Raw genomic sequence first — 125529 nt, 5'->3', positions numbered from 1 at the left:
TCCCCATATATGCAGCCCTCATCAATCGTGTGAAGCCATCAGTGAGGACCATCAAAGTGTGGCCTGTGGGGGTAGATTTCACACTCAAGGAAAGGTTTCTACAGACAGACTGGAGTACATTTGCTTCTCAGGCCACCAGTGGCTCTCACATTGACATCGACCGATACACCTCCTCTGTATTGGATAACATCCACTCCACCATAGACAATGTCACAACTCGGAAGCAGATCACCACATACCCAAATCAGAAGCCATGGATGAACAAGGAGTGGCGCCTCCTGTTGAAGGCACGCAACACTGCCTTCAGATCAGGGGATGAACAGGCCTACAGCTCATCCAGAGTTAACCTGGAGAGGGGCATCAAAAAGGCCAAGCACTGCTACAAGCTCGACGCATGTGGCAGGGCATCCAGGCCATCAGTGACTACAAAACCACCCACTTAACCCCCGCAGCCACTGATGTCCTCTTCTTAAACAAGCTCAATGACTTTCATGCACGCTTTGAGAGAGACAACACAGTAACTGCTATCAAGCTCAAACCCTCATCTGACCACCCCCCCAATCACACTCCCCACCACAGACCTCTGCAGCACACTGAGCCGGATTGGTGCGCACAAAGCCGCTGGAACAGACAACAGTCCTGGACTATAAACACCTCCAGTCTAGTTAAGAAGGCCCACCAGCGCCTCTTCTTCTTGAGGACACTAAAGAAGAATCGGCTGTCCTCGGATATTCTTTTGAACTTCTTTCGCTGTGCAATAGAAAGTATCCTGACCAACTCACATTCTGGTGTGGGAGCTGCACTGTTGCAGAGCGCAAGGCACTGCAGCGGGTGGTGAAAACCGCCCAGCGCATCACAGGGACTACCCTTCCAGCCATGGAGGACGTCCAGAGGAAACGCTGCCTGCGTCGAGCTCACAACATCTATAAGGACTCCTCTCATCCCGCCCATAGACTGATCACTCTCTTGCCCTCCGGCAGGGGCTTCAGGTACCTCAAAACCAGGACTAGCAGACTGAAGAACAGCTTTTTCCCTAGAGCTTTCTCTTTACTGAACTCTGCACCCCGCTGATCCCTCTGACCCATCTCTGTACTGGCCCCCCCATTATAACCCCCCCCTTCCCAATGTCATTTGCACTACTGGACTATTTACACATAACGTTTATGTTATGTTACCACAAACTGCTCATTTGCACTGCAAACTGTTCATTTACAGTCACTGTAAAAAAAAAAACAAAAAAAACACTTACACTGCACTACTATCACTTTATAGCGTCTGTTCATAATTTACTTGCACTACATCCGTTGCACTACTGCCCACCATAGCCTTATTTATTATTATTGTTATATTCTTAATTCTGTTTATAGCTCACAGTATATATCTATTTTCCTTAAATTTCTACTTATGTACATTTCCGCTTACAATACTAACTTATTTATTTATACAATAACTGGATATCCTGCTTTTGCTGCTATTGCACTATTGCTGCTATTGGTTAGACCTTAACTGAATTTCGTTGCTTTGTACTTGTACATGTGTAATGACAATAAAGTTGAATCTAATCTAATCTAGTTTTATATCTTTCTGTTGCTGGGCAGAATATACTCCACCCTCAGGCTAATGGTCTCAGCCCTTTTCTCCTTTGATGGAAACCTTTTCCCTTTGTGAGCATGGAGTGACTCTGGGTCACTACAGTGTGGGATGGTCTGCTGTTAGACAATAACTGACCTTGGAGCAGTTCTGCAAACACTTCAAGACAAAACATGTCTATGAAACAAAGTTTGAACAACATTTAAACATCCTTAAAAATGTACACTGAGTACCTATAAATAGGTAAAATCCTAAGAGTAAAATGCAATCATTTAATTGTACTTGATTTTCCATCACAATGCTTCACAAATCTCTCTTTCAACTCGCTGCATCAGTGCTGCATCAGTCTAGCAGATGCTCCAGGACTACCTGACAGTAAGACTCACCTGTCCCTAACTCCAGTGAGACAGACAGACAGTCTGAATTCACACATTATGTTGTTGTAATCCAGTAGATCTCTGATAGCATATTGTCTGTCTTTCAGGAGTCAGATGTGACTGCGGGGCAACACATCAAGACATCCTACACGTGACATGACATGACATCCAACACGTGGTCACTGCCATCCACTAACCTTAAAGGCCTAAAACACTAAACTATCAATTCCTCATCCATTAATCATGTTTGATCTTTTTTGGCTAAAACATGTCTAGTTTTAGATGCTTCTTTTGTTTCTCAGTAAAAACAGCATCTCCAGTATCTTGTCCTCTGTCCTCTGAGTTCAGATGCTGCATGTGAAGCGTTTTTGTCTCACTTCATGGTGTCACCAGGAGAAACTCAGCCCCGGGAATAACTTGTTGAGAGAGCTGATGGTGACCTCCAGCCAGGTAAGAACTAATGCACCTGAACTCAACATGAACTTTTGGTCTGTAAGTGGTGTTTAATGTGTCGCTTACCTTTGCTAACTGGTCCTTTTCAGACTAATGGCTGGTACCATCTGGTTAGTGTTATCAGCCATCTGGGCTACGGAGGGAACCACCTGCTGAATATCAGACCGTCACCTAGTCATTTAGCATGTTCTTAGATACTGTACATTATAGATACATGAAACATCTATTTATAGTTACTGTTCTTATTATGACTTAGGTGATTTTAATTGTTTGTTACATACTGTATATTGGCTTAGCTTTAACCGGAATTGGTTGGCACGCTATGAAGTTTTTTCATGCTATGCTGCTGCATTGCTACATTCTGTAAAAGCATAGTTTTTCACCTTCTTTCTATTCTCTAAAGCACTCCAGTCCATCAGTTCTGCGTGATTGAAGCATCCACACCTGTTATCTGTTATTTCTCTCCCGTCCGGACCCCACGAGTGACGGAAGGCATTCAGAGGTCAACCGCTGGTTAAGTTATGACGACTCACTAGTGACAGAAACGACCAGGGCCGCTGTGCGTGATCACCGGCAGCCAAGCCACTACATCCTTCAAAGCCGGGTAAGAGAAAATCTCTCTCATCCTCTAGTCAAACTCACTAATGTGTATTTTTTATTTTTTATTTTTATTTTACATGTTTCACCCAGCCCACAGTCATTTTCCTGTACAGATGAATTGTTAAATCAACCAGCTGTGTACTCGCACGTACATTTGTGTTTTTATGTTCTCAGGTGTGGAACAGTATGAAGAAGGGAGGAATTTCAGTGGCAGGCTTCATAATTTCTGGCGGTGTGCCAAAGGAACTAAACTAAATAAATAAACTAAGAGTAAAGTATTTATTACCCCAGCTTTTTACACTGTGTTGAAAATGGTGAGTGTTTAGACCAGAATCGTCTGGATTTGGACCAGAATAATGATATGAATAATAAAGAATAATCAGCAGCAGTGTTTAAAACGTAAATGTTCAATCATATATACAACTGAGAAAACCAGCACATTCATAATAGAAATGATTATCTAAGTACAAAGTTCATTGGCAGCCGTCTCAAGTGTGAGCATGTGAAGCTTATCTCAGTTGTAAGTTGAACAAACTGTTCAGTGAGTCTTTCATGAAATAATGAACTGTCAATAAATTGGGAGAGTACTGATAGATACTGCGTTGTCACATGCAATATGTGAGAGTACTGATAGATACTGCGTTGTCACATGCAGTATGTGAGAGTACTGATAGATACTGCTTCGTCACATGCAGTATTCACTATACAGCGAGTTGTGAATTATTTCAAACGATCGATTTGAACATAGTCTGAATTGTTATCACTATGACTAACAAAAATAAATAAAGAAACGTGGACAAAATGACGCGCTGTGGCGACCGCGAACTGAGAGGAAAGAAAGAAAAAACAAACAAACAAACAAACAAACAAGAAAAACTAACTACAAATACAATTTCCGCCTTTGCAGTGAGTTTTGCTCTGGCTCCACCTACAAGCCGGAAAACGAAACGTGCCTTAGCTGCTGTGTCGTAACCTCGGGATTCACTAAAACGCTGCGGAGCTGGGACAGCTCGGATATTCGTGAGCGGCAACTCCGTTTCATCCCCGCTGACACCGGAGAGACGCGCTGCAATGGAGGGGTGAGCCCTGCCCTGCTTGGAGGAAGCTTTTTTCTGGAAGTCGCTTCGTGTTAGAGACCGGAGCATAGGTTCGAACCCAGCTTAAATATTGGCGCGAGAGGCCAAAACTACACGTATTAACGAAACACGCGTAGCCTCTGTTTCTCGTAGAGGCTGAACTTGCCCACGTTTTATAATTTTTCAGTCCATCTTTTAAAGCGGTGTTACAAATTGGTTTCAATGTACCATTTTCATAGTTTCATACGAGAAATTACTGTTGTTAAAGAATTATTTTAATCTTTTAAATCTTTATTTTGCTCTTTTAAAGAGCATATTTTTTTCATATTTGGGCGACTGTGGCGTAGGAACGTAGAGCAGTCGTCCATCAGTCCCACAATTGTTTGTTCGATCCCCGGCTCGTCCGAAGCGTCGAAGTGTCTTTGAGCAAGACACTGAACCTCATAGTGGCATAGCAGCTCCCTTATCGGTGTGTGTGTGTGTGTGTGTGTGTGTGTGTGTGTGAATGGGTTAACGAGAAGCAGTATAAAGTGCTTTGAGGATCAGGTAGAAAAAGCGCTATATGAGTGCAGATCATTTACCATTTAATGTGAAAGTTATTACATAATTATTTATTCATGGAATATGTAAAATGGTTTATAGTTTATAATAAAAAAAGATGTCCTCTTGTGTAATAACGTTTTTAAGGTGGAGTAAAAAATTCAAACAAGTCAAGTCAAGTCAAGTTTTATTGTCAGTTCTTCCACATGTACAGTACAAACATACAGGGAACTGAAATTGTTTTTCATCGGATCCATGGTGCTTACAGATAATACTACCAGCGGAGCCTAAAAATCTAGATCAAATATAAATAAAAAACCCAACTATACAATAAGGGCATGTAAAGAATAATAATAATTAAAGTAAAGCAGCACATGGCTGATGGAGTGCAAACCAGTGAAGTGTACAACAGTGCAGATAACAAGATTTAGTGCAAAAAAAAAAGTACTCTGGTTTTTTGTGTGAGACCTTTACTTTAGACTCTCAGGACAGATTAGGTTAAAATGTTTTAACACTGGAAAACCACCACCCCCATTTTACCCTCAAAACACAGCTATACAGCTGTCATACATAGTACTATAGTACATAATACTTTTAATTGTGGACATGTCATTGTAAAATGTAATTAACTTCGGATTTAACAGTAGAAACTTGCTCTCTGGGGTCAGTTTGTTTGCTTATGATCCACCAATAGTGTTTCTGTGCCTTTTTGTCCCAGCAGATCTGCTACTCTGGAGCACTATAAAGCAGCCATGTTGCTGAGTGGTGCTGGTGATGCTCTTGGATACAAACAGGGAAAATGGGAATTCAATAAGTCTGGACCAGCTATTCACCAGGTGAGTGTAGGACCAGCACGATAAAAGTTTTTGTGTTTATCCGAGCCCTCTGTTTTAGCTGGTTCTAAAGTGAATAATTGCTAGTCGCTGCTAACAGGTGTATGTCACCCAAAATGAATGTTCTACGGTATCCACAGGCACGGAAATGTCTCCGGGACCAACAAGTTGTCCGTCAATTTTTTTTGGCACTTCAAAATAATGCTATGACAGTTTTCTAAAATGGTTCTGAGGGACGCTAAAAAGCGATGGGCATTTCGATTTGCAGATGTGTACCATTTCTCAATATGCGTACTTCTCTGTACTTGCATTCTCTAGGACTTGTGAAATGTCATCAGTCAAAGCCGAAGTACTGTTCCAATTCCTTATAAATGTCCTGCTATTACTTGGGAATTTGATTAATTCACAAATGTAAAAACCAATCCTCTCTTCTCAGTTTTCATAAGAGACCGAGAAAAATACCTTCCTTCCCGCCTTGAAATATATGGATAAGAAAAATGGTGAAAATGTTATATACTACTTGTATTTTATTTACTCTGTTCCTTTTCTATCTTTACATTCTCTGGTATATGTTAATATAGTGTCAATTACATTCTCAATTGAGTATTGTTATTATTCTCTAAACTGTACAATTATTAATGCCAAATTCTTTGTGAATTTTTATTCACACAACTCAGAAAAGAAAATTCATAGAAAAGTTATATAAATGTAAACTTGAATTTAGTATAAAGTGCATTGTTTTTAATATATAGACTTACATACAGCCTACAAGTTTATTCTTTATCATAATCACCAATAGTTTCTTTTCTGAAAAAGTGTAACACTTGAGATTATTTTGTTACTGTACATTGACCACTCTACAGTTGTGTTTAAGTGTAAACATCAGTGCTGAGCTAAGCTACTGCTAACACCAAGAACGCTGGTGCCCCGATTGTAAATAGTTCGGATTCCAAGGTCAAACTGACCGAGTTTGATGAAATTTTTATAAATTGGTTGTGTTTTGTCTATTTGTATGTGTTTTCTCAATTTGGATTGCTGTGAGCTCTCAGGGCGATCGTACTGTTCTCAGTGTTTCTATCTTTACAGGAGGTGAAGCAGCTTGGCGGTCTGAAAAACATCAAGGTGGAGCTTCCTGAATGGCCACTGAGTGACGACACTATTCTGCATTTGGCCACGGCTGAAGGACTGGCCACTGGTGAGCTTGAGTATTACGGACCACAACAAGAAACAAAGTCAACACACGTTCACATATGCTGTGAAGAGTGGACTATAAAAACCATAAGAACATAAATCGTCTCACTAGGAAACTAACTAACTACTGATGAAACTAACTGATGATCAAACTAAAAAGACTACATAGGTTGGTGGGCAGGGAAAGGACAAAAGGGACAGACAAGACGGGATGAATGGGTGATGATGGATAACCAAGAAGGACCAACCATACATGTGTTTGGACTGTGGGAGGAAACCGGAGGGCCCGGAAAAACCCATGCAAGCACAGGGAGAACAAACAGCCTTGTTAACCATTACATTTTTACAAATGTTAATATGAGCACATACACACTTTGAATTAGCTAACTCAGACTTGTGTCCCTGGCAGGGAAGACAGAGGAGGAGCTCCTGCACGATGTGGCAGCTCGATATGTGGAGGGGATGAAAGACATGGATGGAAGGGCACCAGGGAACGCAACCTGTCTGGGTGAGAATAAAAAAACCTTAATTTCCCTATTTTATTTTCTTAGATCTGGGTGGCAGAGATCCTACATATTCTGTTTCGCTTTTAGGAGTGTCCCAGCTAAGACCTGGAAAGGAAGGGGGCTACAGAGTGGCCTATAACCCTCGGGGAACAGGCTGTGGAGCAGCCATGAGGTCCATGTGCATTGGCCTAAGGTGAGACACTTGTGCTGAGAATAAATCTATAATTCCTAATTTTTTCCTTATTCATTTCAGTTTTAGCTTTCTGTCTTATGGCTGAGGCATCGTTATGGATTTTGATTTATTACGTTCCTGATCAGCAACATTTTTATCATACTAAACCTGTTTTTAGGATCATTTGCGTGCAGTGATCAGACTTTCGGCGTTAATGAAGAAAAATAAGCAAGTTAAGCAAGTGATTTCTGTTCATGTATCCAGTATTGGAGCATCATCAGTTCATATCATTGGCAAGTAAAGGCTCTTGTTTTTGTCTCCTAAAAACTCAGTACTTTGGTTTTGTTTGTGACCATAATCTGATCTGAATATATTTATATTATTATTATAATAGAATAATAAATCATTATTTAACTTCTAATCTGGTTTTTAAATAATGAACATTTAACCTTTTAACATTACTTTACCTCTAATGTTAAAGTCAGTGTCCAAAATAACTAAGGGCCATGATTTACTCACAGTGAGACCATGACATGACCTACTACAAGTATCTTCTTCCTGAAAGAAGGAATCTAATAATGATATTCAATATTAATTCATGTTGTAATTATTTACTTGTTTATTTGTGTGTTTTTTACAGAACAGGGAAAATGTCCATCCAGCTTTTCCCAGCCAGCCAGATTTTTAGGCTGGAGTAGCTGCTTTCAGAGAGGCGTTTTGAGAAGAAATATTTAAGTGATTAATCATTGATTGACTAATAGTTTCAGCTCTGAACTGAAAACTTACTCACCAGATAGGTCACTAGATTTGATCATGTTAATCACGTTTCTAATTATAGAAAACACATGTTAAATATGTTTGGTTAATAACCCACAATAAAATAGGAAAAACTGTAAGTGAAGTAGCATTAATAAAATGTACAGTGCAGTTTAAGCACCAGTAACATACAATACATGACAGGGAATGTTCACATTTAAAGTCACGTGGCTGCTGCTCCTGTCTACGGTAAATGCAGCAGTGGGGTTAAGTGTAAAACCCTTCAGTGACTAAGCACAAAGCGAGAAATACAAAGCAGAGTTCAAGGTTGAAAACATTAGGCAGAGCCAGTAAGAACATTATGTGGAGCACGAAAACAAGTTTACTTAAACACATTTCTGTGTGGTAACTGGGATAAAGTGGACCATCATATGCTCCATAGGTAAAGCTGAGAAGGTTTAATCATTTGTCTCCACCAGATATCCAAAGCCGGAGCAGCTGTCGTCCTTAGTGTCAGTTGCTGTGGAGACGGGCAGGATGACCCATCCTCACCCCACTGGTTTCCTGGGAGGCGTCGCCTCAGCCCTTTTCACCGCGTACGCCGTCCAGCGCAGGCCAATCACGAGTTGGGGTCTGGGCTTGATCACAGAGGCCTGTCCATTGGCAAAGAGCTTTGTTAAAGACCGTGGCTATGCCTTGGAGGAGACGGAGAGAGACTGGAACTTCTTCTGTGAGAAGTGGCAGTGGTAAGAGACAGTCATGTTTTATTCGAAGCCAGGTTTCCAAGTTGTGCAGCTTTGATCAACCCACTTCCCTCTCACGGTTAATAGATAGCAACACTAGGTCTAGGTAACATCACAAACCACACTTATCTTTAATACAAATACACAAATTGATTATTTACTTCAATAATTTGAAGGATAAGTCTGGTGACATTCAGTATTTCTCTTTGTGAAGACAAAAAGCATGAAAAGACCAAAGCCAACTATGATCCTTTTGATCCCACTAACATGTACTTTCTGTGTAGCCAAAGCTGTGGATGTAGCTTGTTGTTGGTTATTAATGCACCATTATTGTCCACGAGCGGCTAAAAAAAACACACCAATGACTGTAGTAATTCAGCAAATGTGTTTTACAACTGAAAATAGTTGTAAATATAAATGTAATGTTTGTCTGACTGGTAAAGTTGGTAATAGGCTTTTTTTTCTAAATTAAAATACGGACAGACATGGCAGAGAAGTCAAAATGTTAATTTTTCTATTTGAATTGAATTTATTGGAAGCAACAACATTGAAATAAGGAGCCCCTGCTATTAGAGTTCAAATATTCACTATAAATGCTAGAAAATAACCTGCAGTCATGTTAGCAGCCTTGTGCTCATATGTACAATAAGTACTGTAAGTGTCTTATCTCTGTCAACAGGTATCTGGATTTAAGGGGCATCTCCAACGGGGTGGGTCCTGTGGTTTGGCCAGACCGCTACGGCCCTGCTGAGAGAGATGTAGTCTACAATGGCTTCAACCCATGGGGCTGGGGGGGAAGCAGTGGCCACGATGCTCCGATGATAGCCCTCGATGCTCTTCTAGGGGCAGGTTCAGACTGGGAGGAGCTGATGAACAGAGCGGCCTTCCATGGAGGTCAGATATTCAAATTAGAAAATGTGTTTATTTGCTGACAATTTCACACTTTAACTTCCAGTGTAAGTTATCACTTACAGACAATGGCATAATCTAAAAATCGGAGCTTTTGTAGTGTACCCGAATGTTCGTGTTAGGTAAAAAAAAAGAGCCATGCTTAAAACAAAATTGGTGGAGGCGATTAGGCAAGATGAAGGAGGAAGGTGCTAATAGGTAGGACGTAGGTTTATAGTCAGCAGTTCGCTATGGAGGGTTACGTTAAAGCAGGCAGCAGTCGTCTTATAAGTGGACTTGTCCCAAGCCACTTTTCGTGGAACAACTGTTGTTGCACAACAGAAATGGGAGAAGGTCTTCACAAGGGCAAGTAAACATTTAGCTGTGGAGGAAACAGTCTCGTCTGATGTAAGTGTGAAAGCTGCCACCTACGCTTTGCTGGACCACGAATATGTTTCCCACCTGCCAGCATGTAAGCGATGATGAAAGGCAGTAGCTGTAATGCAATATAAATGGCTTCTAACGCGGAATTTTAAACCATTTTGTTTTTCAATCTCTTTTGCCTCTAATGTAAAGCTGACAAACTTAGCCTGTAAGGTAAAGCTAGTAAGCTTCAAATACTTAAAGCCATTGTCTTACAACAAATTGTTTTAAGGGGCCACATAACATATTGTTAAATATCCTTGTCTGAGATGGAATCTGTGTACAGGAGAGAGATATATAAGTGATGAAAGTGGTGATAATCTACACAGTATGTACACTGCCTTAAAAAAGTATTCATGCCCCTTGAAATTGTCCACATTTTCTCACGATATAAGGACAAATGTAAATGTATTTTATTGGGATTTTCTGTGACAGACCAACACAAACTGGCACATAATTGTGAAGGAAAAGGAAAATGATAAATGGTTTCTAAAGTGTTTCACAAATAAATATCTGAATAGTGTGGCACATTTGTATTCAGTCCCCCTGAATCAATACTTTGTAAAACCACCTCTCATTGCAATTACAGCTGCAAGTCTTTTGGAGTATGTCTCTACCAGCTTTGCACATCTAGAGAGGGACATTTTTGCCCATTGTTCTTTGCAAAATAGCTCAAGCTCAGTCAGATTGGATGGAGAGCGTCTGTGAACAGCATGTCTTGCCACAGATTCTCTATTGGATTTAGGTCTGGACTTTGACTGGGTCCTTCTAACACATGAATATGCTTTGATCTAAACCATTCCATTGTAGCTCTGTGTCTTGAAAACAGAAGTAGCTTTGCAGAGTCTGCATAAATGAGTGGAAAGAAAACTTATTCCATTAAATTATTACTGAATAAAAGGTATTTTTTAAAAATATATTTTTTTAGCTATGTTGATTGGCAGGTCTGTGTCCCATTGTAAGGCCTTGTTATAATAGCTCTTTTAGAGTCTAGGGCTGGAAAATGGGACCAGTGTTTGAGTAACCAGTGCACTCACTGACTTGTGAACTTACCTAAAATAACATGATAAAAGTGCCATGTTTTTTATTTTGTTTTTATTGCTCATGAAGTCAAGTGTTGAGTTGTAGAGTTTGCCCTTTATCAAAAACTCACCCAGCCTTGCTTTGATGGTGATAGGGAATCTGTTAGTTGCCAATATCTTTACATCCAGCAGATACAGAACATTATCATCCATTTGGATCTAAATCCAATATTGTCTCTCTTTCAACTAGAATTGGTCATCAGCAGCTCTGCAGGGAAAAAGTCATTTAACTCTTAAGCAGCTAGTAGAGCCTTCTTTTTTTTTAGTTCTAATAGCAGCCACCTGTAGAAAACAAACAAAAGCCTTAGTTTTGGTGAGAATGAAACCTAAAAGGTGCAGACTATCAAACAAAGAGGGTTTATCACTACTCACATTATGCACAGTAATTTGGCCCAAATTGTATCTGTTATTTTCAACATCTCTACTTGAAACAGAAACACGAATTTCTGCCTCATCAAAGGCTTTTCTTTCTTTCTGACCAGGTGACAATGACAGCACAGCCGTGATTGCCTGTTGCTGCTGGGGTCTCCTCTATGGCACCAAGGGAGTTCCTAAAGGCAACTACTCCAACTTGGAGTACCGGGACCGGCTGAAGAAATGCGCCAAACAGCTCTTTGCCCTGTCACACTGAAAAGCCTGCCATGCTGACAGTAATGAAAACTTAATTTTCTGGGGTGGAATGATGGAAGACTGATGGTGGTTGGAGAAAGACTTTCCGAGACTGGAATCTGTGGAGGCCTGTCCACAATAGCCGTTTTTATTGTTTTAATTATGATGCGATAGCTTTAGCAGCATGCTTGGGATTATTGTTAGTGCCTTGCAAGTATTCATACGCCAAGAGAAATGTTAAGAAATATATAACTATATGAAAGTATAATAATAACAAATTATATACACTGACTTGTAGTAGTTTTGAGTCTTTTAAACATTGTAACAGAAAATAGAGGCAGCAAATTTTCCCTTTTTGTACTATATGCACAAAGGCATAAAAAGAACCTGTGGCTGTCAAGTTTCTCCATTTGCACATCTCACACAAACACGTACAATACACAGCTGTTTGAGCTTTTCATTTAGACATGTTAACGGTATTGTATCGTTTCCTACATAACTGGTAAAAAGAATTTTCCAAGCTGGAAATCTATTTTCGTGCGTGCACGGAGACGAGCACACAACACAGGTAGACTTTGCAACTTTTGTTGCAATGATGACGGGTCCAAGTACTTTGAGTAATATTGCACTACTACTTCCACCCACTGGTCTTCACAAAGAAACAGACTTGACGCACATGCCTTTGAAAAAGGATAGTTTTATTTACAGTGGTTGTCATCAGAATTACAATACAAATGATTAATAGTCTCCTAAGATGGAGAATTCATTCAGAGCTTGAGTAGGATAGCTGGAGGTTGTGTGTCTGTGTGTCAGCAGATTCGGTGGCAGCTTTGGCAGAGGGGAAAGTCCGTGGATGTTTCTGCAGCCTCTCTCCTCTTGTGCTCCTCTTCCTCCCTTTCATTCTCTGTTTCAGTGACTCTCTCCTTTCTTTCCCACAACCTGCATGGCAGCAAGAAAAATCCCCATCATCCATGAGTACAACACACACACCCAAGCATAAACAACCTCATGCTACTGTTTTATACCCTTTTGAAGTCATTCATGTTGGTAGCCTGTACTGGAGTTCCTATGAATGTCAGATAGTTGATCCTTGTCGTCTCCTCGTCTCCTTGGTTCGATTTGACAAACAACTGTGGAGTAAACACAAATAATTTTACCAAACATAACCACGTTAATGTATGTTCTTAACCACTAGATGGCTGTGCTGTTTTCTTTGCACGTGTAGAAACGATGACTGTGTCACTTTAAAACCAGGCCTCACCGGTGAGGTCGGTGATCCTTACCGTAGCGCTCTGTACATTCTGAAATTTGACGTAGCGCAGAGGGATCAAACAGTCATCCTTGCAGTCTTCCTCTGTCAGCTCAAGAGTCTGAGTCGCTTCACTCCGCTCAGCGTCGTCAAATCCCATTGAGCGAGGGAGGTTGATGAACACCTTCACCACCTTAGGGGCTTGGGCTAATGCACAGAGGGACAAATAAAGGGAAAAGGTGATATGAGGATAGGGAAGCATGGAGGGTAAAGTAAAGGACACACAGTGTATCATCTGATGAGATTCATCTTATCAGCAGGAAAATGAAAACTCACCAAAATCTGAGGACTGAAGCTTCATAGAGAAAAGCTTCACAGGCTGGTTGAAGGCAATAGTTATCAGCAACTAGACAAGATAAAAAAGCACAACATTTAACTAAGTAACACCTCACAAACTGATAAAAACACAATTAAAAATAATTGTGGCAGCAGAGGGAAATTTTTTTTATACTTTTCATCTTTGAAATCTGCCAAGCTCTCTTCACTGCTTCAGGTACTTGTTGGTTATACATTTAAATAAATAAGATTGATCCAAAATTACAAATCCAAGAGAAATCAACAAAATTCTCTGACTGGTGTGAAAGAAGAGCCTTACTGAAAATTCTTTACAGAAGAATATCTGCACTGCTGCCAGGATGTTTAGTCAATGTGTGTCACAGGAGGTTTTGACAGCATTCCTGGTTAAGATACATTTTGGACTATCCAACTTTCTAAAGTTACATACTGCAGCTGTAAGCTTTACTCCTTTGTTCCTCTTCGCAATGTCACATATCAGCTTTATTTGACCATTTACTGGTTCCCATTATCTATAAAGTCACTACTGAATATTTCCTGTCATTGTTCTTCACAGTAAATGCTTTCCACTGGTGGGCAGCATTTATAGTGATGAATTCGCAGTTTATGTAATAATAATCAAATTAGTGGAGCTTCATTAGGGCTATTATTCAATAACAGCAAATCAAATCAACAATACACTAAAACTGTGTGCTATTATTTCAGTGAAAGAGTCACAAAAATCACAGGGAGGAATGGCCCAAACAGAAACAGCCACAGCAGGTGACTGGCTCTTACTGTGGCCAGCACAGCTTAGCTGCACACTCACAGAAGAAAAACGGAATATTGTAGGATTCTTATAATCATCCCATATTTTTCACAAACATAAGGACCTCAAATAACACAAACTTCACACATCATACTATACCTGTTCATCACAGTCAGACTCCAGATAAGACGAGTCTTTGATTAAGCAGTTATCAAAACCACAGTCGTCGCTCTCATTGAGGCACTCGCAGCCAGCTTTGTTGACAAAAGGCATGAGGTCCATCTTAAAAAAAAAAGTAAAAAGTAAGAAATTTTATGTTTACATTTATAAACACCTCTTTGTCAGATACCATTATTTTCTCTGACGAGTTTAAGCTTCTAACAAAATTCTGTACTCAAGGGCAATGCATGCGTTCAAGAGTGGGGGCCATTTAAAAAATACTGATGCTGAATGGTGTCGGGACCATCATCAACTCACATATCCCTTAGGAATGTCTGAGTCCTCGCTGTTTCCCGGGTCATTCTCTGTGTGCTGTTTGATCTTCTCCTCTAGCCCTGCAGCATCTGCCCCCTGATATTGATCCACCCTAACCCTGTTCCTGAAGAACAAGAAGGTTGGTGTGGCTGAGATGTTGTTGGAAGCTGCTGTTGCCTGGTAAAAAGAGAACCAGTTTGGTAAACATTGTCCCATCAGTTTTTTTTTAAGAACATCTACTGATTTTTATTTGTCTTTTACTTTACCATAATTTGTTTGGTAACATGTAGCATTCAACAAAGCGTTTTAATTTACAGCAAAGATTAAAAACTTATGGCAAGTAGATAGTTTCTGCACAATTTGAAAGAATGAAGCTGATGATATTTTATATTTTCCTATTTTCTATAAACTCCATGAAATTCCAAAAACTAACTCGGGAAACTGGGAAATTAAAATTTAAAAATAGTTTTTTGAAATATATTTGCTCATTTTGGAATTTTGCCAGCAACAGGTTTCAAAAAGGTTCACTGTCTTAAGATTACCATTTAACATAAAGCTTCAAAGAATATGGGGACATAGCATTATTGAAACAATCACACAATCCCGAAAAATTTGTACCTTTTGATAAAGAGACGATGCCAAAATACAACCGTGAACAGCAGCACTGAATTAAAAACATATGATTTTGCATAGTTACCCAGCATTGGCTCAGGAATACGCTGCCCTCCAAAAGTATTGTGCAATGGCGCAAACTTCTAAGTTGTGTATCGATCCAGGTGTTAATACCCAGAAATAAAAGCTGAAATGCTAATCTTTAGTCTCATATTCATCTTTTAATGTCAAACCTAAATGTTTTCAGTCTACAGCAAAAATAAAGGAATTGGCAACACTATTCCAATACTTTTGGAGGGCAATTTACCTCTGAAAACTGATGTTAGTCAACAGAGATGGTGGCTGCATCCACAAATACATGTAGAAAAGTCTATCTTGCAAAGAAACAATTATAGGTCCCTTAAACACACGCACTGGTATTCTGACAGTCTCCTGACTTTGTCCAGAGGGGGTGTATGTAAGAAACTAAGTGAGATGCCCCCAACATTATCCAGACTTTATCCTGCGGGCCCCCCCCCCCCCTATTATAAAGTCCACTTTCTGTGCATGACGTTGTAGTGCATTACACTGCTGTGTCCCAAATTGTCAAGAGGACTAAAAGTAAGCAAGTGGGCATATTAATGACACGACTCATAAACCCAGTTTCCCACAGCCAAAGTTTTTTTAATCATATGTAAAGCTCCAAAAACATGACCACCTTCTCAGAGCTTATTTAAAACCGGTGGGTGAAGTAGGAAACTGCCCTGTGGTCTGACAACTCAAAATCTCAAATTCCTTTTGGAAATCATGGAAGCCATGTCATCCATAATATTGGGGACATAGATCATCTAAATTGTTATCAGTGGCTGTGTCAGGACTCTGCTGAATGAAAACCATGGGATGGACAAGGTGGTTTTGACTCACCTGACACACATGAACATCTACTTCGAGGAAGACGACCTGTGGGTACTTGTTACTCAACATGTTGAACGCTGGAGCTATTCTGACACAGGGCCGACACCTAAGAAGGTGGGAGACAGAATGTTACTGATCTTCTAGTCTTTTGAAATTTGTTAAATAAACAACTATTTAATTAATCAACAAATTGCTTTTCGTTTATTTATCAGCTTAATATAAAAGCTTAGCAAGCTCCGGCTTCTTAATGTGAGGATTTTCTGCTGGTCACCGTTTAGTCACATCGCAAACAGATTAACTATTGTTGACTTTCATATGACAGTGTATCAAGCAGATATGTAACATAAGTAAATATGTGAGCTTCTATTTACTGTTATTTGAGCTCTTATTACATAACTGTCTCCAGCACTCACACACCATTTATTAGTTATATATATTCAGGGCTGATTATCACCTCACTGACACAGGATTTTTCTATGATGTGAAGTTGACATTGATCAAGACAATGTATATAATGTGAACTATCCAGTGTTAAACTGTGGAATCCCTTTCAGTTTATCTATATCATTCTGACTGACTTCATTTCCATATGTTCATATTATAACCAACTGCTAGTGGGCCATACTTAAAAGTTATTAGGACTGTTTGATCAAATCACCTCACAGCTTAACATGAGTTCAGAGCTGTCTGCAGCCCTAATATAATAGGAAAATGACTTTCAATGACCTCATAGATAACTAACATTAAGGTGGTTGTAACAAGTACAATCCAAATAAGGTAGCGTTAACATTAAGGCTGCTGACCGCGGCTACTGTATTAAATAGTTGTTTTAAGGTAAGACTAACACATTTGTTTAAGATTATACTGGCGTTACAGGAATTCAGGGTGACATTCACAGACTAGAAGTCTTTACTCTTTACTAATCGCTAATTAATCAGCACACCATTAAATCTTACGACATCCATGCAGCCAATTTACTGTAATACTGCTATGTCATTGTAAGGAACAGAGCTGGTCGGCTAGCCCCCGCTAAAGCTAACGTTAGCATGCTAACCTAGCTCAAAACTACTCCTGTCAGATAACATAGCTATCCAACTCATGTCAACTCTCAAAAAACTATTACACGTCGAGCTCTTTTTCTAAGCAAGGACTAGCTAATGGGGTACGCCCGGGAATACGCGGCCTTGAAGCCGGTTGGGAAGCTAAGCTTACCCAGCCATTGTGAACTTCACCACGGTCAGCCTGGAACCGGCGGCCGCTAGCTCCGGCTGGAAGTCCGGGTCGCTTCCGATGACTTTAACTCCTACCATGGTACCGTTTGTGGCTGTGGTGTGAACTGCTTGCCCGGGCGGTGTTAAAAAAGTCCTCTGTTTTTAGCTTTCTGTCAGTGTAGTAGCTGTCCGGTTTCGGTTTACACACCACACTCATGGATGTACGAGCTGTTTCAGTATTTAGACTCATGATTGGCCCATAAACCGGAAAGGCGAGGCGGTTTCCTTCTTCTTCTTTTCTCAATTTTGGCAGTTTAAACGCTTGTATAGTTTTTACTGCCCTCCACAGGATGAAGTACAAACATGTAGATATGCTGAACTCTGCGATGACTGACTCAGAAGGTTATAAAAAGTAATCATAGTATCTATGTCTCCATCACAGTTTTATATCTAAGTGATGAAGATAGTTTAACATACATTGATCCAAATACTGTTATACTGTCAGAATTAACTGGTACCGAAACAGGATGTTAGTGGAACAGCTGCTGGAATATCAGCTAATGCTTTGAACAATTTAGTATTAAATCATTGAGGCCCTGTGTAATATTTATTATTATTAGTAGCCCGGTTTGAAATATATATTATTATATAAAATTAGCAGCTACAGTAGCTCAAAAAACTGTTGCAGTGAGTGAGAATAGTATTGGTGATGTTAAAATTAGAGTTCAGTACTATAGACCTGAATGAGTTAAGTACAAAGATAATTCTCTTCAACTACAAAGTATAAAACTCGAATTTGAATACAGTATTTAGCCCAGAGTCTGTGTAAATAGAAACTGTTTGGTCAAATTGTGTGTAACTACATGGCACAAATGCACAAATGTCAACTGAATTGAGAAACTATTCCAAATGGATCAATAAATTAACTCTCTTAAAAGAAACATTTGTTAAAGTGTGGACTGAGTCTCCACTAGGTTCAGGACTTCTTTAGATATGTGGATCAACAATCCTTTTGTAGCAGCTGCGTGTCTGGAAAAAAGTAACTGCTGTTTGTTGCTTTATAAAAACCTTTTCTGTGAAATGTTTGACATTTTTACATTTTTTTTAATATGTGCAAACCTGCAATATTTATCAAGCCTTTTTCTTTTAAATAATTGTAAAAGTTATTTCTAATAATTTTTAGGCTGGACAGTTAAATGGACAACTTCTCCTTGTCTGTGTACTGTCTTTAGAGTCCTTTGTATTGTATTGTATTTCACAGTACAATGGTAACGATACAGTTAAAGTAGTGAAAACTTTGCCTCATTTCTTGTTTGTTCCTTCTAAGCTAAAAAAATTGTCATTGTTCAAGTCTTAATAAATCTTGCTTAGGATGATGGAAAATAAAAAATGCTAAGAACCTGATAACTTTATTTTCTAATTTTGAGTGTGTTTCTCTAATAATTCCCTATAGCTTGACATTTCCTGAAGGAACTTTGTAATCTGATTGTAATTACAAAAAATATTAATTATCCTTGAAAGTATTGGCTAAATCCTAACATATTGTCTTTATTTGTTGTTTACTTGGATTTTATCTGTACGTTGCTTTGGAAAAAAAAGTCTGTGAAATGCATGTAAATCTGCTGGGCCCCAGCACATCCACATTTAAACAGGATTCAATTCTGAGTGGGCTGAACTGACTCTGAAGGTGTGAACTATGAGTTTCTCCTCTCAGGGTTTATCAACCCAGAGTTCAGGTTTAACCTCAGACTGTGTTACACCTGCCAACTGAAATGCCCCCCTTCATATTTCCTAATCCTAATATATGTGATGGATACAGATCTAAACAGTGGCAGCTGGTGCTGAAGCATTTTGGGCTGGCAAACCAACAGAAGTAATACTGCTTAGCTCAGCAACAATACGGTTAGAGCAAGCAAGGAGGTACTGTAACACAGATTAGGCGACTGTGGCGCAGGAAGGTACAGCGGTTGTCCACCAATCTCACAGTTGGTTGTTGTTGGTTCAATCCCCAGCTCCAGCCTCCAGTCACATGTCAAAGTGTCCTTGAGCAAGACACATAACCCCAACTTAGTTGCTCCCAGTGAGTGTTTGCCAGCTGCATAGCAGCTCCCCCATCGGTGTATGAGTGTGTGTGTGATTGTGAGTGAGAATGGGTGAATAAGAAGCAGTGTAAAGCGCTTTGAGTGCTAATAGGTAGAAAAGTGCTATATAAGTGAAGACCATTTGAAGATTAGAGAATGTGAGTGCAATATTAATACCTAAACACCATTATTGTCCCCAAGTCTTACATCTCTAGGACCTACTAATCAAGCACCAATAATAATTTCTGATTGGTCAGGGGCAGCATGGTGGTGGAGTGGTTAGCGCCGCTGCCTCACAGCTAGAAGGATGCAGGTTTGCACCCCGGCGGGCCGTGGCCTTTATGTGCGGCATTAGCATATCCTCCCTGTGCTTCTGTGGGTTTCCTCCCACATGCATGTTAAGTTAATTGGTGACTCTAAAATTACCTGTTTGTGTGGTGGTTGTCCGTCTGTCTCTCTGTGATGGCCCTGGGAAAGACTGGAGACCTGTCCCGGGTGTCCCCCTTCTCTCGCCCGATGACAGCTAGGATAGGCTCCAGCCCCCCTGTGACCCAAATAAGATAATCGGTTACAGATAATGGATGGACGGATGAATGGTCAGAAGGACAAGTGAGGCTCCGGTGATGGTTTTGCCAAATTTCCTGTAAATCTGTCTTGAGATATTTTAACCTCAACCAAAGTGAGAAAACCAGAGTTCCCATCCTTAGGCCCATGTTTTTATTATGCAGATATTATAGATGTAAACAGAACAAACTACATCTTATAGTGATATCAAGTAGAAGTACTAATAGCATGTCATCATTCATATCTTGGTTTCTTCACTCTGTCATTTTTTGCTGCCTTGCTTTTACCAGTCTGTCCTCACGTACCTGCATCTATGTCTTTCTGACTGTAGTCTTATGTTTATTGTACAAGGAGTATGTGTCCTCCTCTTTCTCCCTTCTTCCTCCTGCACTGTGATCTTCTTCCCTGCAGCAAAGGCCAAAAGAAGCTGAATCCGAACCACTCTAGCCTCCACAAACTCACATTAACCAGTCCTACAAGTTAAGTCAATTATATTGTTCATTACCAACTTTCGGTGCAGGATAAGTCACTGACAACCTGACATTTTTCTTCTTGTCCATGAAGTCACAGTGTTAGAAAGAGAGACAGCAGATGAGGGGAGATCAGTTTCTTTATATTGACTGACTGATTTAAACAGTGAAGTGAAGACAGGTCTCGGTCTCCACAGGATTTTGATCCAATGAACCAGGAAAACCAATGAACCAGGAAAACCAATGAATGAGGAAAAGTGGATTGTTGAAGAAGCCCTGCCAGAGAAGTAGGTTACCGTGGTGATTGAGTCAGAAGTTTTCTAAAACGAAACAAACTGAGTTTTCACTAAAACTGCTTCTTAAAATGCCACAGGATTTTAATCATAGGAGCATTACTTGTACCAATAGAGTGACCTCTCCACAGGACTATCTCTAATGTTTCACAGTGTTCTCCTTAGGTGGCACTGCTGGTAAGTAAGTGAAGAGAAGACTTCAAACGTGTCGCTGGTGTCTAACAGATGACTGAAAGGAAAGAGAGCAAAGCGTCAGTTGGCCGAAAAAAGCAAAGCTTTTAAAAAAAGTAACATTTTTTTAATAAGTAAAATTGAACATACCTCCACACTCTTCTTTGGTTTGGCAGATTTTTAACGTATTGCTGCCATCTACAGGTTAATGATGATCAATCTGGCTTTTCCTCCTGTAAACGATCACCTGGTTTAATTAGAAATTCAATTACACACCTTTACCCGTGCGTCACGTGATCAGAACACCTCCGCGCCCGCTCCCACAGCCTCTGAATGCCACGCGTTGTTTTTTTTTTGTAACAGCCTCTTTTTTTTTTTTATTGTTGTTTTTAGCGCAGGACGAGTCGGACCGGTCCGACAGGGTTTAGTGAGCCACTGCAGGTGAAGTTGCGAGGGAAGGAAGGGCGGGGAGCCGCAGCCGCCGCCGCTGGAGCTCTTCACAAGCCGGAAGAAGAGAGAAACATGGTGCGGAGGTGACAACGCTCCTGGACACCGACTGAAAGCACGTTCACAGATTTTATTACCACGCTGAGAAGGACACAAGGTAAAGCTCGTTTAATATCTACACGGATGTTTTAGTGTCTGCGCGGTTTGCTCGGGGTTTCAGAGATTCCTCAGTGATAAAGAGCAGGCAGTGCTTCTCCGGGGCGGCTGCTGCAGAGCTCACCTTTCCTCCCCGGGAGCCTGCGTTGTTTGTTGTCTTTTATTGGCTAAACCGTTTTTCTTTTTTCTTTCTTTTTTTTTTTTCAATAACTCTGGGGAATTAAACAAGTTCAGACCAGTTACTTTACAATTCCCTAGTGTAGTTGCAGCTAGTTTTTCTGTATTTAGTCTCCGGGCTGTTGCTGCGTTATGGACTTTCACTGATGTAGAGTCACAGCATTTTAAGGGTTTCTAATTAATTAAAGCCTGAAAGATCCATTAAACATCCACCAGTCCGCTGTAGGAGAAGAAAACTTTACAAATGATAAACTTACATATCAAAGCCAGTACAAACTGTGCTGTATCTGCTACTAGTTAGTTAGTTAGTTAGTTAGTTAGTGTACCCAGTTTACCTCAGTAAACAATCTTAATAAATGATCCTAAAATCGAATTATAATTTCTCTGATATTCATTTTGAACAGTGGCCTTGTTGTGTTTGCCATGAGTGTTACAAGAGTGATAGTTATAAACTGGCAAATGTGTGTACATACATGAGCGCAGTAAAAAAAAGTCATATTCAACAAATAAACCAAATTCACATTCACACACACACACACACCGTTTCTCAGCACTCTGTCACATTTTTATTGGATTTGTCTGTAACATAAGCCTTTCAGGACCTTGTTTGAATCAAATTCCTAACAGTATCACTGTGTCTGTCCTTGCTGAAATTTCTTTTGTTTAGGAAGTCAGAACTTTCCAAGTGCCAGAGATTTCTCTGGCACTTGGAAAGTGTCGAATCGGTTAATCTGATTTCTGATTAAAATCTTTACTTTGGTTTTTCATCTTGTTTAGAGAAAATTTTAAGTGCTTAAGAACTTGAGCATTTTTCTACAAGTCTTGTAGATCATTAAGCTGAGGCTCTCCTTTACGTAACAGTCTTACTATCATGAGTAAAGACAATTTAAAAGGATTTTTTTAATTTGAGATATTTTAGGAGGGAGAATGACAGTCTTTGAATTTGATTGTCACTTTCTTCTGGCTTTGGGGAAACCTCTGTACTCCTGAAGGGACAGGGAGGAAAATATTTTGAGTGAGATATAGTAAAAAAAAAATCAAAAAACAAATCTGTTGTGCTTTGGCATTTTGCACAAAATATTTGTGTTTTTCCTGAAAATATTGAAGCACCAGTAATATAATTTTTGTACCTACATCTGAATATCAGCGTCAGGAATTAGATTAGACAGAATGCTTGAATTAGCCATTTAGGGCCAGTGCCCCCATCACAGTGGGTCAAGTTAACAGGATTGGAAATAAAAATGTATCTAAACTAGGTGATGATGATAATAAAGTAACAATAATAATAATAATAATAATAAATGTATTATTATTGTGAGCTAGTATGTAGATGTACCCCTTCTGCACTTTTATTTATTCAAACCTGAATAGAATGAAATACATAAAATACAGAAAACAATTTAATTTCTAAATCAAAAAGCAAAATCTAAAAGTGGGTGTGCCGATCATTTTAGAGAAGCTTTTCTAAACAATGAAAAACTGACCTAAAACAAACACATTCAGACACAGGTCCTTGCTTGAATACACATTACTGGGGCATCTTCTTTCTTCATCTTCTACCCGTTTTCTGCTCATTAATCCACCACAGTGAGCCTTTATGAGCTTTTTGTAAATATAAATTTATTAGTGTTGCAAATTTTTGGGTGCCATGTGTTCTGCCCTGGTAAATGCAGTAAGTGGAGGATAATTGCTGTATTATAAAATTAATAAGAAGGGTAGTGTTTCTTGTGGCCCACAGCTCTACACATTAGCTGTTTTAGCTATGTTATAATATGATGTACTGTATGACAATTTACAACTGGTAATGTGTGTTAACTGTGTTAACTGTTGGACGGAGACGCCATCTTGTGTGTTTTGTCCTCAAGCCTGCTACAGTGGTTCCAGTGGGTGATCTGCATACTTTTGTCTATTGTTTGGCTAAAAAGTTATTTAAGACATCGAAATTGACGGAGATGGGGTAAAAGTAAGACAGCAGTGACCTGCTGTGGTGATGCTTAGAGTATCATGACAGAATGTCAAAACACGGACTCCAACTCAAAAACAGAAGGGCAGGGGGATTCTTACAGCAACATGGTGAGACGCCAACTTCACATTCTCCGTACCTGATGAACCAGTACACTAGTATTTTTATTTTAGTTTTTTCTTTCTTTAATTTTTGTCCGGCATTAATGACTTCAGCAATCCAGTTTTATGACCTAAATGCGGCTTGAATCCCTTTGATAGGAAATGAAACGTGCTAATTTAAATTGTGACATACAAGCACAACATGTGAGGCTTGAGGAGCCTTTTGAAACACACCTCCTCAGAGTCAGTCGCAGCTGCTGTTTTGTCTGAACACAGTGGAAACTGCTGGACACATGTGTTTTTCCATAAACAAGCACAGAAGTTGTTGCTCTGCAGACAAAGCATGTTGGCGTCCTTTGATTAGGAAAATGTTTTCTTCTCATGGAAATGGTTGACCTTGGAAGCAACCGTGGTCAATTTGAATTGTTACTTGAGAGGCAAATGGCCTGGAGGTTTAGCTCAGTCACGAAAGCTGTTGTAAGTCTTATGAATGTTTCATCCATACATATGTCCTGTCAGGTTCAAGTGGTACATCTGTTTGGGACTGGAACCTTTAGGCGTTAAAAGAGCTCAAAAACATCACTGTTCAAAAGTCTAATAGTTTGGTAAAAGTAGTTACATGTTCCAAAATGTGTATAATATTTATGCCACTGTGAAATTAAACCCCTCTGGATTTTTACCTTTTTAAAAAACGTTATCTTCCCTAGATTTCTTATGATTGACTCCCTGATTTAAAATCTAGGTTGGGATTTTAAATTTGGATGGTCCAAATGCCCAAAGTTACAAATAAGGCAGGTAGGACATAGTGAGACTGCAGGGGCTGAAATTAAAGGGGTCCCACGTGAAGCTGCTATGTATTTACACTACAGCACTAGGAAATGGTCCTTTTTAAAAAAAGTGTTTTTCATGTTTCTTTCCCCCGCTTTTCAACTCAAGGGCTCTCAAGCTAGATCCAAGTGTTTTATGTTCTGGGGGAAATTAAGGATGTAGCGAGATCTTTGATTCAGTGTAAACGATTAAGACTAAGTAAAGATTAAGTGATTATAAATAAAACATTGTATAGAGAAATTTTAAAGACGCCAAAACCACTTCTGTCTTATACGCTTTTTTTCAGCTGAGGTTTGAACCCTTCTAAGGTCTCAAACATCACTCATAAGTAAAACTTAGGCAAATTGGGAGTCAAATATAATTTTACTACATAAGGGCTGATGGTGTTTGTGTGTGTTGGAGGACTGCAGGGTTTGACTTTGTGAATCAAGGTTTGATTTATCATGATCTCTATATTCTACAGCAGTGCTTATAACTGCTGACTGGGGATAGAAAATTATCCCGGAAAAGTGACCCCACCCAGCCCCCTCGTGTCACTGCCATCACAACAGTTTAATGTATGCATCCGTTTCTGGACTTTGGGGACTATTACATATGTAATGATGATTAACAGCCGCTGTAAGTGAGGCCAATGGCACATTTCTGTTATTGTGGTGATTCGATATGGCCCTTAGTAATTAATTGCTCTGGATAAGTGCGTCTGCCCCTGTACTGCCCCCTAAACATAAACACAACCTGCTCCTCACGTTGTAATTTTCAAATACTTTGGATGAAACAGGTCAGGCAGAAACTTACTGATTTGAGCTCTTCTGATATACAACACACCAAAACTGTCGTCATTAGTGTGAAGTTGTTTCAGTCAGTGTCCTATCAATAATTGTCAAAAAGACAAATGTCTAAAATGACCCTAAATAAAGTCACATAACCAACTCTCGCTGACTTGCAGGGCACATGTTTAGGTTTTAGGTCGAGCTCAATAGGCTGTGGGTGTGTGCACTCTCACACAGGTAAAGGACAGAAGATGAAACCAAATCCTGAAATAAGACCATTTGATGTCTCAACACCGATCATTGCAGAACAGTGGTATTTGCAAGCCAGGTTCAACTTGTTTGATAATTGAACCTGTTTTATTTATTTATTTATTTTTTTCACACATCACTCTCTAAGCAAATGTGGCCTTTACTCTCACAACTTATTTAAATGTTGAAGGTTAACACTTTGGAGCAACTTGGATGGTCCGATTGTTAAAATGTTAAATACTAAAACAGGAGAGTGGCAGAAGCACTTAGGTGAAGCAAACAAAAGCCACTGGTCATTTTGGTTCTCCCTTGTTTATTACAGGGCGCAGTTTATAAAGATTCCCCTCAGGTGCTGCAGAAACTTGACTCTGTGTTAAACTGACTGATAATATCTGTCCTCACCTGCCCTGGACGCTACAAACACAAATACTCTGCATTCTCCCTGTGCTGCAGCCCAGACCTCCGTCACCATCGGGAAAATGAATAAGTAAAAACAAAAAACGCTCCTAAACTCAGCAGCTCTCTGTTACAAAAGATGTTTAGGTTTTCAGCTCCATTTATCAGCTTGTTAGCAGCAGATGTCAACAGTTGGCTAGTTAAATGTGCTGCTTCAGCTAAAGGCCAAGAAACAAGTGATTAAATTGAGTGGTTGAGGATCCAGTTGGGCCTCAGAGCTCCGTTTCTCATTTTCTCTTGCGTTGACTAGTACAACACAACAGACTTTTCTCATCTCTGTGTAGTTACTGTATGTGCTTCTACGTACACGAGTACCACTGATTTAGTGATGCATTTCTGTGTCATTGTCAGACTTGTGTTGCACCAAAACCACTTATATCTTTATATATGACTGAAATCACCTGAGAGTATTTGCCTGACTTCTCTCTCAGGTGTGACAAAAGTAATATTTCCCATAAATCTGCATTGTGTATTCCAAAAACAGGCAGCTGTTCCTGACCTCAATCAGCTAAATGAGGATTTCATCATAGTCTTCTTGTCTTTCTGTAGAGGCAAATCATTGTATTTGCATCAATTAATGAACCTTCTCTCTCTAGTAGTTTTCATTGTTGCTGATGGAGCCTGTCCTTCCTGCAGAGCATTAACACTGCATAACCAGAGGCAATGATACGCGCACTTACTTGAGCCTGATTCCATGTAATCGTTAAAAAGGATTCACCCCGACCCACCCAACAATACCTGTGTGATCAACTGCTTTCAGTTAAACATTTTCAAATACTTTATATTATTTTGAGGATTGCTTTTTCTTTTTTTGGCTTTTCTTTGGGTAATTCTTTGTCAAAAAAAAAGCCAAAAATAAGTCCATCTTGATGAAATGCTGTACAAAAAGATTGAACAAAATCCAAAGGGGGGGGCAATATTTTTTTTAAAGGTACTGTAAAACCTGATGACTGGTGAGCTTAGTGGTTAAAGACATTTAAATGAAGCCAGTTTTGTTACTGAACCACTGAAGTGCCTAGTAATTAAAATTAAATTTTTTTTATGTTTTAATATTTGCTTTTTAGAAGGACAGAATCGGACACTGGTAATCAGTAGCAGGCAGAACTAAACTTTCACAGGAGTTGCAAAGTGTCTCTGTGTTTTCTTTAGCGTCTCTTCTCTTCTACTCCTTCTTCTTCTTCTTCCCTCCTCTCAGGTTTCGCTGTCGTTGCTCAAGTATGTTCTCCCCGGTCCCACTCCCTCAGTCCCTCCCCCCTCTCTCCCCCTCCCATCCCTCCTCTTTGTTGTTACCTCGGGGACGTCCTGGCCCAGACAGACAAACCTGTTCAGAGATGGGTGATCCTGCTCCTGATTGGTCAGTTGTACTGTCTGTTGAACTCAGAAGGGAAAAGGCTATAAGTTGTTTAAGGTGGTTTGGAGGCTGCCGATGTCTCAGGCAGAGTTTATTTTCTTCAATACCTTCCCCGAACTGTAACCACTCACTGTTTTTTTTTTTAATTTAATTTTTTTTTTTTTTTAAATGAGTGATTTGTTTTACTTGCAGTAGCAACTCAAACTCCATTTAGAAGCTGTTACGTTTCCTCTCGGTCATCATTCCATTTGTTCAGCATTTCACTTTTCTGAATGTGAATGTGTTTTTAATTTAAGTCATGTTTAGCGTTGATGAGCTGTCATCAGCACCTCTGCCGCACCATTAGCGAGGTGTTTGGGAACATTACGCAGCGGGAGTCAACATCATGGGTAATCAGAACTCAAAACTAAAGGAGACAAGCTTAAATTGAAAAGCCTGCTTGATGAAAAAAAACGTTTTTTCTTTGCTTCCTTGTTAAGTTTCTCCATCTACTATACGTGATGTGATCCTCGATTTTGAAAGCTTAGCAGCATTGGAGTAGTCTTGTTCTTATAGCTTGATGGCAGTAAATATTTTTGTTCAAACAACAATCCAAAACCACCATATATTATATTAAGTTACCATAATATAAGATGGAAAAAGTTATTTATTATTTGCAAAAAAGTTGCAGATGACTATTCCAATGAAAGACTGATTAAAGAGAAGGAAGAGTCCCAAAACTACTGAGGCTTCTCAAACATAGTTTTCTGTCTACACAGTTTCACAGCCATAGACATCCTAAGCCAATCAGACTTGTTATATTGATATATCCCACCAATCTGTTGAGCGATAACATGTAAATTTTGCATATTTAGGGAATGATGACAGAGCACATGTCAGAGCTTTCCACTTCAGTTCATTTCAATTAGAGCCAGTTTGTTTCATAGCTGTAAAAACCTTTCTCTTGGATGGCGTCCATTCCTTCTGAAGCAGTGCAGTGTGTGACGCACAGCTTTAGTTGAGTCGCTGTATTCTTTTGCTGTGGCACATTGTTTGCCTGAGTGCATTATGACGACTGTGTGGCAGAAAAACAAACACTTTTCAAGCAGCATTTTTTTCTCCAATTGATGTACTAAATACTAAGAACGCATTTTTGTCAAGACATCTACTGGTTGACCTCAAGTTTGGACAGGTTCTGTTAATGGCAAGGGATGAATATTTCTTATGGCTTTTATTAATTTGAACAGTTTTTGAGAGTCATTGTTTACTCTTCAGTCATTCTTACTCTTCACTGAGACGACACAAAAACTTTCCCCCTCCTCCTTTTCATGTGCAGACTTGTACCAGAGCTCATTTAGTCAAACTTTAAATTTGATCTAAAGGTATGTTGAGTAACAGCTGTGGAAGTTTCCAGCGCTCAGGTTTCATTGAGACATGTTGTTTTGTAAAATAGAATAATGTGTTTCATAAAGAAACTGACTCTTTCTTTCTCAAATGTCATCGAACGTTTTTGGATTGTGTTGCATTGTTATCTGACCTACTTCACTGTCATCTATACTATAACCGTGGTTATAATACTGTGTGTAGACGCTGTCACATGTTCTTTTTGTCCTCCCCCCTGCTTTGGCTGAGAGTCCCTTGATCTGAAATTAGACCTCTGCTCAGAAGGTGATACCGCATGATTAGTTATACAAACTAGTCACACCAAAAAACAAACAAAATAAAATAATTGCATCTGGCAGAAGATAGTTTTTTGCAGAACTTTGGTCCAGAATCAAACCGCTTACATTTTGTGTTCATGTTAGTGTTAGATGAGTTTATCGTGAGGGGGCACTGAGAGATTAAGCTAAATAACAGTCATTGTCTCTTTACAGTAGCATGTGTCAATGGAGGACATAGCATGTCAGTTCTTAAAGTTGATGTTTTAGAAGAAGGCGAAATAGGTTTAGAGAGGTTTAAAGAGCTGAGCGACTGAGACCAGGGCCACAGTGTGGTGGGAGCATCGGAAAAACAGAAAATGTCAAGTGGTGTTCTGACAGTGGCCAGTACCTACTGAAGGTGGTCCAAGGAAGGACAACTGTTAACTGGTGACAGACATCGGTGCCCAAGACTCCATTATTCACAAAACATCTATTACAGCACAAATTGAAAAAATTATCACTAGCCATTATTGACAGGTGTCAGAACACACAGTGCATTGCATCGTAGATCGAGTGCCAGTGCGGATCCCTGTGTGCTGCTGTCCAGTATTAGACAGGTGGCTTTAATATGGTGCTTTTCTGGTCTACATATGTATGTTCATAGTTCAGAACAATCCATCCAGTAGGTGTGACAGTAAAACTTACACAACACATCGTGTGTTAAGGAGTCGTAGCTTGGTTGACAACAATGAGAGGGAGCAGGTTCCAACAAGTAAGTTGAAGAAGAGAAGTTGAAAATTGAAAATAATGAAATACTGATTATGTGTTAACTGTAAGATAACATGGAAATGGGTCCTGGTCTTAAAAGTTTGTTGACGTAGGATTCAAATTGCTACTAGTTGAAATCTTTCTGCTGGTACGTTGAAGTTGGTTTCGCTAACGCATATGCGCGCATACACACACACACACACACACACACACACACACACACACACACACACACACACACACACACACACACACACACACACACACACATATCAGGCTGCAAGGAAGCAGAGTGGGTGTGTCGTTGACACCTCCACACAGACATGCAACATGAGCTCATGTGTTTATCCTTAAAGCTCCTCAGGCTGTTTTCAGCTACAAATACTAAGCACTGTGTGGAAAAAAATGCCGCCCCCCTCCTTCATTGCTACACCGATGGCTGGAAAGGTTTGTCGGAATCTGAGCAATGTCAAGCAACAGGCATGACGTTGCATTTCTGCCAGCTGATGATCTGATAATTGCATGTAATATAGCTGCACTGGTAAAATTTAGAGTAATCACATTTTCTCACATTATTAAAATGTTGGCAGAGATGTTGCTGCATCTTTTCACTTTAATTCCGACACAACAAGGTGTGTGAATAACGTATCATTTGGGTTATATCGTTAACCAAGCTGTCGTTAAAGGCAACAAACCTGTTGATAACAGCTGGCATGGCTGGTGTGATCCGTTGTGTGTCAAATAGAAATGTGGAATCAATTTTTGTGTGTGTGTGTGTATGTATATGGCATCCAAAACACAGTTCACATGACTTGGTGACGAGTGGAAAAACCACTATCTTCCAAACCTTTTCATGTTAATGACATGCAGAAGAGTTCATTGTTTTGGAGCTCAGATGAAAAACTGAAACACAGGCAAGACACGTCGTACGTCATCTCATGGGCCTTTTTACACGAGCCTTTGACTCGACACAGTAGGAAAAGCGCACACAAACTGTCAAAACAGTAACAATGACTCTGCTCTATTTAAGTTTCCCAGTGAGCCGTGCTTACACAAAGAAGCAGATAAATGGAATTGAGCCATCTTTCGTATCCTTGTTTAATCCTGTGCTCTGCCTACAGCATTATGTCAACATGTGTTTTGTGAGGAAGCTCATGCTCAAACAGTAAAAGATCTGAGTATTTTTTTTTTCCCTCACCCCCTTTTTTCTTTGTGTGTTGGTTTGTGGAAACGGGATTAATGAACCTTATCAGCTCAGCAAACCGACTCCTGCAAGTCATTAATCATTAAGTTGATGGGAGGCGTCAACTTAAACTTAACACCTGTTAACCAGGAGCAGTTAGGAGGATGTTGCAGGCCTCCTAATGACCATGCAGATTTATTTTGTCGTTGATGAGGATAGAGAGCAAATCTGTCACCAACTAGTTATGTCTGAATGTTCCCAGTTCAGCTACATATCTGAATAAAACAAGTTTCTCGTTGACAAAAACGTAGCCAGGAGGTGATGGTGCTTTTGTTGGATTATTACGGTTACATTTGCTTATATCTGGCATTATTTGCATTATTAAATAAACCAAATCACAGAATTTCAAAATATTTGAATTCATGTACAGTGGGTTTGTATGATTTGTAATAACCAGCCTTAATAATGGAGCAGTCATGCAGAGTAAAAAAGGTAATATAATTTTTTTATATACTCAAAACCTTTCAGCATTGATTCATTGTTGCCTCTGTTGTTGTTGTGTACGTCTCTGACCAGGCTCATTCTTTAAGCAACGTCTTTCAAAAGTCAGAACCTACGCTTATGGAAGATTGTATTTTGACTGACGTATTCATTACAAAATTCTTGAGGATTAGCTATTAGAGGTTCATCCTGTGTTTCCAGTCGTACCATCTCCGGATCAAATGCTTTTGGAACCCGGCTGGTTTCTTGTTACATTTAAATCCAGACAGAAAATCAGCTAAATATAATTCATGTTTACACACCAAGTCCTGAAGTGACAATACTTACAAGGGTGTGATAACATTCCCCGGGTGCATGTATTCATAATCATCCATTATATGAAACTTAAACAGGCAAGCATACGCACATATTTCATGTGGTGCTCTCACAGAAACAGGCCTGTGAAAGCAAACTTTAGTTTGAACAGCTACTCGTTATTTCTGTACCTAAGTACATTGAGATGTAGATTTGTTTCCTAAGATATAAATGTCACCTGTAATTTTTACAGGGTATAAAAAAATCTTGGCGGGGGGCGGCTGTAGCTCGGTTGGTAAGGCAGTCGTCCATGGACCGCAGGGTCATCCCTAGCTGTGCAGGGGATGGGCCTGGATGCTGGTCCAAGCCCGGTAGAAATTGGGGAGGGTTGCCTCCGGAAGGGGATCCGATGGCAAATGAACATGCGGACAATGATCCACTGTGGCGACCCTGAACTCACGAGATAAGCCGAAAGGACTAATAAAACAAGCCCTCATGATTTGTTACAAATGAACTTCCTTCTTCCTCGATGAATTTGCATTATTATTATGCCTGTGCTCCTGTTTAACAGACAGTCCTTTCAAAGCATGTTTTGCTTTAAGTACAGTCATGGTGTATCATGCTGGACTTTACATGACGATTGTTGCTTCAATCAGCTGACTGACCTTTTCATTCTGTGTCCTGAGGCCTGAAGATTCATTAGTCTCTCTCCACAATTCAGTTCACGGAATTATACAAAAATTAATTTTGGTTTTTTTATTTCCCTATTTGTTAAATCTTTACAATGAATAAGTATTTACTGTACATCGATAAAGTATTCAAATTACTTTTTCCACATTTTATGTTACAGCCTCATTCCAAAATGAACTAAATTCACTATTTCTTCATAATTCTTAAAACAATCCGCCATAATGACAATGTGAAAGAAGTTTGTTTAAAATAAAATGTATAAAACAAAAATGAAATGATCATAAATAAATAATCTTTGCAGTACCTTGCAGGCTCCATCAGGTTGAATAGGGAGCATCAGTGCACAGCCATTGTCAGATCTCTCCAGAGATATTCAGTCGGGTCCAAGTCTGGTCTCTGGCTGGGCCACTCAAGGACATTCAGAGTTGTCCTGTAGCAACTCCTTTGTTATCTTCGCTGTCTGTTTACAGTCGTTGACCTGTTGCAAGATGAACCGTCACCCCAGTCTGAGATCCAGAGCCCTCCGGAACAGGATTTCTATTCTGACTAGTGTCCCAGTTTCTGCTACTGAAAAACATCCCCACAGCATGATGCTCCCACCACCAAGCTTTACTGTAGGGATGGTATTGGCCAGGTGGTGAGTGGTGCCTGGTTTCCTCCAGACTTGACGTTTGGCATTCAGGCCAAAGAGTTTGTTTCATCAGACCAGACTGAGAGTCTTTCAGGCCGGCTGTCATTTGCCTTTTACTGAGGAGTGGTTTCCATCTGGCCACTCTACCATACAGGTTGAGTAGTGGAGTGCTGCAGAGATGGTTGTTCTTCTGGAAGATTCTCCTCTCTCTACAGAGAAACACTGGAGCTATTTCAGAGTGACCATGAGGTTCTTAATCACCACCCAGACTAAGGCATTGATTGCTCAGTTTGGCTGGCTGGCCGGCACTAGGAAGATTCCTGGTGGTTTCAAACTTCCATTTATGGATGATGGAGGCCACTGTGCTCATTGGGACCTTCAATGCTGCAGTTTTTCTCTACCCTTCCCCAGATCTTTGCCTCAATACAATCCTGTTTCAGGGGTCTACAGACAATTCATTGTCACACACACACACACACACACACACACACACACACACACACACACACACACACACACACACACACACACACACACACACACACACACAAATACAGGTGTGTAGCCCTTTCCAAATCATGTCCAATAAACTGAATTTCCCAGGGCTCAAAACAAGTTGTAGAAACTTTTTAAATTTATTTTATTTTTAAATTTCAAACAAACATCTTAGTCCCTCTATTCATTAGTTGATCACCTTGAAAAAAATAGTTTTTACAAAACATACTCTAAGTAACATAAATGTGTACCAACTGTTTGGCAAATTAATCACAGCTGTTGGGATATTTCACTATATATTTTATTTAGTCCAAAATGGTGGAACAAACCTTATTCCTACAGCCATGCTGTTAAAATGTTTTAAGTCCCAGATTATTTGTTTAGTAAAATGAAACAAACAAACAAACTTAAATCTGGAAAAAAAAAACAAACCTTCTAAATCAAGGGAAACTTTTTATCTTACTCAGAGACACCTGAGGTGCAAAGATGAGTCGGCGACGGGCAGACTCTCAGGGGTCCCTGGGGCCCAATGATGACGTCATGCCATACAGTGATGATGAGACGGATGACGAATTGGAAGTGAGCTCTGAAGAGGAAGCAGAACAACCACCAGGAGCAGAACAACCTCCAGTGGAAGCAAGGCCCAGTGGTAAAACAATTTCTATAATTTTCAGTTAACTTTTGTTTGTCATTTTCCAGAGCTAAAGGATGTTTTGCTTCTTTGCTTCGAGGATACATTTAGCCTAGCTTGGATTGTTGACTGGAAGTGGAGGGAAATGTATGGGCTCAAAAGGCAGCAACAAATATTTTGTGGTTGTAGATGGAATTTGTGATTTTTATAAAAACCTTTGTGCATTTCTAGAGAAGATGTGTGCTTGTAAGAAAAAAAAAAAGATTTGTATTTTTATAATTAAGAGATTTGGGCATCTCAATTGAGGCTGTACAGAATTATTCGCACAGTACAGTTTATGTAGCACCATCAAAAGAGACAAAGTACTGTATACATTTTCGAATAACTTTAAAAGATTTAAGTTGCAAAAATATGCTGTATTCTGTAATATACATATTCCATGAATGTTAAAGATGTCAATGAAAGAACATTTGTTTTCAGAGATGGGTTGGAAGGTGAAGGCTAATGACCGACCTTTCCACCAGCTGCCGGAGTTTCAGAAAAAAATCTTCCTGTGCATCAAGAAGAGCAGATACTCTGTAAGTTCAACCGTTTAAGTACTATTAAATGCACAGAAGTCATTATCCTCTCTCCTTCTTGTCCAGGTACAACTCCTTGGCATTTTCAGCTGAGCATGGTGGACACACCCTTGACAAAGAGCAGGACAAGTTTGCGTTTTGCATGGCTTAGTCCATGAGCTGCTCACCTTTCCCATTGTAAAAAAAAAACAAACCAAAAAAAACTTTCAGGCATCCATTGGTTTCACTTTATTTGTACAACCTAATTTTAAAAAAAAAAGGAATCAGGATCACTCTCCACATCCCCACTTACAGAGGAGCAGTTGTAAACTCAGTCAGGTGTCACTAATTTTGTTTCTGATCTCACCTGATCAGTTTTAATGATTTTCCTTAAGATATTCCTAAAGCATTCCAGTCCCTAGTGGCTCAGTGGTAGAGCATAGGTGTGGCCCCACCCAGCCACCAAGGGTGACCCTGGTGCCCAGATAAAATGGAAGGGTTGTGGCAGGAAGGGCACCCGTCATTAAAACACAAATCAACCTGGCCACCCCTGAAGGGACAAGCCAAAAACCATTGATCTGTATTTGTAAAGCATTCCAGTGCTTGGTGATGGAAAAACAGTCTTTTCACTTCAAACGATCATTTTCAAAAGCACTTTCAAAGATCTCGGGGAAGAAATTGTAAAAAGGCAGAATTTAGGAAATACAAAAGGTTTTCAAAGGGATTGTCCAACCCTAGGAGCACAGTTAAGACTATAAGAAGAAGCGGAAGGTGTTTGTTTCTACCACAAAACTGGTCAGAGAGGTTACTGCAGAGGCTAATGCCAACTTTAAGGCTAACAGAATTTCATGGCAAAGAGCTGGCATTGTGCTTATGTCAAAACATTATCATAATTGTCCCACAAGTCCGGGTTATATGTATGGTTTGTAAAAAAAAAACAAGTTTGGACCAAGAGCACCTGGGAGTTTCTATGGCCAAATGAACAAAGGTGCTATGATCAGATAAGACCAAGATTCTTTGGCCGCAATGCCAAACTGTATGTCTGGCCCAAAGAAGAAAAAAAAGTCATCATCCCAAGAGCACTAAACCTAGAGTAAAGCATATAGGTGGTAGGTTTCGAGATGTTTCCCTTTAGTAAGGACTGGGACACTTGTCAGGATAGAAGCAAAAATGGATGCGGCAAAGTACCATCAAATTCCTAAGGGAAACCTGCGACAGTCTGTAAGAAAGCTCAAAGCTGGACCATACAGTGGCTGAAGGAGTAAAAGGTCAATGTTTTTGCATGGTGTAGTCAGAGCCCAGACTGGAATTCTAGTGAAAATCTGGAAAGACCTGAAAACTGCACTTCACACGTCACTTTGCCTGAATCTGAACAGGTGGTTCCACAGTGTGTTAATGCAGTTTTCCCAAAACTAGTTATTCCAGTTTTTCTTTTACCCACTGTATATTTGGTTATAATTGCTATACACATTATATCAAATGGAAAAAAACTGAGAAATCTTCCCATAGTAAATTTCATACCAGCAACATGAAATGTTGGTTTTCTGCTGAGGTTGCATTTTTTTCTGCTGAGTCCTTTCTGCCAGCAACAGGGCTCCCTATGTTTTCTGTAAAATGTTGGTTAATCTCGTTTTTCCCCCCTGTTAGTAGTAGATTTGTACTTTTAAAGTAACGCTGCAGCTGACTGTTCAAATGCTGAAACACTGTTGTTGTTTTTTTGGCGTGTGAAGCTTGGTGTTGGGTTTGTAGAGGCAGAAACCTGATTGTCAAGCTGAGCTGACCGGTATGTGATTAATAGACACAGCAGGGCATCTGAAGCATGTTTGAACAGTTAACATTCATTTTTCGATTACAATTAACAGTAAACTGGTGGAGAGAAGGGAAAAGAGTTTGTCCCGTGGATAAGTTCATGCCGAAGTGGGTAGAGTTCATTTCGGTTTCAACGTGGCACTGCTCAGAAAGGCATAAAATGCTGAGCGAGCATGCCTGGGATTATTCGGAAACTTTTAGAGAGACAGAGACCTGGAGCTGCTAGGGCTTTAGGGTTTTTGTTTGGGGAAACTGTGGTAGGGAAGGAGTTTCTGCTCCGTGGAAACTAGGCTGTAATGGACAGTTTAGATGGTTATCTTCTGTTGAAACACAGCACCACCCCTGTACTGAAATCCTGATATCCACCCATTCCTGCTCAGTACAGGGTACACGCTGCCTTTAAAATGTATCCGTGTCACATTGAACGTGTAGTATGATTTTATAAGATTATCAGTAGATGCAAGGCAGACATACACTGGCTTCACATGTTATTTCAAATAATACCGTGGCTGCTGGGAATCAGGGTCACTAGGAATTAAGAACAAATCTTTTACAGTTAACCTTACAGTAAGTACTAAAAAAAGTTAGACATGTAGAAACACAGCATTTAAGACTTACAGTACTAACCTTTTAGTGGAGATGCAGTACAACACTAAATTAATGTTGGTGAATTTATAAGGGGCTATTTTCTGAGGAGCCAATGAGATTATAAAGCCCCTTTTTTAAAATGCAGTTTAACACCTCAGAATGAAGACTGACATCGTTTTTGATCTCTTGTTTTTCCTCTCCAGGGAAATGCTATCAAGACATACAAGTACAATGTCCTGACTTTCCTCCCCCTGAACCTGTACGAGCAGTTTAAGAGAGCTGCCAACCTCTACTTCCTGGCTTTGCTCATCTTACAAGTATGTACAAAAACGTAACCACATCACCTGAGCTACGTTTCGTAAAAAAGATTTCTGAAGACTTAGGATGGAGAATTGTATAATGTTGTGCTTATTGTTGATTTGCGTAAAGCTGAAAGGGTTAAAGATGTATCGACATATAAAAAGTACTGTCATTAAAGCTAATTTAAACATATTTCAAATTTATGGGCCAAAGTAAAGCCAGTCCAGTTTCAATTCTTGTTTCACTGTTCCCCATATGGGCAAATTAAGCCTCTGAGACCTACACTTTGGATAGACCCTGAACGCCTACCTTTATGACAACCTGATCACGCTAATATCTAAAGACACCATCAAACAGCAGGAAGCAATTGTCTGCTTACACGTGGAAGAGAAGAAATGTACAATTTTCAGGAAAATGTTTGCGGTTTGCATATGTGAGGGGGCTGCTATGAATTTGCATGGAAATCCAGGGAGATGTGGTTTTCACTGTGTAGTGGTGTCAGACATGTGACACTTCATTCAATTTGTAAATGATAAAAGTGTTGTTTTTTTTTGTTTTTTTTTTACTGCTCAGATTATTCCAGACATTTCCACTCTGCCCTGGTACACCACACTGATTCCTCTGGTCGTAGTGTTGGCTATCACTGCCATCAAAGACCTGGTAGATGATCTGGTAAGACTTCTTTTGGCACACACACACACTGGTAACAGTAAAACAGGTTTAATTTGCCATTAGGTTGTGGATAAACTTTTGTAGTCAGTTTTGTTTCTTTTGGATTAAATGCTGCTGTTGTACAGTACCTTACCAACCCGACTAGTACCGGGTTTCTGAGGCCAACAAAGACATTTTACTTTTTACAGCTCGAATTTTTAAATTATTCAGTACTAAAACATAAAAACATTTCTCATAAAATGCTTAAAGTAACTGAGGCCTATTCAAGCTCATTTATTTTGCTGAGTGATTATAAATTATCTGGTTTGCTTAGGCTTCTTTGACTTTTTTTTTCTTTCAGGCACGACACAGAATGGACAAGGAAATCAATAATCGGAAGTGTGAGGTTCTGCTGAACGGCAGGTCAGAACAAAGACTTTTCTGTATGATTTAATGATCAAAGCAACAATATAATCTTCCGAAAATTGACTACTATGTTATATGAGAAATACAAGTTACCAGCATTTGAGGAAAATGTCAAATCTAAAAGTTTCTTTTGGTTCAGATTTCAAGAATCAAAGTGGATGGACATCCAGGTTGGAGATGTGGTCCGGCTGAAGAAAAACGACTTTATTCCGGTATGATGGTTTTTCCTAGGTGCCATAATCTTCTCTGACACAATGGACTGCATGTTAGTGCCTGAAACCGATTCACTCAGATGTTACAATGTGCATTTAGACCAACTGTTTCAAGTCAACACTTTCTTGGACAATAACTTAGTACATATCCAACAGATGTTCTTACTTTTCCAGTTGTGCAGAAACGTATCCAGATGTGTTTTAAGTTAAATAACTTGGCTCATGTAACCACTTAGTCATAGTCAGTAACCTAAATGCTTGTAGCTCTAAAAGCAACATTGTCTATTAATATTCAAAGTAAACCAAGTAGCAAATTTAGTTTAAAAAAAAAAAAAAAAAAGTACTATATTTTGTAGGTTTTCAGAAACCATGACTGACATTTACATTATTAACATCCACATCTAAAAGTCAGAGGGTTGCATATAATTCCCAAGATGGCATGAGCAAAAAGTTATGTGACAAATGTACATGACCAGCAGCATTATTAGATTTGACTTTGGTAAACAAATGTATCATCTGCATACAGTTGATATGAGATAAGATATTTATGTTATGCAAACAAGTTGGTATTGAAAAAGTATGGGTCCAGCAATTAAACCTCACAAGTTGAAAAGGTAAAATAATGTATTTTGAATAACACATGAGAATTAGTTAGGGGGATGAGCTTTGTTGCTACTCTTTTCTTTTGCAACTTGACAGGGGTGATAATTTAGATGTGGTGCAAAGACAGCATTATACAGAAAGCACACTGGCAGAAACATACTGGATGCAAATGATTCAGGTTATGGTTTTAAATCCATCAGAACACTTGATGGATTTCTGTTTATTGACGCGTTTACTGATTTTATTGTTTTCAGGCTGATATCTTGCTGTTATCAAGCTCGAACCCAAACAGCCTCTGTTATGTAGAAACTGCTGAGCTTGACGGGTAAGAGTTTTTACCTTTGTTTTCTTTTTTTCAATTTTACTTTTTCAGAAAAATGTTAGTTTATATTTAAAGTAATTCATGTACTACATTTTGTGTAGTTGTGGCTGCTAGATTAGTGTTATTGGCTCCTTGAACGTTGTTTGATCTGTCCTTTTTTTCCCAAGCATTTCACCAACACATGAGTCACCAGTAAGAGGGGGGTAAATGTGAAAAGAGCTTTCACCTAGAGTCACCTTTTACATTCATGTGACTGTATATTGTGCCATGAGAAACGCCTTTAAATCAAATAGGCCTGTAAAGGTGTACTTAATGGAATTACAGTAAATGGCAAAGTGAAACACGGAGATCCGTATCAACTTTGTTTTATCAAAGCTTTGTGGCATGGAAATTGCATCAGAGAATGAATTATGAATTCTAATTTCTTTTCCAGCCAATTCCATCTTAGGCCACAGTTTATGGGCCTAAATCCCGGTCTGGCTAACTAGAATTCTGCTTTCCTCGGTAGTTGGGTTTTTGTCGTTAGTGCTTTGTCCATATTGTTTTTGTCTTTGGCAGTGAAACTAACCTGAAGTTTAAGATGGGACTTAAAGTGACTGATGAGAGGATGCAGGAGCAACATCAGCTGGCTGAGTTTGATGGTAAACACCATACAGTTCATGGTTAAAAACTGCAAGTCACTTTTATTTTCATAACTTTAAATTGCTTTTGATATGGAAACAAGCTTGAACCTGAAAATGGTTCAGCTCAGTAAAGACAGTAAAAATGAAAGTAAAAAGTTTTTTTGTGTCAATGATATATATATAATCTGTTTCCTTCTGATAAATGCAGGAGTCGGATAAGAATTAAGATAATGTGTATTTCATTGAAGACAAATTATTGTTTGTTCGCAGCCTATATAATGTTTGAATTTTATTCCAGGTAATGTTTAGTAGCTTTTTTTGGAGAAAAAAAATATAATTTTATGGGTTATGGGTTAAACTTTGCAATTGAATAAAAGACAAGAAAATGTGACTCAAGGCAGAAGGTCCTTAAACATCCTGAGCAAAGTATCTCGACAACTGCAGACAGTGCGAATTCAGGCTCCACAGAGGATGAAACTTTTCATTAAAAATATCTTTTACACTTTAACTCATACTAAAGCTCTTTTCACAGTGTTTTGTTTCTGTCTTGTAGCTCTGGTTGAGTGTGAGGAGCCAAACAACCGTCTGGACAAGTTCACAGGGACAATGCATTGGCAGAAAGACCGCCACCCTCTAGATCTGGACAACATGCTGCTCAGAGGCTGCAAGATCCGAAACACGGAGATATGTCACGGGCTGGTCATCTTTGCAGGTACGAACACCGCTGTCCCACTGCTTTGAATATGATTTATAGTGATCTTGTGTCTGTGCATGCCTCTGAAGTTTTGAACACATCGTTTCACTAGAAGATTAAATAGTATAAATTATAAACAAATTAAATCGGAATGATCTCACTTTACTTAGTACAGAACTTGTGTAAATTGTAAGGATTTTCCTTCTGTCCATATTCAAACAGCATGCATTGGTTTCACTATTGTTATGCTTGTTAATTAAGGTGCCGACACCAAAATCATGAGGAATGGTGGGAAGACCAGGTTCAAGAGAACTAAAATTGATGAGCTGATGAACTATATGGTTTACACAGTAAGTTTAAGTTCCAACTGGAGCTGATAATTTTCCGGTTGTTTCTTTTATCAGTAGAACTTCGATGTTTTGGTTATTGCATTTGTTGGCAAGGATGTTTTCATGATCTTTCGTTCGGGGCCTTACCTATCAAACTGCAAACTCATTCAGTATGATTAATAACTTATTGCATAAATAAAGCATTAAAATATTGTGTTATTTGACACATTTAATAGTCACCGGCTGTGTGATTGTCTTTCTGTACCTGTAGATCTTCTTGCTGCTGCTGCTGGTGTCAGCAGGCCTGGCCATCGGCACCACCTACTGGTACCAGGACATTGGCTCCAAGTCCTGGTATCTGTATGACGGCAAAAACCAGGACGCCGCCTACAGAGGCTTTCTCAGCTTCTGGGGATACATCATCGTCCTCAATACCATGGTGCCCATTTCACTATATGTCAGGTGAACAAACCACACACACACACACTCACACTCACACTCATACACACACACTTTTTGGAAGCAAGTAGGGAGTTTGCATTATGATGTAGAATTACAGTTTGTTTGCACTTTCCTGGTTTTTTGCATCAGTTGGTCATAAAATGTGATCTGATCTTCACCAATGTCACAAATGTCAACAGACACAATATTTCTAAGATGACAAACTCTTGATCTTAGGTCTTCTGAGATTTTTCTTAGATTTCTTTTTTTTTTTTTTTTTTTTTTTTTTTTAGACGCATTGCTAAAATCATAGTTGATGCTGCTTGTAAATAGCAATCTCACATAGTTTGAACTGTTTTACAAGTCAAGGTAATTCCAAACCATTCTGGTTTCTTTTGAGTTAGAAAAATAGATGGGGGGGGGGGGGGGGGGGGGGGCATAGGAATTTCTTTTCCCTGAAATAAACCTCGTTTGTTCTCTGTGTTCAGTGTGGAGGTGATTCGTCTGGGCCAGAGTAAGTTCATCAACTGGGACCTTCAGATGTATTTTGCAGACAAAGACACCCCAGCTAAGGTAATTCACTATTTGATACACTGCACCTGTCATTTAGACATGTTGCATAGTAAAACCAGACAATACACACGAGAAAAGAAAAGGAGTTTTAGCTTTTGTTTTTATTGGAACCTTCACCATGAAAAAATAAAAACTGTATTATATGTTGTCCTAAAGGGGAGAAATTATACATTCTTAAGAGTTGTTATTGGAAAATAACTCTTTTGTATGTATTTCAAAATTGTATCATGTGTTGTAAAATGGTGCATCTTATAACAAACCCAAACAGTTTGGGAATAACAAGGTAATATAATCAGTATTACCCCACTACTACCCTAATATTACTAAGCTGTAAAGTAAGAGTTGTACCCTGTGGCTTTTTTTGTCCTTTCGGCTTATCCCGTGAGTTCAGGGTCGCCACAGCGGAGATGCGGACAATGTTAGATGTTCAGTGTCTCGCCCAGAGCCACTTAAACATATAGCCGGGACCGGGGATTGAACCACTGACCCTGTGGAGCTATAGCTGTCCCCCTTTTAATTTTTTTAAAAATGGCTGCTTGTTCTCATGTGAATTATGTTGTATGATGAGTGAGCAAATCCAAAACAGTCCATGAGATGTAGTTAAAAATTAATGAGAAAAAGGTTATGGGACATTTTTCCATCCCAATAAAAGGTAGGACGTGAACCAGCAGCAGTTCTTTAGTTATGTTCGTTCTCACTGCATCAGTTGTAGGAAAAAAAAAAAAAAAAAAAAAAAACAAGTCATCAAACCAGTTGTTGTCCTCTCTGCAGGCTCGAACCACCACACTGAACGAGCAACTCGGTCAGATCGAATACATCTTTTCTGACAAGACGGGAACTCTGACACAGAACATCATGCAATTCAAGAAGTGCACCATTGGTGGACACAGCTACGGTAGTGAACAGCTTCTTGTCCAGATCTATTGAGCCTTTAACTATGGCAACCTGAACTCTTTTGAATTACTTTACTAATTAAACCTGTGAGGAAGAATGCGAATGTACAGAGATTCTTCTTCTTTTCCTTTCGGCTGTTTTCTTTCAGGGGTCTCCAAGAATCATGTGCCTCCATCTAACTCTGTCCTCTGCATCCTCTACTCTCACACCTTCAGTGCCACTGTCTCTAAGCAGAACAACATCTCTGGTCTCACCACCGTCTTGAACATCTTTCCTTTCATTCTTGCTGATACTCTTTTATCACACAACACACCTGACACTTTTGTCCACCCTTTCCAACCTGCTTCACCTCTTTCCACACTCTCCGTTGCGCTGAACCGTTGACCCTAAGTACTTAAAGTCCTGCACCTTCTTCACCTCTGCTCCTGTAACCTCACCGTTCCACTTGGGTCCCTCTCATTCACACACGTATTATGTCTTGCCGTGGTTAACCTTCCTCCTATCATACCTCCACCTCTTAGATTTTCCTCTCACCTGCTCCCTGTCTCACTACAAATCACAATGTCATCTGCAAACATCATAGTCCATGGAGATTCCTGTCTGACCTCATCTGTCAGCCTGTCCATCACCAGAGCAAACAAGAAGAGGGCTCAGAGCTGATCGTTGATGCAGACCCACCTCCACCTTGAACTCCTCTGTCACACCTACAGCACCTCACCACTGTCTTACAGCTCTCATACATGTCCTGCACCACTCTAACATACTTCTATGCCGCTCCAGACCGTCCTCATACAATACCACAGTTCCTCTCTCTGCACCCAGTCATACACTTTCTCTAATCTACGAAGACACAATGCAACTCCTCTGACCTTCTCTGTGCTTCTCCATCAGCATCCTCAAAGCAATACTGCATCTGTTGGACTCTTTCTAGACATGAAACCATATTGCTGTCTCACAAATGTTCACCTCTGCCCTTAGCCGAGCTTCCACTACTCTTTCCCACAACTTCATTTTGTGGCTCGTCAGCTTTATTCCTCTGTAGTTGCCACAGCTCTGCACATCTCCCTTGTTCTTAAAAAATGGGCACCAGTACACTTCTCCTCAGTCCTCAGCATCCTCTCACCTTTCAAGATCTTGTTAAACAAATTAGTCAGAAACTCTACTGCCACCTCTCCTAGACACTTCCATACCTCCACAGGTTTGTTATCAGGACCAACCTGCCTTTCCACTTCCTCTTCTTCAAAGTCCTTCTCACTTCACTCTTACTAATCTTTGCTACTACCTGCTCCACACCAGTCACCTCTTCTACTCTTCGTTCCGTTTCATTTTCCTCGTTCATCAACTCTTCAAAGTTCTCCTTCCATCTTCCATCACACTCCTGGCCACCTGTCAATACATTTCCATCCTTATTTTTAATCACACTAACCTGCTGCACATCCTTCCCATCTCTATCTCTTTGTCTCGCCAACCTGTACAAATCCACCTCTCCCTCTTTAGTGTCCAACCTAACATACAAGTCCTCATATGCTCTTTGTTTGTCCTTTGCCACCTCTACCTTCACCTTACGCTGTATCTCCCTGTACTCCTGTCTATTCTCTTCAGTCTCTCAGTGTCCACTTCTCTTAGCTAACCTCTCTCTCTCTATACACTCCTAAACTTCCTCGTTCCACCACCAAGTCTCCTTGTCCACTTTCCTCTTTCCCTATGACACACCGAGTACCCTCCTACCTGTCTCCTTGATCACATTGATCACATTAGCTTAGTGGTCCAGTCATCTGGAAGCACCTCCTGAACACCAGGGGCCTGTCTCACCACCTCTTCCTTTTTCGTCTTCCACCACTTCGTCCTCGGCTCTGCCTTTGTCCTCTTCATCTTCCTCACCATCAGAGTAATTTTACACACCACCATCCTGTGTTGTCTGGCTACACACTCTCCTAACAATACTTTACAGTCACTGCTCTCTTTAAGATTACAAAGTCGACAGAAGATGTAGTCAACCTGAGTGCTTCCTCCTCTCCTTCTTCGACCAACAGTAGCCCAATTTCTACCGGCACCCTGTAGGTCTTTAGATTTGGTGTTTAAATCATCATTCGCATGTTTAATTTGACATGTGTTTTACATCGGATGCGCTTCCTTACACAACCCTCTGCAGTTATCCAGACAAATACTGTTTTTACACTAATGCAACTGTAGTTCTGCAGTTTTGTCAGTTCATCTATACTCTCCTCTCCACAGGTAACCCAACCACAGCTGAAGGAATGTCAGTGGATCGAGCTAGGGTAAAACCTCTAATATATTCCCTCAATAATAGTAATTGTATGAAATTTAAAATATGAAATGTGAGGAAACATTGCTTTGAGATTCAGATTTCTTTTTATCTATTCAGATCTACATATATGCTCAATGGCAGCTTCATTAGGTCCACTTGTATAATCTAATGCAATCTAATACAACTGACACGAATTCTACTTTTACAAGGTTAGAATTTCATGGAGTGCATTAAATTAAAAGGTGGTTCTAAGGTTTTTTTTTTTCCCACCCTATTTAAAATGAACAAATCATCTCCTAATATAATGCACCTCGCTAAGTTGTATTGAATTGCATAAAATTGAACAGATGGACCTAATGAAGTGCCCAGAGAGTATATGGATTATATTAAACCCCATCTGCCTTCCCTGTTTCAAAATATCTCTCTGCTTGTAGCTGAGTTCAGATGGTGTCGCGTGCTTACTTAGAACACCTCTGAATGAGCAACAGTAAGAGTGATTGTGATACACGGAAGGCACCGAGACATTTTTAACACTCAGATAAAGTACATGTACTTTCTCTAGAATCATAGGAAGCACATTGAAAAGCTGTAAAATTAACCACGGTCTGCACGTTACTGTGTGAAGAATTACAACATATTTATTTATTTGAGACACATATGACATGTTTGTTGTCACTGTCAGCCGGTGGACTGGAGTTGGAACAACTTCGCTGACAAGAAGTTCGAGTTCATTGATCACTCCCTGGTAGCCTGCATCCGATCCCGGGAGGATAAAGATGTTACGGAGTTCTTCAAACTGCTCTCACTCTGCCACACCGTCATGGTGGAGCACAAAGATGGTAATCCTTAAATCGTTATTCAAGCAGAAGTAAAGGTAGACTGAATGGATCTAAAAGGGTGAACACTGACTGTGATAGGCTGCCACACCTGCCCATCTGCATACTAAACGAGACTAAGGGCTCTCTCACTTTCTCTCTCACTCACGCTCGCTCGCTCTCTCTCTCTCTCTCTCTCTCTCTCTCTCTCTCGCTCTCTCTCTCTCTCGCTCTCTCTCTCGCTCTCTCTCTCGCTCTCTCTCCCCCTCCCTCCCTCCCTCCCCCCCTCACTCACACTCACTTATAGGTGATTTGGTGTACCAGGCAGCATCTCCTGATGAAGGCGCTCTGGTGACGGCAGCGAGGAACTTCGGCTTTGTGTTTCTCTCACGTACACAGGACACCATCACCATCAACGAGATGGGTCAAGAGGGGACGTATGAAATGTTGGCGCTGCTGGACTTCAACTCCGACCGAAAGCGCATGTCAATTATCTGTAAGAGGACACACACTCATGCACATACACAACACAACAGTCGCACACAGCTTTGACAGAAGCTGTGTGCGACGGTACTTTACAGTATTTATTATTATTATTATTATTATTATTATTATTATATACTAACTGCACTACACTGTTTACCTGCTGGGTTTTGTGCCTTTAGCACACTTGACTGTACTGTAAAATAGTATACAATAGGTTTACTGGTCGGCACTGTCTTAGGTTTTGTGTCCTGTCTTGTGTTGTCTGTCTGTACCTGTTTTTTGTCTGCACTGTTTGCACTAGGTTGCGCTCGATGCACTTTACATAGCTTGTGTTGTTTTGTAGCACCTTGGTTTTGGAGGAACGTTATCTCGTTTCCACTGTGTATCACTGTGTTTAGTAGAAATGACAGTAATAGCCACTTGACTATTTCAGGCTTGGAGTTCAATTAGGTTCACACAGAAATTGGTTTTCCATAGTATGAATTTTTTTTGTTACTTTACTTGGAATGATTTGGCGATTTGGATGAGTGGACAGAGAAAAAAAATACTTGTTGAAACACAATTTAGAACTTGGACTTTACTTTGGGTGTGTTGGTTTTGATTTGGATAAGAAAAGATTCAACACTGACTTGTTTTTAAAAAGTCAACAATTCTGTCCCTCTTCTGTCTTGTAGTGAGGTTTCCAGATGGTCGTATTCGTCTGTACTGTAAAGGAGCAGACACAGTCATCTATGAGCGACTCTCCCCCAACTCCATGCACAAGGAGAGTACCCAGGTTGCTCTGGATGTGAGTTTAATGGCTTTATTTGACTGGAGCAGCAGACATTTAGAAACTATGTGAGGTAGCCATTTCCTAGTTCTCTGTGGAAGGAAACAGGAGCTGTGTTTTGCATTGCAGATCTTTGCCAACGAGACTCTGCGGACACTGTGCCTGTGTTACAAAGACATCAGCACAGAGGAGTATGACACTTGGTCCAGGAAACACAAAGAAGCCCAGGTGGCCGAGAGGGACCGAGATGCTGCCCTTGACCTTGTGTATGAGGAAATCGAGAAAAACCTGATGGTGAGTGGAAAAGAAACAAATGGGGGGAAAAAAAAACTTATGTTTAAGAGAATTTTTAATTGGTAAGCAAGACGGTTAGGACAGAGGGGTAAAGCAGGAAACCTGAGGAAAATGGGAAAGTGAAGAGAAACTTGAAGCATGTAATGAGTAATAGAAACTGTGAATTGTCATGTTTGTCATACTTGGGATAATGTTTAGTTTATATCCAAGAATTTATTGGATCCAATTGGAAAAGATTTTGAAGGCCTTCACTCCTCACAAAAGTCTGAGTGTATTCAGATTCAGTTCCAGCCACTATAACCACTAGTGTTGCTCTGTTCAGCTGATCGGGGCAACAGCCATCGAGGACAAACTGCAGGATGGCGTGCCAGAGACCATCGCCAAACTAGCCAAGGCTGACATCAAAATCTGGGTCCTGACTGGAGATAAGAAAGGTACTAAGACTAATCACAGCTTTATACAATGGTTAGTGAAGTTTTTAGATTTGTAAATGAAGCCATCCTGGGGAAAAAAGAGCCTAAAAATGGAAAATACAATTTTTAAAACTTGTGCCATGTTTTCATTGCTTTATCTCAGAAACGGCAGAAAACATTGGATATTCCTGTTCACTTCTGACAGACAACATGACCATCCATTATGGTGAAGATGTCAAGTGAGTGGATGAAAATGTCTCAGCCTTATACTGTAATATAATTTAAAGCTCTTCAGGTCAACTAGTGGCTGTTTTTCTTGTTCAGAATCGGAAACAAACAACATTTGCATTTTGCGGGTCACTTTATTGGTTCACAGCCACTGCCATGTGTCAATTTTTGTAGGCCTCTGTTTAAATATGATGTCATGAAAAAACTTAGTCGATTCTAGTAGATTTGAGTTTATTAAGTTACCGTTTGTGTTTGCAGGTAACAAATTTAGATACACTACTCAAACAAGTTAGGAATATTTGACTGTAATCAAGTCACCACCAGTTTGATGTGGAATTATTATTATTTTGTTTTGTGTTTTTCGTTTTTATTTATGTATTTATTTATTTTTTAGGCCCCATTTGCATTCTTGTCACATTTGATGAGAATATTTATGGTGAATTTTATTTATCACAGAAAATTCCACTTTTTTGAATTATCCGCTTTTCTATGTAAAGCCCTTAACACTTACTCATTTTTAACCTGTCTATCGGTCCTGTTCTCGTTCTTCTCAGTATCTTGGTTTCAACATCACATTAGGATCATTTGAGTTTGTCATGTGTGTCTCCAGTGAGAAGCTGAGTGTTCGTCAGGCCAACAGGAGAATTGAGCCTCAGAATTCCCGTTATGGCAGAAAAAAATCTGCAGAGCCTTTCTTTACCGAACCTGGCAAAAACGCTCTCGTCATCACAGGAGGGTGGCTGGTAAGTTACATTCTGGATTAATATTGTTTTAAAATTATTTTGTTTTTAGTGTTTAAAGCTTCTTTAGCAGTGGGAGGTTTTATGCCAAATTCCCACCAACCAACATTTTGTTTTTTGTTTGTCTCAGAACGAGATTCTGTATGAAAAGAAAAAGAAACGCCGTCGTCTGCGTCTTCGTCGTCTGGGGAAGCGCTCAACTCCAAGCAGCCCTCAGGATGGACAGCCGATGGACGACAAAGAAAAAGAGTGGAGACAGGTGCAACTAAACTCATTAAACTCTTAAGTGGACGCTGTGTTCCATAACTTGCACTGACCTTTTTTTTTTTTTTCCTTCTCTGTAGATTGACTTTGTAAACATGGCCTGTGAGTGTGAGGCAGTGATCTGCTGCCGTGTCACACCGAAGCAGAAAGCCAACATAGTAAGTTTGGTGAAGAAGTACAAGAAGGCTGTGACGCTGTCCATCGGAGACGGAGCCAACGACGTCAACATGATCAAGAGTAAGAACATGAATTATAAAAGCTTGTGTTGCTAATAACATTACTTTTTGTGCACGGAATGACTCTAATCTCGCTCCGTGTTCCCTGTCCTCTCAGCTGCGGACATCGGTGTCGGTATCAGCGGTCAGGAGGGGATGCAGGCCGTCATGTCCAGCGACTACGCCTTCGCTCAGTTCCGTTACCTGCAGCGTCTTTTGCTGGTGCACGGACGCTGGTCCTACATCCGCATGTGCAAGTTCCTGCGTTATTTCTTCTTCAAGAACTTTGCCTTTACCCTGGTCCACTTCTGGTACTCCTTCTTCAGCGGATTCTCCTCTCAGGTCAGTGTAGGAAGTGGATTTTTCACAACTTTTCAAAATCCACCTAGGGTGGATTCCTAGACCATTTAAGTGCAGATCATGGCCTCTGTCTGTGAAGGAGGCTGGTTGCTCACTTGTGTTGTGGATTCTAAAGGATTGTGTTCCCGTCTGCAGATCGCCTATGAAGACTGGTTCATCACTCTCTACAATCTCTGTTACAGCAGCTTACCTGTTTTACTAGTCGGACTTCTTGATCAGGTAAAAAAAAAACAAAAAAAAAAAAAACAAGCTTTGCATTTTTTTTCACGTACGACATGCCAATATGAAAGTTAATATGCGAGAAATGGATAAAAGTAAAGACATTTGGTTTGAAAAGTTTTGACATTCTGTACATTTTCAATTTTGACTGTCACTGACCGGGTGAAGCAGGCAAACACAAAAGAGCTCTACTTTCCCACCATTTTAAATTCTGCCGTGAATCATTCCAATAAAACTACAACTAAAACACATTTGTTAACCCTTCCTGTTTCCCAACTGCAGGATGTCAATGACAAACTAAGCCTGAAATTCCCGAAACTCTACATGCCTGGCCAGCAAGGGACACTGTTCAACTACAAGAACTTCTTTGTCAGCTTGTTCCATGGCATCTTCGTCTCACTCATCATCTTCTTCATCCCCTACGGAGCCTTCTTGCAAACCATGGGGCAGGATGGAGAAGCCCCCTCCGACTACCAGTCCTTTGCTGTTGTTACTGCCACGTCTCTGATTTTTACAGTCAACCTGCAGGTTAGTCCCATTCTAGCAGCAGCAAGTAAGCAAATAACACATAGCACATCAGCACCGAACCTGAACCCAGAGTACTGTGCATATACTAATATATGTGGAATACAGGGATTTTTGCATGTTCTAAATTGATTCAGTTCAGATGACCTGTTGTCTTATTCCCCTTTTTATCAGATCTCTCTGGATACTTCTTTCTGGACCTTCGTCAACTGCTTTGCGGTTTTAGGCAGCATAGCGATCTACTTCGGCATCGTGTTTGACTTCCACAGTGCTGGGATCCATGTCATCTTCCCCTCAGTGTTTACTTTCACCGGTTAGTCCCATTAAAAAATCACTGTTATTTTACATGGTGTCCTACACTCCTAATGCTGCATTCACAACACATTTGAGATTGAACTCAGGACTTGCATGTTCACATCTCAGTGTTCAGACAAGATCCAGAATTGTTTACTGCCTTCACTTGCCACTCAGACTGAAACCATTATGTTTAATATTTATTTAACTTACTGTGTATCACTATACTCGCAGGATATGGTCATCCTTTTCCTTTTTACATTTGTCTGCTATTGTTTGATAGTTTACAGTAAAAATCACAAACATAAGGGTTAAAGAGAGGGGATACAATATTTTCTTGAGTGCAAAACTTTTTTTTTATCAATATAATATGTAATCAGCTCGTACCAATGTTCCTTCATCATTGTCCTTAGCATACATGGTGCCTTAAGGCTACAAGTAAGCAATAGCATCCTGCATCCATCTCTCCAACAAATCCAGGTGCAATCCAGTTATTCCACTTCTCTCTAAAGACTGCCCCTGGAGATCTATGTACTTGCAAAGTTTAGGTGCAAGTTGAACACTCACCACCATTAGCTGCTCATCAGCAGAATTTAGAAAATGGCTTGTTTTCCACAATGAAGCTCTCTGTGGGTCTAGTAGTGTGTGTGTGTGTGTGTGTGTGTGTGTGTGTGTGTGTGTGTGTTATACCTCAACAACTGTTCATCTCACTGTCTCCGTGTGTTTGTACCGATGACTGTACAACGATCAATCCCCCACCCTCTTCCTAGCTCTCCTGATGTGTATCATGTGTCTGCAGGTGTAGCACCAAATGCGCTGCGCCAGCCTTACCTGTGGTTAACCATCATCCTGACTGCAGGCATCAGCTTGCTGCCGGTCATCTGCATCCAGTTCCTCCATAAAACCATCTGGCCCTCTGTAGGAGACAAGGTGGGGCCTTTGGGAGTCAGGCTGCTAACTTTCAGCAGGGTCTGCCTGAATTGTTTCTGTTTGACTGTAGCTTCTTACCTTAATGGCTAATAACTTAAGTGCTGGTGTCACATTAGCTGCATACCATGCTCTGAACAGTCCTTCACGTTTTAGCCCCTATCAAATTACAATAAACGAGAAAAGCTGAAAAACCTACTAATGAAGCAGAAATCATTCAATTTCTCAGATTGGTCAGAAGGATGAACCTCACTAAAAAATGTTTGGCAGCAAATATTTCACAGCAGGCCTTGACACACCTCTCCACACATAAGATTTATTTATTTATAATATTTAGTTATATATTTATTTACAATGAAAAATGTTGTAGCTTTAAGTACTGTACTTTGTTAATTTTGGCTTATTTTAGAATTTTGACTTTGTCATAATCGTATAGACTAAAAGTTTAAAACTTTGGAAACAATTGCAACAATTGTACTAAAAGGTTTGGACTTTGTTTTTTATAAGTTACATTAATTTCATTGATTTAAATATTTTATTAAAATTACTTGTGGTTAGTCTTTTAAAATTGTACTTGGACTGAAACATTAAAAAACACAACTTGACCCAATATTAATTGTCTTTAGTTAAAATAGAAGCAACCTTGTACCTCATCTTTATGTTATGTGGGAAAAAATGTGTTTCTTCAATGTTACCTCCTTATTTCCCATCATCCACCAGGTGCAGAGAAACAGGAAGAAGTATGAGATGGAGCTGGCAAAGGAAGAGGAGAGGAAAAAGCCGCCAGCCTTCCAGCGTGGCGGGCGGTCTCGCCGCTCCGCTTATGCCTTCTCTCACTCCCGTGGCTACGCTGACCTCATCGCCTCTGGACAGAGCATTCGACGACGACCTCCAGTCCGTGGTGGACCACAGGACAGCATCAGGGAGGTTCCCCAGAGAGTAGCAGAAAACATCTAATAGAGATGGGAGTGAGAGACGGAGCTGTAACTGCAGTGGTTGGAAAAGGCGGTTGTGGAAGTGTGAGGAGCGCTTGGTTTATTTATTTTTTTCCCCCCTGAGGATTCACTGCTGAAATGGTCGATATCAGGAGGTTGGCACAGAAATTTCAGCCTGGGTGGAGTTTAACAAGATCTATATTAAAGTGCCTTAGGAGTTGATAAAACAAGAGCTCGTAATGTTGCCAATGGTTGGGATCAGATTTTTCTGCAGTCTGACTTGACTCTAATGTCTCCACTTTTAGTCTTTGCACGGACGCTCATTCAACATTAAAATGCAAAAGTGGGAGAAAATAAGCTCACCGAAGACAAGACCACCATCACCGGGGTTTGAGGTCATGTAGTGACTGTGTGACTGACAATGTTGTTTAACTCAGGATTTTTAAGATAAAGGCCTTATTTTTAGTTGGTTTGTCCCTGCTCACCACCACTGTGTCTGGATGAGCAGCTGTTCAAGATAGTTTGACGTTCACTGTTTTAACCTGGAGCACTTGAGATGTTACAATTTTTAATAGAATAAAATCTTCCAGTTAATTTGTCTGTTAGCTATGCATATTCAGGTGGAAGCATTTAGTTTCTGTCCACAGAGATTAAAACCCAAACAATGTCCCTCCCAATAAAAACAGCAGGCTAAAGCTACATAGGCCATAGGATGTTTGATTATAATTAAGGGTGGGGTGTTACTATGCCAGCCTATGCAAAGTGATCATATGATAGAAAGTTTTTTTTTAATTCAAAGACAAGTTGTGAATCACCTTTTCTCCTGTTTGTACTCGATCTGGGTGTTATCGACACTTTGAGGGACTTCACCTCTTTCAAAGCTCGATCCTAATATTTATTCTCGCTAAGTTGCTCTGAACAAACTGTAAGGAATCTGTGAGGAGCTCTTATTTGTCTTCCATCAACTTTTCAGTTTGTAGAATCAAGTTGTCCGGACTTTTAATGGTACAAAAAAACTATGATTTGTTTACGTTGTAGTAGTTTTTTTTCCTGCTGTTTGAACTTTTTTGAAGTTATATCACACAATTCCTAAATAATCAAAAAAACCAAAACAAAACAGGATTTCTAGAGGACAATTTTGTTTGTGTGATTGATTGTTTACAAGGAACCCAAAGAAGATGTTTGACTTTTTTTAATCTGTGCCACACTGTGACACATTCCTGCTCTGTTACTGGATCTCTTCCTGCTAATGTTACTGTTTGCATTAATGTCTTTTTATTAGTGATCGAATACAGTCTTTCAGGCCTGCTGTTGATTGTACCAGCAGCAATTTGGTCATATGATGGTATTTTTATCATGTAGTTGGTAATAAAAGCCAAGGGCACGTTTAGCAATCAAATGGGTGATTTTATTTTGGTGTTGTCTCACTGTAGTGAATGTAAAAGATTAACATGAAGTACATGCTGGTGCTGACAATAATGTACTAGTTTCATTTCTAGTACACATATGGTACATTTGTCAATGTTTTTTACTACATATAAAGTTGGTTTTTCACTAAATATCGTTCATTGGGGAAAAAGTAAGCTAAATTTTTTTTTCATATATCAGTATGTGAACACACGAATGTGCAAATAAACATGCGTACGTGTGTCTGGAGAACATGGGAATTTAAAAGGTAAAGCCAAGTATAAAGGCAATAGATACATTGAATTTACCTGTATTTTATTTTCACCTAAACATGTTTAGTACTTCTTCAGTTTGAAGCAGCTGTTAGTTCCAGTGCAGTTTATCAGATTTTATACCAATAGAGCACCTAGCAAAGTATTGCACTTAATTAAATTATAAAAAAAAAAATTACGCAAAGTATTATTACTCAACATAAACGGTGTGGCCTCTGCAGGACGTGGCTCTACATATGTTAAAAAGGATTGGAACCAATAATTTGCTAGGGTTAGAAGGTAAGTTACATATCGGGACATTCATTTCCTGATGGTACTTAGTCTGATGTAGGTGAGATCCTTTAACCAGACTCTGTAAAGTTGTCCTTCCAGGTCCTCAAGGGCCACAGCCCTCCCCCTATCTGTAAACTAATGGATCCATTTCATTTTCTTTTTACCATGGACCCTCAATTTTCAGCCTGTGTGAACAGATTTGATGAAAGAGAACAAACTCTTAAAACTCACCTCTGCTCACCTGGTAAAAGTTTTTATGAGCTAATGAACAGATAAAACATTTACAGGTGTTTCTTGTTCAGGTTGCCAACAATTTAAAAGGCATTGTGGGTAATTTCTCAAGTTATACTCTTAATATTTCTTGTTGGGGAGGCAACAAGCACAAAAAAACACAATGTAAGGATGACTTCAATGTAAAAAGATGAAATCAAAATAAAAACGGACAATGACAGTGAGGCGGTATAAAATAAAAAAATACTTTAAAAAACTAAAGTCTCTCACTCCCAAAGAGAAGCTCAACATCTTAAGCTCTGCTACCTCCAGCTCTGCCTCCTGTCTTTTCTTCAGTGCCACTGTCTCTAAGCTGAACAACATCTCTGGTCTCACCACCGTCTTGAACACCTTTTCATTCTCGCTGATACTCTTTTATCACACAACACACCTGACACTTTTCTCCACCCGTTCCAACCTGCTTCACCTCTTTTCCACACTCTCCATTGCTCTAAACTGCTGTTGTCCCTCTCATTGACACACATGTATTCTGTCTTGCTGCAGCTAAGCTTCATTCCTCTGTTTTCCAGAGCAGACCTCCACCTCTCTAGATTTCCTCCACCTGCTCCCTGCTCTCACTACAAATCACAATGTCATCTGCAAACATCATAGTCCATGGAGATTCTTGTCTAACCTCATCTGTCAGCCTGTCCATCACCAGAGCAAACAAGAAGGGGCTCAGAGCTGATCCTTGATGCAGACCCACCTCCATCCTTGAACTCCTCTGTCAAACCTACAGCTCACCTCACCACTGTCTTACAGCTCTCATACATGTCCTGCACCACTCTAACGTACTTCTCTGCCGCTCCAGACGTCCTCATACAATACCACAGCTCCTCTCTCTGCACCCAGTCATACACTTTCTCTAAATCTACGAAGACACAATGCAACTCCCTCTGACCTTCTCTGTACTTCTGCATCAGCATCCTCAAAGCAAATACTGCATCTGTTGGACTCTTTCTAGGCATGAAACCATATTGCTGCGCACAAATGTTCACCTCTGCCCTTAGCCGAGCTTCCACTACTCTTTCCCACAACTTCATTGTGTGGCTCATCAGCTTTATTCCTCTGTAGTTGCCACAGCTCTGCACATCTCCCTTGTTCTTAAAAATGGGCACCAGTACACTTCTCCTCCAGTCCTCAGCTTCCTCTCACTCTCCAAGATTTGTTAAACAAACTAGTCAGAAACTCTACAGCCACCTCTCCTAGACACTTCCATACCTCCACAGGTATGTGATCAGGACCAGCTGCCTTTCCACTCTTCATCCTCTTCAATGTCCTCCTCACTTCACTCTTACTAATCTTTGCTACTACCTGCTCCACACCAGTCACCTCTTCTACTGTTCGTTCCCTTTCATTTTCCTCGTTCATCAACTCTTCAAAGTTCTCCTTCCAGCTTCCCATCACACTCCTGGCACCTGTCAATACATTTCCATCCTTATCTTTAATCACTCTAACCTGCTGCACATCCTTCCCATCTCTATCTCTTTGTCTGGCCAACCTGTACAAATCCACCTCTCTCTCTTTAGTGTCCAACCTAACATACAAGTCCTCATATGCTCTTTGTTTGGCCTTTGCCACCTCTACCTTCACCTTACGCTGTATCTCCCTGTACTCCTGTCTACTCTCTTCAGTCCTCTGTGTCCCACGTCTTCTTAGCTAACCTCTTTCTCTGTATACACTCCTAAACTTCCTCATCCCACCACCAAGTCTACTTGTCCACTTTCCTCTTTCCAGATGACACACAGAGTACCCTCCTACCTGTCTCCCTGATCACATTAGCTGTAGTGGTCCAGTCATCTGGAAGCACCTCCTGACCACCCAGAGTCTGTATCAGCTCCTTCCTGAAAACTACACAACATTCTTCCTTTTTTAACTTCTACCTCTTTGTCCTCTTCCCCCTTAAGACCCAGAACACCACAAATGTAAAATAATTAATTTGGAAAACTCGACGTAACAGCCGTATGTCGTACTGACGTAACCTGTTTGGTTATTAAGCGGTTGAACAATGTTGTGGTGTCTGACACCCCTTAAACATTTAAATATTTGTATTAAAGTTTAACATGCAATTATTTTAATTCCTTAACATTAATTATTCATCTAAGAACAAAAAATATTAGTTAAAACATTTGTTCTATATGTGTTTAATTTTAATATTTCTTTGTTTAAAGCCTGAAGACACTGAAATAAGATTACATTCTTGAAAGTTGGGTAGCTACTTCACTGACGCGAACCTGGGATTGTTCATGCTGGGACACTTGAATGGAATAATGGTATTAGTGACGCCATGGCAGGTCTAAATGTCAGCAGTAACAAAGGGCTTTAACACTTCTCACTGTGGGAAAACTAGGCCAAGGACGCCCACCTATAACAATGAAACATTAAATAGATTCAACCGAGCCAAATCCAACTGTTGTTCATCAACACCCAATAACCCACTTTTTAAAACTAATTTAAAACAAATGAAATAATTTTCATCTACATTTACAAAGATCAAAGTGCCAGCTGGCAGATTGTTAAATAACTTAATTATAACACCAAGCTGACACATGTTGGTCTACTAATAACGTTGCTGTGGCCATTTAAATTCCATATACAGCATTTGTACATCGTTTGCTGTGGCACTGACACACGTCTATATAATGTCCTGCATCTCAAAGTGCAAACACAAACCAAGTAACTGTGTATCTTTGTAATGAGGCAAAGATCAGAGAAAGCTTTCAGTGTTACCCAGGAGCACAGTGGCCTCGGTCTTGGCCGCATTTTTTATAGGTTTTGTCTTGGCCTCAGGCTGGGTTTTTTTTTCCAAGACCGCTCGTTCCGCAAGTTAACAATGTGTGAGAGGAAATGATCCAAACGGACAGGGATCAGTGATCGTGACGGACTTCACGTTCATTCATCTTAAACTTCACCCAGTTTCCATATGATTAAGGAGATATTATTGAGTCTGTGTGGGGACTTTATTGTTTCCACTCAGCTGTAAGTTTATTGGGCTCAAACTAAACCCGTCAGATCCAACAGTCCTGCAGTAAATCCTCCTCCATTAAGGTGATAATGTTCAGTTTGTGTTCAGACTCAGAGGAGTTGGTTAAGTTGTGGAGGCTGTTTTTTTTTTTTGTGCTGCTGTTGAACTGTAGTGAAGACAGTATATTATGCTATGTAGCCAGTCCTTACTGACATACTTAATGTGGGGGGGGGCGAAACTAGAAAGAAATGTTTATAACATGTTGTTCCAGCCAAATAATCAGTCCTAATATCAGATTCTACTCTAGCTGGTATAACCATTTGTTATGCTCTAGATCCGTCACCGTCCAGATCTGTAGACATAGGTAAAGAAAAAGCGTAAAGTGGGTTATTTCTCCTAAAGCACAGCATAATGTCAGCTCTCAATGCTGGACCTTAAAACAGAGATATGACGAATGACGAATCAAGAGTATAACAAAAACCCAGCTATTAGAAGTTGAGTCAGGTTTACCCAGTTTTTCTCCTTTTGGCCACTGAAGTGAACTCAAAATGCAACAGGTGACATGTTCTTCAAATGTCAGCTTAAATTTATAGATTTGAAGAAACATTTTTTTCTCCCCTGCAATAAAACCTGCAGAACATGAAGCATTTCCCTTTTTAAAAAAAAGTTTAAATGACGATCATTAAAACACTGGAACAGTAACTCCTGTACCTCCTCCTGTACATACGAGAGACATAATAGAAAAGGGATAACAGAAAACTTGATCATTGAGCCATACAGGAAAAAGGACAAGTTCAAAAACTAAATGGGACTTTGTTTCTTTCTGAGCAGGCAAAGCTGAGCTTGTTTTACATTGGTAAGAATCTATTTTCTGTAGGAATCCATTCATGTAGCTAATACAGGTTTTGCAAAAACACTAACACTAAAACAACTCCTCTTCCTGAAACACATAAAAACCTTATAACCACTCCCTTTCCGTCAGGTAGAGCCGGCCCTATTACCTTTTACCTTTTACCTATTACCTCCAACCATCACAGATTTGTAAGTTTGTGGATAGGTGTGACCAATATGCTGTGAATGCAAGTGAACTTTGGATCAGTTTCCAGTTTGAAGCGCTCTGACATTCCCTGTCTCTGACAGGTAAAATGGCGCAGCAAAAAATTCACACAGAACAAGAAAAACTCTGCTGTTCGATCTGTTTGGATCTACTGAGGGATCCAGTGACTCTTCCCTGTGGGCACAGCTACTGTATGAGCTGTGTGAAAAATTACTGGGATGAAGATCAAGAAGAAACCTGCAGCTGTCCTCAGTGCAGACAGTTCTTCTCACCGAGGCCTGTCCTGGTGAAAAATATCATATTAGCAGATTTAGTGGAGGATCTGAAGAAGACAGGACTTCAAGCTGCTCCAGCTGATCCCTGCTATGCTGGAGCTGAAGATGTGGCCTGTGATTTCTGCACTGGGACAAAAATGAAAGCCAGCAAGTCCTGTCTGCAGTGTCTGGTCTCGTACTGTGACCAACACCTCCAGCCTCACTATAAATCTGCAGCCTTTGAAAAACACAAGTTGGTCGACCCCACAAAGAAGCTCCAGGAGAACATCTGTACCCGCCACAATGAGGTGATGAAGATTTTCTGCCGCACTGATCAGCAGTGCATCTGTTACCTCTGCTCCATGGACGAACACAAGGGTCACAATACGATTTCAGCTGCAGCAGAAATGACTGAGAAGCTGGGAGAGCTTGGGCTGAGTCGACGAGAGATCCAACAGAGAGTGCAGGACAGAGAGAAAGAAGTGAAGCAACTTCAGCAGGAGGCCGAGGATATGAACCGCTCAGCTGATAAAGCAGTGAGGGACAGTGAAAAGGTCTTCTCAGGTTTGATCAGTCTGATTGAGAAAAAAAGCTTTGATTTGATACAGCAGATCAGATCATTGCAAATGAATGAGGTGGATAGAGTCAAAGAGCTTCAGGAGAAGCTTCAGCAGGAGATCACTGAGCTGAAGAGGAAAGATGTTGAGCTGGAGAAGCTCTCACACACACAGGACCATGTACAATTTCTAAACATTTATTTGTCTCTAACACATCTCAGTGAACCCAAAAACCCAGCCAGCGTCAGCATCCAACCTCTGCACTACTTTGAGGATGTGACAGCAGCTCTATTAAACATCAGAGATAAACTACAAAATATTCTAAGCGAGGAATGGGACAAGATCTCACAGAGAGTAAAACATCCGGAAATCTCACTGACGCAACCAGAGCCCAAGACCAGAACTGACTTCTTACAGTTTTCATGCGATATCACACTGGACCCAAACACAGCAAACCCGCAGCTCTTATTATCTGAAGGGAACAGAAGAATAACAGTGGTGAGAGGTAAACAGCTACATCATCCTCATCACCCAGATAGATTCATCCAGAATCAGCAGGTCCTGGGTACAAAGAGCCTAACTAGTCGTCATTACTGGGAGGTGGAGATGAAGGAGCCGGCACTCAGAGTGTTGGTAGCAGTTACATTAAAAGACATCAGTAGAACAGGACATGAAAGCAGATTTGGAAACAACGACACATCTTGGGTGTTAGATCATTCTGACACATGTTCTTATGAATTCATTCATAACAAAATCAAAACTTCCATCTCAGCCCCTGAGTCACTTAGACTTGGAGTTTACCTGGATCACAGTGCAGGGATTCTGTCTTTCTACAGCGTCTCCAACATCATGAACCTTCTCCACAGAGTGCAGACCACATTCACTAGGCCGCTCTATGTTGGACTTGGTCTTTATGGTTATGACTGCTCTGTTAAATTGTGTTAGCTCAAGCAAACAGCTTTTAGAGGCAAAAGGTGAAAATCTGATCCTTTTTTTCAACTCCAATTTACAGCAAAGATCAGCAGCTTGTCCCGTCAGGGGACGCCACAGCAGAACGTGGTTCGGCGTGTTTTTACACCGGATGCCCTTCCTCCCGCAGCGCTAGCCATTTTATCCGGGCTCGGGAACGGCACCAAGGTGGCCCTTGGTGGCTGGGTGGGGCCACACCCTAATAGGTGGGATTCAAACCCACAGCCTCCTGTATCCCAACCCAATGCTCTACCACTGAACCACCAGGCCCCCGAGGACTCCAATTTACATAATTTCTCAAAATTCAATACTTTGCTGAAGCTCCTTTGGCAATAAATACAGTCCACAGGCTTGTCCCACCTGGAATTGGGCAGGCTATGCTTCCTGACAGACTCTATCAGGATTCATCAGACTGGATGCAAAGTGTCTGTAAACTGCCATCTTCAGGTCCCTCCACAGACATTCTCTGGGGTTTAAAGCTGGGCTTTGGTTAAGCCACTCACTGACAGGCAGAGACTTGTTTTGAAGCCACTCCAGCATTTCTTGCTGTTTGCTTCAGGCCAGTGTCATATGATGAATGGTCAGACAAGTCTTAGGTCTCATGCACTATATGGTGCAGGTTTTTACAGGGATTTTATGAGTAGGATTGAGCAGTGCCATAAAGACCTGACCGGTGGAGCATTACTGAGATGTCTGAGGTATTGAGTCTTCATGGAAACATTCGAAACCTTACAAAGAAAGACATGGTTAAATGTGTTTCTTATGTTTTTTTTGGGGGGGCGCCAAATACTTGTTGCACCTCATAAATGTAATCCAAAGATATCCACTTAATAAAGTAAACTAAGCACTATTTAGCTGTGGTGTAGTCAAGTGGCTTGACCCATCTACTAGTATGATGCTATTAGAATTATTTTGGGCATAAAGATGAATGCGTTAAGTACAAAATTCATCCTTTGCCCACCTCTAAGTGACTGACTAAATAAAGATTTTCCATCCATGTGTAAATGATCAGCAATTGTTATTCACTGCTGAATTAGATGTAGTGTCCTGTGGTACTGTTTAGGGAAAATACAGTTTTTCCCTATAGGAGGACTCCAGTAGGAGGACCACAAGACAACTTTATCCAGGAATAGAAATTTGTTTAGTCACACTCACAGGAAAGTAAACCCAATCATTATTAAACCTTCTGATGTAATGTAACGATGATCTTGGATGAACCTGTTTCTGGAATAATGTTAATGTAAAACCTTTACAGAAAATGTGTTTGCATAGTACTGTGAACACAGTTAACACAAGTGATTTCCCTCCATCCAATCAGGGTGGTGGCACCAATGCACTGCTTATATGCATGGCCAGTAGAGGCTTGTGACACGTGGAACATGAACATAATGGATTTGTTTGTCATTAAAGTTTTAGTGCTGTACTATTTACTGCATGTTTAACTGTAATCTTTACCTTATGTTATCAAGGACCACACCCACAACTGACTAAAGTTCAAACTGCTCCTCTTCCAGGAATGCACATAAAGCCTTTGTGATGCTTTCACAAACACATTTGACATCCTCTTCAGTCTGGGTACAGTATTAACTGTTTATGGAAGCTGAAATGGAGCAGCAAGGATTTCAGGATAAATTTTGTTGTTCCATTTGTCTGGATCTATTGAAGAATCCAGTGACTTTTCCCTGTGGACACAGCTACTGTATGAGTTGTATCAAAAGCGAGATCAAAAAGCTCTCACTTAATTCCACCACTGTCCTCTGTGCAGACAGTTGTTCATACCAAGGCCTGTCCTGGTAAAAATATCATATTAGCAGATTTAGTGGAGGATCTGAAGAAGACAGGACTTTGTCAGCTGCTCCAGCTGATCCCTCCTATGCTGGAGCTGAAGATGTGGCCTGTGATTTCTGCACTGGGATAAAAATGAAAGCCAGCAAGTCCTGTCTGCAGTGTCTGGTCTCGTACTGTGACCAACACCTCCAGGCTGACTATAGATCTGCAGCCTTTGAAAAACACAAGTTGGTCGACCCCACAAAGAAGCTCCAGGACAACATCTGTACCCAAATCTGTTACCTTTGCTACATGGATGAACACAAGGGTCACAATAAAGTTTCAGCTGCAGCAGAAATGACTGAGAAGCTGGGAGAGCTTGGGCTGAGTCGACGAGATATCCAACAGAGAGTGCAGGACAGAGAGAAAGAAGTGAGTTAAAACTGGACAGCTTTGTCAATGACAAATTACTGAGGATCTCACACACACTGACAAACCCAGATGATTGTCTACCACAAGCAGAACGTGTAACAGCTGAACCACAGGAATACGAAGCTAAGAAATACAATCCCACACTGCCTCAAACCACAGCAATAAGTATAAGATCTAAAAGCATTAAATTTGTCAGAAGTTACAGATAGCTATTTTAATTTTAGGTCCTCACCTTAAGACAGCATGTGAGAGTTGATTCTCAAGAACACTAGTGTTCACAGTAGAAAATGAGAGCATGTAATTTATAAAAACTAACATAAAACTGAACAAAATCATGACTTTACATTTAGAAACTTTGTGAAATTAAACTAATAAACAAATAATTCTAAAATAACTCAATTCAGCAAACATGGGGGTTTTATTGCCTCACATGGACATTTCTATGATTTATTGTTTTTCTGTAATTGTAAAAAATTGCCACTCTGACTGCTGACTTTTATTCTAACTTTACTGTCCAAGCAGCCTTTACACCTACTGTACCTTGTTTGTATTATGAAATACAGTAAGTATTCTTGTGTATCAAGAGTATAGAATTTAAGTCAAGTCACTTTTGTGAATTAGAGATAATTAGAGATTAGAGTAGATTAGTATGTTAGTCTATTAAATTAATGCTTTTTGGTATTGCGAGTGTATCATACGAAGCTGCAGTACTGTTTGTGGCCTCTGGATGTCACTGCAGGACTGCATCTGTCCCTGTCAGCTCTCCTCTGATGTTTCTGAGTCCATTAACAAAAAACAGTGTGAGGTTCAGCTGCAGGAACAGAGTATCACACCAAAACATCTGAACAATCACTTGTACTTCCTCACACAGTGTGTCCCCGAATCTTCTTCTGATGCTGCCGATTATGAGCTGTTCAACACTTAGTGGCAATAGGACAATTTTTCTCTAGGAGTTTGCAGACACACTTCTCACTTTTATTCACAGCTTTGAATTTTCTGCTGCAATCATCCAATCTCTTGATATGGACTTTTTTTTAAACTTTCCTCACTCTGCATAGTCATATACAAAATAAAATCATGTACAGTTATTTCTGGCAGCATACTCTGCAAACATCTTTTCAGCCTGACAGTTCTTACCAAAAAAATATAAAACTTCTATATTAGCAAAGAAAGGAATTAAGATAATGTGTCTACCACTAACTTACACTTTTATTGCATCCATCCATCCATCACTAATATTTAAGGCAACACTACTACCAGCTGTGAGCAGGTTCAATATGCTTCTTTGTTTTTATTACTGTAGAATTTCTCTCTAATACAGACCAGGTTTACATTTGGCTAACAAACTTCATACAGATGTAAATATTTTAATAAAACAAAAGGTTACAGACAACCTTTGGCAGCTGCAGTGATTATAACAGAGCAAAAGAAGGAGTTTATATCCAAGTTGGATAAACTATTAGTCCTCAAAGTCCATGATAAAATTAATTTTTTATAGGAAATATTTATGACTATAGAAGGAAAAAGTTCTGGATAAAAGTTGGCTGATTTCAAGCCTCATGCTACAGCAAGTTTGACTGCAAAAGTTTCGTACTGTAACTTTAAAACAACCAAATTATGATTCAGCTGAAAATAAACCAATTTATACCCTAAATTCTCCTTTATATGTTTTCTTTGAACATCTATCGAGTTCTGTTCCTTAAGCAAAACTATTTTAATGACATCAGACTTCACTGGGATAAATAAAAGTTTAACTTTCATTCAATTTAGCTCGACAACCAATAAAATCACTGCTGTAACACGTCTAACAGCGTGTTAAATCATCTTTCTTTGGGTCTCTATCTCTCAGTCTCTGTCAAATCTGCATCAGTTCCACACTGGAGGCCTCCAGGCAGCCTCACATAATGCTCTCCATATTTACAGTGGTAGGGGGATTGGGAGGTTTTTGACTAGATCTCATTTGTGTGAACCTATTAGTGCTGAGCGCTCGGAGTCCCCTCTGATACGCCTCTGAGATTAGGCAATGGTATTACCGTAAGTGGATCGACTTGCCTCGAGGTGAGGGCCACATATACAGAGAGAGAGAAAGAGAGAGCGAGAGGAAGAAACACAAAGAGGTAACATGCTCGTAAAGATAGGACCACACATTCCCCAGAGAAAATCAGGAGCTGGCAGCAAGAGCTGGTATGAGAAAAAGGTAAGAATACCCTTGATGCTGACTGTCACCAGTGGTGTGATAGTAAAATTGGAATTGACTGCTTCACTTTCACTTTTCTGCACATAGATAAACGCTTTTTAACACAGATTGCATTCGTATTGAGGTCCTGGAAAAACCCAGGAACAAAAAACTGTGCTCAAAGACAACTCTCCATCTCTAGGTGGTGTTGTCATTGTAGTTCACACTGTGCACACATTTTATTTTCAATTTTCTCATGTTATAGCCCCCACATGATCACTAGACCACGTGCAAACAGGCGTTTACACATAGAGCAAAGACCTGTGGCTGAACATTGTGACTCTATTGGATCTAATTAGACTGAATACGATTTCAATATGGCTCAATGTTTTTATTTGAATGAATCATGGAACTTTATTTTCCTGTGTCATTTCTTGGCCACCATATTGTCTTGTTCACAAAGTGATGTTTTGTGTTTACATTCAGGTTTGTATAGACTTAAATACTTTCAGAAAAATGAAGTCCAGTTTAAAACTAAAATTTACTAAACCCATCCAGCCATTTTTTTCTAACCCCTTATCCTGTTCAGGGCTGCGGGGGGGACTGGAGCCTATCTCAGCTGCCATTGGGTGAGAGGTGAGGTACAGCCTGGACAGGGCCAACACAGAGAGACATATACAGATGGACAATGAGCAATTTTGAATCACCAAGCAACCTAACATGCAGGTCTTTGAACTGTGGGAGGAAACCTGGAGGAAACACACATAAGCACAGAAAGAACAGATCATCATGATGCCCACTGACTAAATATTGAAATAAATAAATAAATAAATAAATAAAACACAGTACATTCACTTATTCATCCTGGGCAATTTTAACTTTATTTATTACATGTTCAGTAACGACACAAATCTTTTTCTCTTTGTCAACACTGGGCCACCATATTTCTCATGTGCATGTCTTGTTTGAATTTTATGTTCAGTGTTAAGCTGTCCAGTTTAAAACCACTGCAAACAACAAAACATTTAAAATTCTTCCTTGTTTACATTCATATTTGTGATCTTACAGTCGTCGGCTCTACAGCCTTTGTTTTTACGATGTTACTGTGTTTGCTGGTGCATTATCTCCTCAAACTTAAACTGCCACTTAGCAGATTATGATGTACACTGCCCGTGTGCACCCTATATTCACTGACCATTCATATAAAATTAAAATTGAATTAAGGAATAATTTATTCTCATTTATACATAATGTTATAGACAATCTTTTGCTGCATCGGCAGTGGCAAAGTTCATACAGGGAAGAGATCAGGGTGGGCTCACAATACACAGGATCTCAATATGGGAAAGCACCCAACTATGATTTTTCCCTGAGACTAACCTTTCCCAGATCTCAGCAATTAATTTGATGAGTACAATGTTATTATTCTTGGCAGAACAATAAAACCAAGTTTTTCAAAAGAACAGTTCAGTCTTTCTTTTCATCACCCAATCTCCCCCCACTTTTCATTGGCCTGAGGGAGAGAGCATCGTGTCATAATTTATGACTTAAAAAGCATGAATTTTTCAGCACACAGTGGCAGGGATGGCACTTCATGTTTACGACAATCATTTCCTTAGTGAATGATTCATGTGGATGTGGCGCTTATGAATCTTGCAGGGAACAAACAGAAACACTGATGCTCAGAGCTTTAAACTCCTTTGGTAGTCACTGTTTTAACAGCCAAGGTGAGTATCTGCGAACCAAAGAAACAATGAATCTAGGAATAGAAAGCTTATGTGCAAGCACAGAAATATTAGTGTAAAAGTCTGGATATTATACTCAAAAAGTATGTTGCTTTCTAAAAAGTGTTGCAGACTATTCCAATAACTTGAAAATACTTTGTTCTGAGAGCGAATTTTCAAGAACAACATATGAATTCTCTAATATTTATGATCTCATTCAACTATTATGACCAAATAAATCAGACACATCTGATACCTGGACTTATTCTAGACTTGTTGATGCATGACTTGCATTAATCAGTCCAATTTTAGCCTGACTTCATCAAGATACTAACACAGATACAATCCAAGTGCTGCCCCTTTCGTTCTGATTCTAACATCAGAAATCAAATCTAACAAATGTTTTATATGCCTTAATCTAAAGAACTTGCAGCCCTGACATATAATAATTATAACAACTATAATAAACAAGGTCTGGTCTGGTGCATATTATGACATGAAAACTGATAACTGATCTACTGAGCCTACTAGCATGTGGAGCAGGGAACCACTGGCCCATATCTATGCTGCTGAAAATAGGGGCATGGGTTTTCTTTGGCTGTTTGAAAAGGAATTTTCCAACTGGTACATGAATAATGAAATATAATTTTAAATAGCCAAATAGAATCTAAATGTTGGACAGATGTTAAGAGAGGGTAGGGACAAACAACTATATGTTCAATAATGCTGGATTGAACAAGTCCTCCATCTTTAATGCCCACAGAGGTTGTTGAAGTTGGTAGTGAACAGACAGACCTGTGGCGTGTAGCGAGGGAAATGACACCCTTGTTGGTGTTACTTCACAATGGACTGAAAATGGCAGCAGTTTCATACTTGTATTATACTCTAAATACTCCAAAAACAAAAGAATTAAACTGTAAACACAGTGCCGGGTTGGGGTCAGACACAAAGACATCAGGGTCAGGGTTAGAGGAGGGTTAGGCACTGAATACAGATGTTGAGTAAATATGTAAGTCTGCCTTAAAAATCAGGTCTCTTTTTATATTGCACTGTGTCTTATGACTGTTGGAACAACAACAACTAGTTGTTTCACACTGGACTTGAAAATCCCGTCTCCTGTGTGAAAGTCATGTGTTTTGCTTTCACAGTCTGAATGAACTGGGCTTGTAGACAAGCTGTCATTGTCTGTCAGTGCCGTAATAACCCCTGTGCCAGAGCTTAGCACGAACACACCACAGTTGGCAATCCAGAACAGCTTCGCTACATTTGCTAGTTGTTGCCAGCCAGTCTGTTTGACAGTATTTTCAATTATTAAAAACCAGGTAATATTCGTTGATATGAAAACATTAGATAGACCACTGTTAACCTGATTTTTGCTGTCGCTCCTCTGCTCTCTGCAACTTTGTCCTCCTTAAAAAATCGCATTTATCTGCTGCCTGAAGGCTGCAGTCGCCTGGTGGAAATCTTTCATCTTGCCTGTGTAGTGCCCTTCAGAGGGCCCTGCCGGCTGTTTGGATTTTAGCCAAGGTTACTATAGAAACACACAAGAGGAAGTGCAGGAAAACAGGACAGGATGGCTCATGCTAATGGAAAACACACTTACTGGTTCCCCCAAAAAACATACAGGTATTTAAAACGTGAAGAAAATACTAACATGTATGTTTTAGTTTTGTCAATGATAATAAATTCTGGAAAATAATTTACCTAATAGAGCAGAATGTATTAAATATTTACCTGATGGCAAAACACACGTTCATTCATAGGTAATCTGTTCACACCAAAGCTGTTTCTCTCTTTGTTTAGATTTTAGTCTAATTTGGAATTAATATTACATTGTTCTTTGTTCTCTAAATGTAATGGTCTAAAATATGTATTAATATATAGTTCATTTCTTATTTGTTGTTTGTCTCAACAGAGTTTACCAAATTAGTGTTACTACGTGTGACTGAGTGACTTTATCCAATCACAGGTGTATGCTTGGGATTTTGTGTGTGTGTGTGTGTGTGTGTGTGTGTGTGTGTGTGCGTGTGTGTCTGACGTCTCAGGGGAGTGTTATTCTCTTTGAGGTGAGTTTGATATTCATGGCACATGAACAGATCACGGCTGAAATATTTAAATGGTGTAGACTAGGAGAGTATGGAACCAACCAACGAATGAACAGATGAATAAATCTAAACTGCTGATAAAACATATTCATTTAATGGTATGTTTGATTGACGTCAACTATGCTGGCTGTGCTCAACATGTATATAATATTATATATATATATATTAGTGAAAATATGAGCCACCTGAAATGAGAGTAAATGAATAGATATCAAACTGATGAGAGGGTGGAGTGGATGGGCCAGGGGTGGGCTGATGGAGGCCAACTGAGTTTGGGGGGCAGCACTAGAAGGGACTATGTGTTTTGTCTTTTTTCAATGATTCATTTAACAATGATTTAGCCAGAAGTAGCAATGCCTCCCCTTTGCCACGCCTACCACATGAGAATAAAGAAAGAAAGAAAGTAAAATAATCTGCTTAAGAAAACAGCTTTGTTTTCACAGTAATCATTCATATATTTTGAACAGAGACAAATTGTTGTTTGATTGATACTGGTCTGAAACCAGTAAGAGCTTCTAATTTGTAAAATGTTTGTGGAAAAAGTAACAGAACAATAATATCCTCAAACCAGAATCCTCAAACAGTATCCATGTAGAGTGTGCTGCTGAAAGGTAATCAATTCATAATTACAGATCATGTTAAAGAAAATATGAAATGTAAGTGCTCCTTTATTAAATACTCACAGAACATGAACATGTGAAATACTTCACTGGTTAAAAACACCCACCAGATTTACTATTAAAAATATTAAAAGCAATAGCAAAACAACAGCATCCACCTATTTTAGGAAATTACTGAGCTATTTTTAAAATCAAAGAATATATTTATGAGGGTTACGATGGAAGCTACAGTCTGGTTGAGCAGTCAGGTAGAAAAACACTTTATTACAACATAATACTGCTGGTTTTCCCTTCTTCTTCTTCTGCATCAGGTTCTTGAAAACTTCCCTCACAGGATTAACTCTTTAGTCACGTACTCTTTTTCACTCAAGCACTGTAACCTAATTCTTCATAGCATTTAAACTCCCTTGGCGCAGCTCATCCCTCGGGGTTTGTTGTTTAAATACAACTACTTTATTAATATTAAATATTAACAATATCACATCCCATTTGTCTGGACACAATTAGTGCTCATTTTTAGTTTGTGTGGCCCCTACTGGGAACTGACCTCTCACCTGAGATGTGCTGGTGCCTTGCTCTGCCCATTAGGGACAGTGGATCAGTAAACTGCTCTACTCAGGGGATTAAACACAAAAAGAAATAAAAAAAAAACGTATGAGAATTGATAAATCAAACCGATAGAGATCCTTATGTTAATCTTACTCTTAGAGGGAAGTTTACTTTGTACTGATGTAGGTACACAAGAAAACAAAAGCACTTGTGCATCTATGACACACACACACACACACACACACACACACACACACACACACACACACACACACACTCACAGCCAGCTGAGACCCAGACAATAAAAAAACAACAAATTGTCACCCCCTTACCCCTCGGGGAAAACTTTGCCTTTCTTTCTTTCTCTATTTCATGCTACAATAAATCACAGTAAGCGTAGTATATTTCTTTGTTGGAGCGTGTTTTTTTTGAGACTATTATTATTATACGATTATTTTTATTTTACCAAATAACAATGAATGAAATGAAAAGTGTTGTTTGTGGTGATGGATCCGTATGTAGGACGTGTAGGGCTTTGAAATATATGGATATATTATAGTTAGACAAAGGCCAAGCAACTAAACAATTGAGTAGCATTATTAAGTGAAGGATCAAGTTTTCTGGGATTAATGTTCTATTCATGTCAGTGTGGTATTGTAGCCCGTTCTGAAAGTTGTTAAGTTGACACTTCCACAATTCTTTGTGCTCACTGGGACATACTGTGCCGTCAGAAATTCCCAGGACGTCTGAATTGAACTTACAAGTGAGAGCTGAATGCACTGAGGGATTACTGGACTGGCTAACCGGCTAAGGGCCAGGGGTTACTGTGCAAAGACATAAAATTATCACAAAACCACAAAAGACCACAAAGCAACACTTGGACCAAAAATAGACCAAAATGATCAAAACGTACAAAAAAAGACTAGTGAAAAAATTATTATTAAAAATATAAAACAACTAAATGATCAAAAACAAAAGAATTGACCAAAATATATCAAAAGTCAAACAGGCCATTATGTCCTGTCTCCTGCTGCTTTGCTATATTTAATAATGTTGGCAAAAAATGACGGTTGTTGAAATCTGGTTACACTGACATGTTTAGGATTTGTACATATTGATGTTCATAGTGTGTATTGTTCTTTTCTTTGCGATTTTCTGCCTCATTAGATCCTTTGAGCAGCAACCAGAGAGATGGGGTGTGTGTGTGTGTGTGTGGGGGGGGGGGGGGTGTATTACTGTAAACCTAATAAAGACAAAATAATATGTAAGATTTATGGTCCTCATCAGTAATATTTCTGATAAATTGTAGCAGAAAATATGAGGCTGACAGAATAATATCAACACATATGCAGTTAGCAGCATCTGTTTTGTCTTCATTCATTATTTATTTCCACCACTCTCTGTCCTTGAATGTTCAAATCTTAATGTTTGTGTGTGTGTGTGTGTGTGTGTGTTCGTTGCTATTTCTTACTTTTTCGTTGAGCGTTCATTGATTTTTTCAACAGTATCAGCTTGAAGCTCCTACAGCTTTATACACATCTTACAAAAATCATGAATCATAAATGATACTGATACGTAACCACACCCAGAGCTCAGATTAGTGTCTAATAAAATAATGTCCCAAAAGACGCCTATGTCCCAGGCATGTAAACACAGATCTGTCCTGAATTTAAAATTCACTAAAACATTTCCTTGGCCAATTTCTGTTACTTTTAAAAGTTTGTTGAACAAATGTCGATGAGACTTATATTTGAAGTACTGCAGTGGAGCACTTTTTAGGCAAGTACTTTTGAGATTGAGTACTGTACTCTTACCACCTCTGCATCATGTGGCTACAGTGTTGCAGTCCTGATTTGTCCGGCTGAAATATAAGTTCAGATCATCCTTTTCATTATTACGCAATGTGTGTGACAATATTGATATTGTATATTTTATGACCGCTGCTTGATGATTTCTTCACTTGTCAGTAAAAGTGAGTGACCCTCCAGCTTTGAAAGTCCCATGAATGCAGATGGACAAAACTATAAAATTAAAATGAAAGTTAAAGTAAACTTGTAAATATAACAGCAATTTCAGGTGGTAGATGAGAATATGCTCAAATGACGAACTCCGTGTGTCATTTAGCTATAAGGACTTGAAATCGGGATCCAGAAAGCAAACACACAAATGCATCATTTATCCTTCTCTTCTCTCTCTTACTCACACACACACACACACACACACACACACACACACACACACGCACACACGCACATGCAGGTTCAGTGAAGGATGCAGAAACATGAAGCTCCTCTCTTTCCCTCTTCGGCACGTCAGAAGCATTTTGCCGGGTGATTAATCGCTGCGGCGAGTGTTCAAGCCCCGCGGTTGGCCCAGGGGCATCGCTGCGATCCCTGCACCTGCCACTCTGATCCGCTGACCCCCACCCTCCACACACATGCACACATACACATTCATGCACATACAACCACAGTTTGATGAGATGAGCACGATGTACAAGGATAAAACACAGCCAAGCTAATGAATCAGTACAGTACACACACTGTGGTAAATGCATGTAAGCACACACATTGACAGCACTGAACTCTAGACACACCTTCATGTGAGGCTTTGGCTTTTGAATTTGTGTGTGTGTTTTACATTTTCTTTACATTTTCACACAGCAATGATGTCTTCTGTTCATGTTCTGAGAGAAAACTTTAGTCAACAACCTGAAATAGAGTGAAACTTTTTAGAACAGACAAGTGTTTCTATTATTTAACCTAGATTCATTGACATACATGGAACGGACAAAACCCAAAAGCAAACTTTAAGTGGACTGTTATGATTGAGAGCACCTTCATTAACCATGTGCTCAAAGGAAAGTCAGAGTTGGAATAAAGTCAAGCCTGCATGTGGATGTTGTTAATGAAACGCTCAGGTGAGGCTCCCTGCACATCTTGCTCTCTCTCTCTCTCACACACACACACACACACACACACACACACTCGTGCACACACTTGGCTCCTCCTCCGTCTTTGTTCGGGGTCCCTCCTCTCAGCCTGGCACACCTGTTTCATATTGACCAATCCCCTATTTAAGCTCTTTGTCTGCGGTCCCTCCTTGCTGGGTTGTCCAGTCTGATTATGCAGTGTTGTTTCAGTTGACATGGTCCCCAGTTATTGCCAGTTTGTGGGCTGCATCTGGGTTCAAGTCTAAGGCTGTGGTAGAAGAGGAGATAATGTAGGGTAAAGTTCGCCGTGTGAAATGGTGTGCTACATCAAACAAACCTCACCAATTCTGAACTCAAAAGCCAAGATGTCTTCTCAATCCTGGAGTCTTTAGGGCCCTATGTTACTTATTCATCACAAAACTGCTATGCTTAATATATGGAAAATACAATAAAATACACACCAAACTGCACGTAGGACCACAACTTGCAGTATTACCGTAGTGACTTATAGCATAGTTCTCCATATAGCACACTTTTATCTGTTGACTCCAGCGGGTTGTCCTTGTTTCATTAGACCTGGTTCTTTACACTGAATCATGCACTACTTGCAATGGAGTCAGTCGGGGTCCTCTAAGGGAGGTCTGCAACTGGTAGTGACATGGCAAACTTAGCACACAGTCAGCGTTGTGCGTATAGTTTAACTTTTTTTAGCCCTCGGGCGCCCCCAGGCCAGTCGGGGGCCCCCAACTGGCCTGGGGGCCCCCTACTGGCCTGCTGCAATGGAGCACCTCTCTTTCTCAATGCAGTATAAGTAATAAAAGCTGTTAATGTTAATTATTGCTTTGTATTTGTATCATTAAAGCAGTTGAACAGACAGTACTGTCTGATCTGTATCTACAAATGTGACCCATAGTACTTGTATGTGCAAATGTAGTGCGTTAGATGACTGATTCCCAGATTCAATTTCAACAAGTGGAACGCTTGCCATCTTTTGTTTTTGTCACAGCATGTTGTCAGAGTTGCACTTTTGGGGTTGATGAGTTGCAGTTTAAAGTGCGATTAGTGAATTTTTATTAATTGTTTTTTTGCTCAAACATCTGTCAGTCACAGTATTCCCATAAAATGCGTGTGACTGGCTGACTGCTTGCAAAGAAGAAGAGTCAGTGTTCCAGTTGACTGGTTGGTGGTGTTGCTGGTGGGGGTCATATTGACAGGTTTACTGACTGGGCTGTGAGCTATGAAGAAATGCAACTCAATGATTGTTTTCCACAAGGCTTAGGCATTTACTGCAAAATATATTTGATGAATGATGAAGACGATAGAGAAACTCATACAAAAGCATCATTTATAGTCAATTGTAACATGAACAAAGGTGGTTTTAAAACTTAAACCCCACATCATGTTGTGCTTAAAGGTCTGGGTGCATTATGTTCTTAATCTTAATGACACAGGGACCAAGCATCTAGGACAGGGGTAGTCAATTATGATGGAAGGAGGCCCAGATAAAGGAGGTCAGGTTTAAATCAGGTTTAAATTGCATTTAGTTATACTTTACAATTAATTTATGTATATTGAAGTACCATTGTCATTGTATTAACATCTGCACTGTTTGAAGTCAACGTCTCAAATCAGACTCTGGACTATAGTTGACTTTAAGATCTCTTATTTTCTGTTTTTTGTTGATGATGATTTTACTGCTGATGTTAAGGATGATGACGATGCTGCTAGTGTTTGATGAGGATGTTGTATTATGTTTTACCCATTTAATGCAGGTTCCAGAGCCCTATGTTGTCTTAGTTAAGTTAAGACATTTAATTAGTTTTGTAGTAATTTGTTTTCTAATAATTTTTGATTATAATTTAACAAAGATTTATTTACATCTTATTTTTAATTATGCATTGATTTATTTTATTGAAATTAAGTTATTAACGAACAATATTGATTTTCCTGGTATTGCAACAGTATTGTAATCAGTATAGATAAAGAACAATAATGCTGTTGTATCAAAAGGAAAACTGTTGGTATTGCCCATCCCTACTTAGCACGCAGGTTTTCCAAGCATCTATTTATTGAAGGCTCGCTATAGTCTGCCTGTGATTGACTGACATTCCCACCTTGACCAGTGTTAGTCCTCATGCCTTAACTGAATAATGGAGTAGTGGCCATTCAGAGACGGGTAGGACGTCCCTGTCGCCTGTTGAAATGTAATCTCCGCCAAAACTGAATAAAACTAGACCCGGACAGCGGTATGAGTGACCGCTGATGTAGGGAGTCTGCGTTTCCAAAAATGACAACAGGACACTATGAAATTTGCACGTAACTGTTTTTGAATCCATATTAAAAACACTAGACAAAAATTTAAGCCAGCTGTATCAGTTTAAGAGCAGTGCGAACTTGATTTTGTGAGGATGACTATGCTCTCATCTTGCTGACTTTTTTTTTTTTTAGAGCTATTGCAGCCAGCCACTGTTTGAGCTTTAGGGGTCTAAAACTCTTGAAGTGTTTGCATCAGGGCTAGTAATCCAGTCTTGGGATGCCCAGTAATACTGGTCTACCTGATTTATTGTTTTCCAAAAAGCTTTGCATGGCAAGTCGATTTAATTAATCCCTGTAGGACCTATTTTCTTTTGTCCACCTTCTTTATCTTTTAGTTTCAGCATCAAATTTGAACAAGATGGCACCTTCATCCTGAATGTTAACAGTGTGATGTAACTTCATAGTCTCTATGGTAGATCTGACACACAGTATGACCACATCTCCTGGAAGTGACTGCACTGTCACTGCTCTGCTCCTTGTAACCACAGCAACTTTTCTTATAGGTCCTGGCAGCATTAAAGAGAGACTTTGGTCTTATTTGTTACAGAAGACATTGAGTGACATCCTAATTTGCATTTAACCAAAACCAAAGCTTTATTCCAGCATTTTCACACAGCTCTCTAAAATACTTTTAACAAAAGCCTCAGATCTGTTTATATCTCATTATAATGAACAACAATTTCCAGGAAAATCTTCCTTGTCCTCAACTGAGGTCACATTATTTGGCTTTTGTTTGGTGGCATCTGGTGACCTTCAAAGTTTAAGTGTGTAGCTGCTTAAAGATGCTCTATGCTTCACAGATGTTGCTGTTAATGGTAAAATAAGGCTTGGTAAAAACAAGGAGTTTAAAAAAAAAAAAAACACTTTCTGTGACACTGTCTCTCCCCACCTGAGCTGGAGGAGGGTGAGCATGTGTCTTAGGTCCACATTACATCTGGTGTGTGTATGTGTGTGTGTGTGTGTGTGAGAGAAAGAGAGAGAGAGAGAGAGGGGCATCACAAATTATCGTGTGTTCGTATATACTCTTGGTAGTGGTAGTAAGGAGGTGTGTGTACACGTCCGTGTTTTGTAGTAGCAGATGCCATTTGTTCTGAAATCAGCAGCTGGATCATAACTTCCCAATGGGACTGGTGTTATGTCTACAGCACGCGTGCACACACTCACACACACACACACACACACCCTAACACCAGCAGAGATATCACGAGGGACAACTTTTGTATGTGTCAGAGCGTCAACTAATGTCCTGATGGTAATAGAAGTGAGGTGTGTGTGTGTGTGTGTGTGTGTGTGTGTGTGTGTGTGGATATTAGTGGAGCTGAAACAAATGACATTATAAAACCACAGGTAAAACAGGAGCTCAGATGTAATTATTTTTTAATACAACTTTTAAGACTATAATATTAAGTATTAAGAATTATAGTTTCCTGTACTCGGTGTGTCATCTGGAAAGAGGAAAGTGGACAAAGAGACTTGGTGGTGGAACGAGGAAGTTCACGAGTGTACACAGAGAAAGAGGTTAGCTAAGAAGAAGTGGGACACTGAGAGGACTGAAGAGAGTAGACAGGAGTACAGGGAGATACAGCGTAAGGTGAAGGTAGAAGTGGCAAAGGACAAACAAGGAGCATATGAGGACTTGTATGTTAGGTTGGACACTAAAGAGAGAGAGGTTGATTTGTACAGGTTGGACAGACAGAGAGATAGAGATGGGAAGGATGTGCAGCAGGTTAGTGTGATTAAAGATAAGGATGGAAATGTATTGACAGGTGCCAGGAGTGTGATGGGAAGATGGAAGGAGAACTTTGAAGAGTTGATGAATGAGGAAAATGAAAGGGGACAAAGAGTAGAAGAGGTGACTGGTGTGGAGCAGGAAGTAGCAAAGATTAGTAAGAGTGAAGTGAGGAGGATGTTGAAGAGGATGAAGAGTGGAAAGGCAGCTGGTCCTGATCACATACCTGTGGAGGTATGGAAGTGTCTAGGAGAGGTGGCTGTAGAGTTTCTGACTAGTTTGTTTAACAAATCTTGGAGAGTGAGAGGAAGCTGAGGACTGGAGGAGAAGTGTACTGGTGCCCATTTTTAAGAACAAGGGAGATGTGCAGAGCTGTGGCAACTACAGAGGAATAAAGCTGATGAGCCACAAAATGAAGTTGTGGGAAAGAGTAGTGGAAGCTCGGCTAAGGGCAGAGGTGAACATTTGTGAGCAGCAATATGGTTTCATGCCTAGAAAGAGAACAACAGATGCAGTATTTGGTTTGAGGATGCTGATGAAGAAGTACAGAGAAGGTCAGAGGGAGTTGCATTGTGTCTTCGTAGATTTAGAGAAAGTGTATGACAGGGTGCCGAGAGAGGAACTGTGGTATTGTATGAGGACGTCTGGAGCGGCAGAGAAGTATGTTAGAGTGGTGCAGGACATGTATGAGAGCTGTAAGACAGTGGTGAGGTGAGCTGTAGGTGTGACAGAGGAGTTCAAGGTGGAGGTGGGTCTGCATCAAGGATCGGTTCTGAGCCCCTTCTTGTTTGCTGTGGTGATGGACAGGCTGACAGATGAGGTCAGACAGGAATCTCCATGGACTATGATGTTTGCAGATGACATTGTGATTTGTAGTGAGAGCAGGGAGCAGGTGGAGGAAAGTGAAGTCAACCAGTGCAGAGTATTAGTGGTGACTATGTTTTTATAGGGAGTTTATAGGGAAACAAGTGACTCGTTCAGTCTCGCTCCATTATAATATGCATTATAATTTCTGGACTATTCTAAATATTGTTTCCTCTTTTTTTCCCTCTTAGGTTGTTTTTTAGAGGTTGTTTTGCTGCTTAAATGCAATAAGAGGCCTTATCAACATTACTACAAGCCTGAACGTTAGACCACTTAACTAAACAAAATATAAAGCAACAAGTTTAAAACAAATGACAGACATTAACACAATTTATTGAAGTGAATCTATAAATTACTGTAGATCAAAGGTTTAAAATCACTGTGTAAAATTAGTTTAATCATTTCCTGACCTTGAATAAACAATTCTGTAAAATTTCGATTGATTTTAATCTGGCACAATGAGTTTTCCACAGCCTTTTTATGTTTGTAAATGTACTAATGAATCAATTACATAATATCATCCATGAGTTCTGTTACTTTTGGTACTTTAAGTACATTTGGGTAATAAAACTAACCTGCCCCACATCCTTGGAGATGGTAATTTTGGGACAGTTAGTGCTTTAATATACATAAGAAAATACAAATTATATTATGTAGCAACACTAAGGAAACCCGTTGTTATTGCCTAGGGTGCAAAATCTTATTCTATTTCAATGCTTCTGAATCAGAGTTAGATGGATATTTACCAAGGCTTAGAGGTAGAAATAAGCATAGTCACAGTTCATGTAATTTTTAGTCTAACTAGATAAAATAAATTCGAACTAAATAAAAACTACTGATAGACTGTTTTGACACATAATCTGTGATGTATGTAAGGAAATGTTAGACCTTAATAGCCTGATAATTAAATCAGCAGGGGGGTCAAAGCCTGAAAGGCTTATGAAACACGAGTGTTGGAAGATGGTTGGTAAAACTTATATCTGTGAACAGATAAAAGAATAATACTAATAATACTACTACTAATAATAATAATAATATTGTCTTTGGTTTTGCCCTGCAGAAATATGTGTTTTATTAATAAAATATTCCTAACAGCTGAGTTTGTCCAACTTAGACTGAATCTGAGGTTTCTTAATAAACTACTGGCCATTTCAGAAACATTCACCTCAAAACGCCTGAGGAGTTTGGGCCTGTAGCCCGGCACCATATGGTCGTCTCATTCTACCCTCATCCTGACAATTAGGACCACAGGCTAAAACCCTACGGGACCAGAAGCCCAGCCAGATGAGAGGAGGACAGACAAAAACGGAGAGAGAAAGAAAAAGTGAACAGATTCATAAAAAGATTCTGAGAAAATGATGAAAATGAAGACAGCAATACAGACCGTGGTAGAAATGTTCCACCCACTCATTTGAGTAATAGGAGAGGAGATGAGGAAGGGAGCAGGATGAGTGTAGTAATATTAATGACAATAATATGAAGAATAAAAGTAGAGGACGAAAACCCAACTAAGTTGGCTAAACAATGTTTAGCCAATTAGGCGTTGCAGAGTATTCATGTGGACAATGAGCCACCCATGACTGAACGCAGAGACTAAGGCAGAGCTGCTTAATTACAGCCTGAAGAGACTGGGGTCTTCAGCAGAGCAGAAACATAGAAGGAGGAAAGAGAAAAGGAAGTGGGTCTTGATCATAGGAAGGAAATAAGTTAGCTTGGAATGAGTGAAAGTAGGTATTCATTAAGATAGCTTTCATATTTTTATCTTTCTTGACATATCTGCTAAAAACATGACACAAGTCCCCACAAACACTCCCACATGTCGTTACCCATAGTTGTGAATATACACAAACAAATCATAGGCAGAAGGGGGAGAAGGTGAATTTTGTTGGGGATATAAGCCAAACCTTTCAGTGAAGGATCACAGTTACACTCCTTGTCCATTTTTGGTGCTTCTGATGATAAACATTTTTACTGGCTCAATGCACATTATTATGATGTTAGTTTTACGGTGAAGTTTGCATCCATTTACTTTAAAATGGCACTTAAGGGGGATTCAAACCTAACGATAAACCCACAACATCCTAACAATGGTACAAATGTTCCGTTATCATCCGAAGGAACATATTGCCATTTTTAAATAAGAGAAATGAAACTTTTGCCCAACCCAACTATATTTATACAGTTTATAAACTGTAGTTAGGTCAGAGCCACAGTGATGACTACCCCAAATGTGTGTTAATGCTAGTTTGTCCTTTGTCTCATCTGTCCACATGCATGCACATCCTGCTACTAGGTGAGATGGGCAACATCTTTCTACTCCTTATACTGTTCGGTTGTGTTTATCCTCGTTTCTTAACATTAGCTGTCTTCTGTGATGTGATACATGTTGTTGCATCATACAAAGAAATTCTGATTTGCCACATTAATTTACAATATCCCAAATGTTATGACACAACCTGTAGCTGCAGGTTTACTTCCAGTCTCAACAGCTAATGCACCTCTCAACCACTGTATAGAGCTATAGTGGTTCATGTTACAGTAGCTGCAGATTAGGCGCCACTTCTAAAGAGAGGTGTATATAATGCATTGCATGAATGAATAAGTCTTAAACATAGGTAATAAACAGTCAAGAAGAGTATTAATACTGCCTAGTGAATAAAGACTGGACTGAATAAGAAGTAGCACTTAAACAACAGGATTGAATTCGTAGATGAAACAGAACAACTGAGAATAAATAGTTCATCTGTAACAGTTAAAAGCAGTTTGAACCTGGCTTAATGTTACACATTAAAAGCAGAACACACTATATTTACTTTACATGTATGTATGTGTGCTGTGTAAATTGGTAAAATTAATAATAGCAAACAGTTGAATTGATGGTATGTATTCCTGTCCACCTGATATATGAGGGTTATATTACAGTCCACTGGAGGGGAGGAGGGAAAGAAACTTCTTCATTTATTTTCTGCTGTTCTGCCTGGCACACATGTTTAGCCCGGGGTGACGGCGAGCAGGAAGTATTTCTAAAAACAGGGCAATTCCGGAAAAATCACTGGCAGCGAAAAATCTACCAAGCCCTCCCCCTTCTCCTCCCCTTGATGTCTTTGGCTGGGTCATTGCATAATTTAGTAATCAACTAAATTAAGGTACGGAGAGATGAACTTGCAGCTCGTGAGCATTTGTGTCAAGTTCACCGGATTTACAGCAAAACTGTGACCTGGCAGCCGCTGTACTTTAATGATTCTCAAACTGCCTCTGATTTTCATCTACAGCGATGAAAGAGGGAATTAGCTGGGGCTCCTGCACACACACAAACCATTTTGGTAAGAATCTAAAAGGAATATACTGTGGTCGGTACCGAAGGAGGCAACGTCCCCACAACAAGAGTGTGTAAACAGGTTTCAGTCCCCACAGTGTGAGCAATACATGGTGCACACACACACACACACACACACACACACACACACACACACACACACACAGGAAACAGGCACCATTTGGTGTTTATGTAAATGTGCAAAAACAAAATGGCTGACTGCCAAATCCTGTCAGTAAACAAAGCTTGTTTGAGTGCCAGGCAGAGTGCTGTTAAGGTGGACCACTAAGGTTTGAATCTGAGCGAAGGGTTTGCCAACGAGGCCGAAACACCTTAAACGAGGGCGCTGGTGACCGTGTAAAACAGCCATTAACTTGTGATCGGGTGCAGAAGTGCTGGTCTGCATCTGTAAAACGGGAACATTGTTCCCGGGCCTCTTGGTTTGGGGGATGGTTTTGTTGTCATGGCAGTTAAAACAGCCATAATTGTTTAAACCGGAGGATCTGACTTACATCAGCGTCTGAGTTCATTCAAATCACACCATCCAAAGGCAAAAACAAAAACCACGGTGATGCTTTTTGTGATCACTGCAGAGCTGTCACTTGATCACATTATGTTCACGTAGTGGTCACTTGTGAGGAGGAGGGCTGTTTTGCCCCTTTAGCCCACTGTAGTTACAGGTCTATAACAGCTGTTAAATAGGCGCTCTGCTTTTTTTGGTTCTTATACGGCACATCATATTCATATTTATGTTTGCTACAGTATGTACCTCACACTCACTGTTTTTTTTTTATTAATTAAAGCCTATAAATAACCACAGGGTTTTGCCATTTTCTTCCTGACAGTGTCACATACACTGAAAACTCATAAGCTGTAGAATTCTAGCGTTCCTAACAAAGTGGTACCAGCTTGATATAGAAATTAAATGTATACACAGCATATTCATAATTAATATTTTAGCCAAAGATAATAGGATATTTATGTATATCCTGTTGGAGTTCAACTTGTGTGTCCTTACAAATCAAATACCCACCACATATACTGTAATCCAGTGGTCACTAAAGCCTTCTTACACTCTTTATATTAAAAAAACAGCTTTTAGTAATTACTGTTTTTGTACTTGTATTTGAAATGACCCTTCATTAGCTTTTGGATGTTATGTTTGAGATGGCATATTAAAGTTTGATACTCCTCTTCAATAGCTACTTGCATACTTTTATATTCTCATACTTGTACAACAGCATATTGTTGCCATTGTTGCCTTAGCTCCTTTACAATAAATTATACTTCATGGGATTTCTGTTGTTGGTACTTGGTACTTTCTTTACTTACATTTACGCTTCCGTTCCAATGACATACTTACACCTTAAACTGAAAGTATATAGTTTGTTTGGAAGCTTAAGGATCACACTGACCATTTCATCATCTACATGGAGGTGATAACATGTTTGGTACTTCAGGCGAGTAAAGAAATATTCATTACCGATGTATGTGATTAATTGGTGTCATTGAGTGTGATATACTTAGGCCATTTAAACCTCAGAGAAAACAAATATCTAAATAATCTAAAGGAATAAATGAAGAAAGTCTATTTCTATTATATCTGCTTGTTTGATAACTAGTAGTAATATTTTGTGGCTTAAAAAATATTAAATAAGGGCATATAATATCCAAAATCATCAGAATTTTCTGTAAGTGCAGATGCTGTTGAATTAGCTTTTATTCACTGAAACATCAAATCTAAAACAATGAACAATTTTTTCTTCTGTCTTTTCTCCTTCTTCCTTTTGGAAACAGCAGCTGTGTTTTATGTTTCACGCTGTAAGAATACTGGACTTTTCAATTATGTGGCATAAATTATCTGCAAAATTATCTTTCAAATATCTATTAAATTGAAATAAAAATGTTGCTCGACCTACACTTTTGACATCTTTGTTATTCATTATTTACCTTTTTCTTTCTTCTCCCTTCTAGCATAATATATTACTTCTTACCACTTTTCTCTCCACACTTTCATTGCACTATATCTTCCTTCTGTTCTTCCTTTTACTTTGCTCCATGTCTAATTCAGTTTTGTTCATTTATCTCACCGTGTGATGATGATAAACACAGCAAACTTGCCATCCAATGTGTAATCACCTCATCTGTTTACCTGAACGTTTCTCCGGCCCCTGTTCCACTTTTATTCTATGGAAAGGAAGAGCCTCTCCTATCTGCCCCTGGTTCTCAGATTGCGTAACTGAGCAGTAGATCTGATAATAATTAGCAAACAGATTCTATTTGGTCAAAGTAAAGTCAACGGGCAGGACCTCACCCCCTGCAGCTTGGCAATGTTTGCTCAGCTCATGGATGGATGGGGAAAACTACATTGGCTAATTATTTCAGATAAAGCAATTAAGATATGCATATTTAGCATAAATTTCACAATGGAAATGTAGACGTCAGCAGATATTGTGTGTGTGTGTGTTTTCCAATCAGGGTGGAAATTTTGCAGGGGTCTCTGGTGGTAGGTAGCAACATTAATCTCACCCTGGTTTGTGTCTCTTAACTACACAAAGGTTATAGTGTGTATTTTAACATGCATGTGTTTATGTGTGCCTGCTTACTTCAATTAAAAATAAGCACATTTGAAATGTTAAAAAAAGATTTATCTCTGTCACGCTAGGCTTTGCACACTCATTTTCACACACACACACACACACACACACACACACACACACTGGGCCAGGTGCAGCAACATGTCTGAGCACAATGTGTGTGTATGCGAGCACATAGTGCTTCTTATGTATGTTCATCTACCTGCTATACTAATGATTTGCAGCTGTCAGCAGCAATGCGTATGCACGCACACACAAACACACACACACAAAAAAATTAAAGTAGGAGGGGTGGACAGCAATGGGAGTAAAAGAATGATCTAAAACAAGGAATGAGGTGAAAAGTTAAGGAAATCATGAGTGAATAGCAATAGAAAGGAAACACACAACGATAAATCTAAAACAGAGGAAAGGGAGAAGAAACCAAATAGGATAATAAAAGGTAAAGAAAATTAGACAAAATAACAAAGAGAGAAATAAATGAAAGAGAGAAATAAACATAGGCTGTAAACATAAAGATGGTGGGGAAGAACGAAGGGCAGGGGATAAGAAAGAAAAGGGAAAGGAGAACAATAAAAGTAGAAGACATTGAAAAGTAAACAAAAGGAGGAGGACAGAAAACTGTTGGCATGCATCCAGATAGCAGCCTCTTCTTTTCCTCCGTTCTGCTTTGAATACTGTTGCATGTCATTAGAGCTGCCACTCAACAGCTGCCGCCGTTCTGCTGCAACGTGCAGCTCGGTGCAGGGTGACAGCTGCAGCCGAAGCACTAACTCTGAACGCTGTAGGCTTCAGGTTTTTAAACGAGTCCCAACTGCAGGAGTCCTGGCTTCTTTAGGCTAACGTGCCCAATGATCTCAGCAGGTCCTAATCACAATCAGGTTGACTCATTTAAATCTTTAACCATGCAGTTATTCATTCATCCTCTATTTGTTTTGCCGTGATACGCTGTCTTCACAATGCAGCATCCCCAGCTTGTCCTGCCTTTCCAGTCCTCTGATTCTCTCATTTACTCCCTAGTGTATTTACCTACCTCATAAGTATTTGACCTCCTGGAGGTTGTTTTTGGACACTGACTTTCGCCTGCTCCTTCTCCTGCCTGTACTTCTCCCCCTCGCCTACTACTGACTGCACTAATAGGAGCATCCTGCATCATACACCTGATTCACGTATTTCTGAGCTGGGACGGACCACGTTGGTTAATGTAAAATTATTTTAACAGATTTCTACTAAAGGAAAAATCTGTAATTTTAGTTAAGCAGTTAAGTTTTACCAGTGGCCATGCAGACAATTTTGGCTGTGTAGTTTGGCAGCAAAGGGTTTGTGGGTTTCTGAATCTCTGAAAACATACACTGCAAGTGTTTGATTCCTTTTACCTGCTGAAACAAGTATAAGGCTTTTCCTGTAACTTGAAAACAAATGTATTGGCAATGAATGCAAATAAAATACAGTAATGAGAGTTTTACTTTTGTGTCAGTTTTGATTGGAAAGAATTAGTTTTCACCTGCACAGCCTCTACATGATGGACTACATTCGAAATATTTGTGTTTTTCTTTGGAGGAAAGAAAATACACTTCCCATTACCAATCATACACATGTTCAACGTTACCTGTTGCCTTTCTGCATAAAGACAGACAACAGAGAGAAGCAATAGAACAAAGAATATACTACCATTCACCCATTTTTGCTAGTGGATCTTAATATTTCCATCAAGTTCAATGTATTTTGCTAAGTTGTTTTGTTAACCCTATGTCCAGTTGCCACCTTGTATTCAGATGTGAATAAAATTTACTTGTGATCATTGTTATCGTCATCATCAAATTATAAATAGTATAGTCACTTTTACAAGGAGGTTCTAACTAGCTCAGAGACTTCTAGACTTACCAATAAAGTCTAAATACATCTTAATGAGACACAGCCACACAGGACAGATACATTCCTATTCCATCACATCAGGGACTGTTCAATATCACATTTAGGTCATTTAGACACAGATGAGACTTCCATCTGTCCTTAAAATGACAAAGTAAGTATAAAGTATACCTTCTACCTTCTAACTGTAAGACGAGCATTCACCGGGTGGATATTGCCTCAAAGCCTTTCCCATAAATAACCTTCATTCACACATGGAACACATAATCTTGCTGCCTTTCTTCACTTGTTAAACCAACAGCTTCCTGTCATTTAGACATTGATCAGTTTTGTTTTAATGTTCCTCACAGCTTTCAGCAATAAATCCTTTGAAAAGTTTGTATTTCACTTAATTGACATCCCAGGCTCCCAGATTGATACGTTTGAATTCGACTCCATAGACATTGTTAACTGAAATTACAGGACCACGGACACAGACTAACTATGATGTGTATCCTATGTTTTCATTTTAGTTTCACATAGAGGTGGTAGAAGTACACAAACTCAATACTTTACTTACTACAATAAAGATGAAAGCGTTTGCCTGAAAATACTCCAACACAAAAAGTACCACTTCACATTCTTTTCTCAATTTGAAGTACAAAAGTACATGATTTAGATTGACCTAAAGGAAAAAAATAACAGTAAAGTATTCCACTATGAAAACAATGTATTTCTAAATACTATTGTGTTGTGTGTAATGTCGTTAACACAAATTTACCAATAAATTTAACTAAAACTTTTAAAATAAATGCAGTGGATTACAATTACTATATTATTCTTTCGATTATAGTGGAGTAAAGGTAACCTGGAAATACTCCAGAAAAGTACAAGTACAATAAAACTGTACCCAAGTACAGTACTTCAGTAAATATGCTTAGTTTCTGAATATTTGTGGAAACGATAATAAAAATGACAGAGGTGTAACATACATTGGGGGCTCGTCCTTCCTTTTTCTCGTCGTCTCCTAGAATTTTTGTTTGGTAAGTTCTTTTGTCATTGCTGTTCATTAGCAGTTTTTGTTTGTGTCGGGACACAGTATGGAGTGTGACATGGATACGTTTAAGGTAAATCCAACCCTTGACATGTTGCAGTGATGCACCAAGTCAGATTTGTTATTCATTGCGGGCGTTTTTGATGTCTCTGTGCCTTTAAATGCACGTGGGGCAGAAATTAGGGCAGTGTTGTCAGAGAGGTAATTGACCCCTGAGATAATTGAAAACCCCGTCGCTGTCTCATGCTTTTCTACTCCCGCTGCTGTCAGTTCGCCCTCTGTATTTCCTGCTTTTGCTGTTACACGTGCACAGATGCGCAAATTTGATGATGTGATGGATTTGTGTGATGCAGCCTTGTTTGCCGAGGGTTCTAGGAAAATAGAGCCACGCTTAAATAGCTGTGAAAAGCCTGTAACTGCCAACTTACTGCCTACTGCTGCTGATCTGTCTTTTGCTGTTAACAAAACCGAGCTTATCCACGAGCAACAGACCGACCCATGTCTGGCTACCTGTCGCCAGCTCTGACAAAACAGGTCCCTGTGCATATAACATTGAAAACGATGTGTTAATGCACAATTGACATCGTCCTCTGACCAGTTCGGTTACAATTTTAGTTCAGCATAATGTTGTGCCAACAAAATGTTGTTCTCAGGTACTCAGCTTTGCCCATGATAGCTTTGCTGGTCATTTAGGAATAACAAAGACTTACTAGCGCATCCTGCGTTACTTCTTTTGGCCAGGCTTAAAAGCCGATGTCGCCAGATTCTGCCGCACCTGCCATGTCTGTCAGCTTTGTGAAGAACCAAATCAGCTTAATTCTCCCGCTCCACATTCCAGTAGTAGGAGAACAATTTGAACATTTATTCCTTGAATATGTTTGTCCACCTTCAAAAACGTAATACTGTCATCAGTACCTTAGGACCTTGATGTACGGAGCAACCCGTTATCCCAAGGCCATTCCATTATACACACTCAAGAGCAAAGCTGCTGTGAAAGCCCTCATAAATTTCTTCTCCACTTTCAGCTTACCAGAGTTCATTCAGACTGACCAAAACTTTTTGCTCAAGTCTTATCCTCATTGTCTATAAAACAACAAAAGTCCAGTGCTTATCACCCCCAGTCCCAAGGTGCGCTTGAGCGTTTCCACTAAATATTAAAGTCCATGTTAGACCATAGTCCATAGAAATAGTAATATTGTTTGGAGTCAGAAAAAGAATGGGATAAGGGATTACCATTCCTTCTTCGTGCTGCACATGAAAGTGTGCGTCCACCAGTTTCAGCATCTTGTTCTTGCTGGTGTTAACAACTGTAATGTCTTTCTTGATGATGTAGTGGCATTTTCAAGTACATGGCTTGAGCCCCTGAATATACTAAAAACAATCTTGGCAAGGTTAAAGAAAGCTTCCCTCACCTTGAATCTGGCCAAATGTGACCTTGGTAGAACCACAGTGACATACCTAGGAAAAGAGGTGGGCCAAGGACAAGTGCGTGCAAGGCATCTTGGATTACCCTGCACCTAAAACCAGATGTGAGCTTCGCTGTTTCTGGGCAATGCTGACTATTACAGAGGTTTCTATAAAAACTTTGCAAATGTTGTTGCTGCCCGCACCAGTCTCACTAGTGTCACCAAACCCTTTGTCTGGTCTTCAGTTGGTCAAAATGCTTTTTAGTCTATCAAAGCTCTCCTCTGCAGCACACCTGTTTTAGCAGCACCTCATTTTCCCTGCCCCTTTAAAGTGGAGGTAGATGCAAGTGCCAGTGGTGCTGGTGCAGCATTCCTGCAAGAGGATGAGCAGGGTATCAATCATCCTATCTGTTTCTTCTCCAGGAGACATAACACTGCTATGTGTCCTTGGGCAAGACACTGAACCCCAAGTTGCTCTCGGTGGGTCAGGTGAGCACCTTACATGGCAGGCACCTCCATCGGTGTGTGAGCGTGTGCATGTGAATGGATGAATGGGAATCAACATTGTAAAGCGCTTTGGATGAAAGCGCTATATAAGTGGCCATTTAGCATTTCTTCAGGAAATTCAACCAACAACAGTTAAAATACAGGACGATTGAAAAGGAAGCCCTCTCATTACTTCTAGCCCTCAAACACTTTGAGGTTTATGTTGGCTCCAGCTCATTGCCAGTTGCTGTGTTTACTGATCACAACCCTCTTGTGTTCTTGGCACAGATGCAAAACTGGAACCCGAGATTAATGAGTTGGTTCTCGCTCATTCGGGATTTTAACCTGGAAATCCATTTCAAAAAAGGAACTGAAAATGTTTTTGCTGATGCTTTGTCATGTGTGTCTACCTGTTCCTAATTATCAGAGCTTTTTAGAGGGAGTGTGATTTGAGTGATTTTTAGGAAGTGTTTTGTGATGTAAATTGTTGTTACTTTGAAGTTGTGTTTTGTGTGAATGTTTGGGAGGGACTACTCCATGATTGTGAAGTTTGGATTCTGGATTTTGGTTTGGGGACCAAGGAGGCCTTATTTTATCTAAATTGATAACCAGAATAGTAAAAGTGACAAAGCCAACAAGACATTCAGGTGATGTCCAGGTAATGACACCTGCTTGTTTTCATTCCTGAAGTGTCAATATGTCTAGTCCCTTTGCCTCACATGGTGATGTTTGGGGTAGTCGTTTGCACGAGTGATCAACGCTCTGAGCTGTCAATGAAGTACAATGGAAACCCAGAAAGGAAGTACACTTGTGCTGTTGTCACTGTTTGTAGCTTTAAGTTTTTGTAAGTTAACCTTAACCTGAAGGTTTTGTGCCTGACCCCAACACAGTTTTTGTGTATATATAAAGTCGTTCCCACGGGTTCAAATGGCGGCACTACTGGAGCATTAGTATTACCAAAGTGTATCTGTAGCCTCAGTGTGAAACACCCAAAGGACATAAAACAACTGAGCAATTTGATGCCTTTGGAAATGCGATTATCTGATGCTGTGGGATGAAAATCAGTGTGATGACAAAAACGGTGCCTACATTCATTGTAGAACTAAATTGAACCATTCATGGATGTCGTGAATGGTTACGTCACATATGATAAAAATCAATCAATTATAATATATGGTTCTTTTGGAAATCATTTTGGTGCCAGACTGATAATTTATTTGTTTATTTTTTCCTTTATATATAATTGAAAGGTTTTTCTTTTTTTAATACAAAATGTCAGGTTGGTAAAAAAAATAACAGTTTGATACAATATGGTATGAATAGCATAAAATATATAGAGAAAACATTTTAGAAGTTTATTTGCTATGAAAAATATATATCTCTTAGTAACAAAGTAAAAAGTGGGCAGCAGCTTAGTCAGACACTAGACAGACTTTACTTCAGACCACTCAACGATTTTATGATGATCATGGGGTGTGGGAATTCTAACACCTGCTTCAAACTGGAGGGAAAAGAAACTTGAAAAGAAAAATAAAAAGACAAGAATGTAACGTCACCAGTGGTTAGATTTGAATCTGATACCCTCATTCATCATAGGAAAGTTTCCAGACAGGGAAACCCCAAATGTCAAAATACCAGGAGAGGAAGAATGTCCGTTGTCTTGGTAACTGAGTAAATATTTAAGGATGTGGAGAGTTTGTTCAACTGGTGAACTGATGACTGAAAGCTCTGTCTCACCTCCATGACCTCTGTCTGTCTATGTTTTTGTCTGTCCTCGAGTTTGCTTGACCCTCTGTGTTAAATCATTTATTTATCTTTGTCTCAGTCCAGTTAACAAAGCTGCTAATCAACAAAATGTAATGAAAATACAGTTCAAACTAAATAATCTACACTGAAAACCTTCAAAACAGTTGGCTAAAGTACATAAAAATCCCATAAACACAGTGTCCAACTTCTGAGTGAATGTAAATGGGCTCAGTGAGCTGATATATTTTTGCTTTTGCAGCTGGGTTAACTGACAGCTGGGGGCTAAGCTCTACTTCTAAAATCAATCCAGGTTTTTTTTTTTGTTAAAACAACACTAGTAATTTTCAGTGGAAAATCTGCCACTGTGGTCAATTGCCTGCAACCTGTTAACATGGTACAGATACAGTAACAAAGATGGCCGACTGCTGGAAGTTGTAGATATGTATTTCTGTATACATCATAGTGCCCCAACATTTGTTTGATACACATTGTCAAAAATTCACACGATGCGTAAAGGAGATGCAATCGCGTGTGCGACTGGTGGAAGGGGGTCATCTCAGCACCACCTATTTTAAAGTAAGAACAGCAACTGCCTTAAGCCCCCATTTAATCACAGCAGATCATCATAAGAACAACTGCGATTGCCATTGTTGTACGTATATAGAAGTTCACGAGCAAGAGATTCTGTTTGCAGCAAGCAAAGATGAGGCCTGTGTCTGGCACAATATGTACACACTGACCATAAAGAAGTATGTGATGAATTATCCACGCATACGTGTTGGTAAATAGAAAGTACAGTATGTTCTTCTCTATACTGTCACTTCACTATTACTGTGACAAACCTGCAAATCTGCAGTGGTTCACATGACAGTGAAGAGTACTTCTTGTACTGATACATCCTTAAATAATCACCTGACTCAGCATTCCTTCAGCTCTGTGTTTTTGAGCTCAGCCAAATCTTTGGGAAATGGTTTGGATGCAACTAATCCGATGCTAAGATCAGTGCAGCTGTCAATCATCCACAGGGTAAGTGGATCAATTCTTAGTTTCTCCCGGCCACAGGTTGAGACACTAAAACCCCATGTAATAGCTGTGGGGATCAATATCATCTCAATATCCTTTCTCTGGTGTTTCACTTTCATGTGCATTCAAAAAATAACCCAGTTTATAGCTTTTAAAGCAGTTTTGATGCTTTGGTCCAGGGTGTTTTATGACATTGTGTTTTTTCCATTCTATTTTAGAACTGATGAGAGTTCTAAATCATCATTTGAAAAATGATAACAATACACTCGGTCACAAAGTTATACAATCTGGGAAAAAATAGCCAGAATGCAGTAAGATGAACATCAACAGTATCTCCTGTGTTTGTGTGTTTGTGTGTGTGTGTGTGTGTGAGGAAATGGATAGGGATCACATTTTCTCCAGCACTCACCGATGGTCAATGTAACCATCAGTTGCCTCAGCCAACTTGTCGAACATATTATTGTCTATAGAACAATGATGGACTCACTACCTGGCCTATGAGTGATAGAGACACGCATATGATACTTGTTATACTCAGAGCAACATGGCGGATGTCAGTGTAGGGTGAATATTGATTATGCCTAGACAGCCGAAACACAAAACTTACCAAACTTACCATGATGTTCACCACAGTACTTTTATATATAAGTTTTAAAAAAACACATGTAACATGAATGTAGGAATTATCAGCTATGTGGGAAATATTTAAATCTAACGGCCCCAAAGTTTTACGTGTGTTAGCTGATCAAATATGTACTATTCTAAGGCAAGTTAGATAGTTTTGCACAAAAAAAGAACTTGGAGAACTATAAACATAGCACAATAGGTGCAATCTGTCCTACACATTCATACTATTGCTGTAACAAACACTGGGTGACAAAAGGTGAGACTGGAAGAAAAGACTCACATGTGATGTTACTATAATGGCAGCTGCAGATCAGAGCTCAGGAAGGATGAAACCTTGTGCACACACATAATCACACGTATATATACACACAGGCACACACACTTCCACCAGACCCCACATTTATCACACTGCAGGTGCGACTCATTTTCTACTAGCTTTTTCGTGTGTGTGTGTGTGTGTGTGTGTGTGTGTGTGCGCGCATTTGTGTGTGCATGCATATAATTTTCGGAAAGCAAAAGTAAAAAAGGTGAATAGAAAAACAAGGAGAGTAATGCTTATAAATGGGAAGATAAAGTTCCAACTAAATATAATATACTGTTCTTCAGTTACAGTGGGACTTACAATTAATCTTTATTTTTCACCTTTACTGTCGTTGGAAATCAACATTTACATGTGTCTGTATGTTTTGCATTTTCCATTAAGAGTATATCTTGTTGCTGCTGTTGTATTTTGAGAGTAAGAATGTGAAATGGCAACAATGTAATATTAAAGACAATTTGATGGATGATTGAGGTAAATAAGGTGCAGTAAAGGAGAGAAAAAAGAGGCAGCAATGAGGGAGGCTGGGGTTGTTCCCCCTGAACATCTGGCCCTGCAGCTATGAAAGGACTCCCTGCCACACACGCAGATTTTTCCTCCCCTGAGTAAATCTGTCTGGCCAGGTGATGTGGTTGAGAGCAGCTTGTACTTAGCAACCTACACACAAAAAAAATGTCGAAAGGCAGGACATAAGCCTGAAAAAAAATAAATAAAAAAAATGCAGCCAGAAATGTTGGTATAGTTTAAACTGAGCCATTTCTTAGTTTAGCTTAGTTCTTTGTACAAAACCTTGTGTTGACACTACCCCTATCTTGCCATACAATGGTAAAAATATAGTGGGCAGCACTGAAGCTGCTGCTCTGTTAACGTCTTCCTGATACTTTTCTGTTGGCGTAAATATACTGTGACTAAATAATTAATAAAACCAGGTTCTCAACTTCTTCTTTTCCTTTCGGCTGTTCCCTTTCAGGTTCACTACAGAGAATCATGTGCCTCAATCTAACCCTGTCCTCTGCATCCTCTTCTCTCACGCCAACTAACTTCATGTCCTCTCTCACTACATCCATAAATCTGTGTGTGTGTTACTTTAAATCAGGTCACATTGATTGAGTGCTGTCTCCAATCTGTTGTGCACAAATAAAAAGGTCAAAGGTCACATCAGAGACATGTTGTGCAGCTCCACTTTTACTAATGAAATTAATTAGGATTAAAACTATAGAGTTAATATGAAGCAAATGTAATAAAAACGAGCCAGAGCCGAGCAACAATCTGGAATCATCTCTGTGGAGGATTAAAGGCTTGGAGACTTTTACTCTGATTATGTGATTTCATAATGAATGATGGCAGGGTCATGATGAGCTCAGGAAGATGTAACGAATCTTCTGATGCCTTGGATGTTAAATGTCCAAATTTACCCATCAACACAAAAACACATTTGCCCCATTTGTTTTTTTTTCTATTGTTTGAATAACAAAAATAAGGACATTGGGAAAGATTGTTTTTATTGTCATGCACTCTCAGCGGCCTTTTTTTAAACTTTAACATCTTTATTTCTATCTAAGTTTTCTTATATAAGAGACAAACATAAGGTATCTTGTTCAGTTCAGTATCTCCAGTTGAAGCGTATTTATAATTGTCACAAACAGAGCAGCATAACTATAACAGAACCAATAACTTAACGCACAGTGATGACCTGAAATGTCTCGCCCTGTTTCCATGTTACACATTGTTCAAAACAGAATATTCCAGTGTGTTGTTTCATGTGGGTTATGTACCAGACAGTTTTGTTACTAGGTCCAGTAACATCCTGAAGTTTCCACTGGTTGCCTAGCAACTGCTCAGATACTTCTTGCTTTGTGAAACAGTCCGGCACAGAAAGCCTTTAAAACTACTGTAGTTTCACACACTTTAGATGTTATCATGCAGTTCATTTAAAATTATCAGTTGTTATGCCTCAGAATAAACAAACTGTATTGTAGGCAAGAAGAAGCATGTCATTAAAACTGTCATCTTCTGGATACTTATGTAACCTCTACTGGTTTGGCATTTATGACAGGATCATTAATCCATCAGTAGACAAAGTGTCCACCTGCCCAATCAATGATTAGTGTTTTTATGTTTCTCCCATGACATGCTGATGCACATCCCTAGGGACCACAGACACCATGTCCGAACTAGACCTGGGTGGATTACGTTCGGGTACAATGGATTTGTTTGAGTGAATGAGGTTCTTCAGCATTAGTAGCACATGACATCACAGACTCCAGATATACACGTGTGGTTTACTTTGGGTAAAGTTAGGGAACGTTTTATGGCTTAATTTTAAACTAAATATACACATTGTTCTGCGTTAGCCAAGTGCTGTAAGTGCCTAAAATAAACCCTGTGACAAAACTGGATGCTGTACAACAAGTTTGGTTATTTTGGCGACGAAAAAAAAAAAACTGTCTGGGAACATTTTACAGAAGAGTTGATTTATTCCTATCAACAGCCAGACCAGATGAGATATAAACCCCTCCAGGGTATTGTCTGCCCTGGGTTCTCCTGCCTGTTCACCCCCAGTGGGAGGCACACAGGAGTCACCATGATGAGATGTACCAAATAGCTAAGCTCCAAGGTCTCCTTGTTTGTCTGAACTTTGGACTGTGGGGCTGAGACCAGCAACCCCATGGATGAAACCTGTTTTAGCTGCTTGTATCTGCAGTTTCATTCTTTCAGCCACTATCCAGACACTTGTGACAATAGATTAGGGTCAGCCAGCAAAGCTCTCAATTCATCCCCACCATCTGGTAGAAGGCCTGCATTACCGCTGATGGGGCAGCTTTTTTACATTTACTTGAGGACCCCCCCCCCACACACACACACACATACACACACACACACACACACACATAAAAAAGAGCAATACATGGTTTTCAAATAGTGCACAAGAACAATTTGCCCAGTCAAGGCTTGTCTGGTCATTGTGGGGTCAAGACCTCCAAGTAGAAGTATCTAGGTCAGGTGGCATGGAGCATGACGGGGACCTAGGCATGCAAGTCCCTGGCTTTGTCGACAGTAGCAATGTACTTGTAGCTAGGCATTAACTTATACGTATCCTTATGATTTTAATAAAAAAACAGAATATTGTTGGGCTTACGTTTCCTATATGTATTTGTAGTTGCACGTAATTTGTATAGAAACATAAATAAAAAGAGACACGGTTAGATGGTCGATGCCATAGCTGAATTGAAAAATTACAATAGAAAAAAAAAAACCAAAAACATCAATAACATCAGGTGAAGCAATCTGATGCCTCAGTGGTTAGTAGATAATATACATATTTTGTGACTGCAGTGTCCCCAGTTTGAATTATGCATGTAATTCTGAATAGGACTGTCTTAACACACACACCCAAGCAAACACACACACACACACAGTAAATCTTCTCATCCAATCGATAGTCACGTGGATTTCTGTCACTTTTGAGACGCTCCCCAAAAACTTTGCCTCCCATCTCTTCCTCTTCTACTTTCTCTCTGGACTAATTATTGTCGTTGTTCTGCCGCTCACGCTGCTGGCTGCCAAATGGAATTAAAAACCAATTATTGATAAATGAAGAGTGGCTTTAGCTGTGTGTGTGTGTGTGTGTGTGTGTGTGTGTGTGTGTGTGTGTGTGTGTATCTGGAACCAAGCCTAGACCAGAGTACTACATCTGTCATCCAAACGCCGTGACAGCCACTCATGTGTGGCGTTGCATCCTGTGCATTCAACACACACATCTGCACTGCAATGCCTTCACTGCAGGAGAGAGAGAGAGAGAGAGAGAGAGAGAGAGAGAGAGAGTGTGTGTGTGTGTGTGTGTGTGTGTGTGTGTGTGTGTGTGTGTGGAAATAGGTTTCCCTGTGCATCTGTGTTTTCATATGTGAGTTCAGATGTGTGTATGATGCATATCTGTGACATTTTAGCATGTGCATATGTACATGTTTGCAGGTGTGTGCGCAGATGTGTGTGAGGACTGATGCCGTCTCGTATTTGTTGTGTGTTTTCTGTGTTTGTGTGACAGATTGACGTGTGCACAGATGGCAGATGATAAACATATGAATTTCACTTCACACTTTACGTGTTGACATGACAACGGTGTTAAAGCACACAGGATGAAGTGATTTCATAAAACGAATCGAATTGAAACAAACTTTATTTATCTGTGTGGAGGATTTTGATCGGCGTAGCATCATTAGCAGGGACATTTTGTGTCGATCCATCCAGGAAGGAGGATCACTCCTCTGTTATAAGGATATATTTGTCATTTGAGTGATACTAAGCAGAACAAAGCAGAGTCCACAGTATCTTTCAGCTGCTATGTCAACTTTTGGTTCCAACAGGTCAATGCCGAACAAGCAACAATATGAAGACACAAACACATTTTCACTCAGTCAATCTACTCTCAGACTGGAGACACTTCTTATTCTTCTTAATGGAGACGAAACGCGTGTGTGTGTAGAGGACAAAAAACATCTGATGAAGACAAACGGAATAAAACACTTCTAAATGTATCAAAATAAACAAATAGTTCTTGGCGATGTCCTGATCTGGACCCTGTTATTGGGTTTTTTGGTCTCGTTTGCTCCTGATCGGTCTTCACTCTTTTTTCTCTCCCAACTCTTGTTTCTGCCTGCTCTCTCCTTCCCCTTAGCTCCTCGCTCTCTCACTTCCTCTCTCTCTGTCTGGCTGCACTACCTGCCAGTCTCACCCAGGTGTGTCTTCTTACCTGATTGGGACCTCAGTCTCACAGTCGCCCCCCTGCTCTCTATCAGCTCATCAAGGACTCCATTTTAAACTCCAGCCATATCTCACCCACTGTCAGGTCCTCTGTCTTAACTTTCTGATGAGCTCCCAGTTTTCCTGTTCTGTCTGGTTCTCATTCCTTTCTGCTGTATTTGACTTTCATGGTTTTTGGTCTCAGGTTTGGATTTATTTGTTAACCCTGGTACATGTTTCTCCCTTAGCTTGGGAATTTTTTCTCACACTTAGTACTTAGCCTTCTGTTACCACACCAGGTTTGTCGTCTTTCTTCTCTTGTGTTTTATAAGAAACTTCACTTCCGTTGTCACACTCGGGTCCATCTTTGCACCAAACCCTGACAGTCAACGTAGGAGAAATTTGCTACTTTAAATGCTTCTATTAGGTTTCAGAACATTTGAAACTGAGTATCTAAAGTGTCCAGGGGCGACTGTGAGGCAGTCCCACAGTTGTTGGTTTGATCCCCAGCTCCTCTGGCCATGTATGGGAGAATAGATTAAATTTAGTCAAAAGGTTAGATATTTAGCAAACCGACAAACAAGGTGGGTTTATTAAAGGTGCCACAGAGAGGACAAGATGTCACAGGGTGTGTCATGTTTAGAGGACTGCTTAAGATCACTGTGGGCACTTTGTATAAGGCCCAAAAGAATGTAGTAGACAGTGTTTCCTGGGGTCACAAGATCTATAAGACGTCACAATTAGAGGATTTTATTGCTTCACAACTGGCATGAACTGATGACATATAAAGGGACAAGAATGGTGACCATCACTGCATGCACCCGGTTTCTTCGTTCATGTTTTGTTCACGGCGCTTCCTTTGTTGAGTTTGAGAATAAATAGAAGGGGTTTGAGAGAAGGAAAAGACCCCAACATCCATGTGTTCTTCTCCATGTCTCCATGTATTAGTCCGAATGGGTGAATATGAAGCAGTGCAAAGTGCTTCAAGTACCAATTTGTAGAAAAGTGCAGATCAATTTACCGTTTTTCGGTACCATTCCAGATGTTCTCATTCGGCAGCAAGTCATATCATAGACTGCTGAGCTTTGTAGCTTTTATTATAATTTCAAACCAACCAGCACCTAAAGAGCTGGATGGTAGAATGTAGCAGACACAAAAGGATGGGTTGATTTTTGAGTGCTACTAAAGATTTAAACAGTACTGCTGAACCACCAGTGTCTACGAAATGGGTGGTAGTAAATGAGAGAGGGAGTGATTTCCAACAGTGTTACAGCTGGGGCATGAAATACCATTAAACGGAAACCAAAAGACAGGCTAACAAATTTTCAAATCTGTCTCCAAACAACAGTTAGGTGACCATATGAAGACTCAAACAGGTAATTTTTCATCTTGTTAAAACAAGACTTTAAAATATTGCTCCAAGAAATAATTTCTATTCAAGTCAGAAGGGCCAAAATGTACAACCCTGCATCTGTTCAAACATGTATTAAAAAGTTTTCTGAAGACAATAAGTGTCAGTCTTCCAAATTAATCACATTTAATAGATTATTTCCAGTTACGTCACTTTTAGTATATTACTTTTTTAAACTAAATTCAATGCAATTAACAGGGAAACGCACAGAGGGAATTCCGGCCTAAAAATGCTACTGACTTTTTTTAAACTCGGATTGCTAAAGCCTCAAATTAGTTTTACATACACATTTGAATACATTTTTCCAGAGAACAAGGTCTGTGGATATTGGCCCCCATTATTTCCATCTTAAAATGGTCATGTTCATTAAGAACAGCAGACTGATTTTAAAAAAAAAATTTCTTTGTTCATATGAGGACCTAACCGTTGTTATAAGACAACTTGAAAATGTGTGAACCTATGATTTAATGTTATAACTCTCTGTTGTTGTCTTAGTTGATAACCCTGCTTTTCTGCTGCTTCAATTCAAAACTGGATTCTAAGAAACATCTGCATAGCAGAAATTTGTATTTTAGATTTCTAATTTACAATGTTGGCTTTTTACAAAATCCCTGCAACACGTGACGCTGTTTCTGAGCTGTAACCACATTTCCATGCAAAAGACTGTTAATGTGTAGAGAAAGACGTTCTGCATGAAAAACTGCTTCAAACACAATCTTAATTTGAGAACAAATATTGAAATGATTAGCCTTAATGCTAATGCTGACACAGAAAACTGACGCACACAAATGTCTACATATGTACAGGCTAAAACATGCCCACAGACACACAAACAGCAAATAATTATTTATTCGGCTTCAGTATGAATCTATCAGCTGATATTTATCTGTAAGGCCTGGGCTATTTTTAGACCTGCTGCAGGGGAACATTGGTGTGTTTCTGCATGTATATCTATATTTGTGTGTGTATGTGTGTGTTTGTGGGGGTCGTGGGACCGGAGTTGTTTTCCAGAAAATAGTTTTGTAATTACATCTGTGAGGGGGGAAACTCGTTATCTACGCTAGCGAGCGGCCAACGGCGAACGCTTTGAAATATGGCTCCTCTTCAGCACGGCAACGCCAAAATACTGGTAATAACTGCTGATAAACAAGGCGAGTGTAATTGCATCTATTTGCATTTTTAAATAATGCTGCTGAAAATTAAATGTGTTTGCTGTAGACTGTGGCTGCTAGGTGTAAACCGTGGAGTCGCTCACACAGGAGGGAGCTGTTTTATTTATATATATTTCTTCCCACATTTCTGCCTGTTTTCATTTTAGATTATCGTTTTAGCTTTGTAATAAGCTGATAAATTATCTCATCATTTTTAGGATTAAGTTTATTTAAGAGGTTGAAACCAGGGAAATGATGCTGCCCTTGAAAAAGTAACAAATGTCTTTCATTGAGGAAAAAACTTCAAATTTCTCTGGTACTTTCAGAGGAGCCAGCTTTTTTTTCCCTGTCTCTGTGTTAATTTAACAGTGATTCTAACAGAAGGCATTTCTGAAATGTACAGTTACATGTACTTAAGAGCAGGAAAACATTAAATTGTAATTATTGTTTCCATGTACCTTATCAGTAATTGGCGTTATTATTGGAATACAGGTGATATCACAAACATTCAATGTGAAAACTGCATCTGCAGCTTCTTGGAATAGTAAGATTAGGGAGGCTACAGTTTGTGGCCACCTGCCCAGTCAAAACAACCAAGATGCTGTAGATACTAACAAACAATGTCTGATGTGATAATCTTCTTTTCTTTCGGCTGTTCCCTTTCAGGGGTCACCCCAGTGAATCCTCTGTCTCCGTCTAACCCTGTCCTCTGCATTCTCTTCTCTCACACCAAATAATTTCATGTCCTCTCTGACTACATCCATAAATCTCCTCTTTGGTCTTCAACTAGACCTCCTGCCTGGCTCCTCTAACTACCTCAATCTGGCCTCTCTGACTATATCAAGAAAACGTCTAACATGACCTGTCCCTCTGTTGATAGAGTGCCCCCATGGCTGCAGGCATTTTGTTGAAATTACACCCCTTTGGTGCCATTATTTTTTGTTTAATTTTTTTTTTCCTTTCGGCTTATCCCTTGAGTTCAGGGTCGCCACAGTGGATCATTGTCCGCGTGTGGATTTGGCACAGTTTTTACACCGGATGTCCTTCCCAACGCAACCCTCCCCAATTTCTACCGCGTTTGGACCGGCACTGCACAGCTGGGGATGGAAAGGGGCAGTTAGGGGTTCAGTGTTATACCCAGAGAAACTTTGACATATAGTTGGGACCGGGGATGCAGGCACCAAAATAGGAACCTTTTTTTCCCTAGACAGTCAAAAACGCTGGATTATAACTGTGCAAACATTGTGGTTTGGTTAGGTTTAGGTAAACAGACACATGGGTTAGATTTAGGGCCAAAATCAACATGGTTATATTAAGAAAAAGATCATTCTTAGGCCTAAAATTACTTTTTCCTTAATGTTATACTACAAATGTCATGTACATACCATAACTTACATGTGTAAAATTGTCCTAATGCATTGGTTTTGAATTGAAAATGCAGCTGACGGACTTATTAAAAGTTTGAATATGTGGAGAAATTGAAGTGTATGCGGAATGCAAAATCAGTTATATCAACAATAGCTGGAGCTGATTGAGCATGTGTTTTACACATTTAGATGGAACCATATTCTCAGAAAGTTTGCTCTGAAAACCCCACTTAAATATCTTCTACCTAGATGAAAAGTTTATCTAAGCTACTACATAGCCTGGAATGGGTTTGGTTGCTAGACTTGTGCTAACAGGTCGGGTTGAACCCACATCTCACTTAGAGATGATTGTGGGTATGGTTTCAGTTCCTGTAGCATCTGTGAGGTAGTTACAGGACCATCACTGCTTTTCCCTTTATTTTCATGTCTTTTTTTGGTTACTTGTTATCCTTCTTGTCACTATTCTTTCTTCCTCACTTCGCCTGCCTTTATCATTTTTGATATTTGTTTTCTTTCTCCACTGCCTCCTTCTCTCTCCCTCTTTCTCTTTCACAAACCGTTTGTACAGCAAAGGTGAGTGTGTTGGGGTTGGTTTAATTAATACCTCAGCATCTCCCTGCTCTGCTCCCCTCTCTGGCTCCGGACATTAATCAGAGGTATTTTCGGGGGAACCGAGGCGGCGCAGGTGCAGATCGTTGGGGGCAGAGAAAGAGAGTCAGATGATGTATGGAAATACATGGCAGACCCTGATCCGGCCAGCCAATCATCATCCATCACCATCCGAAGACAATCTATTCCCACCAATGAAAAACAGGGAGGCAACAGATTTACGTCTCATTTTATCAGGACAAACAAGGTGGATGGTTTGTAAGTGGAAAACAGGAGGCAAAGTTCCTTCAGGTCCATCTGGACACAAAAGAAAACAAATGAATTCTTTGGTTTCTGACCATGCTGTGTTTCTGTTAGTGGTTTCCAGCATTTCACAGAATGCTCTCTGACAACAGCACAACCAAGAAATACGCTAGAGTGTCACAAAATGAGATTGGACTGGTTTTGATTTACATTTTTTCAGATCAACTTTGAACAGCGAATCTAGAGGGCAGATAAATCATTTTGCGTCTGCTCAAAACAACCACTTTCAAAATCTCTGTCACCATAAAGTCAACTACACATGTGCATGGCATAATAATAATAATAATAAGAAGAAGAATCATTTGTTTTAATGATCATTTGCTTCTACAGAGGTCTGACATTTTTCCCAGCAGACATTTTGGCTTAGTAAGGCAGGATACATGTCAATCATAGCAGCCACTGCTGTATACTGTATAGTCCTTTTTAATATAAATATACTTATTTCTTTTATTTTATTTCTATTATTGTGATAGGAGGTATTGCTAATAAGAATTACATTGTACCGTGTAACTGGCATGTTTATCTTGTCCATATGACCAAAATCTTTTGACTCATAACATTGTATGTGTTTGCAGGCAGGCCAGTTACAGGGTCTTGATATAACATACTGGAAAACTTGATGAATCTGTGTTACTGTAAAAAAAAAAAAAAAAAAAAAAAAAAGGATTTCATTCATCTTTTTCCTTCCATCTCTAAGTTGCCCCGGTCTCAACAAAATAAACTGCAACACAAATGTGTTTGTGGGGAAGGTAATTGCAAAAGTATTAAATTATCTCCACATACTGTAATAATGCGTTGACAGTTAACATAAGTGGAATGTTGCAAATGCTTTGATACTAAATATGTGGAAAACATGTTCCCAAACAATGCTGTTCTTTTCAGAGGCATTTGCAGTACAACATTCAGTTTTTGTGACTATGATATAAGTACATTTTTATGGTTAGCATTAGGAAAAGGTTGTGGTCTGGCAGAGCAAAACATAACAGTAGGTAACACAACATTTTTATTTAAAACTAAACTAAAATCTTTTCCAAACATTAACCAAAGTACTTTTCTTGGGGCGGCTGTAGCTCAGTTGGTAAAGGCAGTTGTCCACGGACCACAGGGTGAGTGGTTTGATCCCCAGCCCTGGCTATATGTCAAAGTGTCCCTGGGCAAGACACTGAACCCCCAACAGCCCATTCCCCTCCCCAGCTGTGCAGTGCCGGTCCAAGCCCGGTAGAAATTGGGGAGGGTTGTGTCAGGAAGGGCATCCGGTGTAAAAACTGAGCCAAATCAACATGTGGACAATGATCTGCTGTGGCGACTCTGAACTCACGGGATAAGCTGGAAGGACAAACAAACAAACAAACAACCAAAGTACTTTTCTTGCCTAAACCTAAAAACTCACAAACCCACAAACATGGAGTTAAACTCAGGTCTGTGGTGCAGTGGTTTTGCATTTGGTACACTCATCATATACCCTAATCCCCTTGTTGCATTGAAGGTGATCCACACTTGGACTGTGCTCTACGCAAAAAGCAGATCACTTGCGGAGGAATGTAATTTTTAGGAAAAGACTTTGACTCTGTTTAGAACTAGTGTTAAAAAAAATTTTAAGCAATCGGATTATAGGTTGATAGTTCAAATCCACCAGACTAATGTTTCACACCAGCATCTCACATCAAAGTTTAGGACAAGTGAATTCAATATTGTCAGGAACAGAATAAATAATTTGTCGATATGACTAATCAGCAACTAAAGGATGATGATGATGATGAAAGTTACGATTACAGACACAATGAGAGGACAATAACAAGCAGCAGGCTACAGATAACTGTAATGGTAATTGCTACACCAATAATGTCACTGTTATCTTATTAATTATGATAATGTTGTTAAACCAGCCGAACACACTTACTCCACTACATCTCTCTGTCATTCATTCTCACCATCTCTATGAATATAATTTGATTTGCATAATAATAATGTCTTTTATTATGTAGGCATTTAAGTCCCATCTTTGTGAGTGTAAAGAAACTGCATTTCAATCTTTTTTAACACACACTCAAATACAAACATGCTGTCAGAGGTGTGTGTGTGTGTGTGTGTCACGTCAGGCTTGGTTAATGCAGATCAAACAGTTCTTGCTCTCTAAAATAGTGCAATACCCTTCATCTTTGCATGTCTAAAATCCCTTAAACAGTGGGCAACATAAATTTTTACCAATTTATGACAGTTTCATTTAATAAAACTTCAATATTGAAACAGGATGAAAAGGAGAAGTGAGCTGATAAATATGAAAATAATGTGAATTGTATGCTATGGCATCACCAGCTCTCAACCCAGCTGAAGATCTTTGGGAGATTTTAAATTGACATGCTAGTAAATGGTCTCCATTACCATCATCAAAACACAAAATGAGGGAAGGTTTTTTTGGAAGAGAGTTGTTTCATTCCTTCGGTAGAATCCCAAGGTGAACTGAAGCTGTTGGCCACACATGTACACATTAGACATTTCTGTTGGCTTTTCTGTAAATCACTGTACTTAGATCAATTTATCTTTACAATTTATGTAAACAACAAGTTAAATTACATTACATTAATTATTAATTATTAATTATGCAACACAATTACTTTTAAAATCACATACATTCCACCGCTGTGTGTCACTATTCAACAATTGTCCAGGCAAAATATAAAAGTAATAAACACATCAAACAATGCTGGACATTTTTATTTTAGATCCTTATCAGACTGGAAGTGCTGCATTTACTGTAGTGCGGTAAATAACTTGTAACTACTACAAGTCACAGCGATATCTAAGACCAGCAGTTACTGCCACCAGTAAAATGCACTTATACTCAGAGAGCAGGGGCTGTAGCTTATGCTGTTTATCACTTATGTGTAGATGAGGATTTTTTTTTTAAGAATAGCATGTCCTGAAAGCCCTGAAGATCCTAGCTTATATTAACAGGCAGGACATCAGTTGGGATTGGGGATTAGCATGAATGGATTACTGACGAGACCTAACGGAGACAGGTTCAGGGACCCAAGAGGTCAGAGGGTCCCTGGGCTTGTGCCCACTGGGCCTGATAAGCCTCTGTATGAAGTGAGTGTTCATATTTCTTGTTCGAAAGCTACATTGCTCAGTTAAAAGGCAGAAAATAAACTCAGGCATAAATCGACCACGCAGACAAAAGGTGGACAAGTAATTACTACGAAGAAACATGCGCTATCAAACATCGACATAAATTAACCACAGACATATTGTAAAATGGCCAAAAAGAGACAAAACATTTTTTCCAAAACAATATGATGGCCTCAGATGTTTTGTGTCTGAGGGTTTTATGAAGGAACGGTGTATGGTCACATTCACCTGCCACCTGCCCAAGTCCACTCAAGGGCATTTGCCTCAGATGGCATTAACTAGTGAAACCAGGCAGCTGTTAGAAAACATCTTTTTGTTAATCTTTTTGTGTTAATGCACACAACTCCACATCGAGCAGAGAAAGCTACACAATCAGCCAGCACACGTCACTGCATCTGATTAAATACTATGACATGTGTGACTAAACCATGTACTACACAAACTGCTTCATTGGACAGCCTCACTGTTCAACAAAGGTTAAAAATAAAATTTAGCTACTCAGTATTTCTATAAATGTGTGTTATTAAAGTTCTTAGACTCAAAGACTAGTGATCTGGAAACAACAAATACAATTTTAAATCAACCTTTTAGAGTAAATCTGTGATGGTTACATGCACCACTTGTGCTCCTTAGAAGTGGCGGTGAATTGGATTGTGGATTGTAGTATCTTCAATTAGTATCACAGGCATCTGCAATGTTTTCATCAGTCATTCAGCCTATTTGAATGGTGAAGAGTCCTCATAGTGTTGTTTGATATCATTGTGTGCACCACACTAAACGAGACACGAGAAAGGAGTAGAGCACTGTCTGAGCTAATAAGGAGGAAAATGATTACAAAGGAAGATCAAAGTAAAGGCTGCAAGGCCATAATTCAACTCCAAGTAGCTTACTATTTCTGTGAACCCCAATCCTTATTTTAAGTTTAACATACACTGAACATGTATTTGGTCATAAAACAAAGTTATATAAAAGGGTTAAAATGCTCTGTCTCTGCTTTAAAAGTGGGGATCTTAATGCAATGTCAGCAAAATTGTAGAAGTGCTCAGATAAATATGAGAAAATGAAGATGGATTGTGAAGGGCATGTGAGCTGACACACAAGACTGTACGCGTCCCAGAAGTGTGTCGCTTCTATGAGACAGACAATCAGTTGAACAAAAGTAAAATTCAAATGATGGAATAAATAAATACAAGCTCATCTCCAAGAACACATTGCCCAGTGGCAGCATGCAGTACATGAACACCTGAATGAACTCATACAACTGGACATCAAAGCCGTTTCCTCAAGAAGCCAAACTACCTTTTGAGGAGCGACAAGTCTCACAGATACTATGGTTACTCCTGATCAACAAACTCTGGTTGGTTGACCTTTTTGGTGCAATTTGTTTGGGCAGAACTTGACCCAGTGATGGCATAGTGCTGACCAAAAGAAGCACATGAAGAGGTTTTTGCTGCATGGGGTCTAAAGAACTCTGTAGCACATCATTCAACATGGCCTGTCATGGTCAATCTGGCCTAAAATACCAGATTTTAGCCAAACAGCCAGTTTACAGCATGTCTTCTTTGGAAATTGTGAAACAGTGTTGTTGTTTAAGGACATTTTTCAAAGTTTATTCAGTATTCTGTTTTTAAAGCTTTGCCACATGATTATGAGCAAATGCCAATTGCGCAGTTTTTCCATGTTGCAGAACAAATTTTCACTCATCGGAATATTCACCAGTACAGAAAGGGATGTATTTGCTATATTTACTTCGTCATTCTCAGCCTAGATTCATTCAAGCAATGAGAAGACAAGACTATTCTCCCCTTACTTACACAGATTTTTTATGTGTGAAAGGAAACTGAAGCAAGCGGGGAAATGGACCTAATTACGAACTGTTCCTCAGATTCCAACCAGAGTAAACTTAGCTAAAGGTTTAAAAACACTGCAGGAGCTATAAAAAGTGATCTTCAAAATAATATGCTAATTAAAGTTTAAACACCATATGTGAGTTTGATTAACTATGAAATACTAAATGGTGGATGCCAATTAAACTGGTCGGTTTAAACACATTAACAGAATATGTGGGTTTTCTTCAGGATGCCCTCAATGTGCAGCATATTTTGCTATGAAACAGTCAGTCAGAGTTTCAAAGTACATGATCAAGTGTGTTGCTGAATGTTAAGCCAAGACAGAGACTGAGAGAAATGTGATTAAACCCTTAGAAGTTAAAACTAACTCACATTTACAATCTTTCTGTGCTTTGTTCACTGATTGCACTAGGTTGGTTTAAATCTTATCTAGCTGACAGATTTCAATTTGTTTATGTTAATGATGAATTAGCTATGGAGTTCCACAAGGCTCTGTGTTAGGACCAATACTTTTTACATTATATATGTCTCCTTTAGGCAACATTATTAGAAAACACTATATACATTTACACTGCTATGCTGATGATACCCAGCTATATCTATCTATGGAACCAGATGAAAAAAAATCAGCTAATAAAGCTTCAAGCCTACGAGACACAAAGGCCTCGATGGCCCAGAATTTCCCACTTCTAAACTTACACAAAACTGAAGTTATAGTATTTGGGCCCAAAAATCTCAGAAATATGATGTCCAACCATATCGTTACTCTAGATGGCATAAGTCTGGCTTCCAGTACTGCTGCAAGGAACCTTGGAGTTATTTTTGACCAGGATTTGTCCTTTACCTCACATATAGAACAAATCTCTAGAACAGCCTTCTTGCACCTACGGAATATTGCCAAAATTAGGAGCATCCTGTCTCAAAGTGATGCAAAAAAACTGTAGGCATTGTTACCTCTAGGTTGGACTACTGTAATTCCCTACTGTCAGGATGCCCCAGTAACTCACTAAAGAGCCTGCAATTAATCCAAAATGCTGCAGCAAGAGTGCTGACTGGAACTAGCAAGAGAGATCCTATTTCACCTTCACTAGCTTCTCTCCATTGGCTTCCCATTAAATCTAGAATAGAATTTAAAACCCTGCTTCTTACATATAAAGCTCTGAATGGTCAGGCTCCATCATATATAGAAGACCTCATTGCACCATATCATCCCAGTAGACCACTTTGATCTCAGAATGCAGGCCTACTTGTGGTTCCCAGAATTTCCAAAGGTAGAATGGGAGGTAAAGCCTTTAGCGATCAAGCTCCTCTCCTGTGGAACCAGCTCCCAGTTCAGATTCAGGAAGCAGACACCCTCTCTACTTTTATGTCTAGGCTTAAAACCTTCCTCTTTAATAAAGATTATACTTAGTTATAGTTATGCTGCTGTAGACTTAGACTGCTGGGGGACCCACCCACCAATGCACTGAGCTCCTTTCCTCCTCTTGACCCTCTCTCTTCTCCTCTCACCCTGCAATTGTCACTACTGTACGACATTAACTCTGTGTGTTTTCTTCCGTAGTTGCCTTGGTCCTTCTCTGTCGCCCTCTCTCTGTCCCTTTCTGCAGGTGTCCCCGGCTTTGAAGCTGTGTGTCTTCCAGCGTGCAGCTACTGGTCCTACCAACCTGCCAGATGTTTTGTTGTTGCTTTTGTTGCTCTTTTTCTTTTCTTTCTTCACTTTCCACTCACCCCAACCGGTCAAGGCATATGGCCATCCACCCTGAGCCTGGTTCTGCTGGAGGTTTCTTCCGTTAAAGGGAGTTTTTCCACTCCACTGTTGCCCAGGGCTTGCTCAAGGGGGATTTGTTGGGTTCTTTTTATACATGTTTATAGTCTTGACTTTAAAGTTAACTTTACTACTCTGTAAAGTGCCTTCAGATTACTCAGTTGTGAATTTGCGCTATATAAATAAATATAAATAAAATTGAATTGAATTGTTTCAGTGATTGTTTGGAATTGGCTGCAACTGCGATTCAGGGTTCTCTCAAAAGATAGATAGATTTTTTATTCATCCCAATGGGAAATTCACAGTAGTGTAATAAAGTAATGAATGACCAGTTTCTCTACATATATAAGTAGATTGCACATGTATTTCGGATTTGTTTGTATGTGTGTAGCTGATTTGGTTAATTTGTCTGTATCCACACTTTGTAGTATGAGTGTGATTGTGTGTGTAAAAGCAGAGCGGCTAATCTTCTGCTCTGGTATTAATTTAGTGGGAGGTTATCCTCCTAAGGTTGTTCTGACACGGCCGCTAATCTCACTGCCGGCTCTCCTTTTAATTTAATTACAGTTAATTGTGTTAATATTTCATTAAAGTATTAGATAGAAGAACGTGTGTTTTAATCAGGCTGATGCGGCTGTGGCAGTGTTAATATAGTCCAGTGTCACGCTTCAACCCTCCCCAGCCATCATGTGCTGCCTGCTCATCCGTTTGTTCTCAGGAGACTTCTTCATCCTTTCATCCCCTCTTCTGACAGAAGCTGGCACAACACACACACACACACACAAATGCAAAAATACCAAAAGAAACATACACTTATGCAATCGCACACAACCATATCAGCTAGAAGCCCAAGAAGAAATGTTAATGAGAAGTGTTATGTGCAACCTCCCCACACACGCGCACACAAACACACACACAAACACAGCATTCCCTCCACAGGCCAGAGCAGATGTCTCTTGTCAATGTGAACAACCGTCAAATGACCAACCTGTCACATTTTCATATTTAACTATTCATCTGATTCTAATTTATGGAGTTTGAAAACACACTAAAATATCATCAGATATTTAACCGTAAACATGAAAGGTTTCTTGCAGGACACTTGAAATATTAGCATTTTTATTTGACCTTAAGTGTAGCATTTATTAGCAAAGTTATTCTTTTTAAATTAAACTGCTCATCAAACTTTATATAACACATTGATAGTCTCAGTTCAATCTTAACATGGTTATTATTTATTACTATTACTGATGTTATTATATTCCTTAAAATTGTTTTTTATCCTAATGTTTTAAGTTAATGACACCGCAGATGTGTGAGCCCTGTCTGCAATATACATAAGAAAATATAATGTATTACAAAGAGTCACTGTTTTGAGTTTATTACAGTAGTCTCCAGTTGTTCACAGGTCATACATTAACCTGAATAATTAAATAAGAGTAATAAAATAAAGCACGTAGTGTTCATAGGAAAGTGGAAGGAACATTATTTAGGTTTTATTATGTTCCAGAGTAAAGATAAGGGTATTGCTTCAAGCAGGACTGCTCAGGTAATTTCTACAATAAGACTGATTTGACACTTATTACACCATATAAATGGGCATTTTAAGTCCATAATTATGGCTTAGTAGGTGGTCTTCTACCTTCCAGACTAGGGATGGACAGGCAACATCTAATATTAAAAATGGCAGAAGCTGAAGTGACTGTTGATGGTGTCTTTTAAAAACCAAATCTGCTGAAGGAAAAGGGCAGATAAGTAGATACGGGGACTTTTTTTTACGACTTCAAACTTGACAGTTAATGTTTACATGCCAAGCTACAGTATGCAACGTTTTTCTAAATGTTTTAATAGAAATGTGCTCCATAATTTATTTTAATATAAAGAAGTGCTGCCAAAGCCTCACATGACACTGACTATTTTATCAGCACTGGCAGCAGATTTTTGAAAAAGGCTTGTCCCTCCTGCTTAATTAGTACATTTTGTAATATTCTTATTTACTGCAACTTCATCACGATGACTACCTGAAGGGGCTGTGCAGAGCATGGTCAAGCAAAAAGAGTGAAGGAAAGCTGTTTCGGTGCAGGGAGAAAGAAAGTCTACGTAGTAAAACTAAGTAAAGTTTAAGTAATTTATCCCCCATCACAATATTTTTGTAAATATAATCTTGATGGTTTTTGTCCCTAAACCTAACAACATTGTAGCTCTGTGTATGTATTTGTATCTGCAACTACTGATGATACTAAACCTACTACTAGCTAGGAAGACCCGTATTGAACGGTGATTATGGGCTGACAAGAACTCATAAGGTACCAGTAATTAGAGTGAGAACTTCCTAACTGTGCATGCAAGAACTTCTCTAAACCAATGAATAAATAAGACTGTCTGATAGTTAGAACTGATGCGAGTAGTGTAGAAAACCTTATCGTTCATCTTAAATACCACTGGTTATTTTAATGTTTGATGAACTTTCATTAATTTGTTTGTCCATGTTGCCATTTCACAAGATATTATAGCAATCAAGAGCCAGCATTTTGGTTTCATGTGACGCTGTGTGTGTGCATGTGTGTGTGTCAGTCACAAACTGTTTTAGGATGTTTCTGAGCTTCTGTAGAACCAATAAATCAGAATAATTTTTCAATTTTAAAAGATTTTTAAAAATTCATCATTAGACCTAAGAACCTTTAGAAAGGTTAAAATGATGTGCTCACTACAGGTGTGTGTGTGTGTGTATGAAGCAGATGGTCGGTTTAGATGTAAACCTCTTACATTAAAGGGGGGTTGATAGAAAGAGTGAGGAAGGAGGAATTGAAGAGTAAGAAAGTTTTCCTTCACATCTGATATTAATATATCTGTATGATTTGGTTCATGTACATCACACACACACAAACAAACACACACACACACACACACACTCCTGTATTAAAATGTGGATGTCAGTAGTAATATGTGAGGCTTTGATTTGCAGATGGTGGTGCTGTCTACACCTGCCCTCCACTGGGACTCAAGTGTGTGTGTGTGTGTGTGGGTTTGTGTGTTGGTCTCCAACACTTGAAAGAGACTTGTCAGCATTCCTCTCTGAACTACCTCTGTCGTCTATTAATCTCTCTTTCACTCTGTCATCCCATGCTCTCACTCCTCCCCTCCCTCACCTTAATTCTCGCACACTTATTTTTACCCCTACTCTTCCTCTCTCCCTTACTTTAATCTATTAACGTCTCCCTCATTCCTCTCTATCCCAGTTGTCTCGTTGTTTTCCTGCCATAACCCTTTCCGACCCTTTCTCCTGGAAATTACATTTATGCACAACAAAATCAGTGTGCAACAGTAAATGCAATATGTTTTAAAGGAAAGATAATTAGGACAGGATTGTGTTTTCTATTAACACAATGAGGAACTGTTAATGTTAGACAACAGCAATTAGAATAACTAACTGTTATAACCAATATTAATTCTTTAGTGTGTTTGGTCTCAGTGATTGCAATTGAAAACTTGCTGCTCTACTAGTCAGCTGTAATAACGGCTAAGGCCCTGGATATACTGGCTTTTAACTTCGCACTGCAGTACATGAAATAAACTCACTTAGCCTGAGTTGATTTGGAGCACTGGTTGTTCACTTCAGAAATTAACAGTGCATGTACGCAAAATGCAGCTTAAATCACCAAGGAGAAAATTTGGGGGCTAACTTACTGAGCTTGTCCACAGCTACCAGCATTTTGTGATCATTTTGTCATTGCTGCAGTTTTCTGCTGTGATTTTAGCATTAAGCTCTTATAAAAGTTTGTTCAGGTAGCGACGGATTATAATTTACAATAAGAGGTCAACTGTCCCACATTCTGCAAGTAATAAAAATAGCAATGATAATTTTACATGTTCCATGGCACAGAATCAAACATAAATTACTGATATAATTCTTACCTTTTTAGAAAAAAACAAAGCTATTCATGAACAAAATGGAAAACGAACATGAACAAAATGATTTCCTTTGTGTGTCCCATCAAACCACTACGACACACACACACCCATACACACACAAGCACACGGCATCATTGCCAAGATAAAACCCATAGGTGGTGTGAACTGGATATGTCTTTGTATAAATAATTGTTTTCTTGGTTGTGAGAAACATAACTGAGAAATTCACATATGGACAGGATGAGGGGGAGAAAAAAATGGTGGAGATGGAGTTGGGGGGGTGGCGGTAAAAAGGGGTAAACACATTTACAGTGAAAGAGTTGCACGTTAAAAGTAAACTGGAGTCTGAAGTTTATGTTTTTTAATTGTATTGCAACTGCTATTTAACCTGTAGTACTCATTAGTGCTGGTACCATTACTGTTACTATTTCTGATATGCAACTACTTCTTGACGTTAGTCCTACTGCCCCTCTTAATGCCCCGTCTACTACAACTTCTACTATTTCTACTACTATCACCATGATCATTGCCACTATTGGTACTACTGATGCCTATTGACTTTTACAAGTTGTTATTGGAACCACAGCTAAGGGTTAACACGGCCCTACTCCACGTCCTACTAATGGACATTCCTGGACTGACCATAGCAGGTTTACACACAAAACAACTTAGGTTTATGCACGAAAACTACTTTCATGTCATTGTTTGGGTTAGTAGCATTATATTATGTTTTAAACAGGAAAAGAACAGCTGTCGCATATTTTAGAGTCCTACCCTTTGCCATATTTCACCAATAATCCAACCCAAACATCCTCCCACTGCAGACTTTGTATGTATTTTTACTCTTTCATCAACTAATTTGTGCTGCTGTCATAATTATCGTAGTGACCAGAGGTCACTCAAGCTGGTCAGTGGATGAGAATACTGACATTTCCATTTCCATTTCCATTTAGTCATCCTTTAGCCTGCTGGAAGGTCCACTAGCCCACACTATGCATAATTATAGGAGTAGCATCTTATAATGCTCAATACATGACATGAAACAAATCCCTTGATGCCAAAAATATGAAGGGAAATTGTGTGTTTCAAACTTAGTGGCAACAGTTTGTAAAAGACCTTTTTTTTTTTTTGTCAAAACATAACTTTGATCATTTTCTAATTGCTGCATTATTGGGGTATTGTGGCTGGTCAGCTATTCATGTGTGACATTTATAAGGTAAAATTACTTAGAGTGGGATCAGTGTGGACAGTTTTCACAGGTGTCTTGGTTTTGGAAAGAAAGAAACATGTCACCCAGTGGAGCAGTCTGTGTCTGAGGCTACAAGCTTACAACTAACCAAACGTGAGAGGAGAAGATTCTATGTTGGTTTTAGGGTCTGTATCGAGATTGCAGACAAGGTGCATGGATTAGGAAAAGCACATGGAAAAACATCAAACCTCCAGGAACACGTGGCGATTATTGAACTATCATTAAAAGAAGATGTTCAATAAACTAAAAGCATCACAATTTAACCTCTTTCATATTAGTTTTACTGAGCTCATTCCACTCTATTTACAAGGCATCAAGTGCTTCTATTGTAAAAAAGCCACAGGAAGCATTGCAGTTTGCAAACCTCAGAATCTTACTACCATGACTACAGAGACAACTAATGCTAATGGTATTAAATTGTACTAAAGTAGTTTAGAGCCAGTTACATTTCTACAATGAAATGTAACCATTTTTAGTATTCTTGCCCTAATTTCTTTGGTTTGTAGTGAATAATTGCAATGTGAGGTCATAGCTGGTGATTACTGCAGACTGCTTACTGTTACATCAGTAATTAACCTTTCAACTATTAGTCCTGTTTAAACACACAGGCTGACGCTAATGCAGCATGCTTTGCAGACTGGTTAATTGGGTTTCTGGCATGAGAGTGGTCAGCCATGTGTGTGTGTGTGTGTGTGAGAGTGAGTCTGTAGTTTATCTTTATAGTGTGTGTGTATAAATCTAAAAGAAATGCATGATCCATTTGAGAGGGTTTTGTTTATAGTAGAACGAAAAAAGGAAAACACGGAAAAAACATAACTGGAGTGTACATGTCCATTGTGTGTGTGAGATAAACTGAGAGAGGGACCCTGACATTAGATGGCTTTTAGAAGCCAATCTACCAAAAAAATATATTAATAATAGGAAATTACCACTTTTACATTGCTGCACCACGCTACAGATCTGCACCCTTTAAATGGTTGACAGAGTACAGCCATGAGCCATGTTTGTGTGTGCTTTTCCAATACACACAAAGATGAATTTAGTTTTTTTTTTTTTTTACCAGTCTATTAATGATTATCATGCAAATCACTTTAGCTGTGGGTGTGACAGTGTTTCACTGGTTTTTATTAACAATAATGAACAGGTTATAACAGTTACTGAATGCTTTTTTTCTTTCAAAGTTGGAGCTGTATTAGTTTCAATCTGCCCTAAACACAATGGAACCCAACTAAACCAATCAAACAAAGAAATACTTGTACGTTCATTTACAGGGGAAAATAGTCCAATCTAACATATTGATGGTTGCTATTAGTATTTTAACGGCAAGATTATCAGTTCTTTTGAAGGGAAATTAGAGGCAGGTCACTGTCAGTCAATTTGATGACGATCAGGTGTCAGGCTGGAAGGTCCTGTCCTATTTAAAGAAGAGACATCTGCACCTTCACTACCAAAGTCTGATCTTAACACAAGTTAGTACCAGTGTGTCATGACATGAAAAAGGACATTTCTTAAGACCTTAGAGGAAGAGCTGTTAATGCTCACCAGGGTGGAACAGGCCACAAAAGGATTTCTATAGGGTTTGGACCAGGGGTCTCCAACCTTTTTTTCCCCCTGAGAGGTACTTTTACGAAATGAAAATGGCAGAGAGCTATTCATTACTCAGAAACTGATAAGCTATTTTGCTGAACCTTTACAGAATTATTGTGTCCACAATTCACAATTTGCATAAACACATCACACAAATATTTGTATTTGCAGTATGTATTTTTGCATTTAGTGTATCTGTATGCATTTCTCTCCGTTGTATACTCCCACTGGGGAGGGGGCCTGGTGGCTCAATGAGTAGAGCATCGGTTTGGGATACAGAACTCTGAGGGATCAAATCTCATCCAACCAGGTGTGGCCCCACCCAGCCACCTAGGGTAACCTTGGTGCTGTTCCCGAGTTCGGATTGCTGCAGGTAGAGCACCTGGCATAAAAACAAATGCCAAATCCACGTCCTGAACACGTTCTGCTGTGGAGAACTTCTCCAAAAGTCTGCAAAAGTCTCCAGTAACACCAGAAAAAGTCACTAGATTTGTCACTAGTCCCTTTTTTGAAAAAAAGAGTTGACAGCAATGCACTGTTGGATTAACAACTAGTTGACAAATAAACCTTTTGTGTAAGAAAGGAGAGGGACACTTATGAATTTGATTTGGCTTTACATATAAGTTGCTTTGCCAAATGACCATTCAAATTTATGTAAGATTAATTAACCCGTTGGTGAGCTTCTTGGAAAGTGGTGACAAGCTACCAGTAGGTCAAGAGTGACATGTTGAAGACCCCTGGTTTGGACTTTCAGGCAGATTTTGAAGACATAGAGACCAATCAACAGCTCCCCACGGGTGGTCAACCAACAAAAATCACTCCCCAAAGTTTCATCCAAAGTGCACCACACAAACTGGTTTTTGTTTTAATTCACTTTTAAATTTTGGTGGGAATCAGTCATCTGTTGAGCCTCCACCTCAAACCAAGATGCCATACTTCACATCCTTACACCGTAATCTCCTACACAGGTTGTGTTCACAGCATTTTGTACCAAGCTCTTGTCACTGTGGATGCCTGCAGGTGCTAATGCTCATTAGTATTAATTGGCATGAATCTATTAATACCTTCTTGCAAGAAGGTAAAAAGTGGTAGAGGAAGACACACTGTCAGATTGACAGTTCGAGGCTGTTATGGCGTTGGGTTTGATGTGAGTAAATGTGTTTTACATCTACAAGTGAAGAAGCTCCTTCACACCTTTAAGCAGTAATCACCTGCACTAGGTAACATTTTTTTTTGCTCATCACTTGCTACATATTTGTGTTTCCTTATATGACATGTTTGATCTAGCATTTCCAGTGAAACTGCCATTCATTTTGATGTACAGTAATATCTGAGTGAAAATTTTCACAATGCATTATCTAGTTTTTGTTTGTATTTTTTGTATTTATTTATGTGTTTGTGTGTGATTACAGGGTAACAGAGACAGTGGTGCAGAATGACAACAAAGCCACCTATTGCATTTTATATGTAGGCTACATGCTTGTGTGCAAATTTGCCTGATTCACATGTAAATGCAAAGTGTTGATGGTAAGGGTGAGTGTCATTGCCTGTGTGTTTAATGTGTGTGACAGCAGGTCTACGGCCATAAAGCACCAATAAACCCAAACCTGAAATCATCAATAAGGGACCACGCTGGGACTGAGAGACATGGAGACACTAAACCAGGAGCAGAGTTTGAAAGTAAAAACGCTGGAACAACATCAGTTCAGTTACGACACAGTGGAAGTACAAGAGTCTGGATCACCTGTGTACTTTTGTGTATCCCCAAACACTGCAGACGGTGTTGGAATAATACGAATAACTGTCATATTTGTGTGTTCAAAATTTAAATGATTACATTCATATTTGGAATTGAGCGAGCAAAGGTGTTCATTATGGAGAGAATGTATGTACCTGGAAACTACTGTCCTGATGCTTAACCAGATTCCAGCTTCATCCCAAACCATTTACCTCCGTCTACTCCTGAACTGCAGTAAACCCACAATTTCTTGCCTTTACCCAGCTGGAAATTGAAGGGGTGATGTTCAATGTTGTGAGTGGTTATGCCCCACAGGTAGGATGTGAGATAGAAGAGAAGAAATTCTGGAGTAAGTTAGACAAAGGGAGGAGCTGAGACAGACTCTGGGTGGTCAGGGGGTGCTTCCAGATGATTGGACCACTACAGCTAATGTGATCAGGGAGACAGGTAGGAGGGTACTCGGTGTGTCATCTGGAAAGAGGAAAGTGGACAAGGAGACTTGGTGGTGGAACGAGGAAGTTCAGGAGTGTATAGAGAGAGAGGTTAGCTAAGAAGAAGTGGGACACTGAGAGGACTGAAGAGAATAGACAGGAGTACAGGGAGATACAGCGTAAGGTGAAGGTAGAGGTGGCAAAGGCCAAACAAAGAGCATATGAGGACTTGTATGTTAGGTTGGACACTAAAGAGGGAGAGGTGGATTTGTACAGGTTGGCCAGACAAAGAGATAGAGATGGGAAGGATGTGCAGCAGGTTAGTGTGATTAAAAATAAGGATGGAAATGTATTGACAGGTGCCAGGAGTGTGATGGGAAGATGGAAGGAGAACTTTGAAGAGTTGATGAACGAGGAAAATGAAACGGAACAAAGAGTAGAAGAGGTGACTGGTGTGGAGCAGGAAGTAGCAAAGATTAGTAAGAGAGAAGAGCGGAAAGGCAGTTGGTTCTGATGACATACATTTGGAGGTATGGAAGTGTCTAGGAGAGGTGGCAGTAGTTTCTGACTAGTTTGTTTAACAAGATCTTGGAGAGTGAGAGGATGCTGAGGACTGGAGGAGAAGTGTACTGGTCACAATTTTTGAGATGTGCAGAGCTGTTGCAACTACAAAGGAATAAAGCTGATGAGCCAAATAATGAAGTTGTGGGAAAGAGTAGTGGAAGCTCGGCAAGGAAAGAGGTGAACATTTGTGAGCAGCAATATGGTTTCATGTCTAGAAAGAGAACAACAGATGCAGTACTTGCTTTGAGGATGCTGATGGAGAAGTACAGAGAAGGTCAGAGGGAGTTGCATTGTGTCTTTGTAGATTTAGAGAAAGTGTATGACAGGGTGCCGAGAGAGGAGCTGTGTTATTGTATGAGGACGTCGGCAGTGGTGCAGGACATGTATGAGAGCTGTAAGACAGTGGTGAGGTGCTGTAGGTGTGACAGAGGACTTCAAGGTGGAGGTGGGTCTGCATCAAGGAGCAGCTCTGAGCCCCTTCATGTTTGCTCTGGTGATGGACAGACTGACAGATGAGGTTAGACAGGAATCTCCATGGACTATGATGTTTGCAGATGACATTGTGATTTGTAGTGAGAGCAGGGAGCAGTTGGAGGAAAATCTAGAGAGGTGGAGGTCTGCTCTGGAAAACAGAGGAATGAAGCTTAGCTGCAGCAAGACAGAATACATGTGTGTGAATGAGAGGGACCCAGGTGGAACGGTGAGGTTACAGGGAGCAGAGGTGAAAAAAGGTGTAGGACTTTAAGTACTTTGTGTCAACGGTTCAGAGCAACGGAGAGTGTGGAAAAGAGGTTAAGCAGGTTGGAACGGGTGGAGAAAAGTGTCCGGTGTGTTGTGTGATAAAAGAGTATCAGCAAGAATGAAAGGAAAGGTGTTCGTGACGGTGGTGAGACCAGAGATGTTGTTCGGCTTAGAAACAGTGGCACTGAAGAAAAGACAGGAGGCAGAGCTGGAGGTAGCAGAGCTTAAGATGTTGAGGTTCTCTTTGGGAGTGATGAGGACGGACAGGATCAGGAATGAGGACATCATAGTGACAGCTCATGTTAGATGTGTTGGAGATAAAGTCAGAGAGGACAGATTGAGGTGGTTTGGACATGTTCAGAGGAGAAACTGTGAATATATCGGTAGAAGGATGCTGAGGTTGGAGCTGCCAGGCAGGAGGTCTAGAGGACGTCCAAAGAGGAGATTTGTGGATGTAGTGAGAGAGGACATGAAGTTAGTTGGTGTGAGAGAAGAGGATAGAGAGGACAGGGTTAGATGGAGGCAGTTGATTCGCTTTGGGGACCCCTGAAAGGGAACAGCTGAAAGGAAAAGAAGACCCACATTTTCACATTCTTTCCCAGCTCGTTCGCATTCCCAGGGCGTCAAACAGTCTCGCTTTGTCAAGACCTTCTGCGTTATATGCTGACGCTTAGGGGACCCCTTTGCATTAGTGACTGATGCTCAGAGCTTTCAGTGTAGTTAAATAGAAATGTTGAAGCTCTAAAATTTGATGCTTAAAGCAATGATGTAAAATATGACGTGAAAAAGTCTCATAGGGAGGTGGACATGGTGGTGGATGGTACAACAGGACATAGGACTTTTTTTGCAAAGGAGATCTGGGTTCAACTCTAATGCAAGATTTTGTGTGATTTATTATTATAATTTTTTTTTGTGTTGTTCCTGTGGCATAAGGTTTCACTCCTGGAGCGTCCAATACCAACGCAGTTGTTCCCAGGCCGTCAAACATTGGTGCTCCGGGAGCGTTCAATAGTAACTCGAACGAGCGGCACAATTTGGCGCCTTAGGAAGCGTCAATATCTGACTTTTTGGAATGAGAACGTGTTGACATTCCATAATGCTTGGTCGGGGAATCTTTATAGGATAGTTGCCCCAAATGAACTGTATGTGCAGTGCATTTGTAGCTGAGCCATGTTTGTACAAAATAATGGTGAATCGGGGCATTTGTGGCAACAATTGTTTAAAATGTCTCCACCACGCATTTTAAAAAAAATAATGATTTCATCTTCGGGAGCAACATGTCCCACCGACTATTTTTGATTCTTTTTGGACCTAAAGGTCTGATGGTAAGCGTCACATGTCTAATACAGGGATGCTGACAGCAGTGAAAAAGAATACTGAGGTGACATTTTGTCAACTTTGTTTCAAGTTCTTTAGCCTGTTTCTTGTGGCTCCCTGGCTTGTCAAAAAATGTGTGTTTTCACATTTTGCTATCGTTGCGGTAGGTCTAGGTTATTCCTATGTTATCCAATGGTTGTGCCAACGTGAATTAAAGTTAAAACTGAAAATGGTGAACAACAGAATAGCAAACAAATGAAACCACTGTGCGTCGCTGTGAGGAACACATCCCTCTTCCATAACTGGATGGTGAAGCTTTTTCGTCAGTTTTCTTACTTTTGGCACACGTGTGTTTCAGTACAAAAGCTCTTTCTATCGTCGTATCAAATTCAGACAGGAAGGAAGAAAATTGCACATGCGTATCTGGGTTGTCAGTGATATACATAAACATACACAGTCACACCTGTTATAGTGAAACCCTGGCAGCGTTTCCTTGTGCCTGTTCATCTGCTTGCCAATTTAAAGCGTCCCTCATCCGTCTCCACTAATAGACTTTGTTACGATGCCAGAGGTTCAGCACGTCTTAAATCACTCTGCCTGTCTAACTCTGACCGCGTGTTCTGTGATGTTTAATTAGGAATAATAGTTTCTAATATTGCACCAATTAGGGTCCATCTCCCATTCAGTCAAAGGAGTTGTGTTAAGGGAAAAAAAAAAAACGGGAAAAGAAGGAGAAAACTGGAATAAAATGACTGTACAGGTAATGCCAGGTTGGTGCCACCCTGGGGTTTTTATGTTAGTAAGAAACTGGCACTGCTGACGGATTTCTGACTAATGATTCATTTAAGCTCTTCTCTGAGGAAATCTCTAATTAAAACGAGGCTGAAAGTCCAACCGTTCAAACCAGCAAAATATGGACGGCAAAAAATAGACATATACTAAGGGGCTGCTGGTAAGTACCTCTGTGTGTGTGTGTGTGTGTGTGTGTGTTGCTTAAAGCTGCAACTTACAAAGGCTGGTTGTTGAACTACATTATGTTAAATCATCCTGCAGCCGCAGAACCTGCTGTGTTACCTTGTCAAAGCCCGAAAATGTCTCTAATGTAACGTCCGCTGAATTAAACATGTGGGTTTTTCAAGCAGTTCGCACTTTAACCGGTAACAACCAAATAATTATTTGGCCCCATGTAGAGACCACTGTTCATTTTGGAACCTGAATTTGAATTATACAGTTGATGTATGTTTAAAATATAAAGATTTTGGTTTTAGTCCTGGTGTTGTTTTGAAGCTACAGCTGTATTTTTTTGTTTACAGCACAACAACACTGCATTTTGGTAAAAAGGCAACATGTGTAATCAGACTATGATGACACAAATTATTTGTACGTGTTTGTGCAAGTTTTGCATCTCTCCATGCTCCTTGGCTTAGACAAGTAGAACTTTTATTATGGTCAGTGTACCTCATTTTGTGGCCCTCGAGACCATTAGCAAATATTATCCAGGCGATGCTATGCTAGTGTGTTTCCAGAAGCAAGATTGAAATAAAAAAAAAAAAACACACACACACACTGACACCAGCTGTCTCACCATTGAACCAACACGAAGGGCCTTAATAAAATCTTGTGATTCAAAAAATTTCTGACACTCGACTGGGGAGATGAAAAACTGTTCTTTCAAAAGATGGTTCCTTATTTAGTGTTTATAGTGGTGGAGATCTCCAATAGGTGTTCAGCTGGGTTGAGATCTGGTGAGTGTCAGAGCTGGACATAACATTCACATCATTTTAATTTTAAAACCTCGTGTGCTATGGATGGGGGCATTGTCATCCTGTTCCTTAACAAATAATTCTTTGGTTCTTTTACACATCTTTGTTATTTTACCATGCAAACCTACATCTACTACCAATATTCAGTACCAGACATGACTTAATGTGGTTTTCTCTCATCTTTTGTGATGTGTAGACAACCTCCAGACTCAAGCTCCATTCTGTAAAGGCTGCAGAGAATCCTGTTCTGCCTTTGTCACACATGGTGCCTCCAGCTGCTCTCATGCTACAGGTGAGGGGCTACACCTGCACAGTGTAACACCTGGAGTTTCACACACTCCACCTGGATCCATCACCTATGTTCAGGTCGACCAGTAGGAGTCACTGGTGAAGGTCCAACTGGCTTCCCAGTATTCAGACCGTTATATTCGTGGGTTTTAATGTTTGACCCATTTTACTTTGTTTACCGTGTTTACAGCTTCAGACACAAAGCACATGAAAAACAGGGAACAGGAACGTCACAAAAACAGAGGAGCAGAACAAAGGAAAACTGTTAAAACTGTATCTTTACTTACTCTCAGTATGTAGTATATTCAGCTTTTTATTTTTTAGATAAGAACAAAATGTGCGAGAATAATTTGTGCATAATGATGTCAGAGCTGTGTTTGCATTTGCTGGGGCAAACGGTTGGGTGACAAAAGCATAAAATGCTCTGATTTCTTTTTTGCTTTTTGGGTCACAGAGGGCTTTTGTCCTGTAAATAGGACCAAACACATGCGTACACACACAAACGCACACACACGACATCAACTGCATCAACAAAGCACCAACAAATAAACAATAAGAAAGAAAGAAAGAAAGAAAGAAAGAAAGAAAGGAAGGAAGAATCACCCCGAACGGATTTATCAACCCACTGAGAGAGAGAACGCTGTGGGTTAGGATGTCCATTCCATGAAAGTAGGTCACACAACACTGACCAGCCTAAACCAACACGCGCACACACACACACACACACACACACACACAGACTGGAACACTTTTTTCCCTTCATTATTAAAGGATTTATTTATTTATTGAACTACGTGCTACAAGCTGTGTTAGTGTGTATATGTCGTGTATCCGTGTGTGTGTGTGTGTGTGTGTGTGTGTGTGTGTGTGTATCTATCTGTGTGTTCAGAGTATTTGAAGATATGTTTAAGAAAAGCGAAGACACTTAGTCCAGTCTTGTCTTCCTCAAAGGACTAGTAAAAGTTGGAGATTTTTTAGGATTAAAATTACTGTTTTTCATAGTTTTATGAATCAACACTGTCTCTACTAAATGGGCACTGTGTGCTAGCTACCAGCTTTTACCTGAGATCTTCTTGAACACGATGCCTGTGTTTGCCAGTGTTGGGGCTTTGATAAGAGAAGATAAGTTTAGTTTCCACAAAAAGCCACTAAAAATTCTCTCTTAAAGCTAAAATGTGTACAATTTTTGGTCATTTAGATGTGAAGTCACTGTCAGGACACTGGCCCATTTAATTAATTTCAAAGGTTTTCGAGTCTCTGGTGTGAGTCTCAGCCTTCTAACCAGAAAAGGAAAAAGGCCTAAACCCTGTGAGTTTCATGGGGAGAAGGTTAGAAGGTTTTCAGTTTAAATCCCCAGCCAGCTGTGGCCTTCCTGTGCGGAGTTTGCATTTTCCCCTCCGCGCTTGCTCGGGTTTCCTCCACGTACTCTGGTTTCCTCCCACAGTCCGGAGACACGCATGATGGATTCATTGGCGAGCACTGGAGAAGCTTGTTGTTTAAGATGCTTGATCCTAACTCTTTGTGAAAAGGACAAGGGAACTGTCAGGTAGCCAGCGCGATAGTACTGGAGTAAAAAACATTATATATTTATATAATAGTATTTAAGCAATTTTACTATATAATAAACAAATCTGTAGTTGATGTGGACAATTTAAAAGTAAGTAGTTTCTGCCTTGTAAAATAGAATTTTAACTTATTGGATCTCACCAACAGGTAGAAAAAGTAATTTATATTATGTTTGATTTGCAAGTAATTACCCAAACACTGTGCAATACAAGGGGCCATTCTCATTAAAGTCAGGATGTCTTCTATTCTATCACTAACCTGCTGGAATTCCAAACTAGGAGGGGGACGTATTTTGTCCTCACAAGTACTATAATAACGTGTGTGTGTGTGTGTGTGTGTGTGTGTGTGTGTGTGTGTGTGGATGTCTTTTATCCGGATTTCACTCAGCATTACTTCAGGACAAAAATGCATCTTTCAAAAGCAACATGAGATAAAATAGGGAGAGGAAATTGCAGAAAAATGACAAAACATAAAAACAAACGCACCCCCAGGATTCTGCACAGCAACAGAAAATAGCTGCTGTTTCCAGGGCGCGTTTGATTAATGTTTTTTATTTTTTTGTGTGATTTATTTATTTATTTTTATTCAACCAACGCCTAATAAAAGGTTCACAAACCATCTGTTTCTCTTTCCCCGTGATGCCTTGCCCAAAGGTCCCCCCATCTTGGGATTGGCACCACGCCCAAACACATCCATCCATCCATCCATCCCTTTCTCACCCTTCCCACTCCTATTCTCTACTCCCCCCCCCTCCACTCTTGTCCTATCCTACACCCCTCCTGTTTTTTTGTCTCTCTCTCTCACCTCATCTCACTACCCACTCTTTCCTTTTCCCGTCTTTTTTTAGTCTTTCCTTCCTCCCTTCTTGCGTCTGGTGCCTCTTCGCCTTCCTCCTCACTCATATTCTCTCTTTTAACTCCTCTTCCCCTCACCTTTTCCTTCTCACCTCTTTCTCCTCCTATTTTTGTCATAAATTGTCCCTTCTGTTATTCCTCCTTTTCTCCCTCCCTAGCCCCTTCTGTCTTCTTCTTTAATCTTCTCATCTGAATTGTCTTTGCTCTCTCCCCCCTCCTCATTATGTCCTTTCTTCTGAAATCTGGCCTTCCTGTTTTCATCCCCCACTTCCTCACTTTTTTCATCCTTCTTTCATTTCTTCCTTGTTTTTTCCATCCTTTCCTTCTCTCCCTCATCCTCTTTTCCCACTTGCTTCTTAGCTACTATCTTGTGCTCATACTTCATTCCGACCCCCCTCTTCCTCCACCCCCCCTCCCCTTTCTGTCTTCCTTTCCAACCCATTTAAACCTCTCGCCCACTATGCATATTCATAAAGCTGCAAACAT

General features: G+C 39.7%; 4 protein-coding genes and 1 pseudogene across 6 annotated transcripts; 4 read left to right on the top strand and 1 right to left on the bottom strand.

Annotated features, from left to right (window-relative positions):
• The first annotated feature begins 3943 nt into the window (after window positions 1-3943).
• LOC137103393 (ADP-ribosylhydrolase ARH1-like) lies at window positions 3944-12239 on the top strand. 2 transcript variants are annotated; one of them, XM_067483696.1, is made up of 8 exons: window positions 3944-4099; window positions 5358-5472; window positions 6556-6664; window positions 7070-7168; window positions 7254-7359; window positions 8574-8840; window positions 9517-9731; window positions 11713-12239. In XM_067483696.1, exons 1-8 carry the CDS (start codon window positions 4092-4094, stop codon window positions 11859-11861), a joined length of 1068 nt encoding a protein of 355 aa, XP_067339797.1. In that variant the 5' UTR covers window positions 3944-4091; the 3' UTR covers window positions 11862-12239. The 2 variants fall into 2 exon arrangements, with proteins under 2 accessions (XP_067339797.1, XP_067339798.1); XM_067483697.1 differs by having other exon boundaries at window positions 4008-4167.
• Window positions 12240-12516: 277 nt separating this feature from the next.
• On the bottom strand, window positions 12517-20430 carry txnl1 (thioredoxin-like 1). 2 transcript variants are annotated; one of them, XM_067483699.1, is made up of 9 exons: window positions 20332-20430; window positions 19889-20006; window positions 16180-16276; window positions 14668-14841; window positions 14350-14472; window positions 13425-13494; window positions 13123-13295; window positions 12865-12969; window positions 12517-12778 (listed from the first exon to the last, which is right to left on the bottom strand). In XM_067483699.1, exons 3-9 carry the CDS (start codon window positions 16237-16239, stop codon window positions 12749-12751), a joined length of 735 nt encoding a protein of 244 aa, XP_067339800.1. In that variant the 5' UTR covers window positions 16240-16276; window positions 19889-20006; window positions 20332-20430; the 3' UTR covers window positions 12517-12748. The 2 variants fall into 2 exon arrangements, with proteins under 2 accessions (XP_067339800.1, XP_067339799.1); XM_067483698.1 differs by lacking the exons at window positions 19889-20006; window positions 20332-20430 and adding an exon at window positions 17383-17630.
• A 709-nt stretch (window positions 20431-21139) lies between these two features.
• On the top strand, window positions 21140-53614 carry atp8b1 (ATPase phospholipid transporting 8B1). The gene is made up of 30 exons (XM_067483695.1): window positions 21140-21564; window positions 34107-34288; window positions 34751-34848; window positions 37428-37541; window positions 38098-38196; window positions 38537-38598; window positions 38741-38813; window positions 39671-39741; window positions 40297-40379; window positions 40915-41073; window positions 41317-41405; window positions 41656-41846; window positions 42314-42398; window positions 43170-43293; window positions 45528-45571; window positions 46244-46400; window positions 46684-46872; window positions 47537-47649; window positions 47761-47925; window positions 48248-48359; window positions 48502-48577; window positions 49177-49309; window positions 49437-49565; window positions 49651-49807; window positions 49904-50127; window positions 50281-50364; window positions 50647-50892; window positions 51064-51202; window positions 51983-52113; window positions 52831-53614. Exons 2-30 carry the CDS (start codon window positions 34126-34128, stop codon window positions 53065-53067), a joined length of 3747 nt encoding a protein of 1248 aa, XP_067339796.1. The 5' UTR covers window positions 21140-21564; window positions 34107-34125; the 3' UTR covers window positions 53068-53614.
• Window positions 53615-59350: 5736 nt separating this feature from the next.
• LOC137104140 (tripartite motif-containing protein 16-like) lies at window positions 59351-66907 on the top strand. Its single transcript, XM_067485021.1, has 2 exons — window positions 59351-63268; window positions 66034-66907. The coding sequence occupies exon 1, from the start codon at window positions 59378-59380 to the stop codon at window positions 61043-61045; it is 1668 nt and encodes a 555-aa protein (XP_067341122.1). The 5' UTR covers window positions 59351-59377; the 3' UTR covers window positions 61046-63268; window positions 66034-66907.
• LOC137104142 (E3 ubiquitin/ISG15 ligase TRIM25-like) lies at window positions 62663-66027 on the top strand (annotated as a pseudogene).
• Window positions 66908-125529: the final 58622 nt, after the last annotated feature.

Source organism: Channa argus, chromosome 18, assembly GCF_033026475.1.
Source record: "Channa argus isolate prfri chromosome 18, Channa argus male v1.0, whole genome shotgun sequence".
NCBI lineage: Eukaryota > Metazoa > Chordata > Actinopteri > Anabantiformes > Channidae > Channa > Channa argus.
Note: the sequence above shows the minus strand (reverse complement) of the source record. Positions and strands in the feature narration are given on the sequence as shown.

Bases quoted from the DNA above. Each gene is read 5' to 3' on its own strand.
- txnl1 (XM_067483698.1), bottom strand. From the start codon at position 17,480: ATGGTAGGAGTTAAAGTCATCGGAAGCGACCCGGACTTCCAGCCGGAG. The intron at 14,842-16,179 runs GTGAGTCAAAAC...TCTTTTTACCAG, and splicing joins TAGATGTTCATGTGTGTCAG to GCAACAGCAGCTTCCAACAA. The intron at 12,779-12,864 runs GTATAAAACAGT...GCTGCCATGCAG, and splicing joins ACATGAATGACTTCAAAAGG to GTTGTGGGAAAGAAAGGAGA.
- LOC137103393 (XM_067483696.1), top strand. The intron at 5,473-6,555 runs GTGAGTGTAGGA...CTATCTTTACAG, and splicing joins CTGGACCAGCTATTCACCAG to GAGGTGAAGCAGCTTGGCGG. The intron at 7,169-7,253 runs GTGAGAATAAAA...TTTCGCTTTTAG, and splicing joins AGGGAACGCAACCTGTCTGG to GAGTGTCCCAGCTAAGACCT.
- LOC137104140 (XM_067485021.1), top strand. From the start codon at position 59,378: ATGGCGCAGCAAAAAATTCACACAGAACAAGAAAAACTCTGCTGTTCG.
- atp8b1 (XM_067483695.1), top strand. From the start codon at position 34,126: ATGAGTCGGCGACGGGCAGACTCTCAGGGGTCCCTGGGGCCCAATGAT. The intron at 47,926-48,247 runs GTGAGTGGAAAA...TGCTCTGTTCAG, and splicing joins AAATCGAGAAAAACCTGATG to CTGATCGGGGCAACAGCCAT. The intron at 49,808-49,903 runs GTAAGAACATGA...CTGTCCTCTCAG, and splicing joins CGACGTCAACATGATCAAGA to CTGCGGACATCGGTGTCGGT.